Here is a 144,179-nt window from a genome sequence, read left to right on the forward strand (position 1 = left end):
GATGCTTTCTGGCTTAGAACATTATTTGCATTTTACCTGAGAAACTGTTTTGTGGAAAGAGGAATCAAATAAAGTAAGATCAAATAAAATATTTGATTTAGAACTGTCCCTATACAGGTGTTCAGAATTAGATTATACACTTATGTGCCTATTCCATGCCTTTTGTTTCATCTAACTTTAAAATTATGTATTTTTAAGTTAGTTTATATAGCAGAAATATTACTTGTTGATGTAATCCTCTTTCTTGAAACATTATTTGTCTGTCTTTATGAAACATAAAAAGCTGCCTCCTTCACTCCAAGTGAATCTCCTGAGCCATGCTGTTCTGTAGCCATGAAAGTTCTTGTCTAGCCTTCAATCACTGTGCAGCTGTGGTGTGTGACCTCAACACAGTCTTCCCCCAAAGTCCTCTAACTACGTAAAAGGAACCAAAATATTAGTAAGCAGAGCAACGTTTCCTCCCAATGGTCACAATAAATGTCATTGCAAAAGAGGAGGAAAAGGAGAGACAAAAGATAAAATGTGAAAAGACTAAAGGAATTTCACACTGCAGACAAAAGAATAATCCTTGGCTGCCTAATATCCTGGAAAATATTGCCCATTTAATAAAAGTTTAAATCAGGAAATCTGTCCAATCCATATGCATTCAAGTGGTAAAATTGACATCATAACATCATCTGCTTTTGCATCAACTGGCTTTGGGGACAGTTACTGGAACCTGAGGAATTCCACATGTCTGAGATTTCTAGAAGAGCGATTGCTCTGCAAACCACTGCCAGTTCTATTTTATCAAAGCAAGTTAAACACTATATGACCTTCATCGTTGATGCAGGTGTGCACACTTAGGTATATTTTCCTTTATCCATCCAACACATAAGCAGAAGGTTGAATCAGTATAGCTCCTATTGTCAGCCATCCTATTATTGTTGTAATGCCCTTCTCCCAGAATTATACCATAATTGCAAATCTGGGTCTGTTGCTAGCATGCACAGTTTAACAGGGTGCTACATTATCCTCACACTGCTGCAAACACTATCAGGGCTTAGTACAAGCCAGTGTTTGCCTGTGAACTCTGACTGACTCTGAATTCAGCAAAATTTAGCCAGTCTCATATCTGGCATGTTTCTTTTCTGGCAGGGACACACAGAAAAATCTAAACTGGAGAGGAGAAGGAGGAGAAATCTGAATGATCACACTGGGTCTAAACAACGGGAGTGGTAGCAAGCAGATGACAAGTGATAAGGGAATGTCTGAGTCACCCTTTGTGCACTCAACTGATGGGTCAGATAAGGTTTTATACTATCCCCATTTCAACATCACATATGAAGGGAATGAGTAAAAGACAAATACTTTTGAGTTTCTTGGAAAATACCAGTGAGAGCAAAGAACAGAAAAAAACAGGTAGGCTTACCATGTGTGGAGATAGAAAACAGGCAATGAAAAATACAGCATCAACAGTCTCAGTGTAATAAGGAAAACAAGAGATTTGACTCCCCCATTACAGAACATAACTGCCTACCATCTACATGTGCTTACTCTACTTTCATTAAATGTTCACAGCCTGTTTCCTTTTATTGTCTTTGCTCTTTCAAAGCTGTTAGCTATACTGCAGAATTTATTTTGGTCAATTTTGCTCTCGAGGTTCTCTTCAGAGGTCACTTGATCCTGAAGCCAATGATAAAAATCATCTTCAAAAAATGAGTGGAATTAAAAGTAGAATTAAAAAATAAAAAAAGTAACCCCTTCTGGAGAGCATCCTGCTGACAGCCTGTCCCACTGAATCTGACAGAAATCCCTGGAAATTAAGCAAGTCTGGTTTATCCTTCCATTACCCTTAATGCTAACATTACTTCCAAAGCATAACAACAATTCTGTTGCATGTTTTTACATCTTGTGCAGGCACTCGCGCTGCTAAGTTTTTCACAGTTGGAAAATAGATTCAGAGCTTCAAATGGGTAAGAGAAGCAACAGTCATAAGTAAATCCCAAGGGAGAAATAAAAGGACTTAATAGCAGGCTATTATTAAACTCTATTTGATATATTAAAAAATCACAAGGAAGCCTGTCAAAAAAATTACCATGATCAAATAAATTATAAGGCAAAGCTGCCAGTCATGTCTTGTGAACTGGTATGGCAGAGACAAGACAGGAAATAAAATACCCAGAGCCCAGCGCAAGATCAGGCTTGCATTATCAAACACGCACTTGTCCTACTCGCAGCCTCTGTCTCCATCCAGCCAACACCAGCTACCACCTTGTCCTTCCCTCCTGCCTGGCCATACAAACGGTGCTGCAGAGGCCCAGGGCTGGGGCTGGGAGCCCCACTCCCACTTTATTCCACCTCCTCCCCAGCAAAACCGCTCTTCACAGCTCCTTGTTAATCTCCTTCCTACGCACCCACATATTCACATGTACTTTGCCACTCTGCAAAGTGCTCTTGGGATTACTTAGGTACTGCACCAACCCAAAGTTGCTCCGCTTTACAGTGGCTTTAAATCCTGGCTTTACAAAACTCAATCCCACACAGCAGAGAGCTGCCTGAGAGATCAGCTTTAAAATGTTCCCTTTAAAATGCACACTGTCGAAATTCTGCACAGTATACAGCAACCAGCACTCCTTCAATGAAAAAGCCACTCCTTCTTCAAGAGGTTTGCCTAGTGAGGCACCTGAGGGGCAAGCAGGGTGGAAGCCAAAGCTGGACATGCAGCCTCTTCTCTCTCCTTTATGCCCAGTCATGCCGGTAGCATCCAGGTGTGGCTGTATAACCCAAGTTTCTCTTCCAGAGCCCTCCCTACATGCATTTCCCAGGGATAAGTGACTGCGAGTTTAAAGCAGTAAGAGTATTATAGCCTAACAGCACAACAGGATATAGCAGAGCAAAGTTTGGACGAAGAAGCAATACTTTTCCAGATCAGTTGACAAAGCTGCAGAAAAAGGAAAAGCACCTGGGCACCTGAGGCCTTCTTCAGATTTTAGGAAGTTAAAGGCAGCACCAGGGGAATTTGAGAGTTAACATAGCTGTTTTAGCTTCAGTGTGTAATATCAGTGTAATCTCAGGTAATTTTTCACCCTTCATTACATTTACTGGACCTATTGTTTGCTTGATTGTTTCCCAAGTTGCATGTGGCATGCCAGGCATCTGAAACCCTGACAAATCCTAGTCAATGAAAAGCAGCCAGAAGCCTGGGTGGCTCCAGGGCACATGTGTGCTTCCACACGTTTGTGTCCCTGTGGACTTCTTAAGTTGTTCAATTTAAATAAAAGTTTAGAGAGCAAAAACATTGCTCTGCTTACATTTCCAGATGCTTCTTGCTGTCGTCCCCCGCTCCCCCCCCCCCCCCCAAAAAAAAGCACAGCTTCAGTTTAAGGGAGATCATAGAATCACAGAATAGTTCTGTTTGGTTGCTTTTGCTGTGGGTTTTTTTTTCTCCACAAATGGTTTAAAGTGTTGATAACCTCTACTCTAGCTGTCAAATCTAGTATGCTTAAGTGAGAAATCCACTGACGTCAACAGAACTGCTCACATGAATAGTTACAGCTTGATTTGGCCTTAAGGCTTTAGATGTGTTTAAACCATTTAGATCAATTGTAGACCTTGGATTGCATTTGCTGTTTCAACCATTTAAAACAAGCAGCAACCCAAAGGAGGCCACAGAGGGAGCTGGGGGGAGATAGCAGAGATGCCACTTCTTTATTCACTATGGAATGTGTTTTGTGGCAGTCCAAGTGAGGTAACACCAGCTAAAACTTTCTGAACGTGCCCTGAAAACCCGTTCTTCCAAGGCAAAAAGCCAGACAAACCAACCACTACCCCACATTTTCATCTCACGGCTGTTCTGCAAACACCCATAGCCATTTATTTCAAAGTGAACAGAAAGCATTCAGTGACTACACACAACTCAGAACAATCTCGGAAGTGCCAGCTCCACACAGGCTGCTGGGAGAAACCCCATGGCAATAAGAAACTGTGCTAGCAGGACTGCAAGGCAAGAAGGGCCTTGCTGCTGCAGATGCAGTAACTTCCCACTGTGATAACAGCTCCTATAGCAAACAGCGATCTTCCACCAAGGAAACCCAAGAGAGTTAAAGCAACAAATAATAATAAATAATACATAATAGAAGTAATAGTAATATAAAGCACCCCTGCACCTGATGACTGGTGACCTAATCTTCGGGGGAAAGATGGCGTAATACATCCATCATGTGAATCATGATCCTCCACAAATCGTGTGTTCAATTTCAGCAGTCCCACTGGCATCAATACACTTAAGCAATCAATCAAGTCCAGGCCACACTGTTAGATGACTTTCAGCTCCTAACTTGCACTATATAAAGGGAACATTTGCACTTTCAGCTTTAGCAGTAGAAGGTTTGAACACAAATCTGTTTTGAAGAGCAGGTTTGGTTATCCTCACTTCCTTCATTTGTATTGAACTGTCACTGACATTTATTCTTGCAATCCTCAGGATAACTAGTGTAATCCTTTAAACAACTACCTCACTGCCAATGGGTTTTATGCAACACTACACAGAGAATTACTTGTCAAACTACTCATCCTTGCAGGACCCCTCCCCGAAAAGAGAATCCAGGACCCTGAAAGAACAGAGTGTGCTTGTAGGTAGAAAGCCTGTTTTGCCCCAGGGTTCTTCCTCCACCCATTTCTCTTTGCATTCATGATCAGCTATGGCACTTGTAGGAGACAGAGACTCACCAGTCGCTATGCAACCTGGCTGTCACCTGATACTTCAAGACAAAAAGTTAAAGCCGAATGGAAGAGTTACTGACATGTATATGGCATATGCCCATCTGCAAGGAATATATATATATTTTTTTATGTAAACAAAAACCCACACCTTGACTCTAGATCACTCAGCAGTGAGCACAAATATCATATTTGGTAATGTTCATACTACATCCCTACCACTCACCTCAACAAGCCTCACTCCTGCAGTGCTCCTCTAAGCCCTGCAAGCTATGTCCACAGTCACCTCCAACTCTCTTTCTCAGACCTGACCTCATATGCTTGCACCCTATGTCCTTTCTCATCCCCTACACATCCTCTCACAGATGCTTTTTCACATGTCTCTCGTCTCCCTCTGGCCCACTGAACAGACATGTGGCAGTGCATGTCATGACAGGTTCAGAGTCAAATGCACAGCAAACTCCTGGTTCCTAAACACACTTCTGGCCAGCTCTGCCTGGCTGGCTGGGAATTCCCAGAACAGGGAAGGGCTCAGCTCTCCCTGTGTCCCCCACAGCTGGGTATTACTGGGTCACTACCTGCTGCCAAGTCCTGCAGAGCCTCGAGGAAGATGTTGCTGCCAAACTGCTAGAGTGTGGCTCCTGAGCTGAAAAGCAATAGTGGACTTACACAGCGAGCAACAATCTGATTATGGAAACTTTATTTCTTTTAGGCACTCTCCTTGAAGTTATAGGCAAATTGTAAATTATCCCCAAACCAAGCACTGCAAAGCCCAGAAATTCACGGCTAATAAATACACTGTATGTTGAGGTACAATTATGTCGACGTATTTGACAAACACCTAGTAATAGAAGTGCAACTATAGCATCCAGACTGCCCAAAGAAGGCCCTGAAGTGATGCTAGCCAATAACTCTAGAACAATGATAGGGACATCGCTGTGTCAATACAGGGCAGGTGACAGAGGGGACTACTGTGACTACCTCAAAAAGCCCACAACAGCATTGCTTCAGTGTAATCTCTTCCTAGACCTATCTGTGATCAAAGAAGCTGGACCATGAAGCTCTATTTTAATATGGTCTCACTGAAAAGCATTCTTCTATCCACTTCCTCTTGTTTATTATTCTTTTAAATATCTGATAAGATACTTTTCAACTGTGGCTATTCACTTTCTGTTTGCGTAGGTCTTGGGTTCATCACAAGCTACAAGGTCAGCATTAATCTAAACAATGGTTGGTTACAGGCGATTTTGCCAAGTGGAAAACACTCTAAAGGCTAGATTGTTATCATCAATAGGGCAACGAACAGGCGGGAGAAACAAGCCCTACATAGACACGTATGGATGAAGCAGAGCTACTCAGATGCCAGGTCATGGGTGTAGCACATGCACTAATTAGAAGCCACAGCTCCTGCCCAGGGAATATTAAGTAGAAAAAGTAGGGAGAGGGAGAAGGAGAAGCCTCCTTTCTGCCCCAAGACATCAGCATGGCCAGCCAGCTAGGTACCTGTGAAAAGGATGGAGAAGCCACCTAGCAGGTGCAGGAAGCTATCTGCCTGCTACCTGCAGAGCATATTTAAGGCAATGAAAGAGCTTGCAAAGCATGCCTTTTCCAGTTGTGCCTCAAGCTGTCATCCAGAACACAGAAGGATCTTTTATGGGCAATATACTGACAACATGCCCTGAAGAAGACTCAAAAACAAGAAATCCCAAAACTCAGTAAAACAAGCAAAATAGTAAGTCTGCATGAAAACTTTAAAAGTAATTTCTTTGAGGACTGCTGACTGATAGCAAACACAAGAGAGGAAAGATTCATTGGTTTGTCATTTTATAACCTTATACCTGTATTTAGAGTTTGTCATTTGTAGAGCCAAAACCTTCAAAAATATACTGTCTGAACCTGGAAAGCATGCAGCTTATCTCTGATCCTTTACATTCCCTTCTTCAAAACACACTCCTTCCTGCAATCTCACCAGCAGTGACTCACACCAATCTAATGAAAAAATTAAAATCCCAGCAGTAAAAAAGAAAACAAAACCAAAACAAACCCAACTACTAATCAAGCCTTGCTTATGCAAGCAATTTCATAACTCTGTTTCACACAAATCTGTTTTCTGTAGGCCATCTATGTATGAGATACACTGTGATTTTCCTTGCCTACATGAATGCTTCTCAGACTGGGAATAAGTATGCTGAAGACTAGCACGAAAACCCATCCATTACCATTAATGGAACAAGCTGCAAGTGGTATTTGTTTCTCCAGGTTTTGTTTGACCTCCAGATTGGCAGATCAGCCTTTCCGGAGTCCAAGCTCTTTGCAAAGTGAAGGTAGATAGAAACACTGGCAGTACAGGCAGCCCAGGCAAAGAGCATTAACCCTGATTCAGGAAAACAGCAGCTCAAGAGGATAAATCTCTATGGCAATGTAATTGTTGGTCTCTCTAAGAAGAATGGTAGCCAGCACTTTTCTGTGACTGTTATTTTGCAATAGAGACACAAATAAACTGAGTAATTTCTTTCCTCAGCCCAATATTCAAGGTTTGTAGCAGCTGCTACCTTAAGCAATATTTGATCTGGAGGCCTTCAAGGGAACCATTCCTAATTCTCTCATTAAACACCTCTGAGATATCCTGTTCTCTTACAAATACCTGAAATAAAAATATTTACAATATGAGTTAACTGGTATTATGCACTCTGATTGTGCAGTAACCTTGGGCTGACAATCCATATTGTGTTTTTTTAAGTCCTATTTTGTTGAGCAATTGTTTATCACACAATGGTCTGATGGCCCAGCTGCAACCAAGCAGCACACCAGAAAGCTGAGGAAAAGCACAGGCACTCAGAACGGATTCTTTGGCAATTGCCATGCCAGTGCCCACCTATCAAGGCCAGTTATCCAGCCCCTCTCAGTCAGACCAGCAGCTAACAGTTCCAAAAGGTCTTCCGGGGATGGCAGGGCTGAGGGGAAGTCATCATGACTTCAGCCATCATGTAGCATGCAGTATAGCAGCTGCTGATTAAAAGCTTTACAACCATGGAAAATTTTATAGGTTAAGATAAGCCTGTAAAGCAGCCAAAGATGAGAATAGACCTCTCACAACATCAAAGCTGTTGTATTTGGGGTGATTGCTTTGAAATGGTGAACTTTGAAGAGAAAAAGGTGAGGGGCTAATTCAATCTGTATTACAAGTGGTTTGCTACTCTTCACTTCTGCAGCTATACCCATCTCCACATGTTTCTAGCACACTCACTAAAGCAGATTTTATGCAAGGATATTTAATCCTGTTCATCAAGAACAAGGTCAATGAGGGAAGCAAGATTAGGTATTTCAAAAGACATGTGATAGCTCCGTTCTGTTGCCATAACGAAGAAAAGTACTTTAAATCAACACTGCTAAACTGAATTTAGATTTAAGGAGTCCTCCCTGAAGAAGAATCATACACACACGCACACACCCTGACTCTCTTGTTACAAGATGGGCCATGTATACATTGCCTTCCCTTACCAACCAGCTTAACTTTACTGACTTGATACTTCATTATTATGGCAACAAGCTCCATTCTTACTGTTTATAAGTTTTATGAAGGTTATCAAGAAAACAGAAATAAAAGCTAGTTTTCAGAACTGTTTTTGTGGCCTGCAGAACCCATGAAGCTACTGGGAGAAAAACAACAAGAAATGCAACAGTAAGGGAAGACAAAGCCAAAAAATCCCAAACAAAGGGAGGAGAGGCCTGTGGCTGTGCCAGGGATCCAGGAATACATGTGTTCTTTTCAGCTCTGCCATAAACTTCCTTGGAGATCTTGGATATGGACTGGGTCTCCCACTATCATTTTCTCTTTGGGAAGTCTCTCCCTCTCCAGCAATCTGAACCTGACGTTACATTTTTTATGTTAGAGGCTATTTTGTTGTTGGGGTTTTTTTGCCTTTTTTTGTTAGTTTTGGTTTGTTTGTGTATTTGCTTTTTAATCCCACGAAGAGGTCGTGGATAATTTCTTCAAAAAGAGTTAAGACAAAAAAGTGAGCTTAATGTTTTTTAAAAGTACAGGATTTGCAGGCAGATGGTTGCAGGATTTCATCATCACCTGGCAGAGAAACCTCTACCCCAGCTGTGTAGCTGTGAAGATATCAGAGTCAAAAGTGCATGTCCAATCTGCAGTACCCCAAAAAGCATCGATTTGGCTTTCTTCAATTCTACTCCATAGCTCTGACCTGAAACCCGAAACACATTATGTCAGAGAACTACAAGATCACACATAATATTCCTGTTCCAGTCACTCAAAGCTGATACTTCTTTGACAGCACCCTGATTCCACCTGCACACAGAGTCCTTCTTAATCCCACAAGAAACACAACAGCAAGCTTGTAAAGTAAGCAAAGAGCTGGCTACGTTGTGGCCAATTTCTTGTTCAGAGGTTTGTCTGGGAAGAATTCCAACTCACGTGACACTTGAGACCCATCTTATCGTTAAAAGGAAATATCATTTAGCAATATTTTACATTTCAAGACAAGGAATAGCTAACTAAATATCAACAATTTAAAATAAAACAACAGCATTTCCTCTGCTTCACCTGAGTTACTCATAGGCAGCTCGTATCACTTGTTCTTTCACAAAGAGTTCTCAGAAAATTATTTGATACTATTTTAGAAATTAAAATAATGGCTAGTTTTACGCCATCGTTTGAATGAGGTCCGTGCAAGCAAACCACTGCATTTCCTGAACAGCACAAATATTATCCTTATGAATGAATCAAATATTCCCAAATATGGATTGGAAAATATTCAGCTACCAGATATTTGGAAGAGCAAGCACCAAAACAGGCTCAGAAGTCCGATACAGATGTCTAGGACTCAAGAAAGCATTCCAGCCAATCAGATGCTGGATTTAGAGACAGTCATCACTCTGAGTCACCCATTTCATCGCTATTCTTCACTTATTTTGGGTGCGGACTGAAAACAGTTGATGTTAGTTCCTGAAAACTCTATGTTGTGAATTTCCCACACCCCAAAGCAAAAGAAATAGAGAAAATAAATAAATAAACTGCAGTTCCCCTCTGAAATGAGCCCGTTAACTTTTATGCACCAGCTTCTTTTCTACCTCCCCCATTGCTGCTGATGTACACAGCAAATGCTTGCTGCTAACCACTATTGTCCATCTTCTAAGCTTTCCAAGTCCCTATTTCTCTGCTGTACTCAGAAATATTTATTGCCAGGTTTTGTACTGGTGCCTAAGACCATAGACTTTGAGGCCTTGCATCTGTTAACCATGCTCTCTCATTAAGGTTCCCACAACAAACAAAGGCCTCAAAAATCTCCTTTTTTCCTCCTCTTTTCATAACGATACCCTTCATTCTCTGCCCATCATAACTCATACTTTATCCATCTTTTTTCCATTATAAGTTCAAAATCTCAGCATTCCAAAACAGCACCCAAACAAAAGACTCTCCAGATATGAAAGCCATCTCAAATCACTTCCCAGGGTATTCATCCTTCACATTAATATCTCTATTATATTCTCTTCCTATTCAATTCAAAGAATACACTGATGACATACTTCCACGGTTTATTGTAGTGGTGGTGGGAAGGGAAAAAATACCACTCTCATAGTTAGTGAAGAGAATTCTGTTTTTCAAGCTCCTTAAAACTTAAATCCTAAGCAAGAGGCACAAGGAGCATCTTTTTTGTTACATGTGTATTCTGTACATAACAAGGAAGTGCCTGACACACCCGCAAGGTGCTGCCAGAATGCAGTCATCATCAGACAAAATCAAATTCAGTGTTAAAGGATGACATTTCCATTGGAGAAAATAAGAACTGCACCTGCATTTAGCCCTCTCTGAATCACATTACTCTGAAACAAATGGAGACCACAAAGAACATCTGCCTCTTAAGAAAAGCATCAGGTCCAACAAACTATCAGCAACCAAGCATTAGTTATCATAATTATCCATTTTAAGATTCAAGTTTGGTGGTGTTTTGTTTTTTTTTTTTTAATTAAGGGATGGACAGTTTGGGTTTTAGCAAACTAACCAGAAGTTTAATAAAAGAGTCTAATAACTGTTTGCCAGGAATCTCCACATTTAAAGCGATTGAGTGGAAAACATTTTTGTATTATACTTAAAATAACCAATCCCCTACTACAACATGCTGAACATGAGCAAGATTATGCAATAACACATCAATACAGGTGATGCTGTGCTGACAAGTAAACACAACTTGCCCTTTTCTTAGCACCTTCAGAAATGCTTAACACATTCCAGGCTGTACAGTCATGCATGTCAACTACGACTGGTTACACTAAAACCATAAAGAAATACATGCAGCCTCCAAAAAACACAGCATGCTTCATGATTCATTCTGCCATATCAAAACTCATTTTGTTTCTTGTCTCTCCCTACTGTTTACATCTTCAGATAAAGCCCTTCACAGCCAGGATCCTCCTATTAATAATTTTGCACTACTACTTCTAATATAGCCTTTTGGCACTGTATCAACATCAACACCACAAACCAAATAAGAGAAAGTGCTGATTATAGTCATGTTTATCAGATTCCTGAGTCCAACATCCACTAACCACAGTTTTCTATGACACTGTCAATATTTCCTCGTAGTCTGCCAAAATGATGTCACAGAGATGCTGCAAAGACCATGTCATGAATTACTACTGCTCATTCACACAGCTAATGTGTTTGAGAACACAGAAGTCAAGTGAAAACTCCAGAACTGACACATGTGAATGAATGACACATGGCTCATGAAGCTACTCTGTGTTGTAAAGGCCTCATGGTTAGCACCCAGTAGTGAAGCACTGATTTATTCTGGTTTTCAGTCTGTACTCTGGATAAAAAGCAAATCTTGAAGAAAGGATTATAGAGAGTTTTCTGGACCCTCTATAATTTCTCTGACTAGCAAAGGAGTCCACATAGCTCATACTAAGGATGGGTTCACTGCTCCAGAACACGCTAGAAAAAATACACTTACCTGTTTATGGACTGTGTTACTGTCATTATATGGAAAAAATGCTGAAATACCATGAAGTATCCAAAATTTCCTGAAATGACACCTGTCAGGTGATCTCAGAAACAGTCCTATATATTTCTTATATATTTCAAGTATTCAAATTGCTGACCTGTTCTGGGCTAGAATGAAAATTATTAGTTAAGCCAGCCCTTCATCCTATCATAGTTTAACATATAGTTTTAATATATTAACTGCACTTCCATATTTTAATGTGCTCTTCAATTCACGTTTTCAGTACCAGCCAATAAGATTTAGCTTCACTATGCAAATTACACTTTCATTCTTGCCAAACTGTTATTAAAGGATTTCACTCAAAAAAATCCAAAAAAGTGCTCATCTCTCTGTAAGAAAGTCAGAAAGAATACTTTTCATTCAAAAACAAAGTTGTAAAAAGTGACAGCCCATGAGCTATTACATAAATTGTTTTAAAACTTTTCAAATGGTATTGTGAATGCTTTTTACAAGGTATGATGGCTGCTGTGGTCTACTACAACTTTTATATTGTATGTTTACCGTAAACTCTCCACCAATTAATTCAGAACTTGATCCAATTCCTGCTGAAGTAAATACCGATTATTTCTGAAGACAAGATAGCTTTCTAAACACTTGAAAGATTTCACCATATTCCCAATGGGCAGGCTAAGCAATAATAAGCTCCAATTTTAGCAAGAAAGATTTTATCTTGGTATTAGGAAAAACTCCAAAGTTACGGCTAGTGAAACACCAGAGTAGATTGCCTGTGGAGGTCATCAGATATTTGTCACAGCAGGCACTGAAGACAAACCTCCATCAGGAGTCTTTGTCCTCATTGATCTTCTGCCTTAAAAGAGATGGACCTGGTGGCCTCCAGTAGCTTCTGTCCAATCTTTCTATAAAACTACAACCCCAAGAAGCCTGTTTGCAAATAGAAACAACACAGCAAATTTCCTACAGATTTCTGTCCTACAACTCCCAATGCTTCCCTGCTCAGTCAAATCTCTCCTCCATGTTAAGTGGCTTTCCTTCACGTGTTTCCCCCACCAGTCAATGCTGAGCTAACCAAGTGACAGCCCACACTTTGACCAGTCTGGAGCTGCCTGTTAGCACCACCACTGACCAGATGACTACTACCTCTGGGAAGCCAGAAAGTACAGGATTATAACCCTCTTTTCAATGGAGGCATTCTTTTGACTCTCCTTTCTATACCTAGATATTGGGGGGAAGGGGTGATGTTTCTTCAGGAAATACCATCTCTATTCATGGTAGCCATCCAATGACGTATGTGGAAAATGGTTTAAAAAAAAGTTATCTGAAGATAAGTGAAGGAACTGAAAGAAAGATATTAAGTATGATAGCATTAGCCTTGTTAGAGGTGGACTTTGGATTAATCTCTAATGGGTTGAGTTTGTTTAAAGCTTTGAATCTTTTTCAAACTAAAAATTAAAAAAAAAAGCAAGGAAATTTTATGACACTAAATTTCCTTAGCAAAGTTTCTATAAAACACAAAGAGCCTTAAGTCATCACATGAATCACTGACAATTTAATCAGCTTCTGGGAGTTTGTCATCCTCATCAAGAGTTGAATTTAAGACCTTCAAAAAGTTTTTTCACTCCATTTATGAACTGCTACACCTACTGATTCAGCCACCTACACCACACTTTAGACTACCAGAGATTCAGCCAAGAATCCAGAAAGTTAATATTCATCTTAGAGGCTAAATGAGCTCCTACCAATGTAACTCCTAGGTCTCGAGAAGCAGCAGCAGCAGCAGCACACTTTTTTCAGATGGGAGAGCTTTAGGAAATCATTAATACCCTAAAATGGAGCATCACCAGGTGACAGCTCATTTTGCCCAATGCAGAAATCTTCACAGACATTTTTGAGAGCCTTCATGCGAACAGCAGTGGGGGACACCATACACTGCAGGATGTAGAGCACTGATGGATTGATCGCATCTACCCCAGAGCTTTCCTAGAAAGAACTTCTAGATGTTAACACACTTAGACCAGGAGCTGTTTTTTAAAAGATAAAATCACTTAACATGAATGTATGGGTCAGATTAACAAGGGCAGCTTTTTAAAACTAAAGGTCTGTAGGTCACAATCAGCTCTTTCGCCAGATTAAATGGATTCTGCCATCAACAACAACAAAGACCACAGCTCAAAGTTCTTGGGATGAGAGATCTTCAAACCCTAAAATATTAACATCTCAGATCCCCACAAATGTGAGCAGTACACTTCCTGATTCTTCTTTGGGGTGAAATAATAGCACCAATTCTGTAGATGTCCTGGGTTTAACCTTCTTTATTAGTTACGTAATTTATCATATATCTGATGATGTCTTTGCAGAAAATCCAGTGTTGAGATTTCTTAGTATCTCTGGGCAAAGAATCTCACTAGAATACAAACAAGTGCAACAGTAAATAGCAGGTTAGCTATTCCTTTTGTCTTCTTTGGAAGAAGTCTTTTATTTCAGCTTTAAACAAATGGTGAGCCTTAAGATGAAGAACATTACAGCTGCATGACTTTCATGGTTCATTTTCGGCTACAGTCTGAAAAAACCTTGAGCTTTTTTCTAAGAAATGGGTTTGTCTGTCATTGAAAAGACAAGGACAAAGTGTTCAGTACCCTACAGTTTGAGTACCTGGTACAATGTCATTCAGCTTCCTGCATATTTGTGGCGAACGTGCAATTGACATTTCTGTAAATGAAATCAACATTTTTGCAATACTTCACATTTTTTTGTTTTGTGTTCCTTGACTTTTACTGACATCCAGTGGAGACACACTCAAACCTCTTTCAAGTGCTAATACCAACTCCTTTCTTGTAAAGTACATTTAAGTTAGATTACCAATGGGATAGAAAGCCTGCCTTGAATGCAACTGGTTATCAGAAGGTCCTTCCTTGTTTAATCTGTTTGCAATACACACTCCTTGACAAATTCAAACCTTAAAACTGGTTCACTATTTTCAGCCACCACTTATTCCCTGTTCTGACAATACCATTCTCATTGTTTACTTTGTGTTGCACAGGTACTGTTTCATATTCTCCATCTTATCAACCTACAGATAGAGCAAAAGAGATTAGAAACATCTGCTTCAAAGACTGCATTCTCATAACTATCAAATGAGGCCATCTCCATATTCTCATCAAAATTTGAATGAAGGCCAGTGTATTATTTTTGTATGTGTGAACTCTGCTTACTGACTGGAAGAAGACTGTGAATACCATAACTGAATCTTCACATAAGTATACACAAGACAGATCCCATCAAAGCAGCATGTGGAATCCATTAACCAGAATCATCTTAAGAATTAGACAATCTTACCTGAGCTCTTTTCTTATCCTTCTCAACTAATGATAGCTCCTAGAATCATAATTACTACTCACATTTTAAGCCCCAACAATGCAACAAAGTTCAGTGCAGTGGATTTGGTCAGGCTGAGCTGTCCAGCAGCACTATGCAAGCCTAAAGTCCACATCTCCACATCCTATCCATGCTACTCAAACAGTATACTCAGAAAAGCAAAGGTGCTTTGAGATTTACACCATCCAAAATGTCTACAACCATCTGAAGCGAAAGAAAAGGAAAACATTTCCAGATGTGGAACATGTGATTGCTACAAACTGAAATACACATATTTCAAGGTGGAACATGTTCTTCCCTGAATTCTTGCATGCAAGCCCCACTTAAGATGTAAAGGGAGCTATGGACAATGAAGGAAGCAGCTAACATGGCCTTGTATGAAAAGTCTGCTCAACCATCAAATAGGGAAAAGCATGACATAACTCATTACTCGTGGTGAGTCATTTTTTACCAGGTGTAAAAGGATGTCCTTTGTCTAGGCACTTGCTAATTAACAGCAGGAGTGGGAGACTTAATTTGCTTTCGAAACACATTTTGGGTTTTTTTCCCACCAAACATATAAAACGTCTTTGTATATTGGAAAGGAAGTTTCACAGCCCGTCATTTCTCAAGTGGGTTTGATCTAGATATTTAAGTTTCAAAGCATTCATGTAGTTTATGGTACTGTATGAACCATTCAGAATCTGGCTCAAATGGCTCACAAAAATGGACACGACAGCTCCCACAATGATGTTCACACTGTGTGAGAGACAGGTCTGGTAAGTGAATAGCAACAGGAAAACTGCAATTGTCTTTAGAGTGAAGTTTTTGTAAGACAAACTAAACAGTAGGTCCCTCACTCTTTCTGTTTTTATCTTAAAAATAATCATTGGAATAACAACAGCAATATCGAGGATGGGCTGAATCAGTTCAGTACTACTGCTAATATTCTCAAATTCAGGCAAAACTCATTTATGACTGTGTATCCAAACTGTGTGGTTCTGTTGCCTCTGAAGAAAAACATAATTCTAGTACTACTCAACTCAGTTCCAGTACAGCAAAACAAGTGGGCAGTATAATTATTCTTGTGTGCCTCTGTGAACGCAACAGCAGGAACATGTTCTCTGAAATACGTAATCACTCCCAAGACAGTGTCCTGGCATGTCTCAGATAATCCATATGACCTTCTAGACTGTATCTCAAACAGGAACGCCTTCATTTATTTTCTTTGGCATTGATCTTCCTCTTACTTCACCTCTAGTTTAAGTTTCCTGCTTTCAGAAACTGTTTCCCTAACAGCCAGGGAGTGCTATCTAGCAAGGTTGGATAGGCAGAAAACAGTACTTTCTGTAAAGTGTGTTTAGCAATTGCTAAACATGTTATCTCCACCCATCCTGCTCTTCATTAGAGAAGTCCTTTCCAAAACAGCCTCGCTGCTTGCCAAGTATCATAGGTATCCTGATCTGCAGAGGTTCCATTTCATATCTATTAATGTCAAAAAGGCAGAACGATGTGGCTCTCACAAGGGTTGGTTATCTGATTAGTAGTTACTAATCAGTCAGATCACGAGTAGACTGTGCACAGTCCTGTTAGGCTTCCTGGAGTGCTGCAGCTTGCACTCATTTGGGGAAAGACTAATAAGGAAGGAGGACATTAGGATTAAATCCTGATGCAATTCCAATAATATCCAAATATGGCTTTCCACAGAACTGAGGAATGAGAAGCAACCAGGAGACAATTCCTTGTTGCACTGGGAGGGATCCATACCACCTTTCCACAGACATTTCACCCAGGCGTGTGTGTAGTTAGGACACCCAGGATTAGAATCTACATCTAGTTTCTGCAGCTCTGTTCCTCCTACCGCATCGCATCTCATCTAGTCAGCTAGACTGTCTTTCTAGCAAGAAACTAGGTGGCCATTACCTATTTTTGCTCTGGACAGGGACATGCTGTTACTGACACATGCTGCTTTATGGTGAAGCCACCTCTTATGCCACCTCACGGTTAGAGTAGTTTAAATGGTGTTTCAGCTAACCAAGATTCAAAAGTGTGATACTGAATGGAAAACCCAAGGAAACCTATACAAGACTTTTGCCTGACACTTGCAGATTAAAACAGAAGCCCTACTGAAAGACAACAAATTTGATTTCGTGTACCTGCACCACTGATTATATATCCTGTGATGCACTGTGTTAAAATATTGAATGAATTTTAGGAGGAGAAACACCATCTGAAAGCAGTAACATTCCCTAGTTAAAATGCATAGAAACAAACAGAAGCAACCATACTCGGGTTCCAATTTCAGAACTCCATTTTCCCACACTGTATGTAACTGACTCGAAAAGTCAGCTCTACCCTTTGCTACACACTCCCAAGCCCTAACATGGATATAAAGGCAGCATAGTCAAGTTTTCTTCATAACAGAGAAGTAAATGCTTCTAAAATGCAAGCAGGAGACAACTGCAGATGGCGAGAATTACATTGCTCTAATGTGTTTGTTTGGATACTAATCACAATGTACTGAAAACAGAGGATATTTGATCATCACTTGCTTTCAGCTGCCAATGACTAGGGAAGAAGGCGGAGAAATTGAAAAAAAAAAAAAAAGCCAACAACAAAAGCCACACAAGGAAAAACCAAACAGGCAAGCCCATAGGTCTGGTTCAGAAAGGACAAAACCAAATATTTATCAAAATATTCATTTTACATACAAACTGCATTGACGTGTACCTTACTTCTCAGTGTTTCAACTAATCTGAAATGCCAACGTAAGCAGTATGTTAAATACACCGGCAATCTGTCTCGTTTAGAATCATAGAATCACAGAATAGTTAGGATTGCAAAGGACCTCAAGATCATCTAGTTCCACCCCCCCTGCCATGGGCAGGGACACCTCACACTAAACCGTATCACATTTCACATACATGTCTTTGCCTTTTTTAAGTACTTTCTTTAAGACTTTCTGCAGTTTTCTGAGTTACCTCAAACATGCCTACCCTTGATGGAGAAGTTTTAATGTGGCACAAGCTACATCCATGATTTTGTTAAAAATGATTAATAGCTCCTCTCTTCACACATAGGCCACTGTCACTAAGGTGTTAAGAGCAAATTGCTCGTAAGTGCCTCAGCTCACTCTCTTTGAACAAATTGGCATCTGGACTACATTCTGTGCGATTTATAACACAAAAACCTAGGTTTTAGATACCAGAACAGTATATTAATGTGGTATTTTAATAATTGCAAACCTCAGATTTGGGGTCCCTATTTGTAACCCACTCTTGGAGCAAAATCTGCAAACGTACCTGAAACTTCAGTTTACCTGAACATCACATTCTTAAATATTAGATATGCCAAATTAGTGCAAACATCAGCAAACACAAACTCTGATGACTTGGACAATAATGTGCACATTAGACATCGATAGCACTGACAGAAAAAATTCTGAACTCCCTCTTCCTGCGTTATCAGTCCATATGCTGATCAGGGATATGACAATCCTTTATGCTCCCACACTGAAATGGTGTATGTCAGTTAAAGCATTACACCTTCATGTGATTATGAACATAAAGATTTAAGACCAGATCTTTTTGTTTGGTAGAGGAATCCTATTTCCTACACATCCTTTATAATCAGTGTTTAAAACACATAGCAACAAATAATCCTTAAGTCCTAGTACATGCAAACTGTGGTGGGTGGCATGATGGAGTTTAACTGTTGTTTTCTGTCCTTGGCACATTAGCAGCACGAGAAATTAAACCAACAAGGGACTACCAAAACATCTGCTCCTGTATTAGCTTCTATACTTAAAGCAGCCAGAACCTCCACCACACCACACTCCTGTTCTGGTTCCTTCTAATAAGGGGGACAGAAGCTGGAGAGGAAAGAAGTTGTCATAGGAGACAATCATGCTACTTCTGGGGGGGTTATATGCCCAGAGGCTCCTGTGGACAAGTTCTGCTGAAAGGGCATTCTTTTGGAACTGTTAGAACAAGTACAGAGGAGGGCCACGAGGATGATCAGGGGACTGGAGCACCTCCCGTATGAAGACAGGCTGAGAAAGGTGGGGCTGTTCAGCCTGAAGAAGAGAAGGCTGCATGGAGACCTCATAGCAGCCTTCTGGTATCTGAAGGGGTCCTACAGGGATGCTGGGGAGGGACTATTCATTAGGGACTGTAGTGACAGGACAAGGGGTAACAGGTTGAAACTTAAACAGCAGAGGTTTAGACTGGATATAAGGAAGAAATTCTTTACTGTTAGGGTGGTGAGATACTGGAATGGGTTGCCCAGGGAGGTTGTGAATGCTCCATCCCTGGCAGTGTTCAAGACCAGGTTGGATGAAGCCTTGGATGATATGGTTTAGTGTGAGGTGTCCCTGCCCATGGCAGGGGGATGGAACTAGATGATCTTAAGGTCCTTTCCAACCCTAACTATTCTATGATTCTATTCTGACCTCTCCCTTACACTGGGCTCAGGAATACCTTGGCTTGGGAGGCACACCAAGACTATTTTTTTGTATAGGCAGCGTAAGTCCCATGAGGTGCAACTACTGCAAGGCTACTGAGAACTGTGGGTGCAAGCAGCTGCCCCACAAAGTTCTGCTTCATGACTATCTATATCTCTGCTAATCACTTGCAGTGTCATGGCCCAGATATAACTGCGAACCATTAACATCTTCTGATGCATGCATAAATAGCACAAATGATGTTAAGCAACAGATCTCATGATCAGGTGTTCTTAAAAGAAACTAATTATACACAAAAGAATATAAATACAGTAATACCTTAACACAATAGTGATGTATCACAAGATTACCTATTCTGCATTTGGAGTGCCTGTTTTACTTGGGCTGTACCACATGTACCATTTAGCGTTAGCAAGAAAGCACAGTGTACCCGCTCTTAAAAAGAAAGTATAGACAACTTCAGATTTACCAGGAGGTTTAAGCAGGTTTGCACTACCTCTAGCAGAAGTGTGCGTGGATAGCATACCTCACATTGTCTGATATAGGTGCAGTCATGTCTCCCTTCAACATAGCTCAGAGGTGGCCCTGTCTGTGACTGATTAATACCCTCAACTTGAAAATAAATTATTAGGCTACAGGAGAACTTTTTAAAACAAAACAAAATTATTGCAATTCAGGAGTCAAAAGCCCCTCACACATTAATTTTAAACAATATTCTGATTCAGGGTGTGTGGAAGCAAACCAACTGATGCAGGAAATGACATCCTGACACCTAAAATTTTTAGGAAATAGGGGACTGCAATCAATAACAAACAGCATGATGCAAATAGAAAACATAAAGTCTTCATGTGCATCAGGAGAGCAAACAAAAAATGCGTCTTCAGATGAGTCAATACAGACATCAACTGCAAGAAATTACACATGCAGTGCAGGCCAGCTAAGGGCATGCCACACAGGTTTTGTAACATACACAAGCAATATCATTAAGACACATTTGGGTCAGATTCATATTACACCAAGCATACGTAAGAAACACTTCACAATAAAAACAGAAGAACTGTTTTCCCCTTAACCATCCTTCTAGAAATGAGGCAAATGATGATTTTTATTATCACAGATTAAAGTAAAGCCTATTAAAGTATTTTTTTCCATAATAAAACCATTCAAAGCTAGGTCACAGCTGGCCTTTGCATAAATGTATATCAGGTAGAAAACAGAAAAAAAGGCAGACCCACCTCCTAACATACTGTAAGGAACATGAAATTTTAGTTCTTGATTTAAAGGACAGCAACAATTGTTCTATCCCAAAACATGCATAGGCATAAACACACCCCACCAGGAGTTTTGCAGGTATTCAAGAGCAGGAGATATTTTACCAGAATCACTGAGATGTTTCATAATGCTCCGAGTTAAAGTGGGACAGCTGGGGCAGAAGAGAAGTAGCCCTGAGCCTGAAAGCCGAAGCCAAATGCAAGTTGAGAACAAGGTGCAAACTCTAAACAGGGGAGATGATTAACCACTGGAATGAGCTACCAAGAGAAGCAGCAGACTCTCCACCCCTTGAGATCTTTGAATCATGTCTGAGCACTTCTCTGGAAGATCTGCTTAGCCAAATAAATGTTTGTCAGTACAAGATAGTCAAGATGGGTAACATGAAACCGTCTGTGTTACAAAACAAATGCCGCAAGCCGATCTAATGTCCCTTCTGGCCTTACATCCTGGATGATTCTGTGAATCACACACCAGTGTCTCTGCAGGGTCAGGACCTTGAACTGAAAGTTACTAGCAGAAAAAGAAATGCTTTCATACTTATTTTTTGATAAACATATAAACTGTGAAAAGCATAATTTCCACAGCCATTATGAAAGAACATGGCTTACCCGTTAAGGTTTATTCAAAGCTGGCTTTTTAAGAAGCATTCTGGAAATAGCTATGGTTTTAGTTAAACCTGAGGAAATTTAGTTTTCCTGATTTTACAATTTCGCTTGAAACTGATGATCTGTATTACATCTAACACTATTAAAAAGTTAAATTTTTTACAAAACTTTAAATTACTTCACCTATTAAAAGCTACACAGATATTTCCACACCCCTGTTTCTGTGGTGCCTTTATACAAATTTAAGCCTGCTATGCAGGCTGACATATCTAAATTGTAAAGGCTTGGCAAACCTATCTTCCACCATCAGCCTTACAAATAGGTGCATCACACTGCCATCTCCAGCACTTAAGAACTATCTGGCTTGTCCACCAAAAGGCTTTTCTCTTAAAAACATTAGATGCTCCTTTAGAATATGAATCTTTGCTTTCTTCTTGTAATTTAGGACAAAAGTCATCTCCAGTCATTTTACTTGGATGGTTGGACTTGGCCTTTTTTCATAATGTCATAACTAATCAACTTGGGGAGGGAGAGAGGAAAATCCTGTGCTCATTATATTAAACAAATGATGAATGAAGTTGTATAAGATTTGTTTAGTTGGTTTTCTTCCCCAATTCAGTTGTTGAATAATAATAAAAACTCTTGTGCTTGTATTAAACCAACTTAATATTTAGTTTTTGTAAGAGAGGGAGGTAAGGGAAGACAAGGAAGTTTCCAGTAAAATAAACCCTTCTTCATATTTCTAGTCTCTCCTCCTATTGAAAAAAGGTTGTGCCACTTACACTTATATGTAATTTGCTTTAGCATTTACAAGGTTGAAGTAGGAAGAGGAAGGGCTAGACTCACAATGTGTGAGAAATCATTACCTATCTTATCTTTCACCCAGTACTGAACTGGTCAGAGATTAGTCAGACCACTCACACATACACATCACATTTCAACCTCAACACCCAGTTTAAATTCACTTTGCTGCCTAAGGTGGTTTGAATATATTTATTTTCTCTTCAAGAAAAACATCCAAGCCTCCAGTCACGGAATATTCATTCAAATCTCTGCAACATTTCCTGCTAGAGCTGTTCTAAAAAATGACCGTATTTCAGCACTCACACCTGGGAGCTGGAATCTATGCATTTCAGATCTCCTCTGTCAAACTAGGACAGCTTCTACAGGGAAGAGTGCATACTCCCTCCCACTGAACACACTCCAGTAACTTACAGTACTCTAGGCAAATAGTAAATACGAACTTTCAAACTTCACAGCAGAGAATGTAAGTCTCCCATTAGACTTAGAGACAGAAAGGCAATTTTTTCTTAGTTCTGATCATTTTACCCAATCTCCTTTCCCTTCTTCCCTCCACTGAAAACTGAGTTCAGTATTTGACCTCAATTTTCAAATTGTCTCAGGACAAGAACTTGGAAAAAAGTAGGTTCATTTCATGGAAGTGAATCTTTGGAGGAAAGAGAAAGAAGTCAATGTATGAAAAGCAGAAGGAAAACCTCCCTTCCCCAACTTAAGAAATAGGGTTTTTTCCTGCTTTAGAACAGAATTGCTGGCAATTTTGATACTTTAAAATACATACACAGCTGGAACCCTGCAAAGTTCTAATTTTCCTCTTACTATCACCCATCTTCCTCATTTTGTTCTCCAGATGCAGTTTAGACATCCTAATCCAATCTCTGTACACTTAATTTGGGGCATGGGTTGTCAAACCCATTTGTCTAAATGGAGGGATTAAATTCTTTGAACTCAGGTTTAGCTGTACTGAAGCAGAAGTAGAAGCAAAGCTTCCTAACAAGCTTTTTACATAAATAGTCAGCTTTAGAGTTTCAGTTACAAACTGAAGGATGGATGGAGAAAAAGCACTAGAGTTGTGAAGGAAGAAAAACAAAAACCTTTGAGCTGAAGATTATACTCTTATATTAGACTTTTGGCAAAATCAAGATTCAGGAAGAGGATAAAACAGACCTCATGAAAGGTGTATAAACTGTACTAGAACATAACAGGAAAGTCACTTGTCTCCATCAATATTTTTCTTTTGCACATATAAATCCAGCTAGACCTTTTAAGACATTACAAAATCTAAGTAATTCCATACACCAATAATCTACACATGCTTCAAAAGCCAAAGGAAATTTTGCTACCAATATCCGTGGTCAGATGCAACCATGCTTGAAAAGTAGAATATTTTATGTAACTCACATTTTAAGAAGTACTTTCAGCTGAAATTCTCTCTCTTCTTTCCTGGTAGAAAGCATTGTAGAGAACAAAAACAAGAGAATAGAAAGCCTTCTTGAATTTATCACAGCAAATTCTGGAGAAAGGAATATATCCCTACATCATATACTTCACAACATGAACCACTTAGGGTAAACATCTGCTTTTGAAGAGGCTGAGGAATTTAAAACAGGGTAGTAATGATCCACAACAGTTGTGCACCATATTACAAATATTTCTTTTAAACAGTTCAAGATTTTGTAACAGAACATCCACAAAATGGTATGTTCTTTTGTTTAAAGACTTCTTTCTAAATTGTGTCAAAAGTTTAAATGTAACAGTGTAGCACTGCATTACATTGCTAAATTTGCAATAGTAGAAAAATATACCGAAATGCCTGTTTGCTTTCTCCAAAACCTAAAAGGAATAGGAAATATTAAAATCTCATTCACAAGTTTTCAGAAAGGCTTACTGCCATGACAAGTCCTGAATGTTGTTACCTTGTGGATTCAGGGTCATTTCCTATTACTTAACTACAAAATATACTACTTAGAAGCAGTTCTTCATTTTATATAAATATGTCTAGCACCCTTTGGGGTTTTTGTTGGAAGAAATTTACAACAGTTGTGGCTTTCACTGTTGGCCAGTGAAAAGAAAGCTAAAAGCCAAAACAGATTAAAAGATTAAAGATCTAAAAGCACTACAACTGAAATGTCATTTTCCCTTGCTGGGGACAATAATCTCTATGTCTGCCTTTAATTTCTTATTAGAAGTTTTAAAAAGCCTGCTTTAATATCCTTCTCTCAATGTACTGGCACAGAGTACTGCATTTTTATGACAGCTGTTATGACAACTTCATATTTATCTTCAAACCCCAACTCTCAGGTGAGTCAGGTGATTGTATAAGGACCTGATAAGTCATTTAAGAAAATCGTAATTTCTAGTTCTTATAGTTGGAAAGGAAAAAAAAACAAACTAAATGCAAAAGTCTGCTTCAGTTACATCTTAATGACTCAAACCTCAAAATTATGCTGTCGCACACATTGAGTTACCCATAAGATGACTTTGAAAATCCCTCTCCTTAGTTACAAGCTCTTGGACAATGGCAAATAGGCATGTGGTCTTCATCCTACTATCCAAGTGGATCCCCTGAATAACATGATTTTCAACACACAAATGAAATTTCCACACAGGAGAGAAATGCTTATCACTAAACAGAACAGAAGTAAATCCTATGATTTCTCAAGCTGTTTATGCAAAGGTGAGAAAAAAATAAGGGAATAAAGGTCTTTGTACTTGCAGCCAGTCAGCCAGTAGACTCCTCACACAAGTAATCATCCTGAGAAATTCCTGTATCAGAACCCTTTGAAAAGTAAGCATAATCATCTTGTCTATGTCCTTAAACTCCCCGAAGAACTACATTAGGTACTACCTCTTCCCACCCACAGAGCAGATGTTTCTTCCCTTCATTGGGGATTTGTAGTCCAACATGATTGGTAACTGAGGCAAATGTGGTCATTGCATATTTTTGAAGTTACTTCACCAAGCAATAACTGCATCAGGCAAAAAGAAAGTGACAGTAAAAATATTTCAGTCCCTAAGTGTTAAATAAACCTGGTCTGGGCTACAGTCTACAGTGTGCATTGTTGAAAAATTACCACACAAACTGAGTCATAAACCTCATTTACACAGCAGTAATTGGTATCAAAGAGAGACCTTTACAGAAATTCCAGGGGGTCCCATGCAAGTTGAGAAGTCAGCAAGAACAGTTATATCCAAATATAATTTACATGCATTCTTGTCTCTAACGCTGAGGTTGCAAGTGAAAATGGCACTCACTGACGTCCACGTAGTACACATTAACATGAAACTTGCTGGGTCTCAAAGATCTGAACTGTCACAGCAAAAGAAGCACATTAAATTAAAAAAAAATAATAAAAAGGCTAACTTGCAAAAGGCAGCTCACTGAAAGTAGTAATTCCTCCACTGTAATGGAGCTATATATATTTATTATCACAGAGGGTCTTAACAGCTTTGGTGAAAGTTAAAATTATGCAACAAAAGGGAAAGCTTTGCAGAGCAGTTAAATTGATTATTGTAATTCATATCTGGAAGTGAAAACACACATCCTGAAAAATCCTCTGTCTGGCACAAGAGGTGACAGCCTGTTCAGAGATACAGATAACACGGAACATATTATCTTTATGCTCTCACTGAATACTTAATCCCATCAGAGTGGTGACATTCAAAGACCTTCACGGAACCTGGCCAAACAAATCACCATTTGATCCAGACCCACGTCCATCAGCTACATATTACTTGAAATACATAATCCTTGACCAATAAGACAAAAAATTCACCAGATAAAGGCCTGAACACAAATTTATTCTCAGAATCAAATGAATGAGCAACAATACTTGCTACTTATGAAATACATGGGAATCAGATTTCTTTCTGCAAGGTTTTTATTTTCTCATCTATAAATATTAATGTTTATATTAACAACAGAGAATTAGTGGCAACAACTGAATATGCACATACACAAAAATTAAGTAAGGCTATGAAGAGCCCATCAGGTTCTCAACAGTATCAACACAACAAAAAGAGAGTTTTGCAACTACCACAACACTCCATGGGAAATATTGCATGAGGTCTAATACAGATAGTCTTGCTGTCATCATCAGTCAGGCTGATAACCATACCTATAGTCTTAATTTTTGCCATTAGGAGATAATAGCTGCACCTGTTTAAAACAGATAAGGCAGATAGCCTACCTTTCACAGACTAGAAGCCTAAATGCAATGCAGGTCTGAACTGAAGGACACTATTGTGTATAGAAATTAAAAGAACAGTTAACACCACAAATGAGATGGAAAGAAACCTCAGTGTGCTTGCTGCAATTTCCTAAGTAGGGACTGAGGAATCCCCGTCCCAGAACACCAAAACACGTGACATAAGAAACTGCAAATCCAGGAGAACAAATTTTTAATACAACAGATTATTTCTATAGAGATTCTTTCTAGAATTCCCTCTTCAGAAAGAGATGATATTACATCACTGGGGAACAACAAGCATAGCATCTACATTTAAGAAAGAAAAATATGTGAATGATGTTGCTGCAAATGAAACTTCAGGCCCAAGATATTTAAGCTTATTCCCAGTAGTGTAAAAATATTTAAAACCAACATAAAGTACAATTAAAGACACAGAAAGGGAGTTTGATAGCATTACCATTTATCAAAGGCAGGTAGTGCAAGAATAGTCTATTCTTTCAGAGGATAGCTAATTTTCTGGAGAAATAAACCAGTGTAGATCTTATCTATTCAGATTTAATAAAGCATTTGGTGATGTGCCACGAGGGGAAGTTGTTAAAATGGAGACTAATACAGAAATATTACGTGGGGGAAGATAGCTAAAGCAGATAGTATGAAAGCCTTACTCCAAGCTGCAGAAAGCATAATACAGCTCCACCAGACTTAATCTGCACAGCAACATTTTTGTAACAACTTTGGCACAAAAAAAATAGGCACAAGATGATGAAAACTGCTTAAAAAAACCCAAGCCCTGATTCTCATCAATACTGATGTGATTGAAGTATCATTAAGGAAAAACTAGTGCTCAGAAACAGGCTGAAACACAGTAACATGAACATGAATTAACAGACTTCAGAACCCGGAAGTACAAGTTCATTGCTTGGAACCAACATAGAAGAAGAGGGGCTCCTAATCCCAGGATCAGTTCAGGGACGACAGTGAGCCACCATAGATCAAGCAGCCTGGAAGAGGCAACTGTGATTTAACAGTGTCAAATGAGACATCTGACACACGTATTTCCTACCTGCAGTGATGTGTGTACTTCTGGTTACTTGCATACGAGACAAAAAGAGACAAACAGGAGAATGATGCTATAAAAAGCAGAGGAACTGGAAAGCTTACCTTGCAAGAGGAGGCTAAAGAGAGTTTGATTTATTCAGCTCTGCAAAAAAGAAGCTGAGAAGCAGCATGATTAGTCCCTGGATATTTTTTTAAGCAGCAAGCTCAGGGGGGGAGAAATAGTCTTCAAGCTAAACAAGAGGTGATGTGAAGCACAGTCCAAGCTGATTCTGCTTAGTTCCTAGCTGGCAAAGAAAACCCCCTGATCTATCATGCTTAATGTAAACTAAACTTATTTTGGAAATCACCACATGGGAGTGGAAGAGCACTGACTCCATTTCAGGACAGGGAGTTCTAGACAAACTGCTTGGCACATCTTCAAGCTGGTTTTGACTATTATAACCACCTTCAGAGCAGACGTTTACACTGCTGTGGTTCAGGCCCATGTTTCTGCAGAAACTGCCAGATGAAGGAAGTGGCCTCAGCAGTGACTGCTGGACAAGTGACTGTGGCAAGGGTTAGAAATAATGCACCTGGATGATTTAAATTTACCTCAGAAGAACAGAGTATTCAAACATCGCATGAGGAGCACTTCTTCAAGTCCTGCAGAAGTTCTGCTTTCACAGCAGTCTGAGCTGCAGACAACAGAAAGCAAAAGAGAGTTTTAAAAATGTTTTACACAGCAGAGATAAACTGAGAGGAAGGGACAGTCTGAGGATCAGAATTTGCCAGCTAATGCAGTTCTTGGAGGGCATTCAGCTAGAAGTACGAATGAACTGTGCAATCTGAGAATTATAAGTGAAATAAACTGGCAAAGCTTATTAGTGATATGCCGGTAAGTTGTTAAAATTTGGCTAAACTTTAGAGACGTGATGAAGGTGTTTCAGGGGGAGTATGTTCCATTATGCAAAATTAAGCACAGAATTTCAAAACCAATAAGCCTGAGTGACAAGTTGGTTAAGTTAATTGCAAGTAAAAATGGAGCTCTAAAAATTACAGGGAGTACAGAACTACAGCATTGTTACTTCTTAAAAGAAAAATCAAGGGAATGTAATGAAGGTACCTGAAGCACGTAAAGGAATAATGAAGCACAAATAGCTGGGGGTATTAAAACTAACAATAAGGGGTTTTCTAAAATATACTGGAGGTTTGAAAAATGCTGGAGAACAAGGAGTTCCATAAATAAAGTGATAGAGGAAGGAAATATTTGCTATTGGGAAAACAGAATGAACAGAATAATTGATCCCTTTTTTTTATTTGCATTTCATGAGCAGAATATTATTAAATATAAGACCTTTGAGAGCATGCGGTGGTCATGAGAAATTCTGAAGGCTTAGATTAACCTAACACTCTTGCTTAATGTTAATGTGCATCTGACATCTCACTTGAACTAAAATGTTCAATCTTGAGCTTGCCTTGCATTTTTGATTGTTTTAAAAAGGTGAAGCTTCTTTTAGGGGAAAAAGCTCCATTGTGGCTTTCAACAGAAGAGTGAATCTAGCCAGGAACTCTTGTTAGGTCCACAGTTGCTTGCTGTCATTATGAATATTCATTCAGAAAGGAACGTATTAGGAGCAGTAGTAAATCACCATCTGTTGACCACATTAAGCTCAGGGAAGCTTGTGAGAGTCTTTAGTAAGATCTCTAGACATTCCCTCTGACTAAGCATGTTTGTCTGCGTCATTCCCAATCAGTAACAGGGGAAAAAAAATAAGGACTGTATTCTCCTCCAGATTATGATTATTTCAGTTTTCCTTAACAGAGTTAAGGGCAAAAAAAAAAAAAAAAAACAAAAAACAAAACAAACCAAAAAAATAACCAACCAAAAATGAAAAAACAAAGCCCCTCTGAGACAAAGCTTTCCCACTGTCTAAAATGCAGCTTCTTCCTGTTGTTCAGCTTCTCTCAGTGCCTCCTGGGTGCAGCTGGTCACTGCCTGCTCTCCATCATCAGCTCCAGTGCACAGCTGCACTTCAGCAGCACTGTGACCGCGCTGGCTGGTGGTGGGCTCCTGTGCAGGCAGGACAGTGTGCACCATAGATGCGATGGGACAGAGGATCCCCACGAGGGGTGGGGGGAGGGAGGGCAGGAAAAGAGCATGTGTGCTCATCCACATGAAGGTTACTGTCAAGCATATGGTCACAGTGACAGAACGGAAGGTGTGTTCTTCCCTTGGTGGTTTTGGTTTTTGTGCCCTTCTCTTGTTCATGTTTCACAATAAGAAATGCATAGGTGGAAAGGATACAGTGCAGCACCAGGGAGCTACCTGGAAGACAGCGGGACAAAAACTTTCCTCATCACAGGGCTCTGCTGGACGAGAGACTACTGATACCAAAACTCTTTCCAAAAATTGACAAATGCAGAAGTATGGAACAAGGACACAGCTATTCTCAAATAAACCTTTCTTATTTCTTGATAATCAGCAAGCACTCAAGGAGGTAGAGTATGGTGAGTAACTCCGAGTTGAGGAAAATCAAAGAGAAATAATGCTCTTAAAGAAATAGTGAAGGGCTATATGAGTTGAAACAAGCTTTCATCCATTCTTTTGGACTTGCTAATTTAACCTTTGGAGAGGCAAATGAATTAAGTTTCTCCTGACCATGTTCCTTTCTCTCTTTTTCCTAAGGCTGGATACAACCATTAGTTTTTGCTTTGGTTTGGGTTTTTTTTTCTAGTATAAAGAGCTAACAAAATAAGCCAACATTCTATAATGAACGTACAGTGGGAAAAAAGAAACAAACCAAACCAAACCAAAATGCAAACCCTAAAAAAGAAAGGGCTTTGGGTTAATACTGTTTGTAGTTGTTCCACAGATGGATGGCCCTTGACTTGTTTCTTTTCCTATGCAACACTGGGCCTCATGGTAGCAAAAAAAGGCTGCTGTCTGAGCCATTAGCAGCCAAAATAAATATAAATGCAGCAAAAAAAAAAATTGAGGAAATGGAAACACCAAGCCATAAACATTCATGTTTTAAGACAGTGATTCAAGCAGTTCAGTGTTCATAATCAGGGTGTGAGTGATTCTCCACATGCCAACGTATAGAAGCAGCACAGGATAGTTCAGAAATCTCCACAGATACAATCTTTACTGCCTTTTGACTGATTGCAATAACCTTGTAGCATATCTGGGAGTATGTTGTCAAACCCCATGACAAAATGAGTCTGGTTACTAAATCACTTGGTCATCTTCTCCATGTTAGCTCAGCCAGTATGTTAATGCGCTGCTGAACAAACACAACATACAACGCTGGCTGCCTCCCCCTTCAGCTTTTACTTCAGCTATCTGCCCTAACGCAGAATGGATAAACAGTTTTCTTGCCAAATAGTAGTGGATTAGCCACAGGAGTGGTGACGACAGCACAGTGTACGGAAGGATAAGGGTTACAATAGATATTCCCAAAGCAGTAACATGAGCCGGGATACAGCAGGAATGAAATGTCATCATCTAGATGAACATTTACACACTATGGAAATGATGACTACCATTTGGATTGAGTAGAAGGGCGAATTCAACGTCACAGTGACTTCCAACAAAGTTCATCATACGTATATGCTGCATTTTAACCCCATAATTCTGTTCTCCAGCTCAAATGCAGAGTATGTCATTAAAATGTATTCCATAGGGTAAACCAAAATATTAGTATTTTAATAGTCATACTATATTACATAATATTGGAAATATGTTGCCTTTCATATTCTTTCAATCTAGGCCCAATCCTGGGAACCACTGAAAGTCTACATTTCATATCTGCCTGAAAGCCCTGCCAATCCTCAGAGCTTCTCACGATAGGAAAATGAATTGAGTGTATACCTGAGAATAAATAAAATTTCCATGATCTCAAGGTGCCTGGAATAGTTGAACCCACAATTTGTTATGCATAAAAAAGAAAAGCACCGTGACATTATATCCATGCTCTTTATGATTTTAAATTGAATGCAGTAGTTAGCAAATTGAACAGAACATTTTATAACTTGATCAGTTCTGCTACTTCTGTATGTATGCATTAATGTAGTAAAATTCTCTACCACTTTCTGACCTTGAGCATGTTCATTCAATTTTATATGTAGTAAGAACGACTAAAGCACAAACACTCCTAAAAGCAGCACCTAAACAAGATCTTCAGCCTTCCCAAGCTAATTTCCAGTCCTATCACAGATTTTCTATGCATCCAGATATTTCCTATCTGAAGCCATGGAAAACATACACACTATACTCTGGATTACACAGAGCACTGGTGTTGCTAGCATGGCAGTGGAAAAAGTCCCTGAGAACCTTGGCGACGTTTACAGAGAGACCTTCTGGGAGACATGAAAGCAGAAGTAAGTCTACAAGCATCAGTCTTGTACCTTACCAGAGGACACTACCATTTGTAGTGGGTGAAATATCCATTGCTTCATCTAACCCCAATTATTTCAGAATACTTTGGCGAGTCTTGTATCATAACATATTACATTATTGCTGAACTGACACAGGGAACACTCTGGTTCTCAAAACTTCCCATCAGTCTGTGAAGATTTGTTAGGAACAATTCCTGAAAATGTTTCTGTGCCCATTATTTACTTCCATTTTGCTCTGAATTTCTACCTGTCTTGTAACTGGATTCCTTCCGCTTTTTTCAGCAAGCCACTTATCCTCTTAGTCACTTCTGCTGCTTGGCCCTTCTCTTTTAGTCTCCAGCAAGTCTGAAGATCTCCCTGGTTCACTGCCTGGGTTGTATTTCATTACAACTGCCACATTATCTGCAGCAACCATCATCAAAAAGGCTGCTGCATTATCACTAGAAAGGGAGCAACATTTCAACAGCTTTGTGTGGCAAATGCACTGGGGGAGGGTTTCTGCTGCCTCTTGCCAAGTTCTCATTGCTCCACTTTCCCCATTGGTTCTACTGCTGTGTAGTTCAGGTTCTGAACTTATCTCAGGTTCCCTCTGATTTGCTCTCATCAGGAAGGCATTTGGCCAGCCTTATTTTCCCTTCAAGCTTGAGAATTTGTTCCAGGTCACTGCTGAGCTGTAGACAGTGACCTTGAATATGCAACCTGTAATGATATGAATGACTGCCCTACTGACTGCCAAACTTTTTGTGCAGGATCCCTCATTCCCACCCCAATGGCTCCCCACTCACCTGGATGGAAACCGAATAAGATGTATACAGGAAACAGAAAGGTGTACATGAGAAATTGGAATTGTTCCTCATCTCACAGCATACGTTTAGTAATATATCTTGGGCAAGCCTCCACTCAACAAAAGTGTTTGGGCTTTGAAAACTACAGAATAGCTGTGCTATACACCCAGCTGTTGATAGTTTGATGTTTTCATGTAGATACCAGCCATGTGAATATGCCTTAAATTCTTAGATGTTAATCCAGTGGGTTTTAAAGAAAAAAAATCCTTGAAGCACCAGATCTACCAAAAGTTAAGACTATATCTCAGATGTGTCACAGCCTAATTCAGAGGAGAGACATCTGGTTTAAAGCAAACATCTGTTTCTAGCTATCCGCACTCAAAGCCATGTTGTCATCTTCTTCTAAGCCCAAATCAAAGTGCTGTTATCTTAAAAGTGGGGAATTTGCACTCACACATTATGGATTAAGAAGGGTGTAGTTTGAAAGTAAAATCTTTCGCCTCTACCATGCACCCTTCCTGAGCATTCTTGGTTATACCCCTCACAGCCCTTCTTGATCCAGCAACCTACAGAAAATAACCACAAGACAGCAAGAGAAACTGCGAACACCATCCACTGCACTGTTGCAAGTAATGTGGGAGGCATCATTGGCTGGAGACCGCTTTGGAAGAGGAAAGAGCAAGAAGCATTACAAAACTCTTCAGCCATGACTTATCCCACATAATACTGGACAACTGAACCTCTCCGTCTAAAGAGAAGCACTGCTGCTACACAAACACAAGCAACTGATTTAGAAAGAGAGTTCTTATAGACACTCTGTATGCCATACACATGAAAGGAAAATCTATCCCAGAGGGCAATTCAGAACAAGAGACTAACCCTGGAGAAATGAGGCCCCAGGATGGTGCCTAAACTGAGATGCAAGCAGTCTGGAATTTTCTACCTTTGTAGTTCAACTTAGATCAACACAATCTCTCCTCATTCCTCTCCTCAGCCTCTGAGGTTCCTCTGCACCCCTCCCAGAGATGTTAGGAACTTGTGTGAGGGAGCTGAATCATGAATATGTAGCCTATTGACCAATGTAGCTGAATGTTTTTACTTTAGCACTTCCGTTATCATAGCTGAAACTATTATTCTAACCTGCCTTTTCTTGGAACACATACATACTATGAAAACTCCAAGATTCCTTGCCAGCAGTAAAGCAACCTCCCATGCTTACCTCAATCAACTGACCACTGAAAACAACCCAACCAAGAAAGTGTTATTTCACAATTAGCTGTGCCCAATTTCACTTTTAATAATCACTACCTTTCAGAGAGTTAAGCTTCCACAGTTCCAAGGGTTCCCCAAAAGAAAGCAGTATGAAGCATGCTGCAGCTATTTCTCTGCAGCATTTTTCTCCCTCTAAAAGTGTTCTCAAGTTAATTCTGATGAGGTTTGAAAGGAGTAGGCTTGTGCTCCATGTTGAAAACGTTTTCAATTTGACAGCTCTGTCGGTGTGGGGGAGGGAGAAAGATCAGTGATATCTTTAAGTTATGCAATAAAAAGTTAGTTGTCTTCTTTGAATGCAGATTTCTATTGAATTTTTAAATAGTCCTATTCACTAAGGAAAGGACTGGAAAGATGGTTAACATAAGTAAGCTGAAGAAGCCTGCTGCTGTTCCTGTAAATAAAGCTGACCTTCTGGAGTAGTGGCAGAGGTTGCTGACCTTGTTTTTCCCCCTTGCACCAGCAACTGCATATCCTTACATGAGTATTGCGTTACCAGCCAAACAGCCAGCTTTCACATACGCCAGCACATAGTACACAGCACCAGCCTTCACTAAAAGGGAACTCGCCTGCTTTTGGAAAGACTCGGGAGACTCAAGCTTATGCCAAGTTGACTAAAACTTTCCCAAGGGATAGACAACAGATTCCTGGGATTTAAAAAGTAAAAAGCATCATTGACTTTGTAACACGTTCCAGAAATCACAGGCTGTAAAAAATCTGATACTGTAACTGCAGAAGGCTTGCTGTGGATGACATGCTTCTACCTTTTTTCAAGTAGTCCTATGCCACTGTTTCAGAGCTGTAATGAGAAGGGAAGGTGTGCTTGTAAGACTTTAAAGAAAACCAGCCATTGCGAAACCTCAAAAGCTCAAAAGTTTAAATTATTTCTCTTTAACCTTCTCCCATCATCCACTAAATCACTTTCCATTTACCAAAAGGCAACTACTTCAAGCAGTTTCTTTTCTCTTTCCCAAAGGTTTAGAATATAGAGGTAGTACTCCAGAAAGCAATGGGACTCTCTCTACATGGATTTGTGTCAACTCCATCAGTGCTGTATCAACACTTGAATCCATCACATGAATGAGCTTTACCCCACACTGTGCTTCAGTGAGGCAGTGAAACATTTTACAGACTTCAAGATAGTCAAGATTATGTGATTTGCCAAAATCACAGATTAATTTTGTGGCTGAGGTACTGCATTTGACCTTCAAGTCCAAGTCTTCTGTCTTCTGCTAGCAATATATATATATTACGTATATATTACATATATTATATAAAAATATAATATTTCTTTCTATTCTTCTACTCCTCTACAGTCCAGTGAAATTAACTGTCTCTTTTTCCTCACTGCTAGGAAAAGGCACAAACAAATAATAATGACAACATCTTCTATTCCAGCAGGAATACTGCAGATCCGGTGAGGAGTCTGACCATTTTTCCCATCACTTCTGCTTAGCTCTTTGCCCTAAGATCACAAGAAGAAAAGCCCAGAAACAGCTGTAGAAGCCCTAGGTTACAAAAGCAGCTTTCCTTTTCCAGGATCCTGTAGAAGCAGTAAAGAGACCATTGCAGGGCCACTGCAGGTAAGTAAGTGAGCTTGACTGAGTGCCTGGGACCAGTGCTTCCCATAGGCAGGACTCCAAAGGAACCGGCCAGAGCCTGCACCAGATAGTAAGCCCAGCCCAGAGGTAGAGGAGTACCACTCTCCAAACAGATGCACAGAATAGGCTGAAACCTCCTGCCCTGATAAACCACAACACACCCTGACTAGGTCCAAGCACCTCCTGCTGTGGTGACCACCTTGGACTTCCACAGTGGTCATAACTATGAAAGTAATAGGGATATTAGCTGATGGACTTGTGGAAGGAAAACATTTTACCCCCTCCAGGTTTACTGCAGGTCTGGTAGAAAAAGAACAGAGACATTTGGAGGAGAATGGTATATTCTCTTTCGTAACTAAGAGTGATATATTTTTAGACTTTAAAAACTATATTCTACATGTCAATCCTTCAGATTTTTTTTTTCTATTTCAAATGAAGTCATTTCATTTCTAAAGCTGATATTATGCAGTTACTTCTGTTAACTTCTTTTCCCCTTACTTTCCTTTTCTTTTATCGTGTAGGTAAATAATATGCTGCATTAAACACATTGCAGTAACTGGTGAAACGGACACATTTCTTTGTGTTTATTTGTTAAAATATTACTCCTGAGCCCTACAGGTATAACCTTTCTTTTTGCTTACCAATCAACACCTTTGATACTTTCCATTTTCAGCATTATTAGTCCCCAAATTTCCAGTCTGTGAAATAACAGAAAAGCACTTAAGAACATCCAGATGCATCAGAGCTACAATACTAGAAAGATCTGTAATTATTTAGAATTCAACAATTTGTAGCACATTATTTTGTGAATAAATCTAGGAGTACTTTCAGTGTGGAAATAATGCACAGAACTCCAAGCCATGCAACATAACTTCCAAGTTGGGCCTTGCTGAGTGGGGGTTGGAGGAGCTGACCTTCAGTTCCTTTTATATTCAATTTCAACAATTACAATTTCATCTGAATAACCAAATAATTACTGCAGATTTTTCAGGATTTCTCAGTATTCCTTTTTCCTGCTTGGAGGAACACTTGGGGAGGGAGAATTTTTCCTCTGAAGTGTCCATGTAATGGCCCTGTAATCATCACCTGTGCTCTGAGTCAGAAAACATCCAAACAATTCACCATTATCTAGACAGAACAATGAGAAAGTAAGAATTATAATTCTAGACAGCATCCAAGATATTTTTCATCCATTTGCACCCCTCCAAGAAGCTTTTGAAATACAAGGCAATAAAGGTCAAGCTGCTTTCAGTACACCTTGCTTGCCTTTCCTTTGTGAGAATGCTCTGCCAGTGGGTAACTCTTAAGCTGCCCTGATACAATCTACGGGGACTGAAAGGGACCTTAGGAAGACTGCTGCTGTGTGACAGAAAGAAATAAAGACCCATCCCTTTACACACATTTGACAGCCTCTAATTCTCCTTCCAATCGCAGCCCTTCTATTAACCTGCTTGAAGTCAGTTAATTGGGAAAAGTGCCATCAGTCAGGCTCCTTGGAGTGCAGGAGTGTACCTGAGGATGTGCTGAAGCCTTGACACCAAACCCATGGTCACCAGGACACCCAGCACCTGGTCTGTTCCCACAAGGTGGTGGATTGACTCAGAACCTATGGCACAGCGTGGGCAAGCACTAAGCCAAAACTCTAGCTGTGGCGCACACAACCCTCTCATGCTGCACGTCCACAACCTGACATCATGCTGCCCACACCACTGGGCACACAGTCTAAGAGGATTAAATTTGCACATGGCAGGGAAAGATGTGGGACTTTCCTTATGTGAGAAGCACAACAAAGGCATTTAGATGAATGTTCTGTTTTACAGTCAGTAAAGAAGAACTGTGTATGAGAAAGCATGGCGTAAAAAAAAAAAAATCATTTTTTTTCCCAATAAAACCAGAAGAAGTAATCATCCCCCTACAGTGTCAGGAATCCAGACAATTCCAGAACGTCTTTGTCAAAGAGAAGTTTAATTTTCTGAATTCTCAGAATTAAAACTGAAAAATGCACTGAAAATCAAAAATGGTAGTGACAGAAAAAGAGTTGATTTTACAGTATTTACTTCATTCAGGTCTATATATTAATAGGCTGAAGAATTATTAGAAAAATAGAAGCTTTGTTCTTATTTTTTCTTCTTCCTTTTCTAAGATTCAATTAATAAGCTAATAATAAGGTAATAAGCAAAACAGCTCAGTGACAACCTGTGCTACTTTAATTCTTGGTGTACTCCTTAGTGGGGTTGGGGCCCATGCCAGCTAGCATAATGCTTGGCTATAGCATGCCCCTGGACAATTCCCTGTGAGAAGTATGGCCAAACTGCAGCATATTTGGCTTCATCTGCCCCACAGAGTCCTCCAGCATTATCTAGCAGATGCTTTCCCCTTCAGCATCTCCTCATGCCACAGCTCAGGGCATGCAATACCCCACTTCAGCTTTCTGCTATAAAACCATCAGGCTCCAACATGGACCAAAGTGCCTGAAGTCACATGAGCAGAGATCTTCCCCAAAACCACTACTCAGACACTAATCCTAATGCCTTGGGGCCAGACTCTTATCAGTTTTGGGGCCTAGTGCTATGTAACATAGTCCATATAACCACATGGTGGTCTGTGGCACTTGTATCAGGGCCAGAGAACTAGCCATGGAGATGCTAGTTCTGGTTTTTAAATGTAATTATGAGTACAGAGGGAGCCTTCAGTAAAATCTTACTCTTGATATGGCTCCAGACTTATTTTCACCAACTCATGTGTTTAGGATTTCCTCATTCATAAGGGATATCACCTAATACATTGATTAATAAGAGTACTCCTTCCTCAATTTATTAACTCATTTCCAACAACAATAAATTTAATACAGAATAAAAGTCTCCACAGAAGATTCTATAGAGGTATCATGAACCCTATTACAGAATAGTATGAAAGAGGTTAAACAAAAGCACATTTCAGAAGAAATTTCCCAGTTTCTACAATATCCATAAACCTGTAGTCATCTAAACTTACTGCCATAGTCTGAGGTCTTCTGCGTAGTTTTCCTTACTCTGCCATCCACAGGGACAAAATTTCATAGGCTGAGCCCAATTATCCCACCTCCTACAAAGTTTTGTGAAAGATTTCAGAGTATCTAAGTAAGAAAGGTCAGAGAGAACTAATACAGGCTGTATAAAAAAAAAAAAAAAAGGAAAATTAAGACATATGCAGTGATTGTTAACTGTAAGCAGTGCAATCTAATGCTTTCACCAAATGGCAGCAATGAGGATAAAATCTGCCCACAAAAAGAGTAAGCCCCTTTTTAAGGTCTAGATATAGTTAAAATGGACAGCACCTAAGCTGTCAGTATTAGTGGAGGAAGAGGATACCAAACCCATCTGGAAAGAGAAAAAACTGGAATAACTTGGACTGACAATGATTAGAAGCAGAAGGAGAGAAGACTTTTATTCCCTAGATCTGCAAGTCTACATATTTAAAGACCAAATTGTTTTAGACATTGTTGCAGAAAGTATTCGCAAACGGAAGGAAGCATCAAATTTTAAAGTACCTGGTTTTACGTACATTTTATTATACCAACTTAAAAACAAGTTTCTTTTATATACTTAAAACATTTACTTTAAAATCTGTTCCCAATGTAGTACATGTAACTGAATTTGGTTTATGAACCAAAAGCTACGTTTTTGAGACTCCATGCATTCAACTGTAATGTGAGAGATAAATGATCTTTGCTAACATCTGTCAACCCTATCCACTCGATCTCATTTAGTCAATAGTTTTGGTAGCTTTTATTGTTCAATGGTTCAGAAGGTGACCGTGTAAAAATATTGTGTAAAATTATATCTTCTCCTTGCATATGTTCATACTCAAAACTAATCTGCTTTAATGGCAGAAAGCAAGTTTCTACTCCTAGCAGTCCTGAAAAAGCATTTTTTATCCTGTTATTTGCACTGAGAATATCACCACTAATTACACAATTATCTAGCATTGCAAAAGGACACAATTACTTTCCAGAGTTCTGCTGAAGGTAGGCAGGAAATTAAGATTATTTTTGTGTGTGCACATAAACCTATTAAGCTCCATGAAAGGAGAAAGATAACAGCAACCCATACCCGTATTTTTAATGTTGAGTATCTCAAATAACTAATAGTTCTAGTTTGGAGCTGTTATCAAAGACAAAAAAGACAAAGTACGTCTGCAACAATCAGATGCAGTTCACAAGTAATTTTTGGAGACAGAAATCCAGATAGGCAAAACCCTGTATTCTATGAATACAATTCAAACAGCATCATCTGGAAAAAATCTATACATATTATATATATATATATGTATATTTATATATATACACATATATATATATAAAATAATACTCTGAAAACATCAACAAACTTTACTTCATGGCTTGCAATATTAAATAAATGAAAATGCATTTTAAACTCCTGAATTTGCATTTCCTTATACCAAAAGCATGCTATTAAATTAATTCTAGTATATGATTAAATTAATTGTGTGTTGCTTCAAGAATAAATTTTTGGATATTCAGCTATACCTCCTACCTCAGATGACTGTGTTACACAGGCAGTTTTATGCCGGGAAAAAACATTTAACATTTGTTTTACAAATATAACAAATGAAGGAAAAATAAATATTTACCTAACGAAGACTGATATTTTCTTCATGTGGAAAAACCAGCCTGCTATCAAAAACCCCTGTACTAATGACAATAATTACACAATAAAATCTAAGTAAAACATAGTGGCACATAAACTCTCGTGAGATGATACCACCTCTCCAAATGACATTCTTTTAAAACAGTTTGCAAAATTAGGTGGAATTCTGAGTTCTACATTTTAGCACCTTTGTTACAAGTGAAAAATACTGCACAACGTTTATTAAGCCAGTTTAACTAACTGAGCTATTTGACATCTTGTTTGAAATAAAATGGAATAAACACTATCACACATTAGCTCCCCCATTTTCTGTTGAGAACTCTTATGATGAGATTACATAAAATCTGTACTTTAGAAACTCAGAGAAGTACTTTCATCAGTCACTCTATACCTTTGACAAACCTGAATATATCTTTCTTCAACAATGCAGCCCCTTCAAATCAGCCCTTCCCAGCAGATTTCTACTGCCCACACCCTCCAAAGTAGGCCCCTACTTAAAATAGAAATACAAAACTTGGTGTTGCTGAGGTAGAATTTAAAAAAGGGAATCAGAAATAAAAGACAAGAAGAAAAATGTGGTTTAGGCTTTCATACATCATAGAGCAGCTTTCTGATATTCTCAGGCCCTCAAAGCAAAAGCCCCACTTGCAGTTCATATGCTGCATCTGAAACTTCATCTGCTCCAGACTCAAAGTCAAGATGGTTTGTACTTTTCTTTTTTAAATGGCCCCACCAGCTTTATTTTTAACATTTCCTGCCTGCCTCCTGCTCTCCTGCAATGCACTGCCGTATACATTTGTATTTTCTCATTTCTCAACTGAAACATTCAAATTTCAGGGCAATCTACTATTCATGGAAATTTACTGACAGTGTGCCCAAATAATTTCAAACTTTCTATGTCTGATTAAAACATTAAGGTACTTGAATCCAAAGTATAACTATATTACATAGTAAAATTTCTATGGAAGCTATCTTCTAACCCTTCTCAAACAGAGAAGAATTTGGTCAAATAGTGACTAAGTCAGACTGAGAAAATTTTTGTACTTGGTTATTTTTCAGACAGGCCACTCTACATAAACCATTTGAAAATCCAACTTTCCTTTAGAGAAATCCAATGATTCCCTATTAGCAGTATGTAACCAGTCTGCTGTTACAAAACACTTACTAAGCATTCATAAGCTCTTAGCTCCAGAACCATCAGATGCTCAGTACTTGGGAAACTGCTAATCTCTGCAGGTTCATATCTGTTTAGGATACTGAAGATCACACCAAAAAAAGGAATTTCCAAAGACTTTGATATTTGTTTAAAAATGTGATGCTTGCAAAAGACAGCTCTGAAGACTAAAATCTTTTGGTGGAGACTGGGTAACATCTGAACAAATAAACTTGCAAAACTTACCTTTACTTGTTCACAGTGCAGATGGATGAGCGAGTTTACAAATACATTGTATAATAAATCTGTAAAAAGAGCTAAGCCTTGATCCATGTTACAGAATTCCATCCCCTATATTAAAAATTATATAATGATATAATTTCTATTATTATGTGTCAAATTCTCAGATTTTAATAGCTTCCAATGTTTGAATTCTTGTCCCAGACCGGAATTTCAATGCACAGTTGGTTACAACTTAGTGTCAATTTGACTCAGAGCTTCCATTTGAGTTTCAGAGGTATCATATCTTTAAAGATTAAAAAAAAAAATCCTTTTGCTATCAATGTTCATGGTATGAAATCCAGAAGAAAGCATAAACGTTGTTATTAATCTTACTGTGATCAAATTTCTTCTACTGAGCAATAACAGTGGAGAAGACAGTACAAGTACTGATAAAGAACTACTAGCATTTCCTACAGTTAGGCACATATGCAATCTTGGAACTGACTGTCATCTTACTAAAGAAAGATATACCTAAAGAATTCCACATCGTCTAATTTTTCTTTGTCTAGCATCCACTATTAATTAGAAATTTTCAGGCACTTATTTCCTGTTCTTGCTTCCATTAAAAAAAAAAAAAGACTGCAAGCATCTGAGAGTTAAAAACAGAAACCATAAAGGGAAAAAGACTGGGCAGCTCAAGAAAGGAGTTTTAGCTTAGAAGTAAAAAAAACAACAAAACCCTACAAACATTAACTCCTTTCAGTGCATTCCCTGTTGCTTCTACTAAGCTTCTGGTACTTCTGAGCGTGTCCCAGTAAAATCTACAACAGATCTGGCAGCATTTTGTTCTCTTGCGGCAGCTGCTTTTTCTACCAGGAAATGAAAGATTGAAACATTTTACAATTATTTTGTTTGCATTTTGTAAAAATTGAATGCTTAATTTTAATAAACACAGCATTTGGAATTTATTACTGATTCCTTTTAGGTTTTAATATTATGAAATGTTAAAAATCTTTCATGGTACATTTTGTCAAAACAAGCTCCTGAAGAGACAAACAAGACAACAGGAAACAGGGCACATTTTCATCAGAATTTTCAAACCCACCTTACCTTATTTTCCATAGAAAATAGGTATTTCAAATTAGCAAAACATAGTGGGAAGACTGTTTACTGAACTGAAAACTCGATCTTAATCAAGTTTTCACAGCAAAGATGGTTTTGCAATACAAAATATTACCAAGATGTGGAGGATTCTCCACCATTTGATGCCTATAAACCAGTTCTGAATGTCTTTCTGAAGAGCCACAGCAGCATAAATTAAAGTTACTCACTTGAGACAGGAATCAGAAAAACCTGTCTTTGCTTCATGCGAAAAATTGGATTAAGGTATCGCTCTGATTATTTAGCATTAACAATGAGGGATGACAGTACAAATATTTCCCTTTATTTTCAGATGAGTCACACATTAGAAAAAGAAATGCATAAAAACTGCTGAAGACTCCTGTCCTGGGTTCAGCAGTAGCAGTCATTTTTTCTCCTTCTTAGTAGCTGGTGCAGTGTTGTGGTTTTAACTTTTAGCTTGGGAACAGCGCTGATAACACCAATGTTTTTAGTTACTGCTCAAATGTTTACTCTGACCAAGGACTTTTTGAGACTCATGCTCTGACATGGAGCAGGAGAAGCTGGGAGGAAGCAGAGACACGACACCTGACCCAAACTAGCCAAATAAGTATTCCATACCATAGCACGTCATGCCCAGGATGTAATTGGTAGTTACCCTGAAGGGCTAGTGCACTGCGGGGTTGGACTAGGTATCGGTTGGTGCTTGGTCGGGCTGGGTATTATTGGTCAGCAGGTGGTATTGTATTCTCTTCTCTTGTTATTTCCTTTATCATTATCATTATTGGTGGTAGCAGTAGTGATTTGTGTTATACCTTAGTTACTGAACTGTTCTTATCTCAACCTGTGGGAGTTATATTATTTTAATTCTCCTCCCCATCCCTCCAGGAGCAGGGGGAGGGCAAGGGGGGGGGGGGTTGTCACAGAGAGACTGCATGGTTGACAGGGTTTAAACCACGACAACTCCTAGCAGTAGTTTTTAAACTGTGGGGGATGGACCTATGGGCCAAGTTGAACGGGCCCACAAAAGCAAACCCTGGAAGGGTTGGTTCAAAAATCATGACAAAGGAGTCTGCAGCTCTATTTGAATATCCTTAAAGTCTCAAACTAAATGTATTTGAAAGTCACTGATACCAACTGTAGTAACAGACACCTATTTCTTCATGAGACTAGGTAACATCAGGTTTTTATACCTCAGAGATCTGGCATCCAGCACAAGGTTCAACAAGACTGTTCCCTTGTTCTGCTGGTGGTATGGCCACTCATTTATCTATCTCAGAAAGCTATGTGCCTGTATCATCATGTTTGCTGAAATTTTTCCCAGGGCTGGCTGCCACATTTTCATTAGCATACATAAATATACTTTGTTCATATTCTTTCCCCCCCCATCCCCCACCCCCCCAGAAATAAAGCTGCCACTGAACAGGATAGCTATACAATATCTTAGCATGGGAACAGGCTGTCCAGAGGGGTCATGCAGTCACTGGATAGAGCCCTGAGCAACCTGGTTTCATCTAAGAGCTGACCCTGCATTGAGCAGGAAGTTGGACTAGGGACCTACTTAAGTCCTTCACACCTAAAGTATCCCTGTGATGCTACAAAAAGGCATCAAAGACATGCAGCCAGCTTTCATTTCACTGCTTTCATTCCATTCAAGTATCCCTAGAATGTTTTGCTATTTATTTTTTAAACTTACAATTTTTTTTGAGGCCTTAGCGCACACTCACATCATATTTGAATGTGTTTCTATATAAATAGAAGGGTTTCCAGAAAAACTTTTTTTTTTAATTTCTTTAAAGAATGGGATGGAAAATGTCATGGAAATTTTTGATTTCAGGAGTCTTCAGAAAGGTCATCAAGTCTTGCAGAAGATATCTCCACAGCTGGTGAAATATCGGTGCAGAGAAATCTAGAGGCAGGTTGTATCTCATCCACGCGATTACGTCCATGTTGCTTTTCAAAACAGGCTAAAACTTCCACTGAAAAATTGCTGGGAAATTTGTTTGCAAATTGATTTGAAAAGTTCAGTTGAAATAAAAATGGAATAGCAGGCTTCTGCACATTTATTCTCCCTGCATTTTCCTACCCTTTCAATTTTCAGACCAAAAGAGCAAATTCTTAGTTATTACAGAATTCGATACTTCTAAAGAAGGAACACATACAATTGAAATACAGCATCAGAACCAGGCAACTACATAAACACTTATCAGAAATCCTTGTACTTTAACCACCTCACCCTGCATTTAGAGCACAAAAGATTCAAGAAGCTATTTTGTTTGTTTGCCATCTATTAGAGAATGAATACAGGCTTCTCATAATGCCGGTGATTTGCTAAATGTCCCTGTGAAGCACAAAAGCCTGCTGTCCAGTTTGCATGCCTCTGAGTGCTGCAGCCCCGTGGAATAAGGCACAAGCTGCCATTTTGCAGCACTCTGGTACTGATTTAAAAGCCTTCTTGTATAAATTTCTTTTGTTTGTTATCTATATAAACTTTACTTGCTGTCTCCTTTTAGAGACTACCTAAAGGTATTTCTTTTTGAGGCAGCTTGTGGCTCTTCATTTCTCCATATGATAATATACCCACATATTTCCCACTCTGCTTATTTTGACTTAATGGTCAAGCAGCTTGCTGAACTCACACCTGTCAACTGGTTTGGATGTGCAGTATTCATCCTCAAATGCTCATTTCTTTCATTTCTGTCCAAGTTTCTCTCTGATGTATTGTAAAGAGTCTGGTTATTTTACTAGTTGGAATATCAACTGCACTACTGACCTGCTCTCTCGCTTTCTCTCATTTTGTGTTTTAAAACCATTGCTGAAGCACAGTCTGTGTCACTACTGCAGTATGCTTGCCTTGCTTCTTTTGGATTGCTATGCAGTAATACTTCACTGGTTGTTAAAACAGGTCGCGCTTCACAGCATGGACTACGTCTCACCTACTTCCTGCAGTATCCTGTTTCTTGTTTTACTTGGTACAGCCATATATTTTTCTATTTCTACATTATTTTTCTTTTTTTTTTTTAAACATAAATGTCAGCAGTAATGGAAGCATTGGATTTGCAGTTCAGAGACAACAAGAGCAATGACCAAGTACCATTTTGCTTCTGCTGCTCCTTTCCAGCACCTCATGGCTGTCCTGAACAGCTGACATGGGAGGCAGCTGAAGTGCCCATGGCTCCAGTTGCACTTCCCAGCCCTGCCAAGGACAAAAGGGCTCAAGGGGCCATGGTACTTCTCCTGCCGAGAAGGGCTCATAGCGCTGGATTAAGACAAAAACCATTCTGGCTACAAACTGCCAAAGCACCTTAGTGTGACAGCAGCATTTAGTGGCAGTTTACTAGGCCAGATTTAGATAATTAAACCACCTATGATGGGAAAGAGTCAGCGATCACACAATACATGTTCCCTTATTGGCTCCAAAACCTATACAACCATCTCTTCTTCTTACCACTCTGCACAAATAAAAAGAGAATCTTCCCTTGTAACACTTAAAAACTGTTTTCTCTGGGAACCAGCTTCAGCAGACTGGAGGGACTTGGGCAGTGACAATAACCTTGCAAAATATCTCTCCCCAGCCCAGGAGAAATATATTTGGTCCCTGTTGGTCTCCTCCTAGGACATTAGAAGTTGCTGACTGGCACTTCTTCATTGCAAGGTGCTGTGATTTGAATCATTTTCTGTAGCTGATCTTAATATCTTCGCTGCCCTACCCCCCACTCTTTGGAACACAGGAGGAGGCCTCAAAACCCCCCTTTCCCTGACAACAGTATTTTCTTTCCCCCTTAGGAGGCCGAATACTATGGCGGATCTGCAGCAGGATCCCTGACGTTCACAGCAGCGCCTCTTATGATGGAGAGGGTTTCAGTTTACGTCTAGCTGGCACTCCAGATTTAATCAAAGGTAGCTGGTGGCACTTGAACTGCATCCCTGGAATCCTGCCCACTCTGGTGGCAACCAGAGAAGGGGCAAGGACACAGATGTGGGTCTGTCAATCGATGCTCACTCTGAACAGCTACAAGGCGGGGAGCTTGGGGAGTCAGTGAAGGGAGAACCACCTCATCCAAACAAAAGGTGTGTGCTGACGTTAATCTCCAGTGATGAAGCCTGCACAGAGCCTGTGCTCTGAGTCACCCAGCTCCGCGGTGAGCACAGAGAAAGCTCATGAATCAAACCACCCCCCGTAACGAAGGGAAGCAGTGTGGACAGGGGGAGGGGAGGAGAGCAAAGGAGGGCTTGCGTCAGTCCTGCAGCCTCTGCGCTGCCCCTGCCGTCCCCCGGGCACTGTATCCAGGAGCCAAAGCCCTGGCCGGAGACCTGGTAGAAAAGAGCACACCAGGGTGGAAGAGCAAATGCTGGAGGGCCTCAATGCCCTGCAGCCCTCCTGTCATGGCAGTGCACACTGCACTTGAGGAGCACGGTACACCTGGGTGGCCTGCAGTCCTGGGGGTGTAGAATGGAGAGGCTAAGTGCCTGGCAGCAGAAGTGGGCTCTGTTGATGGGTCAAGTCTCATTTAGGTGCACGTGTGTAAGTAAGATCAGAGCAGAAGCAGCCAGCTATGGAGAAACGGCACTAAACACTATTTCTGCAGCTTCACCAATGCACATATCACCAAATGGCGTGAACACATACATCTTAACCAATTTACCATGGCAACTCTGCATGGGCACAAACTGCCTTCCCCTCCGGTCAGCTCAAGACTGATAGAGAGGACAGGCGAGTTACTGCTTCAGGTTTTTTTTTACAATCAAACGTGAAGTCTAGATTTAGAAGCATGTCAGAGAAGAAAAGAAGACCACGCTCCTCCGTAACATGTACACCAACCAGCAAGCCACATGCATCTTGCCTTAACCAAACAAGAGGGTTTTTCCTACACCTACAACTATGATTTGCTTTTCCATTAGCTAGGTTCTCCAGTTGTGTGCTCCAGTGGCTGGGTGGTGAGTGGTGTAATGTGGCAATTCCAGTGCCGCAGCAATTACACACCTTTTACACACACGTAATCCTTGGTCACTGCAGGGTAAGCCAGGAATGAAAGCCAAGAGACTGCAACAAAGGCTGCAGGGTTTCCAGGCTGGCAGGAGCAAAGGCCTCCATCTCAGAGCCCAGATACTCAGGTGCTCTTTGAAGGAGAAAAGAGATTAAGCTGATGCGAGATGCATTCAAAGCCTACATGCCCTGCAGAACTGGTGTGTAGTGCAGAGCAAACCAGTTCTCAACAAGGACTGCAGTCAGGTTTTTGTTTTGTTTTTCTATTATTTCTTTTAGGGGGGAGGGGAAAGCAGGCCACCTTGCTGACAGGTACACAGGGACTGGCTATGAAAACTCCATAGCAAAGCACAGCATGGTCATCAAAACGGTGCTCCTTGGGAGTGGGAGAAAGAAGAACCATAAACTCTGAGCTGCTGTTTCTAGGGAAGGACCTCGAAGCTCAATAAATGATACACTTTCTTAAGGGAACTATCAGGAAGGAAGAGGAGCTCTCCTGTGTAAATACAGTGCTTTGTCTAATGCTCGTCTGGAAGATGAGTAGGTTTTGCAACGACAAGCAAGCATAAAAACCTTGTCCTGGGGATGTTCACTTGATAGATGTAAGTTTACTAGCACTTTCAGGAGAGACAAGCAAGAACAAAACAGGCACCAAAAAAACACTCTTCTGTGCAAGCACTTGAGAGTTGTCAAGACAGTGCCAGAAGACAACTGTGTGCATCTGAAATCAAAGGGCTCCAGTGATTTTAACAGGGTCTTTCTCAGGCAGGACAAAGTTACAGCTGCTCAAGAAAAAGAAACAAAATGATAGGGCATGTAAGCCAGCTTCAGTTATCTTCACAGCAAGGCAGAGCATTAGGAGGAGTTATTCACACATACTTTTTGTCTTAAAAAGTCTGGTCTCAGTACATCATTTCAACTATTAAAATAAATTATACCATGCAGCCATCACTTGAAGTTCAATTTATTCTGCAGACCGACATTGCTTCACTCTGCCCAGTCCTGAGCTTACTAGAAGATGCTTGGTTCTCTTATTCTAGCATCATGTAAAAACCCATACACCTTTCCTCCCAGGCGTGTCTATTAACTGGGGCTCAGTGGCTCATTAACTGCTACTATGCAGCTTTCAAGCATAGCAAGCTCATGTCTGCCCCGGAAATACTGCAGGATAGATGGCTCCTCTTCACTTCAGGTCCCACTATACATAAGAGGAATAACAGCAGGTACCAGAAATTAGCTGGACCTGATGGATCAATAGAACTGATCTGAAGGGTGGATCTATATCTATAGGCCAAGGTAAATGAACATTAAGGAAGTTTAGGCTAAAGGGAAGTGAAAGGCACATAGCCTCATGCCTGACAAACATTCAGACAGTGAAACCAACTGCAGCTGAAATTGATAAGAATTTCCCATATCTAAAAACTTCTGCAAGAGATCAAAGCTGTTTCCTACAAGTTTAACTGATAGTTTGCCCAAATTTTGACACTCAGAGACAGAGGGAAAAGGAATTGAGCTGCACTGACTTAATAAGGAGATCAAGTATTCACAAAGCAAAGGTAGTCAGTGCCATCTTCCTAGGCTCAAAATCCTCATCAGCCTAAAGCTAATTGTGCTATTCCTCCTACAGAGTCACATTTTTTGACTTGGAAAATTCACACTCTCTACCTGCTTCTGCACTGAAGCTTTGAAACAGAAACCTCTAATCTTGCGGGCTAGAGAGGGCCTGCAGCTGTCACTCAAGCCTGTTTGCAGCCACCAGGTTTTGACACAGCTTTGGAGTTGAAAAAGAAGAGAAGGGAAACCAAAGCAAACATCCAAATCCAATTTCAGGAGCTTACTGGGAACTTGTTTGCTTATCACAATCTGAAAGTGAAACTGCAAACCAGGGGCAACAGGATGATCAGCTGACTGCTGCCACTAGTTTCTTTTGAGCTTTTAGTTATCACGTATTTGGTAATTTCACATCAGTAGTCCATTAATAAAATGACTGCTACAACAGCTCTGCTACAACAGCAAGGCACCCTGCAGACCACAGCTTTGTCAGTACAGGGAGAAAACCCACAGCTATAGCAAAATAACTTTCCTCTCTAGCTTGTTTTCTGGTACCACTCTTAAGATGCTTGACATGGAGCTCTTCCTCCTCCCTGTGCACAGGAGAGTTAAAAGGTAAGGAAACAGTCCCCTGGCTGCAGCCTGGCTAGGAGGGGCCAGGTTTCCTCCACCAGCAGTATGAAAGGATAAGCACCGGACCAGCGAAGTGCTAGCTGAAAAGGAGATGCTACACGCTGTAGTTTTAGCTGTGAACACCAGAGCCCTGTCAATACATTGGCTTCACATTGCTGGCATTCAAGCAGTTAAACACAACTGTGAACTCTGGAAGCTTTCCCACTCCTTGCTGAAGCTTCTCCCTAGTACACTGGTAACTGGTAAACAGATGGTACAACAGATACAGTGTCAGCTCCCTCCTTGCTGGAAATGCAGCTATCCAACATTTAGTCAACCTGCCCACAGTGTGAAGAGAATGAATTCTAAGTAAAAACATGCCTGTATTTCCCTTTTGGTTTTAACTACTGTACATATACAGTCTATGCCTTTCACATCTCTAACCGAGTCAAAAATTCATTTTTGTCAAGATAAGTCTTCTTTCTGTAACATTTCCATCCTGGCTGATGTGGCAAAAGGTAGTAAAGACTCCCTCATTTTCAATCTCCTACAACTAGCCTAGGATAAACAGTCAGTCATTCAGACTGGCAGCTTTTTCCTCCTCAAAGCTGCATCCAAGGAATATAGACACTGCAACTAGTGTCATGAACTCACAAACCAGCAAGACTGCCAGAAACATCTGGCACTGTCTTGAAGAAGAGTTTTCAGTTTGTTTCTAGCTGGCCTTCCTCCATACCTCACTGCCATCTCTGACTTCCCTCCAGCCCTTCCCAGCAGCTTCACCAAACCGAGCACCAAATTCTGCTCCTTGATAAACACCTCTTGCACCCTCCACCAACTCCTTTTTTCTCTCCCGTGACTCCCCACCTTGTATTTCCCAAGCTGTACCCACGTTTATCAGCCTGCCCTGTCCTCTCGTAACAAAGCTCATTCCTTTTCCCTTCACATAAGGCTTTACGTTCATTAGTTCTGCCCTTCCCTCATCACCTGCTTCCCCCAAAGCTCTGTCCTGAAGCCAAACAAAATTTGTATCTTGTTCCAAATCCCGCACTTCTAGCAGAGCATACATTTTCTCTTGCAAGAAATATCAAGAAGTAACTATTATTTGGGACAACTTGCCAAGCAAATGTCCATTTTCTTTATGTACCTGGCCCTTTAAACATCACTTGACATGGATATAATGCAGAAGGCTTTAAACAGGCTCTGTTATTTTTGCCAGCAATAGATACAGCAGCATTTAGGGATTTTTTAGTTCCAGGTTGAGTCAATGTACTATGGAAAACAGACCTGCCTACAGTTACCTGGAGTCTGCTTAACCATGGGGTTCAAGTGACACCATAAAACCATTCTGCAGGATCACCTCAAATTCAGCAAGGCCTGTTGGTGGCTTTTCCCCCCTTATAAATTACACTTGCCTAACCATTATTTCCCATATCACATGAGAAAAAGAAGAAAAAGGGAACAGCTTTATTTATTGAACAAGATTAAGACCCTTATTAAGGCCAAGATTTAAACATACAGTTAAGTCAGGAAAGTAATAGTTATGGTTTATCTGCTTTCTTCCCTCTCTATTTCCCCATCATAAATATATGCTCTCTGTCCTGTGAGCTCTGTCAACAAGTACATATGCACCAAAAGCTTTGTTATTTCCAAATTGCTGGTCCGGTGCTAAGTTCAGCAGCTCAGCCTCACTCTTTGACTGATAAATACAGTATTTATAGCTAGTTTCACACAAGTGAACTGTGCCCCCCAAAAGGTAAAGTTGTTATTCTCTGCTTGGGTGCCTAAAGCTTGGTTCCTTCTCCAGAAAGGCCAAATGCATGTAAACCCCCTCCCTACTCAGAGGGCTGCACCTCTGCAAAGTAAACAACATTCGTGTGAAAGCCCAAATACAAGTCTGAGTACCTGTCTTTAGGCACCAGAGTCTGGAAATGTTGGTCTGAGTGAACAGACCCTGCTTGCAGCATGAATCACACTACAGAGCATGGCTAGGACAGAGGAGCTCCTGATTCTTTATTTAACTCTCTCAACAATACTACTACTTATCTTAGTTACAGCAATACACTCAAACATATTGTAGTCATTTATTTGAATTATTTTAGGAATGGCATCACCTACCAGGAGACCAAAAAAGAAAAATAACCAAACAATCCTACACAAAAATAGATAAAGGCTTCACAGCCCAGCACAAAAGGAGCCCTTGGAGCCCACCACATTTGGATTCAAGGACCCCCATGGGTTTCCTTAGCCACAAAGGTGACACAGAGCCCCAGCAGCAGGCTGCTAGCAACACCATGATACCAATCCTATTTCTCTTCAGATTTTTCTTCTACCTGCATTCAGATGAATAAGTATTTAAGCATGAATTAGCATCACTGCGGATACAGTCTCCACTCCCCTGCTGCCCATGTTTCCCTTGTTCACCCACTCCAGTAAAACAGGAGTGTGCCAGAGCTGACACTCCATTCAGGCTATCCTTCATAATCCCTTTGTCAGTATGACAGGGGGAACATCTTGTCACCTTCTTCTGTTCCTTTTCTTCTCCCAGCTGATACAAAGCAGGAGGAAATTATGTCAGCTAGCAGAAACTCTTTGAAAAGATCCTGATAACAGCAGAGGCAGGGCTGCTCTCTTAAGCTTAAGCCCATGTGCATGAAACCTGGTCCATGGCCAGAAATGGTTCACTGAAATGGCAGCCATCAGACAGTTCTCCAGCTATGGATGTACCAATTATAAAACACATTTGCTAGGGAAAATTTAGCAAATCTAAAGTTAAGCCTAGTTTTAGGGGTTTTTTCAGCTTGACCTGGCAGCTCCCATTTTGTCCTTGGCCTTCCTTTCTGGGACACCAGCTTCCTCTTTGCTTTGCATCTGTGAAGGACAACCTCAGCAGAGAGCAGAGAAGCATTTAGAAAGTATTTACATAATACACTTCCCAGCCAGAAACTCTCTGAAGAGTGCAGGAGGACGGACTGTTTGAACGATACCATCGGTTTGCCAGGTCTGACAAGGCAACACAACCGCTTGGACGTGACTGTGTTTGTTTGTCTCGCTGGTAGCACAGCCCTGGATCTTGCTGTCACATGCCTCTGAGCATTTCAGGCCAGGGAATGTCTCTCAACATTGTTGGTAAATTCTTATCTGTATTACAGTTGCAGAGGTGACGCTTGCAGACGTAATGCTGAGCAAATCCAAGCCAGGCGGTAACCCTGGTAATATGGAGGGGGATGGGGAGAACAGCAGCAGCCAGCTGGGAGCTGATCAAGATGCCTCATGCACAGCCCTTTGCTTTCTACAGCTGCTAGGGCTCAAGCTAGGACCTGTAGCGAGCAAGACAGGTTACGAACACACAGAAGAAACACAATCACTGCCTGAAAACACTGCTTCTATCCTTGATGCTGCAAAATCGCATTTCTTTCAACTCCCTTTTCTTGATCTGCATTACCCACTGCTGCTATAGTGGTGCTTGATTTGTACTTAGGGTGAGCTGGTATATGGGACGAAAAATGCACATCTGAAAACCACACCCTTTGTGTTCGTTTCAAAACTTGCCAACCAGTTGTCATGGTGGCCTTTATTTACATTGTCCCTAAGGGCCACAGCATGTTTCACCGACAGGAAGATCCTTCTCTCAGATTACTAGGACACAGTGATGTCAGCTGAGCACACTTTCCACAAACAGGAGGTAAAACCATTAGCATAAACCTCAGCAAAAGGTGCTTAGAGAAATTTGTCTCAGCTCTGGCTTGCCCCAAGCTACCAGATCAGCTGAATACTTTCCGCAGGCCAGCTAATGTGCAGTAACTCTTCCACCTGTAGTAACTCAGTGATACCCCTGAACCCAGTCAGGACTGGGGTGAAATACTTCTTCAGCCCTTTCACAATAAGCATAAAACCCACATGAGTAGTCTACAGTTACCTTCTCTCCTCTTAACTAGCTTTGGTTTCCCCCATCTACATACTGCATCTTGACCTCTAAAGATCTGAGGAGTGGAAGTCACTATTGAGAAACCTGTAAAACCTATCTTCATTTAGGAGTGAAGACAGAGTTTATAAAAGTAAGTGGAGAGTACAGCCAGACTTTATTTTTCTTTTCATACAGCTAAAATTAGCCAAAACTGACAATTTCAGAGGAAAGGAGGGAGTGGGGCAAATACAGAACTATTCCCATTTCAGGTCATACCTAGTGAAAATGTTTGACCAGAAGTAATAGGAAAAATGTTTTAAACAATGTAGTGTATTTCAACATTTTCTAACTGCAATCATTCATTTCAGAAATGCTGAAATGTTTCATTTCCACATTATTACACATGTCAATGTTTTGCTATAACAGAATTTTTTAACTGACTCAAATATAAGACGAGGAAAAGAAGCTAAAAATACTAAATAGATTGAAAACTGAATTTTTTGCACTTATACAAAACATTTAGAATCCCCAATGTGCCATTTTTTTTAATCTGACAACTAATCAAGGAAATCCCAGATTTCACTCCAGCAGCACTGGTTGTGGGAACATCCTATTGCATGCACCTAGTCTGTTTACTGAAGTTTTGAATTGAAGATGGACTCAAAGGGTCTGTTGACTTCTGTCCCTTGGGTAATGTCACCTCACCTTGAACAAACAAAGCCAGCAGAACAACAAATAGCAGGGTCTTTACCCATTCACCTTAGGTGAAAGCTTAGGAACCCATTTCGCTCCTATTGGTGTTGATGTTTGCACTTGACAATAAAGTGCTCTCAAATCCAAATGCAAATTGTTTTAGAGCAGTGCTCACTTCATGCATCCTTAGAGAACTAGTCTGAGAAAGCTCCTCTGGGGTTTTCAACCAAAGGAGACAAAGTACAGCATTTAGTAACACTTAGCTGCTATGTCTGGGCAAAGGACTTTTTGCCAGCTGGGATCCACCAGGAATTATTACCTTCAATTTTCTCCTCAAGAAATAGGCAGTTTAGGGGCTAGAAAAATCTGCACTCCCTATCTAATCACCTATGCAGCTCCATGCAAACCAGGCAGTGGATAATACAAAATGAAACTGGGAACAGTTTTCATTTTCCTGAGCAGCTAAAGTGCAGTTTTAAACATGTAATAGATATTTTGCCTTTATGTTTTCTGCTCGTTAATGGTAAAGTATGACTGCCTTGATACCCTCTGGGCACTAAAGTTTAGACTTCCATTACCAACTTGGTTAGCAATAAGAGATACACAGTATGTTGCATTACAAAAGAGATCATAAATCCGTGCTTTTGGGAGCTACTGTATGTGAGCTGTATGTCTGTTTCTGAATTACAGATTCTTACTGCAGATAATCTAATCAAAATGCTAACAAAACCCTGTCCATGTGATCACAGGGAAACCATTGCACATTAAGAAACACAAATGATAAGCAACAGATACTCCAAATGTCCTATTGTGCACATTAAAATGACATTGAAGAAGATATTTGTATTCTGAGGTGAGCAACAGCAAAATCCCCAGGCATGACTGCAGTGAAGAAATCACAGTCTAACACTCACTGAAGCTGGTGTTAGTATCTCAAGTAGCTTGAATTTTGGTTGTCAATCAATCCCTTCTTCATCTACACTTATTCTGAGCAGGCTACACAAAGACATATGTTAACAGCTGCTGAGCACTCAGAAAAAATCTCTCAAAGTCAATGCTGAGAGCTCCATTCCAGGAAACATTAAAAATTATGGAAGAGTAGAAAACATACTGACGGGGTCAGAACACAAACCAAAGAGTCCAGAGGAGAGCATGGCTGTTTTTTTTAACTCCTTGTGCCTTATCACAACAAGCCTCTCAAGCCTATGGACCTCTTCAGTTAAGTCTCATTATGGTAATTAGGGTAAATCAGAGTAAAGCTGCTGATACTGGACACTCAGAGAGTACAAAGCTCATCAGCAGCCTGCTGATCACAGCAATTTGCAATTTTCACATCCTTGGTTGATTGCTTGTGTGGGTTTTATTTGGGGGTTTTGTGTTTGTTTTTTTTTCTGGTTTTTGGTTGGTTGGGTTTTTTTTTTTGGGGGGGGGGGTCGGTTTTCTGGGGGGGAGTTTAATACCTGCTAATCTGTTTCCCCCATTTTCCTGTACCACATATATTTGTCCTCTGGGTTCTTATTTTTCCTTCCTTTGGTTCTTCCCATTTGCCATTACCAAAAATTTTATCCTGAAATTTAAGTAAGAGTTTCTGCATGTCTTGAAGCTTGAGGAGGTAAAGGAGCATTTTATTATTATTATTAGTATTATTAGTTTTATAGTTGAAAAACAGCCAAAGATCCTAGTGCATATCCCACAAGCTTGTATTTTAAAGCACTGTGCTTATAGGCCTAAAAATCAGAGGAGTTAAAACACTGAGGCATCGTTTTTCCACCATGACAACATGAAGGACAAACTATTTCTCTAAACACATTGGGGAGGAGGGGGAGAATGGCTCTTAGGCAAGAATTTCATGTGCCAAGTTTAAATTCTCTTCAAATCAGAATCACAAAATTGCACACATTTGAAGCAACAGCTCGTAACAAAAGTAATGTATCCTTAAGCAGGATACTGAAAATGGTGCTGCTGGAAGAGAGAATGAATGCATGTGAATTAAAGATATATTGCAAGATTTAATCAGTCATCTCCAGTATTTATAAGTGTTCTTAAAATATGAGATCTGCACAGACATCATATGTCTGAATACACTTGTTTAAAGTTAAAGGTTGTTTATTAAATGTTATTTATATGCTGTTAAATCTCAGAGGGAGAAACATTAAACATGTCTGGGATTCACAGAGTACACAAAACAGGCACTAAATTGTACAGTTTGATATATAACTTCCTATAGTGGATAAATCCACCAACATCTGCTAAATATGTAGAAGATTTATTACATTTTCATACGGCTTACTTGCTACGCAGACTTCATGATTTGGCAAACAAAGCCTGAGTACAGGGACTGTTATTTCGTTATTTTAAACCCTTTTAATACACACTTTGGAAGATGCATGAGTATTCCCTCACCGCCCTCCCTGTCACCTGATGGACGGAACAGTCTCTGAGCTGTTGAGCTGGCTGAGAAGAGAGAACTTGAGTCTCACATTTTGTTTATAGGATGGAGGCTTTGTGCTTCTCTTGGCAGTTCTCAAAGCAAGGTACAGTCCTGCATATCATCTCGCTCCAAAACTTTGCGGATGGACTCGGAGAGTCAACAAAGATCCTAGCACAGAGCAAAGATCCTCCCTTCCCCTGCGGGAGAGCTCAGCAGGCTCTCCTCCCAGGGCATAGTGAAGTCAGACATTTATTTTGGCATCCAGAAAACTCTTTCTGAAATGTGCTTGAAACCCGGGAAGTTCCCATAGTCTGGGAATATTTTATGAAATACTATAATTTTTTTCTTATCACCAAGCAATAATGCTCTATGCAGAAACAGAAATGGCAAATTTGGCACAATGAAATCCTGTTTTCAGGAAGTCAGGGAAATCCCACTGCCTCCCCCAAACCTTATTTCTGTAGTTCTTGTTCATATAAATAAGCAGTCAAGCTTCACCAGCAACAGTGAAATCAATTTCCCTAGTTTTAGATGAAAACCTGAAAGTAAAAGCTCAATTCAGAAACCAGAGAAAGCTGGTGGCATTTTACCTGTTCAGTGTCAGAGATTTGCATCCCTAGTACCTACCAAGAACATGACTGAAAAGTACATAAAGGACAGAGAGCTACTCACCAGAAGATGAGCTCAGGGCTGCTGTCATAGAATCATAGAATAGTTAGGGTTGGAAAGGACCTCAAGATCATCTGGTTCCAACCACCCTGCCATGGGCAGGGACACCTCACACTAAACTATGTCACCCAAGGCTTAGCACACCTTGCCTTGAACACTGCCAGGGATGGAGCATTTACATCCTCCCTGGGCAACCCATTTTAGTGCCTCACCACCCTAACAGTAAAGAACTTCTTCCTTAGATTCAATCTAAACTTCCCCTGTTTAAGTTTTAACCCATTACCCCTTGTCCTGTCACTACAGTCCCTAATGAAGAATCCCTCCCCAGCATCCCTATAGGCCCTCTAAGTCATTTCTTTCCCCTGCAAGTCATTTCCTTCACCACATGAGCAAAATGAGGAGCAGCTCGTAACCCCAGGAATTATTATAAATACAGGCAAAATATTTCTAAACCAAAATGATAATTTCCCTTCATGCAAGCTCTCCATATATATCCCTTGCAATCTTGGGCTAATAAAATCTTTCCTTTAAATGGGCACACTCACATAAGCAATCCTTCATTCTTTCTTTCTGACCCTCACTACATTCCTTTAAACCTCCTTAAAAAAAGGGGGTTTAATTTTGAGGGAAATACCTGTCATCAGGAATTTACAAATAGTTCCTGGAAGAAGCAGAATGTAGGTACAGGTATATCTTGGAAGGAATCTAGCCATACAGGATAACACTCAACGGTTTAGCTGAAATGCTGATTTATTGTTACAGACCACTTCCACAGCTGCTGCTTTTTGGAAAAGAGTTATTATAGGATAATACCTTTATCTATAAATGGCTGCTTTCAACACTTAATGTAACATACATTCACTTATTCCCTTATACCTTTCAATCTAGCTGCATCCAAAACTCTCAGCCATGATTTGGTGTTATAAATCACTGTCTAAGCTCTCCAGGACAGGGACCTATTTTTGTCATTTTGTAAACTTTTACTATGTGCTCTGTGGACTGACTAGCGATGGCAATCGATGAGCAAGTATGTATACTGATACTATGGTCTGCCTCCTGCTAACAGTCTTAATTTCCTAGAATCCTGGTGAAAAAAACACGCCTTTGAATGTATGAAGCACTGGTTCTGTTACTGTATTTATTATTTAACATTTGTGTGTTGCAAACACAAACAGGCAAGTGACAAGAAATAGCTATTGGGGAAAAACATTATTACCCCTTGCACAAATACATCCATAAGATAAGTTACAATATTCTCCTGCCAAAATGCGACAGCTAATGATTTTATCGCAGTCTGAGAAGTCCCAGATTACAGATAGCCAGCTGAATAGTGGCTCAAGTAATGCTAAGCAATGAACAGCTACTAACAATGAGAAAATTGTGCTTGTAAGGCCTGATTCAGTGCCTGTTGAAGTCAATGAAAATCATATAAACAGCAGTGAGTGCCCTAGTGGCACTACTCTTTGGCAAGAATCCAAAAACCAGATAGCAAAATACTATTAAACTCCCCCTACCAGAATCCTCACTGCTTTTACAGAGTAACTGAAACTTTGATCTCCAGGCAAGCCTAGAAGCATCCTAGTGAATGCATCTGCACTTAAAATGCTGAAGTACACTAAAATGAGAGTATTATGTATCTTACAGTGGATTAGGTCTTTATTTAAAATGGCTGCAGAAGTTTAGTTGATCTTCTCCTAGATAACAGGCACATTATAGAAAACCAGCACCTAATTTTGATAGACACTACCTGCAAGTCCTTTCTTTCAGTAAATGCTTAATAAGAAATGGCAATGCTATTGCTTAGAGCACCACCATTGCTATTACTAATAGCATACATCAATGAAGCATGTGTAAGAGGAATCTAGTGTCTGCCCCAAGTATTTTCTAGACGCTGCTTTAGCTGGACTAATAGTGGCTACCAGCCAACAGGCAAGAAGGTCAGAGAGCTGGGGACAGCTCAGTTTTGGAACACCATATGAAACAGGAATCTCTTGTGGGTTTTCTTAAACCAACAGGTATGAAATGGCAGGCATCTGACTTTTAGAGCACTTAGAAGGAGTGGCACTGAAAGCATAAACAGGACATTTACAAACTTGGCATCACTATCCTAATCTGAAGCAGTCTGGATGCAGTTCCATAAGCCCACAGAGACAACCGAATACCTTCCCCGGAGCTTGGGACAGCAAGAAGCGGTCCTTGATGGGTGCGGCAAAGCTGGAATACAAAGGGCAGGGTACTTGATGGGAACAAAACAGGAGGCACTTTAAAGCTTAGGAAGATCTCATTAAAATTCAGAGATGTATTGCTGATGAATAACATCAGTGTTAAATGCATCCCTCTGTCCATTACCTTCTTGATAAATATACTCATAAAAGGACCACTGAATTCAGGGGAAGACACCTCTCACAGTCACTTTCCAGATCTCACACAAGATTTTTTAACCAGCTGATGCATGATGAATCTTAGCTGCTTTGAAAGCAAAGAGGCACTACTTAGAAAGCTGCAGAGATCAAAGACAACTGTTTCTAAGGGAGGGCTTTTTTTTTTTTTACTTTTTAAAATACGCCTGCAAAACATCTAGTAACACACTCCAGATTTACTTCTTCAGCTTGCTCAAATGCTATGCTCTCCTGGGTGCCTTTGCAGTCTCAGAAAGAGAACAGGTACTTTTGTACTTGTTTGCAGATTTTCCATTCTGCTACAGAGTCTGTTTATGTGCCATAAATGCACAGGTGTACACCTGGAGATAGGTCATATGGAAGTGAAGAATTACTTCTCCTGCTGTTTGCATAGGCATAGAGCAAACAACTCTTTGCAGCTGTACCAACATGCTTCAGTCCCTACTTGCACTGTCCAAAGCATCCTGCTCTAAGGCACATCTTCAAAAAGAGCTCAAAGACTTGGCTAATCACCAGATTTGCAGACAGCATTGCTACAAAATTGGGAAGACTGGACTGGGAGCACAACAGGACTAGAGGAAGCCTCAGCAATGATAGGTGTGATGGAGCTCAGACTCCCCAAGGGAAGTATATTAAATAGCAAAAGGAAGGTGCTAACACCAGGGGAGCCCTGATGGCATTTCTGACTGTCCTGTCACTTGCAGCATGCACCTACCACTCCTGCCACCTGGGTTCCTCAGCTGGGACTGACAATTTTGGTTCAGAGCCAGCTTGCAAGGACACATCTGTCCTCCTCAGGGACAACACCGTGTCCCTGAGTGAAAGGTTTTCTCCTGCTGATCTAACACTGCCAGGGCAGGAGCCCCAGCTGCCTCCCTGCCTAGCACAGCACCGGCCTGAAGCTTTGCAGCCACCACTACTGCATCATTACACCCTGCAGGGAGAGCAGGAGCTTCCCCAAATTTGAATATTGTTCCCCAGCTGCTAATTTAGGCTGCCCTGGGCAAAAAAAGTAAGACCAAGAGCACAAGCCCAAAGCACTTCTGCTATGGCCAGCACCTGCCCTAGAAGAAAATACACTTTTTGTCACACCGGTTGAAAACTGGGCAGCCACAGGCAGCTCCATTTTTAGTTTCCAGCCTGCCATGATATGCTGAGCTAATCACATCCTCTCCAGAGGCTGGCAGGCAACCTCTGGCCTATAGCATCCTAAATACAAGTGTTGGCCAGGAAGAAAAAGGAAATAACCAACTCCAGCAAAACCAGTTATGGACCATGTAAGCAAAGGTGCTCTCTCATACAGGAGGACACAGTCATACACAGCAGCCTCGCTAAAAGCCCAGTCAAAGGTTCGCATGTGGCCAGAACAGAACAGGTTTTCCACATTAGCACAAATTCTTAACACACAGACAATGCCACACAAAAAGCTAGCAAAGGATTTCCCTCCTGTCCAAACAAGCTTGCTTCGATGGCTTTCACCTCTTCTTGAGAGGGCCAGACTTCGGATAAGAACCCTTAAACACTTTTAGGACATGTGTGGGTATCCTGAACTCAGCCCAAGAGAGTCAATCCTCTCTGATGGCTTTTGGACCTGAAGCACCAAGAGTTGGCCAGTGGCACACCTAGGGACTAAATCTGGGCCTCCCAGATCATAGATGCACTTTGGGACCACTGGACCAGCCTCACTTGCTAGCAATTAGAAAGTTAACGGCATTACTGAAATTACAGCCAAATTTTATTCAAGTTAGACTGATCACTGTCTAATTTTGAAAGTAGTTACATGTGCTGACAGGATGATTACAGCTTTATTCACCTGTTTTAGACTCAAATTTAAAATAAAATACACTGAGATTGTATCACATGATAAATTGCAGTCAGCTCTTAAACATATTTCTTCCAGATTTAATTCTAACATTGTAAAGCTGACAGCCTCATACAGCTCAAAAGAGAAGTATTACACTTTCCTACAGCAGAAGCTTGACAAAGGGAGAGATAGCACTCACTTTGAGGCCCAAAGGGTTCCAAGCTACTGGCTCTAAGACCACAATCTGGCTGATTTGCTTTAAAAATATGTTGAAAAACATATGCTCCCAATTCCAAATTTGCACTTGTATTCTTAGCTAGGAGAGGCTAACATAGGAGTAATTTTGCATGTAGTTTAGAAAAGTCTTTAGATTTAGTACCAATCATGTTCCCTGTGACTCTGTGCAACTGAGCCCATGACAACAGAAGTACCCAATCTGACACAAAGAGAACCAGGCACCCAGGCAGGTAAATGGTTCCAATTTGTCCTGTCTAGTTTCTGAAATTATCTTTCCACAAAGTACAACCTACAGAAATGCATTTATATAAAGTCATTTTGATTGTTGCTAGTTCAGATTGACCTGCTTAATTCATGCATGTTCTCATGCATACACAAAGCAACTCTCACAAGTATGTGTTGGTGAACAAGACTCAGTGCATTTAAAAATAAACAAAAATGTATATACATCATATAACAACCCTTGACACAAGTTCACTCAATTTGTCGAGAGAAGCTGTGGCTGCCCCATCCCTGGCAGTGCTCAAGGCCAGGTTGGACCGGGCTTTTGAGCAACCTGGTCTAGTGGAAGGTGTCTCTGCCCATGACAGGGGGATTGGAACTAAATGATCTTTAAGGTCCTTTCCAATCCAAACCATTCCATGATTCAACAATAATACGGCTGAACACGTCCTGTACGTGCGAGACTTTAATCTGGGCTCTGAAGCTGATAGTGCATTAACTTTGCTTGTCCAGTGAAGTTCCGTTTTTCCATTTCTAAGCCTGCTTTCAGTTGGACTTGTTTAAATGTTGGCATTTACAGTGCCTGGAGAGGAGGCGACTGTTGGAGAGTTTGTGCCCTCTGGTGTTCAGCGGTGGATACTGGATCCCTGAAAATGCCGCTGCTTTGGGCTGCTGCAGCATCCTCTCCTTACCAAGCTTTGTCTGCCTGTAACACAGCTCACCTCAATACGATAAAGTATTCAGCCCTGGTCTGCTTCATTGTAGAAGCAGTCCCAGCAAAATACTGGGCAGAAACCACTGTCTCCTTTTAAGACCACCCCCACACTTTACATGAAAGATTTTAATCTTTGGGGATGATTTCAGCAATAATTCACATCAACTCAGTTTCCAGAACTGAGAACTCCAGATGTAGAATGCCTTTGTGTGTTCATTAGTTCAAATCAGCAAAAAGTACAATGGATAACTTTATAAAATCAAATCACTTAATAACTGACAGAGGGTAGATTTAGAATAGACATAAGGAAGAAATACTTTACTGTGAAGGTGGTGAGGCACTGGAACAGGCTGCCCCAGAAGCTGTAGCTGCCCATCCCTGGCAGTGTTCAAGGCCAGGTTGGACAGGGCTTTCAGCAACCTACTCTAGTGGAAGGTGTCCCTGCCCACAGCAGGGGGTTGGAACTGGATGATCTTTAAGGTCCCTTCCAACCCAAAGCATTCTATGATATGATTCTATGATTAACCAAATCCCCTGAGTCCCAAAGCTGAGGGTATATTCTTTAGCCTATACTAAAATACAGAGGCTCCCATCAGTATACCTTTCAGGCGGCTGGTTTACATTTCCTGTCACAATTCCTGTAGTAAATTCTTCAAAATCCCAACTAAGAGCAAATTTGTGGGCATAACATTAACACTCTGTTATGCCCATGAGCGTTAAATCTTTGCCAGAGATGATTCAATTACAAATTTCAGCAGGAAAATTCTGAACAGAAAGCTGAGCTTATATTCCTTCTGAAATCCATCCAAACATTCCACAGTTCACTCTAAAGACGCTCTGATGCAGAGTTGCTTATTGTGGTGAGATTTGAGGTAGTTTGCCAAGAGTATTAGTCCTCAAACTGTTCAATCCACAGCTATCACTACTCCACTACCTAAGCTATATACCTGCTGTGTTGCCATTGCTCAGGGGCTCTTGCTTTGAAAGAGCTGTTCACCTCAGTAATTACTCCTGATAAGGATACCAGAGGAAGTCTAACCCCTATCATTTGGGGCACCCAAAAATAGACATGTAGACAAAAATAGTCATCTGCAATGACCTCTCAGTCTCTTTTGCCCTGCCTAAACCTATGAACCTTCTACAACAGCTCCTCTACACTGCACAGCTGTAGGTAAGTGGCAAAGCTAGTTTAAACTTGTATTCTGACCTAAATAAGCAATAACCCTTGGGGGCACCATTTTTCCCCCAATTTCCAAACTCTTCCCTACTGTTCTGATGGAGCCATTTCTACTTCAAGAAAAGGACAGTGCTGAAGATCTCATTTACAAACATGATGCTCTCAGCAAATGAAGACTGCATTGTGACATTCAGAACAGTAAGTTAGCAGTTGGCATCACTGGAAGGAGCTAATCTAAAATGTTAAAGGAAAAAAAGCTCACAGAAATTATGAAAAAAAAAATAGGAGGGGAAAAAAAAGGGGGGGGGGGAGAGCAAAAGCTAAGAAAGGATCTGGATTCAATAAACTGTTTCACTGGGAAGCTGGGAGCCTGAATGCCAAATCTGAGCCTAATAGCCTTTTGCTACAGTTATATTCACTTGACTGTTGAGCATGGTGTCATTAGATGAGTGCATTCAGGCAGCCCACTGCAGTAATAAGTCACCAAGTGTTTACATTTTAACAAAGCCCTCTCTTGTGTGTTCTTCTAACCGTAACAGCACATTTAGACATGTTATAAACACTGCAGATTTGTTTTTAATTAAGGAATTTCACAGCAGTGAGCTCTGATCAATTAATATCTCAAATCTGAGTTACCATTACGGTATGTGAACAGATTATTCTCTATATGATTCCTATTCTGTATGAGTTAACATTCGCTACAAAAATGCCACACTGCCAGCTGACAGAGATGCACGAACAGAGTGGCAACGTCAGCTCTCCCTGAGGGTCTGCAGGAAAGCTGTACCTGTGACTCAGGAGAACACGCTCAGAAACACTGCTTTCAGGACCAATCACAACTAGCCTCAGCATCTCAGAAATTCTGTCTTTTAAGCAAAGCGCAGCTGAAATCAATCCTCTGCCAAGAAAAGTGGAGAGACTTTGCTTTAGTGCTGTGGGATTCATTTTCGTGACTGTCAGTCATACAACAATTTTCACAATCCCAGCACTGCAGTCTAACAAGCGCAGTAGTCTGTGGCCCAGACTTCTTGCCAAGGAAGTGTTTTAAGCTGAAAGACTGGGACACAGGGAAGGAGGAAAGGAGTGCATGTTTCACCCAATCTGACCAGTATGCAATTTACACTTGAAAGAAAAACTGGGGAAAGCTCATCTGGTAGGATCTGTTGGCAGCAGGGCCTGTTTGCAGCTAAGAAGCCAACAGAAGGATTGTATGGCAACAAGGCTTCTGGTTCCTGCATGAATTTCAAATCACAGCATTATTTTTAACCTCAAAACATCTGAAAGGAAATTATGAACAAGCACCAATCACCAATTAGTCATTATTTCTTGGACAGTCCATGGAAAACAAAGATGCTGGGTCAGATCACCTAGGGCACGTGTCTTCTGCAAGAACCACAAAGAGTAACAGAAACACCCTCACATCGCTAGGAGCACTTTCAGAAGGAATACCCTCTAACCACTTCATAGGCAGAGCTGTTTATAGCTGCCTTTCATCAGACTGGCTTGCAAGTGTCCTCATTTTCCTATTAAGTTTATGAGCAGTCAGCAGCAATGAAACAAAGGGGGAGCCAAGCAAAAAAATCTTGAACTAGCCTCACTAATGGCAATAAAAATGGCCTTTTGTGGCTCTACACCATGCTGGAAAAGAACAGAAACACAGCTGCAGTGAGCATGGGTGGGACACGGCTCCCAGGCAGCACCCAGGACCAAATACCAAGCTTAAAACACGTTTTTAATGTATCACATGTGTATTACACGCAGTTCCCAAACACTGAGGACAGGCCTGAGGTACAGGACAAGCTGTGTGAAATCATTAAAATTTTAGCTGTTTATAAAAACATTTGTAGTACTGAAGTGCTGTGAAAGCATACCTTTGGCTGGTGCCTTCCCCCATAAACTTGTAGAGATTTCTGCATGGGACAATCTGTAACCCCTCTAGCAAAAGGGTTTCTTAAAGTGCCTACCTGGCTACTGAAACAGGAGGTTATTATTCACCTTGGCCTCCCCTTTGCCATGCACAAACATCTTCTGCCTGAACCTTGCATTGTTACAAACCGGTCTGTTCATACAAGATCATGAAGTCTTTTTGGATATTTTAAAACCAAATCAGGAAGAGGACATGAAGGGAATTTCCCTGGACCCGTCCTCCACTTGAAACAGCAAACGTGAAACAAGCCAACCCTGTGCAGCATATGAGCAACCCACAGGCTGAAATTCATTTAGAGAGACAGTCCACTATCTCTGTAACAGCTTCTATCATTCTCCCTCAATTTCTGCTTGCTTAAAGGCTTTAAAGATAAATTTGGCAAAACCACTGCATTTAAGCTTAAGCTCATCCTTTAATAACACAGATGGTTTATTTGACCTTTAACATCAAATCTGGATATCTATGTCTTAGTGTGTGTCCTCTATGAAGTCCTAGTGCTGTGTGGACCCGCACAATGCTGACCAGAGGTCAGGAACATTTTGCTTTGCCTTCTGCAACTCAAGGGTAATTTAATCTTTGCTCCTATGACCCTTCCCAGGTCTGGAAGCTGCCTCTGACACTGATGGTGAAGGCTGCAGGAAACATGGAGAACAAGGATACCGCAGGAGCACAGTGACAGAAAACATTTGTGTCCCTGTTCAAAATAAGCATGTCATGCTTATTGTATTATGTAATTTAATAAGATATAATAAGCTGTAATAAGATATTTCAGGTACAACATAAAGTAAATGTATTATAACTGGATAATGCTGTTAAGTGACATTTACTGCTAAAAGCAAACATTTTTGTTAATCTGGCATGCAGAACTGACAATGCCTCTTCAGAATAGTTTTGTTTACAGACATAAATCATACATTCCTTCTCTTTTAATTGGTTAAAATGATCAAAATGGCACAACAGATTTTTCCCATAATGGTAAAAAATGCTAGCTACTGAAAACATACAATCATTTAACATACAAATCACATATATGACTTGCTGCAGCATCACCTGACTGCCAAAGCTCATGTAATTCTCCATATCCACTGTCATTCTGGCTATGTTTGGACAGAAGTTGTTTCTGTAACACTTCAAACTGAATCTGTTCCAGGAAAATTCTGGAAGAGGCAGTGTCTCATACAGTTTCTTAATCACACTTCTATTACAAAAAATATGACAATTAAGAAATGTAAGAAAACAAGACAGCCTGTTATTAGTCGCACTGGAAAGCTGTAGTACCGGCTCTGAACAGAGGTATAAAATTGTCCAGTCTCCTCTCTACTCTTATACAAGAAATACAGAAAATGCTTCCCACAGAACTCCATCTGCAAACTGCCACAGCCAAAGAGCGTACAAGCTACCTGCTCCTGCTCTGACAGAGCAACGTGAAATGGGTAACATTCACAGAGGGTCCAAGCCACAGAGGCAAAGCAGGTAAGTTGCATCACTCCAGGGGATTAATTATATTTAGTAATATACAGTAGTTGCTCCTGGAAGGTAAGACCTTTTTCTCACATCTACCTGCAATAATTATCCCACAAAATACAGAAGATTAATTTTCTGCCAATTTGTGTCCTTTATCCCTTAAACCTTCCTCACTCACCCACAAAATCACCAACCCCCCTAATGTCTTGTGTGTGAGAAATGATACGTGTTGTAGCTGGAGTTATGTGTTGACTGATCAGCCTGAGCATGGGAGGACTGGCCACCTGGACGCTCTCAAATACAATACCACATGGTTGAAGTTTGCCCAGCTTTTCCTCTCCCAGGGAACTAGCTTGAGTCTTTCTCTTCCACCAGCATCGCAATGGAAACTAATAAAGCTAACTCTATTTTAAACTTCAGCTAAGTTTAGCCTGAGAGTTCAAAAGTCAGGGGGAGAAAAGGGAAGAGGAAAGGGCAAAGGGAGGAGACCCAGGCACACTACAGCCCAACTTCCTTAAGAAACTAAACTGTCACTGGATCCTTCTATGCCTGCCATGTATCACTGCTACTCAGGGTTAATGCACAGGTCTCTCACTCAGAGAAGTATCACCAGGTGACTCCTTTATGGGACTACCTACACTGAATAGTTTCTCAGCAGCCAGAGTGCATGCATCTACAAACTGGGCTTGCAGAGTGGGACAGAGCTGTTAATGATGACAGACAGCAGTGAAGCCAACCTCAGTTCTAATTCTTCTGTGGAACAGAATCCAGAATTCATGCTTAAGCACCTCAGCAAGTTTCGCTTTCTGGTGCCATGCCCACAGGAAGGCAGGGAGGACAGAACAGTCAGCACACAGAAACACAACAGTGGAAATGGAGAACTGGCGCCATGCTCTCACCAAATGACTGCAGAGTGTATGATGCACAAACTAGGCTGCAGACTAATGAGGCTCAGCAGAAGTGTTACTGAATGAGATGCAATTTAGCCTATCAACATACAACAAGCGAGCAAAGGTATGGTGAAAAGTTAGCTAGCAAACAAGACCAAAAAGTCATCAGTAAAGAGAAGTGTAAGGAAAAAAAAACATTTATTAGCTTTCCTCACAGGTTTCATTTTGTTTATTAGTCTGTCCCTACAGATACAATAGTTAAATTGGAGGTTGTGAATGCTCCATCCCTGTTGGTGTTCAAGGCCAGATTGGAAAAGCCTTGGGTGGTACGGTTTAGTGCGGGGTGTCCCTACTGATGGCGGGAGGGAAGGGGGTTGGAACTAGATGATCTTATGGTCCTTTCCAACCCTAACTGTTCTATTATTCTATTAAAATAAAAATAAAGTAGAATTAATCAGGTCAGCTCTACAGTGTGGTTTATACCTCAGAGCACAGACTGATTATGACTGCATGGGCAGTATTCTTTCAATTACAGCAATAAAATTTGTGTTACATTTTGTAGAGCTTCCCTATTCCTTCCCACTTGACTCATCTCCATCTGCAGCTCCCTCCTTTCAAGGGATACAGAGATCCAAGGCTCATCCTTCCCGGTATTTAAAATATTAAAGTGGGCATTAACTTGGGACTGTGAACCTCTCAACCACACATGGAGCAGGATTACCATGCACTAAAAGCTTTAAAGATCTGACATTCTTTCCAAGCTCTCCAGTAGACTTATGCATAGAATCAGAATAGTTAGGGTTGGAAAGGACCTTAAGATCATCTAGTTCCAACCCCCCTGCCATGGGCAGGGAACCTCACACTAAACCATATCACCCAAGGCTCTGTCCAGCCTGGCCTTGAACACTGCCAGGGATGGAGCATTCACAACTACAACCCTACATTCCTATTCTAGTCTGTCAAACGACAATCTGAAGTTTTAAACTAAAACTTCACCACAGCAGCTTTGTCCAGCACTGGGGAAAAAAAAAAAAAAGGCTCAGGTCCATATACTCTATTCAGGGCTGTCTCTTACTGAGGGATATCACCTTCCATGCTGACAGGCAGAAAGAGAAAGCTCTGCTCTACCTGCTCCTGATACAAATAAGGGTTTCAAAGCCTGAGTCAGGAGGGTCCCCACTCTGCAGTATTATCAGCCAGCAGACAGAAGGGCAATAGGGCTATGCTCTATGGGAATTACCTTGAAGCCTAAAGATACAGTAACTACTAAATAACAGAGGTATTTAATAAGTGTAACTATTTTCTCAACTAACAACAGGATATGCCATACCCCACCTTAACAGATTTCTAGACAGGTTGTCCTCAAATATGCTTAAATAGCCATAGAAATTCTATTCTGCTAGCAAATTAGTGCATGCAAATAAGAAGCCTTTGTCTTTCAAGACTAACATAGTAGGACATGCCATAAAGCCTATAGACTCCTACGAAGCTTTACTTCACTGCTTTGTGTATCTTCACCATTTTTCCAGGCCACAGATCACTGACGTAAGCAGGAGTACTACAAATTTTATTGAGTTTCGCCTCAGAAACAGTATTCTTCTCAGTATTCATTTAAGCAAGTTACATAGCCTCTAACTGTGAAACCTCTCAATTCCAAAGGGACCTATAGAAAGAATTGTGATAGCTGTCCGTTCAAATATGAAATAACAGACAAATCTTGTGGAAATTCCTCATAGAAACCAAACCAAACAATCAACCAACCCCCCCTTAAACTAACAACCTCCCTCCCACAAACCACATACTCTGTCTTCCTCATCCCTTCAGCTCCTGAATTGCTCAGAGAAGTACATAAATATTTACTATACATTTCCCCACACACAGTTTCCGTATCATACAGATGCCTAAATTATTTTTTTAAGTTTTCCAATAAAATTCTTCCTGTAGGCATTGAGGTAAATGAGAATGAAGTGTGAAGAATATTATTATGCAGCCATCACTGCAGTGGTTGCTATACAATACAAAGCAGCCCACAGGGAGAAAAGAATTCCAGCACTCAGGTCCACGCATAATTCACTCTCCCAGAGCCAAGGGATCTTGCAGGGAATGTGCCTTGCATTTTAAAGATAGTATTACAGAATGTGAGCCTTATACTGATTCCCCATTAAACCAGAATCTCAGTTCATGTAGTTCAGCATAGCTCCACATTAGGTTTCTATCCTTACAATCTGAAATGCTTGCTGATAAGACATGATTGGCAACTGAAACAGCATTATCTGTACATGGCTGAAACGACAGTCAGAAAGGCACAATTTGCCCAGTTCTTAGATATGCTGATCTGTCTCTCCCATCTTTCCTCAAACTCAAATCTTTTTCCCATACCTTATATGAAAGTTAAACTCCTTTTATCATCTGGATAGACATTATCCCTTCTGCATGGTCAGCCTCATGAGCTCTGGTGTTACACAATAGCTCTTCCTTGAATATGCTTGTACTCTCAAAATAATGGTAAGGGAAGGTGATTTCACCATTCAGTGAAATATCTGTGTCTGGCCCCTTTCTAGCCAGATGAGACAGGAAGTAATAAGGAATTAGACAGCTGAGGAAGAAACAGTTTGCGCTTCATTTTGGAGCAAAACCTGAAGGCTTGGAGCACCTTGCCAGCAGGCTTCCAGCTCTTTTGAGGACCATCTGCTCTGCTAGAAGGGAGCTGGTTGCCTTATGTTCAGCGGTACTTGGTGCTTCTTTCTTCTCAGACAATAGGTGAGCATAGAAGTACTACTTCTTAAATAGGACAACCACAACAGAAGTAAAGGTTCTTCAGACAGAGTACTTCTTAACCTGAAAAATCTTTGCTTTTGGCATAAGCCATTTGGAGAGACTTGTTTAAATGCTGAGAAAAGTCAGAAAATGAAGGGAGCTTCCAAGAACAACTGTAGCAGCAAAATAACCTCAAAATAAACAGAGTATACCGGTACATCTAGCTATACTTTGGCAGAAACAAATCCTTTACTACTCCAAATGACTTTTTCTTAGAAAAGTAATTTCTTAATCTAATCGGAGGAGAGAATATACTCTTGTCCAATTCCCAAGCAATGCAGAAGAGAAGAGTCCAGGAAGCAAAAACAACCAAACCACTAAATAAGTGACCACAATATAATTGCTGTATTCCCTCTGGAGAAATTCACAGCACTGTTAAGAAGTCTGGAAGGGATTCTGTGCAAATAGAATGGTTAAAAGCAGCAGGAAATAGCAAAACGAACATTGTTAGGCTCCAATTTCAGTGCTGACGCAAATGGTACTCTCAATTAAAGAAGCTGCTGCACCTTTCAGCCCAAGAGTTCATAAAAGGTATTTGTACATACTCATAATACTTTTAGAAAGAACTAAAGAGGGGCAGGGAAGTTCCTGTGCTGAATTCACCATTACGTGAGTTAGTGTACCTCATTTAGGAAAGCGTGACTAGATACAGCTAATACATTTATTTGCACATGACACACGGGATACACTACATGTAAATTATTATCTCACCTGCTGAGTTAGAATGAAAGACACAGGTGAAGTGCTCTGCCCAATTCCCTTCTCCCAGTTTAGAAAATAAAAACCTACTTCCGAAGAGAGAAGAGGAAGGAGAGAAAGTGAGGAAACCCCTAGTGAACTCTAGGGAAACAAGACTTTTCCCAATTAGCTGGCTTCACCTCCTTCATTGATTACAGGATAATGTGTTTACTGATGAAGCTCATCAACTGCTCAGATTTTCTGCCATTTCTACCTGTGCATTTTGAATGGCAGTTACTTACGAAAAGCTGATTTAATGTAGCTCTAACAGATTGATTCCACTCTAAGAACAGTAGTAAAACACAGCAAAATGAAAAGATGGGAAAGAAAGATGTGAACATCCTTTATTTGAAAGGGATGGTTTGAATATACTTGGAATGCTTGCAATTTTTTAGCTCAGTATTTTTCAAACTATATAAAAATCCATGGGGCACTTACAGAATGGTACAGACATTCACGGTTCCAAACTCACCAGCACAACAGCATCGTGATCCCATATGGGGCCCTTAAAGGCTATCAGCATAAAAACAAATAACGTCCCCTCTGACATTCACATACGCTCAATTATTCCACATGTCTGAAGTTCTTTCCTCTAATTCTGTCATTTAAAGCTACTGATATGAATACACACAAACACAACTATATTTAGGTATAATTGTTGATGTGAGTTCACAAGTTTAAAAGATGTTTCAAGGAATTTTGAGGACCCTGCTGTTAATAGGAATGAAAGTAAACTCATATTCTGCAATAAATTCAAATCAGATCTGTATGTAAATTTCTAAAATTAAATATAAAAAACCATATCCCTTGTGGCAGAACACAGCTCACTGAACTCCTTAACACTATTAAAAACATATTCAAAAAAGAACATGTAAAACTCTTTTCAGTACTGCTCAGGATCAACCTGTTAGACAAAACAGAAATTTACCAGTATTCTTTTTACTTTTTACAGCTGTTTCTATTCTTTAGGTGAAATGCCCATAGGTTTCCCACTAGTAATGTACACACTTAGGTTCCTCAAATCATCAGAATCAACTGGGAAACATGACTATATCCCAGGAGTCTGTACTTTCAAAAAAGATGTAAGGAGACCCTAGCTGCCCATCTCCCCAGGACAGGATGCAGAATTTACCTGTCTGTTTAGTCACAGATTGCACAGTCACAGAACACAGATGGAGAGCACCTCTTCACTAACCAGTTGTTGTCACAGAAGTCACCTCTTCTGACAGTGCTACTTACATTTTATTCCCCCCATATAACTGTCATTGCTGCTGATTCACTGTACCACAGTGAATCATTACATGTACCACAGGAGACACAATGAGGATCTGAATACACTGCAGCCCAGTTCAGCCAAAGTTTCACATCATCCTAACAACCTGTTCAGTAAAGTGCGTAAATTTGTGGTTTTAATATTCCCACATACCTTTAGTACGAGATCTTTAGTACTCTACAGACTATGTTGCAATGAGTTGACCTTTCACGTAGCTCCTGTAAATTTACAGGCCAGATTTAAATAGCTAAATTAATCCAGGTACGAACAGCATTTCCTGAAGACTGGAACTGTGAAATACGCCTTTGCCCCCTTTTTTATTTATGGTTTTAAGGAAAAAGGCTACATGGCAATGTCACCTCAGCTCTATTTTTTTCTATCAGTGAGATAAGAACAGTAAGGAAGATGCAAAAAAACAATACATCTTTATAAAATACCTCAGAAGGGGGGGCTGTCCCTCTCATGTACCTTTCTATCTGCTGCAATTTCTAACATAAAGAATGTTTGGCTGAATACAAACTCACAGTTCAAAAAGCAGGCCCATTAATCTTATGACAGCATCATTTAGAAGCCAGGAAAGGAAGAATAAATATATGCTTTCAGTGATTTTGGTTTTTTAAGAAAACAGTTACTCTTGCATACAAAGTTGTCCTGAACTGGAGACTGGCAAGCTGAGTTGCCAAGTATGTGAATACTAGGGGGGCTCAGGCTGTCTGAAGTATAGCATGGCTGGTGATTGAGCTGGAATGGAAATGATGAATGTTATCCTGGATTAATTTAAGAAAACACCAACTCCATATTTTCACAGATATTTTAGAAATGAGAGAAAAAAAAAATCTCTGCATCCCAAAACAAAGAGTTCTCAGTTCTCAAGGTAGCGTTCCCTGAAAAACAGACACGACTTTTTAACTTCCTACATGGAGCCCCTTCCTGGCGCAGAGTGCCATCAAAACCACTGATAACGATGCAGAGAAGGGCACTCTCTTTCAGAACCTAGAGTTTCCACCAATGTAAAATCTTGATCATAACAGGAACATACAGGTCATAATTAATAGCTTTTTTATGGCCTTTTTGCAAGCCTTTAAGGTGTACAAGCCTCCTCTGCTGAGCTGCACATACCTGCAATCCATGATCCCAAAGTCTCATACAAGTCTTCACCAACACTTTTGGACAGATTTGAGAAAATCTGGAAGGATTTAATGTCTTTCTTTGGCTGCAGTCACCATCGCTGTGGTGCAGAATAAAGCAACTTGTGTGAACATTATCTTCCAAACTGAAGAGAGCACCAATTTCTCTTCACTTTCAAGCCAAAACTAGGCAAAACCAGGGAAAAAAAGCTATCAGACAAAAATTGTTGGAGAAAATAACTGTCCTGTAATGCATGAAAAGGGGGATCCCTGTTTTTTGACCTTAAGCTGCAACACTCACTAGATGTCACACAAATAACATTTTTACTTTCGATACAGTAAATTAAAACACTCTGAACTGCCATGGAAATTGTTTGGGATTTCAAGTGGACCATTTCCATGCACAGCATGAATCACTACCTAGAAAGAAGCATCCTGGAGGCCTTTAACAGGGTTCCTTCCAACTGAGGACACCTGCAGCGAGAGCTGAAAGCCAGGGCTGCCTTCTCAAACTTAATGCTTTGAACAGATGGGAAAACTGGTCTCAATACAGAACACAGTGTCAAGCCTCCCTTTCCAGGAGAGAGTGAGGTAAGGAGGAAGAAAGGGAAAGAAAGAAATGAAGAGAGATCAGAAAGCAAGTAAAAGAAACTCCTGTTTTCCCCTGCGTTTTAAGAAATGTATTCTTCTGCTGAAGGATTTCAGTGGGTCACACAAGATGTTAAAATAGACAGAATATCAGGGTGTTGAATGAATATGTTGGCCAGACTGTGCATGCACACCAGGCATCTTGTTATCTGGATCTAAAGTAAGCAACTATCCAGTCTTCAAAGATTGTGAGGGAACAGCACAACTTTGCCTAAATATTCCCCCTCAGGGTGAAGCTGTCTTTTCAATTAGTGTTGGGGAGGACAAAGATGAATGGTGAGGTTCTTTTGTGTGGTTCACAGGATCAGGCCCTGCTGGAATGTGAATATCAGCCTTTACAATTACAACCTCCAGCTGGTGCAGTCATGGGGATAATCAGAAGCTGTGTCCCTCTCCCATCTTCTGTGGCACAGTTAGCAGAATTCAGTTCATTAGGCCATGGCAGACATCTTCCCAGTGCCTTTGCATGAATGCACATAGACTATAGGTTCACACTCATATTCAAAACCATAGGAAGTGGACTTCCAAAAGTGAAAGGAAAAAGGAGGAGGAAGGAGAAACAAAGAAATATGTAAGAGATGTGATTTTTCCCAGTGGGAAAAGATGAGCTAGAACAAGGATAGCCTTTGTGATAATCCTGAAATGATACATAAACAAGTGGGAAATGGGCAGTTCTAAGAATGCAGACAGACCACATAATTTTGATTCAGATAGCTTGCTTTTTAGCTCTCCAATTTACTTTTAAATCGTCTTACTTTTTAGTACATTAAGATCAATTGTTTGAGCAAAGAAGTCTTACTGAGCTTTAAAAGTAAGATAGAAGAAGAGATACAGTGTAATGCTTCCAATTTACATTAAAGTCTATGCACCATTATCTTCTTATTATCTCCTAAAGATTTTTCCAGGCATTTAATTAACATATGACAAGATGCCCAAGTTAGCAAGGGAAAAAAAAAAGTCAGCATTTAATGCACTATCTATAGCCTTTCAGAAGTTATGTACCCATTGTTTTTCCTCCTAATGCACTGCCTATTGCACATCTATTATGCTATTTTAATAGCGAGGCTCTGTCACAGAAATAAAAAGAATAAAGTTCTCAAGGTGCGCACATTACGTTTTCTAATTTGACTCCAGCACAAGTGTCTTTCAAAGTCAAAGAAACAAAGTTCAGAAGTTCTGATCCAAGGACTCTGCTGTGACAAAGGGCACTGGAATTCGCCTGCCTGCTGGAGCTCTGGCTGGGAGCTGGCTCCCAGAGAAACCCAGGGGAGGCATTAACTTTAAATGAACATACCACTCACAACAGCCTTGAACATCTCTAGGAAGGTGGCTGAGCAAGTACCAGGCCCCAGGGGCTCACTAGCGTGGTGAGGGCTGCCCATGGGGTTCTGTCAAGGCAGGGGCTGGGCAACAAGGGCCCATCCCAATCACAGCCAGGAATGGGGCAGCCTCAGGCCTGGGCATCTCCCTGGAGATGAGGACAGGCTGAAACTCTGAAGGGCAATTGGCCCATGGTGGGTCTGGCTTTGTGGGGCCATGACCAGACAGGACAGGGCTATGGGGAGGTGCTCCCCATACCCCAGGCTCCCATTCTCAGGCATCCTCCATCTTTCCCACATATTCCCTGGGCACAGACCACTGGCATTCTCAATTTTGCAGGCTGTTCCAACTCTGCCAAAAATCAATCAATCTATCTATCAATCAATCAATCAATCAATCCAGCAATCAAATAAATAAATAATCACCCCCCAACAAGCATCAGGGTATACTAATGTGCTTCATGTTTACATTTTATACATCCCCTTGCTACCAAACTCATGAAGCAGTCTGAAATGCTGAGCCAAGAGGGATCTGCGGGTTCTGCTTTACTAACATGGCAGGAAAAGCCTGTAGCAAGTAGAAAAAGCAAGACACATGCTTAAGGACGAAGAGATACAGTTTAAAGCCAATTCTCCCATCAAAAGAGAGTTTCTGTTTCTTAACAGCCCCACATCTACTACTCTACACAACAGAAAATCCCTCTTTGTTTTGTTTGTTTTTTCATTTCTCCTAGAGAAAGTGCTTCTAGAAGCATTTGCCAGTCATGCAGCTCAACACTTCCAGAATCTCAGGATGGTGGGAAGTGATCTCTGGAGATCATCTGGTCCGACCCCCTCTGCTCAAGCAGGATCAGCTACAGCCAGTTGCTCAGAGCTACTCAGGGTACTGGGATTTTAACATCTCTAAGCATGGCAACCCCACAACTTCTCTGGACAAGTTGTGTCATTGTTCAATCAGCCTTAAATAAAAAATAATACAAAAAAATGTATTTTTCTTGTGTTTAAACAGGAGTTCCTGTGTTTTGGTTTGTGTCCATTACCTCTTATCCTGTTGGTGGACACTGCTGAGAAGAATCTGTTTCCCTTCTTTACTTGCCTCCATCAGGTATGCATAAACATTGATCAGATACCCCTGAGCCTTCTCTTCAGCGGGCTGAGCAGTCCCAGCTCTCTCAGATTCCCTTGAGACATCACATGCCCCAAGTCTTTAACCTTCATGGTCCTTCGCTGGACTCACTCCAGCATATCAACATCTCCTGCCTCAGAGGCAAGCCCAGAACTGGACCTGGTATTCCAGATGTGCCTCAGTAGTGCTCAGCAGAGGGGAACGATCACCTCCCTCAGCCTGCTGGTACTGCTCCCCCTGATGCAACCAGGATGCTGTTGGCCAACTTCACCACAAGTGTGCCTTGCTGGCTCATGTCCACCTTCTTGCTGTTCACCAGAAAACCCAGGTGCATTTCTGCAAAGCTATTTTCTGACCAGTCAGCCCCCTGAATACGCTGGTGCACAAAGCTCTTTCTCCCCAGGCTCAGCACCTTCGTCATAAAAACTGACCCTTGGTTTGCCTCGTCACTGCAGATCAAACCAGCACAAGAACGCAGCAGCCTTTGCACAAAGCTTCCTTCTTTATGGCATTGTGAATGTATTTTAAAAATGTCTGGCACTTGACAGCTCTTAAAGCATTTATCACCGTAATAGCTGAGCAGAAAGGAGGGAAAGTGTTTGGAATTAATTGTCCTTCTTAAAGAAGAAGTCCCAATTTCAAAAAAGCCAGACTTCAGATTTCCTTAGCACCTTCAGTGGAGCTACATAAAACTTTTATCCATTCCTTCAGTGACACATAAGCCTTCCAGTGGTATCTGCGAGACAGAGATGCACACTACACTGCTCAAACTAGCAATAAGTGAAGGCTGTCTGCTTGTGTTTTCTGAACACCGCTACAGCTTCCTTCATCCTATTCATTTAAACAGTCCCCATGTTTGTGTATGTGTGCCTCTCTCTGTGTACCACAGGATGGCAGCAAATGTTAGACTATAAAGAAAACAGTTGAGCCAGAGACAAAAGAGTATTACAATTGATTTATATGTATTATTGTTTCTTGAGACAAAAAGGCTAGTTCCTGAACTGTAATCCAAGTTCCCAAATGCATGAGCAAGGACACATGTCCTCAGGAACATGAACGCAGTAATGTGTGAATCCACATCACAGAAGGTCAAATACATTAAAAAAATATATTATTTAAGGGAAACAATGGGATGCCATTACACAAAGTAATTCTGGAATTAACAGGATGTTTTTCTTGATCCATAGTAAATAATAATCAGTAAAATTTAGGTGAAGAACAAATTTCTGTGGAATGACAGTAAATCATAATTGAGGAGAATGAGACTGCTTAGAGGTGTAAGTATTGAACAAGCATCCGTAAATATAACAAAGAAAAAAACCTGAACACTCAAAATTCATCTGAAGAGAGAAACTCTCTTCCTGTTTCAGGTACATTAAAAATGTATGTGAAATGCTTTACACAGATGGGGATCGAGGGCACTTGCTACAGGCAAACTAAAAGATGTTGCTTATTTAAAAATTAAGTAAACTGTGCACATATTTTGCATGGATGTATTTTCACAGTTGCTGCCTCACCATTTTTTTTAAAGCCTTCTCAGTAATGAGGAGCTCAAACAGAAGGGAAAGGAGAACAAAGCATATGGAAAAGGCACTAAATAAGCCAACAGCGGCTTTTTCAACTTCTCATGTGAGCTTTAGACTTCAAAAACTGGGGTTTGAAAGTCTGTATTTATCATTATTATTAAAGAATAAGAAACAATAAAGAAAGCCTCATAAGCCAATACAAACCCTCTTAGAATAGGACAGGATAAGGTTTTAATGTGATTTTTGCAGAGCCACCTTTTAAATGAAAGTTACGAAGCAGTTCCACAGGAAGTTGTTCATACAGTTTCTAGTGATGAAAGGCTTTGTAAAGGGGTGCTGCCACTGTGCAAAGTGTTCTCTCTAAGCCATCAAGCTGTTGAAAAATTTTATAGTAAATTTAGATGAAAATTTTATTTGTAATTCATTGAGCATCTATTTCTGCTCATAAACTTCCCCTCTTTCTTCCTCCTTTACCACTTTGATTCCCTATCCAATGCCAAACTAATCAAGAAACATGCTACCATAGCTGGTAAATCATCAATATTTTCAAGCCGTAGGACATGTCAACTGTTCACAATGCATCTCTTGACAGGAAAATCACCCAAACTCCTTTGAAAAAGCCATAACTGGCATGTCTGCACTTGCTTTCAGGACTCCAGCTAATCCAACTTGTGATCTTTGTACTGCAATGGCTAGACTTGGCTCTCCCCCTCCTGACTGCTGTTGAATGTTCCCACAGAAAAGGGTGACAAATTGCATGATTACAGCTAGCCTATTCTGGACATAAAACTGGGGGAGCACACACTGTTCCTAAGTGACCATGAAGTCAGGGGACAAAAAAAGCTGGAAAAAATGCTCATGCCCTTGTGTCAAGCAAGGAACAACTTGTGCGGCTGGCATCTTGGCTGGGCAAAGAAAAGTTCTGCAATTTGGACTTTCTTGAAAAATAAGAACATTTCATGTATCTGATGCATGTAGTAAAAGCAACTTGAGGATGTTAGTGGCCCTCGTGCTTCCTTGTCTCTTTGTGTTGTAGCCATGCCTGTTTTCCTCACAAATTGCAGGACAACCACTGTACAAGACTATTCTTTCCTCATCTGCTGACAACTCCCAACCACACAGTGAGGCAAGTATAAGGGCACAGCTACCAGCCAAGTCAGTACAGTATTTCTTCTCTTCAGGCCACTACCATCCCACAGGTATGAATAAAGGTCTGGAAAATAAAGGTTTTTCTATAGTTTTCTGCAACCTTCTTACTGTAAAAATAGATTGTAACCATGCTTATGTCATGTTGTTGCTCAGCAACCTCCCTCCCCCCCCAGTCTCCCTGTTCTCTAATATTGTATTGGTCTTCACCATAATCAGTCTGCAAACTACAACTCACCAGTCAGAAACAGCATTGTCTGCTAAGCTTGCAGGACATTCATCCCTCCAATGATTACATAGGCTTAGGGAGATACCCCTTATAGAGCAACCAGAGCCAAGATGTTGACCAAGGAAGAAAGGGCTAATGAAAAACATGAAGAATGGAGGGAGAAGTTTAAGGGAATTAAAAATGTAGTCCTCTATTTTCAGGAAGTTTATTAAAAATTAGATTTCTAATCACTTCCTCTTCTGTCAAGGTTAGTAAGGAGGAATCAATGACCTTACCACTGTTCTCATTTTCCCTGATGAGCTCTGAAGAAGGATCTTCCTTTGAAAGAAGAATAAGGACTGTGAGGTAGAACAAGAAGGACTCACAGGTCTCATAGCACCTGAAAAGCTTATTGTTTGAGAGGAACTTACATGAAAAAGCAACTTGTAAGCACATCATCCTTGTGCTTTGGTTCCTGAATCACCCCTCAAATATCTGACTTCTATTAAAGTATTTTAATATTTACTGGTTTTAATGAATGGCGGGGCAAAAAAAATTTCACTCCTAGAATCCATATGTTACCTCAGATATCTGCATTGAAGTGCTTAACAGTGAAATAAAACACCTTGTTTCTGTGCTGTTCTCATATTTGTTACATTACGACTCCATCTTCCCACACAGTTCTGATCAGCAGCCAACAGAGAAAGCTTGTCCTGATGTACCAGTGCTTGCTGCCTCTTAGTTAGAAGCCTTACTACCTAATAGCTATTCCAAATCATCTCTGAGCATTAGGCCACATAAATACAACCAAATTCTGGGACAAGATTTTTCTACCTATTTTGTGGCTGTTTAATCCCTTCCAGTGGGCTTTGTGACTCATCTTTCATTTCAGCTCTCCACAAGTTCACATGTCAACTGATCGAGGTCACAGCCAAGAGATAACCTGACAGTAGTTAGGTTAGTCAGCACCTTCCGATTCAGCAGCTGGTGGGAGTATTGCCAATATCAACCTCACGAGCAGAGCTAACAGGTACAGAAATACCTTTATGTTTCCAGATGAAAGATTCCTAAGAAACTGTAAAACATCAAGGGAAAAATCCTGATGCCCATTCAAGGTAGCTGTAATTTTAGCACAGACAGTGAAGTATTGCAACAGTCCACACCAGCTATAGCAATCACCATCTACTTTTGTTAATGTATTACTGATTCTTGATCCAGAATGTTGATCCAGAATGAAGTGACAGTACACATAAACTTCAATAGTTACAATGAGCACACAAAATTTCACCAAATGGAAAAATCCTGAGCCATTTCAGATGCTTTCTTCCAGAAAACATCAGAAATCTAATTTCAGCATTTTACAGTGAAATGAATACAACATCTCACAGTAAAATTATAGGTTTTATTCAACAGCATTAGGAAGGAGTAGTAATATTAACAATTATAAACCTTTTTCTCATACAATTAAGGAGCTAAAGATGATGGATACAATCAGCTACTCTGACCTCTCCTGCTATTCAATGAAATAACAAAAGCAGATTTAGATTTGCTTTTGGTGAGCAGGAAGGACTAATTAACTAATAACACAAAGAAAACAAGTTCATAACAGATTTCTACAAGGAAAATTGATAGCTTTGATAAACTCCATTGGTACAATCAGAAGCACTGAGGATGTCAGGGACTTCACTGGGAAGCAGGTCTGGAATTTCTCCAAGTGAGAGGTATCCAGGGTATAAATATTAAAAATATATTTTCAGTAATTAGGAGGATTTGTGTTAAGGGGCATCAGATGTAGTGGATTAGTAACATCCTGAAGGAGGATATCAAGAATAGCTGGAAAGCCTACCAAGTAATGGAAAAGAGGGTGAAATGGGAAGGAAAGCAATCTTCCCAATACCAGAAAACAAGAAGGAAAAGAGCAAGTGAAAATTATACACTTTGCTTTGTGTCAGGGGAGAGGGGAAGGTTGTTTTGTTATATAACCAGGAGAATAAAGACAAAAAAAGGGCATGCTGCAGTTGGCACAGTGCAAAAACTAACACAAGTATGGTCTCATGTCTAAGTGAATGCTTTATCTTAATTACCAGTGTGTATGATAATGAAGATATCTGCTATAGCAAGATGAAAAAAGAGAATGAAGATATGGAAACAAATTCTGTAAATAAGCCAAAAGCTCAATGTAATCCAGATGCACCAGCACACACAGAGGAAGGGCATAGGTGACCGCACTTCGGACTCCAAAAGATCCAGAGGCTCAAATTGCTGGTTCTGCTCTACAGCTTTCTAATGAAGTCAGGCATGAGGAGATACCACCTGGAGGACAGCAGACAGAGGACCTTTATTTCATAAGCAGGGTGGGGAGGAAGGATCCAAGAAGCCACGGAATCATACTTGCAGCCAAGGATTTACAACATATCTCAAAAGAAAGGATAAAAAAAGACATGCAAATGAAAATAAAATAGGGTAAGGACACATTAAGGATAGACTGTACTAGTCCAACTTGACAGACTTTTTAAAAGTAATTTTCTAAGGAAAATAACCCTAACAAACACAGAACTCCACAAACAAAAACTGTAATTGGTACTTTTCATCTATGTGAGAGCTTCTTGATACAATGCCATGTAGAAAATAATACATTAATGGAATAAAATGACTGCTGGAGATATTGAAAAAGGTGGAGAAATAGCGAGCAACAACTAGTGCTGAAAAGCACTGCTATGTATAGGAGAGAAATTGTGTTCCTTGTAGGTTGGTCCTAATATTTTCAACTAAAGGCTTTAGTACAAAGAAGCAGGGAATCATGGCAAAATCATGAAAAAAAAACATTAATTTTGGAGGCACTGTCAACACCAACAAGGCTTGAGATAGCAGGAAAAGACACTTGAGCAAGCTGAGAGCCACTGTAATAAAATTCCACCCATCTATGCAACCTCACTAAGGTCACACAGGTATGGACATAACCCCACAGAAACAGCAGCAGGTGCTGAGGCCATAAGCCCAGACTGCTGTTAGTGAGCATCTCCCCAAGAAGCATGGCCCTTTTTGCTATATACAACTAACTTCAGCATTTAGTCTCTACAAGTCCATACCCATTGCTTTGAGAAGCATGTCTATACACGCACAGAGACTGTCACTAGGACTGACAAGAAATCTGGGCAGGTAAATGAAGTGAATAGACCATGAACACAAAAAAAGAAACGGTGAAGACAGCATACAGCAAGAGTGTCTCCATTCATAGTACTGTAAAATGAAGGTTTAATTTCACAGTTATTTATATGGTTACAAAACAGAGCTACAGTTTACAGCTCGAGACTTTCAGAGTGATTCAAACTATGTAAAAGGATCCAACAAAATAATTTCAGGAGCTGTCTGATGATTTAAGCCAACTGAAGTGCCATACACTTCATTAAAATTACCTTCACAGGACCTGGAACTATTTTAGGAGGCAGTGGAGCCTTTTAGTGAGTAAAACATCCTGCTTTTTTTTTCTCTTTTCCAAAGGTTTACTTCCACGAAGCATCTTGACTTAAGTATATGCCTCTTCCCTGGCTGTTTCAGATTAAATAACAAAGCGCATTTACCAAGGCAGAAAAAAGAAAAACCCTCGGGGCGGGGGGTGGTATCTGAAGAGGCCTTTTTCCAACTGTCAACATTTTGAAGCTGAGTAATAACGCAGCCTTGGGGTTGCCATGGGAACGTGTTTCATTTCCTAGGTGACAGCGACTGTATGGCGTCACCAGTGAACCACACCGGCTCTGGAAATATGTCAAGTTTCCTTCAGATGTCAGCATCCTGAGACTTCCTGCTCCCGCCCCAGGCAGTGCCCCGCAGAGCTCGGGCCAGTGTCTTCAGCCTGATGTCTGCCACGGCCCCTACGGAACCCGGCTGATCTTCCTCTGCTGGGAACAGTCTGGTTTGGCTAGGGCTGGGTAGGCTTCTAGACAGCTTGATTTGAAGACACTAATAAAGAGCAAACTCACTTTTCCCCTCAGGGGCCTCTTCCATTGCTTAACCAACCTCTCAAAGGCATAGTTCCATTCTCACTTGAGAACAGCATCAATTTCTAACCCTTTGACTCTAGACAAACCACATCAGAAGGGGCTTCTTGGTATTAAAAACAAGCAGCCTTGTGTCATGCTAGTAATGGACACATTATTTAAATCAGCTGTTTCTGAATCACCTGTACTAATAATCAACCTCTAAAAATACCCACAGAGCTCAAAGACTTGATTAGTCTCAAAGACTATGCTAAGATGATTTTTTAACCTGATGCCTTTGATTATATGATTGAATAGCCCTCCTTGTAGCATATAACGACTTCAAGGCTGCCAGCTGCGCACTATGACCAGCAGGATTCACTTGCCTGTGAACACTAGGGAGGGCAAACAAAATAGAATAACTTCTCTATAACAGCTCCTCAGTGCTCATGTACTAGTCCAAAATAAGCAACCCTGATTCTGTAATAATTACCCTGCTCTGGAATTAGAGTGATTATTTTATTCTGGGATAATTATTCCATTTCCAAAGTGAAATAATTGTTACAGAATAAAATCATTTTTATTTTGGAATATTCCATCCACATGTGGGAGTTATTCTGGAACAGCTAAATTATACCCTAAGAGCGAGAAGAGAACAGTCCTGCCAATCAATTTTCCTCATACAGGCAAATCCTTAAACTGTAGTGCTCATGGAAGGAACAGTGCAGAAGATCTTGTTGCACAAGTGGGGACCCCTACAGTTTAACTTCAGGAAGAATCCGCATTCACTTATAAGAACTGTGCATAATAGTTCCCCTAAATCATCTGCACAGAAGTCCATAAAAGAAATCACAAATACATCAAGGGATTTCCAGAGCATGAAAATACGGATATGAAAATACTATCCATGCCTTTGAATGTTTTCTCCCCTAGACTCACATGGTCAGAAACTGCTGCCAAGGATGGTCCTGGTCTACACCACAAAAAGCCATGCCTGCAGAGATAAACACTGGTTGATGGATATATCCGCACTTAACTTCTGAAGCAACTGGGAGCACATTGGACGGTGCAGCTATTGTGCTATCTGTTGTGGGGTAACAAGCTTAGACAGGAAAAAAACCAAAACCCTTTCCTCAAAAATACATTCAAACTCTCTTTTGACTTACCCACTGTTTTCTAACATACCCAACTCTCAGGAGACTGAGAAAGGAGTTAAATGCCAACACCATTTTTACACTGCAAGTTTTTATAATTGGGCATTAAACTAGGCAAAGAAGTCAGGAGGCTCAAAAGTTTAGGTTCCCACAGCAACAGTAAGTCAGCAACATTTAAGATATGTAGCAGAGCATAAATTAACAGTTATTGAAAATGCTGCATATGTGCAGTTTGGCCATGTTAACATTGCTATGGGAACCTTCACTTTTGAACAGATAAGCATTCTATCAAAATAAAAACCATACAAAAGAAATAAACATTACAGATTTTGCTGGAGAAGACTACAGCCAAGTCCTCATCTGCAATCTGTTGGTGCACAGCATAAGGACTCTAAAGCCTCAGAAACCCTAACAGGTGAAAAAATCATCACAAAGAGCGCTGGGTGCCAGAGCCATAACCATGGCTGACACTGATGCTGGAACTTTACTTTAAATTTGAATTTACAGTCAATCAGTACGCAAAATCATTCCAGGAATTACAACAGAGGAAAGAGAAAAGAAGCCTGTGCACAGCTATCACCTTTCCTTCTTCTCCTCTCAGATTTCTCATACATTAAATATTTTGGAAGAACAGACTGTAAATTCGCTACTGGCTTTGGTCTTTTCCAGCACATTTCAATTTAGGGGAAAAAATATATAAAAGCAAGCTGTGCTCTAGGTTATGTTTGTTTAGTAGCAGCAAGGCTGTATTGTCTCTCATATTACTCTAACTAAACCCAAAGTGTTCATTTCAAAATAAGTTTGACTTGAATAGGTCTTTGGGGATGGAAGTTTTCCTGTTTTTAAGTGAACCTAGGAACAGTAGGGCTGCTACCAAGGCCTTACTCTCTAGCGGACTGGATGTTGGGCAAGCCACACTCACTTCTCTATGCTTCAGTGCCTTGAGCTGTGAAGCAGGAATAATGACACCTTCCTTTTTATGCACAGGTCCAGTGCTTTAACTAAATGGGTTTTCTCCCCTGTTTAAAAAAACAACAAGGTCTTCAAGGCAGCTTTTTTACAGTATTTGAACAGAATTCCAGTGGCACCTAAAATAATAGCTCTGCAAAGAATTCTGCCAACTTGCCATCTATGGAAAGAAAAACAAAATAAAAGCTCCTTTCTGACGCTCCAGCCTTTTTTTGCTGTGTGGTGTGTACGGTTAGTCCCATCCAAAATCCTGTTGAACAAGTTTCCTCCCCAGAGCAACTGCAAGATCATCAAATATTCTGAACCAACAAACAGGGCAAGATCCAGAGTCCTGGGACTGCTGAGGCAAGATAAATGGCATTCTCCAATCCAAGTCAGTGTGACAAGTTCTCTCTCCAATATCCTGGCATGTATCCCTGGAATTGTACTGACATCAGCAGGATTTCCTTGCCTGTAAGAAAAGCAGGATATTGGCTCTGAAACAAGCCACAGAGTTCAAAGAGACCCTAATCTAAATTATTTGAGGTGACTCTGATTTCTTGGCATTTATAGTATAGACTTTATGAAGATTACATGGGCATATCACTCTAACATGTTTTCTGTGTGTCATTAAGGTTTTACTCAGGCCATAAACTTGGGTTCCCCTAGGGTGATTTAGAATAAAGAAAACAAGCTAATACTGATCAGAATAGTGTTGCCTTAAAAAAACACATAAACACACTTAAAATAGGTAGTGACATCTCTCACTAATAAAGAGGAGATAAAATTTTGCCCAGCACATGCATGATTGAGTTTCTCACAGCAACAGCCACTCTATTATTTGGTCAAAATGGAAAGGTTTATACCCCAAACACTGATTCCTTATGTTCTTCCTCCAAACCCTTCAGGCAGAGTACTGTATTTTCTAGACTGGAAGAAATAAGGCTGCTATGAATGAAGCCTGTGAAACACAAAGTTTAGGTGGGAGAATCGTATTTTGAGACCATACTTATGAGGCTGCTCGAGAGGGAGAGAAAGCTTGGGTTTATATGAAGCCCTTGCCATTTCAAGATGTTTGCATATACCCCTCGGCAAATTGCAAAGTGCTTTGATAACCAGCTGCCTTCTGCATTTGATCATCTCTCATAAATGGTAACCTGCACACTTCCATACCACTGTCTCCAGTACCTAAAAACCACTCTTTCACTCTAGCCAGTGCCCTCACTGATTCCAGCTCAGCCTCAGTGCGAACGGTATGTTTATCTGGACAGTCTCTGCTGCTAATTTCCTTCTGAGACAGCTCCATTCCTAGCGGCTTTTCCTATGTGGCTGACCACAACATCCTCAGAAGCTGTGCTGTCACATCCCAATTCCTTTCCTTCAGAGGTTGGATCAACTGTGATGAGGTTCAGTGTTTGTTCATTCAGTCCATGGGGTGAGGAAAAATGCATCACATTTCCCCACAATGCTGGCAGATAACCTTGAAGTTATATAAGTTAAGTTTTGTTCATCAAAAGATCTTAAATTAACTTTTGCAGACAGCCAGGTGGCAAATTTTTTGAGCAAATGCTTCCCCACCTCACAAAATTAACTCCAATATATTGGTAACAGCAGTATCCTCACATTTATGACAGGCAGGAAATATTTAACCTTGTTTTCTGGGATAGCAATAGGTATCACTAACAGAGAAGATCCTTCCATGTACTTTGTGTCTGTATGACAACAACCATCAGCTTGTCACATTTTATCAGGCTGCCTATAGAAACCACTCCCACTGATCTAGTGTGTTTTCAGCCATTACCTGTGCTCCTGGTCTCCACTACCACTCCATTCTCAGAGGTATCTTCCAGTTCCACGATGGTTGGATATACTCTGGAAAGTGGACAGTACCAAAGCCATCCCACCAGTCTACAAGTTCCCTATTCACCTGAGCACCCAGTGCTGGTATGACACGCACTTGGTTTAAAAAACAAGCAATCAAATCAAGATTTTGTACCGAATCTCTTCCAGATTTAAGCACTAATCCAGCACCAGCCTGTGCCCTATAGAAAAAATTGTGACGTTTGGTAAAATTTACTTCCTGTTAGCTCTGGCTACCTCAAATAACCACCATATAGCATCCAAACACTTTAAATAGACACCATAACTTTTTTCTTTTGTCCTTATTTTTTTTCCACCTTCAACCGTATCCCTTGCTGAATGGAAGCTAAGAGTTCACTACTGTTTCAAACCATTCTCCCTCTCAACGGCATAACATAGTAAAGGCCAGAGCACTGCTAGTGAGTGAGTCAGATTACATACGCAATCATAGTGCTTCCAGGCTGGATGCAGGTGAGTTTCATTTATAACCAGATGCCTCATCTAGAGGCTATGTATCCCATGTGCAAACCATTATGCTAGTTGATTTTACTGAATATCCAAATTCATCACACTCTAAGATATTAGTAAAAAATTATTTCTGAAAAGTTACTGAGATTAAGCTCTGCCTAGATGTTTCTGTTTAGATAGTGCACAATGACACATACCTGAATACACACAAGTTCTAATGAACACTGTCAAACTGGAAACATCTGCGTGTCACTTTATAGGTGACTCAGTGCAGGTTTGCTTCCCTTCAGGTCTCACTCCATAATGTTTCTTGGTACTCCTGCCATAATAGCAATACTGTTGTTCCAAAACTCTTTAGAAAAAAATGCAAGGATTGCCCAAAGTCCAGGCAGTTTGCATTCTGCATATCATTTAATTGCATGCCTCCTCTATCACTGAAATGTTGAACCTTTTTCCTCTGTTGTCAATGCCAAAGATGGTAAACACATAAGACATGTTTCTTTGCCTCCTGATCTACTTTTGCGTCAGCCAGCAACAAATTCCAAAATGCAATTTAAAACTGGAAACAATCCCTGAAGGCTCTTAACTTACTCAGACTTTCAGACAACAGAGAAAATCGCCAAGACATTTGGTGTAGCCTCATTAACATCTGGTATCCAAGTCTCTTCCCAAGCTCAAGAGGTAAAAGAAAAGGAACACTAGAAATTCTCTGAAGACATGACTAGTTATCACAGTCTGGCTGCGACGCAACCCAAATCTGAGAAAAAGCTTACAAAATCAGCAGGAACAAGCTAATGACAGATTCTGGTTGAAGAGTTAGATTATTTTTTATGTCATTTAAGATACCTTCTGCCACCTAAAAGTCACACCACACGTCTTGCACACACTGTCGTAAGAACAAAACTTGCTTTTCCATCTTCCTTTACTATTGTGCTTGGTGCTTGTAACTGTAAAAGAGTTATTAAATAAAGAGGACATCACAAAACCACACAAATCAAAAGATGATACACCACTGCAGGCCCATGTCAGTCCCCAAACCTGCTACAAACCAGATCATGACAGTTTAGCTTAGCTGCAGCATACCATTAAATTTATAAAAAATCAATTTCTGCTTTAAAATGTAATGTGCTGACTACCCTATCTCAGGCAGCTGGGCCTGCAGACCTGTATCTGCTATGCATCTACTTGATGAAAAAAGGACCAGAAAGAAGATTCAAATATGACCTTGCTCTCTGCATTATTAAATCTTATCCTGTTTCTACAGTTACTGAAGCCCAAGATAGTCCATTTTTCTCTGCGTGATAGCCTAACTCTCCTCTGTATTTACAGCACTTCTCAAATTTCTGCCATCATCCAATTTCATCATTACTCCCAATTTTTGTGCCTGAGGCCAACATCAAAACATTACATGCAGGAGGCCCAAGATCAATCCTCAAGGAATTCCACTAGTAGATCTTCACTCAGCAAGTCTAGTGTTTCCTTGTCTCTGCCTGCCACGCTCCTGACTTTATTTAGATCCTTATGTATGATATCATACCCATTTCTTCCCCTTTCCTTCTGTTTAGTGAAACACTCTTTATGTGGTACTGTAATAAAGGTTCAACTTTACTGCCTTTGGAGACAGCAGCAGTATTTTCCTCTCTCTTCAGTGTGTTTAGATAACCACCTAGCCTCAGAAGGGGACAGCTATCAAGCGGGTGAGCAGATGGGGAAAAGCATCCCCAAACAAGGTACCCAGCCAAACACCACATGCTAGTGACAGCTGCCACCTTCCTCCCACTCTTACCAAACCCACGCTTCCTGTCCTCTACGGAAAGCTACATGGTACAGCAGCCCTCATGAAATGAAAGGTGCAACGTGTGATTATTCCCCACCTCTTTTCCCAAAAACCCTGGAACCCAAACATGCAAAGCAGCAGAGAGTCAAGTCTTGTCCCTGCTCGGTATGAAATGACACCAGGTCCAGGTAAAGTTCAGTTAACAGCAAAAAGCCAGCACCAATAAAACAAAAGCATTTAACCTAAAAAGACCTGATCATGCCCAGGCTCTCAGTAAACAGGGACTTTTTTTCAGCTCTTTGGACACAAGACAAGATCAAGCCCCCACTGAAATGTGAAAACAGCAAGACAGTTGTTTTTAATTATTTACCCATTCTAATCCTGTTCATTAGAAGCATTTTAAGGATTAGCATACATGACATTGACCTAGCCATGAACTACAACACAAGTACATTGCCTATTACAGTTTCATTTTCACGGCCAAAGAATTTTTCAGAATCCTTTTATTTTATGAAATGTTTGGGAAATTTTACCAAGCCAAAAGAGAATTCTCCAGCTCCATCCCATATAAGTGATAATAAGGATAAGCAGTCTTACCTTGCATAACTTTCCAGAAAATAAACAAAGGTCTCAAAACACCAGTTTTCTAAGAAGCTTTTGCTACAAATGAAAACCATCAAACTACTTGCTGAACAAACAGAATACAAAGACAAACCTACAAACCTCATAGAGACACATCCATATGTTTGTTTAATACTTGGAGTGTGAAGGCATCCCTTTTAGGATTACCTTGAAGTAACAACCACAGACACCAAGCAAGGAGGCAGCATTACTCAGAATTTATTCAAAATCTGTCCGCTAGAGGGCAATGACATACACATACACGGAGTGAAAAATCGAATTTGAACGCACGCTTGTAAAAAAGGAGATTAAATTAAGTTAAAATAAAGTAAAATAAATGCTTTAAAGCTAAGGATAGTTTTAATTGATTTATCAAGAACATTTATTTTCAGGGGTATATAGATCACTGTTCCTTACTTTAATGCCTCAAACGACTTCAAAATTCGAAACTATTCCTTGAAAATATTTCTGATGTTTCTGCAAATCCAACCATTACCTATACAGCAATAGGACAGCCTTCCATAAAAGACGAATATATCTTTATTTTACATTTGACTGTAGGATGAATGCCAGAAGTGGTTCTGTCCCTTTGGCAACGCATCCTGTAGTCGCTAAAAAACTTCGCTTTTTGTTTAAAACTGGTGCAAGAGGACACTGTTAAAGCACTTTCTCCCTGCCACACACCCATCTACTGCAAAGAATGGTCACAGCTATTAAATAAGATATCATGTTTACATGGAAAGCTGCTGCTGCAGTCCAACTGTTTCTTTTACAGTTCTCAAAGATCTGTACTTACTTTTTTCAATTGCACTTAGAAGCAATCCAACAATTTTCCAGGGGTCTGCAGCACATTCCTGTGACTTGCAGGTACAAGGTGGTCAGGGACTAAAGCAATGAACCACCCCTGCCAGCTTCTCATGTACCCTAGTAGCGAGGCAGGACTATGAGCAGTGCCCAGCACCCCTATTTCTACAAGGACAGGAGATGCCCTGTTAGAGAAAACTGACGTGGTAGAAAACGTGATGGACACAAGATGAGCACCCTTCACATGAGCCACCACGACAAGTGGCTGTGTACATCTGATTGTGGCTTTTTGCAAATGCTGCCACCCTGGGATATTGAGGCTCCCAAAACTTCCCACTGCAGAGCTTGGTATGAGCTCACATCACATTTCCAGCTTTCTACTTCCCAACTGCAGAAATTGGGGAGAAAACAGCTGTGAAATATACCCCACTAGCAAGCATTAAAATGAGAAGCTGCTCACAAGAAATGGCACATTTTCAGGTGGGTTTTTTTTGTTGTTTGTTTTGTTTTTTAATATGGCAATGAATGGTTCATGTCAAAACATGTCAACATCTGAACAGTTTTTTCCAGGGTATCCAGCTCACTTGGATGAACACGGTAGTTGCCAGGACAGATGGTCAGACCTCAGCATTTGCTACTGAAACTCTCTTGGAGGAGGAACAAGCCTCCCAAAGCCTGAGTGCACTGGCTGCCACCAGAGTTTGCAGGTGGCTGGCAAGAAGCCTCCAACTCCTGATATCAAGATGTTGATCTCATGATTCACTGGTTTCCAGGCAGCTGCCACAGCTGGAAGTGCGAGGGAGTCCCTCAGCCTGGAGAAGCATACGTGGAGCAGCTGCCCAGCCTGCAGAGTGTAGAGGCCCTGGAGCCTGCAGTGCAGACAGCAAGCCAGCAAGAAACATGGGTTGCAGTGAACGCTCATCAAAGCTCAGACTTCTAGGACAGCCTCACAATGTATATGGTTTGGATTAGCCTGTGCACAAGAGGCATTTCAGAAGACCCACAACCCTCTTTAATTCACTCCTCATGGAGTGACTGTTGCAGGTTCTATGGTGTCACCTCACTGCTCTGATTACATTCGCCTCACATTTTTAGCATTTTCTTCATCATGAAGACACCTCAAAGGTGTTATGTCTTTTAATCAAAACAGATGCCTGAAGAACTTGATCATAGTTTCAGAGAAGCACAGATACAACTACCTACATATGTCGAGTGGTTTAAATCCTTTGGTACAGTCTGCAGACTACACTCAATAGATTGATATATAACAAAATTGACAGACAGAAGAATTACACTAGTTAAAAAAAATCAGGTTAAATTTTTTATAGTACTTTTATAATCCTAAAAATAATAAATACCATATATATTAATGATGTATAGTTGTAACATAATTCTAAATTTCTATTGATTTCTTATATTCTATTACTTTCAAATAAATCCAAACTCACTGAAGGATTTATTTTATATGTTCTCAGAAAAAAATGAGACAACACACTGATACTGTTCTTTTGCAAATTAAATGTTGGCCAAAATTATTTATTTTAAAGGAAAAATAGTTTTCTTTTGGTCTTTTTTTTTCCCCTATTGTACTTTCTCTATGCATTTTTAAGGCACTATTGCAATAAGAGCTATTGAAATCTTCCCACGAAACAGATCTTAACATGATTTAGCTATCAGAATGTTAGTTAAGTATAATCAGTAATATATCTCTTGAAGGAGGGAAAGCCCTAATTTTAATTAAATTAGGCAACCTTTACTATTGTAGGCTTACCTCACCAGAAAAGTAAAGTAATTAGATATATCTAGAAAGGACATACCTAGGAATAGCATATGATCACCATCCAACTTCAATCAATTCATACCTGTCAACATGCAGAAGGTTTCTGTATTCTTGGGCTTCTGTAAAACTGGCTCTAGGAAACCCCTTCAAATTAGGCAAAGCGAGCATTTTAGCATATCACACCTGTAGCACAAAAGAGCTTGTGCCTTTTGCTCATGGGCTTGAATCATTTTGTTAAACACTACACAAACACCAAACAACAGATGAAGCTCCCACCTCAGAGAGCTTCTGGCAAACTATTAGGACAAAAAGAAACAAAAAAGGCAAATAAAATTCATCCTCTGTCATATACAGGACCTTGTCAGATGGCACAATTAGCATCAGCCACAACAGCTAGGCTACGTGCTGTGGATACGGAATTGAGGTACAGCGTGCTGTGAATGGTCCGCATACAGAAACTGTGTCAAAACATGTAGGTTACTCATGTAAGATGGCATGGGGCAAAGCTCAAATATGGCTATATGGAAGCCTGACAAACAGAAACAGTCTGCAGCCAACACATTTGTATGGGACAGAAGTTTCTGTATCATGAAGGCAGAATCACATAGGCCTTCAAGGGCAGTTTCAGTACTCCCAGTTTATAGAGGTGGAAAAAAAGTCAAAGCACCAGCTAGGAAAGCTATTTTTGTGTTATGTGAATAGAAATTTTTGAATGTGTTAGAATTATTTTCCTACAACACCAGGAGAGCGCAGACCCATGAGATACCTGTATACTCTCCCCAGGTCTGGCAGCAATCATTTCTTCCTGCCCAAAACCCCAGTGAGTCATTTGCTCTTCAAGCATAGGTATTTCCTGCTATAATTAACTTTTCCATACATTCTAGCGAAGCTATTCATTTTCCCAATGGGCAGCAACATGCTAAGATAATTCCTCTCAGTTAACTTCAGCTAAACCTCATCTATGACACAATTCCCCACCTCTTGAAGGCAAACATACTGCCTGTGTGAGTCTGAATCCCCATCTTATGGTGATATCTGAGTGTGTTTCCCACCACCTTGGTTCCCCAAGGAAATTAACTTGAGAACGCAGGCATGTAAGGAGCCATAGCAGGACACATCCTCAGTCTGGGCAACCACAAGGCACCTAAGACACCTGACCCATAGCCTAAATGTGACCATGCTGACACTGTTTTGAAGAAGAAGAAAATACAGCTTTGCCAGGCCTTAAACAGTACAGATACCACTAAGACAAGTAGTCTTTAGACCTGTTAGCAAGTGAGCAGGCACACAGGAACAATTTTGCAGAGTAAGGATTTTCAGCCAGCTTGCCTCACAACCGCAGGAAGCTGAGCCACATATGAGCTGCACAGCTTTGAGGAACGCAAGAGATCCCCCAATTTCGAGCCAGTTTGAAAGGAGTCAATCACATCCAGTACTAACCAGCTGAGACTGAAGGTAAGTAAAGTAATTGCTTCCCCACTTCTGAATTATGAGCCATAAGCACTCTTTTAACAGTTACGGCTTAGGAAGGTCTACTAAGAGCCCCAGGTTTTTAGCCCTTCAAAACAGGTTCACAGATTCAGCATGTCAAAAGATCCAGGTCACTTAAAAATGTAGAAACAGACGTTTTACTCTTCCCTGCCACTCATTCTATCCCAACTTTGAGTATGAGAAGCTGGATGGTGTTATGATGAAGATCTACAGACATCGAGGTCCCCTCTGTGGAACTAGACCGAACATGAAAATATGTTCATCCGGATCTTCATGTTTTAAGCATGATACTTGTCTAATTCCACATTCAACTACTTAATGCTTAGTTCTGGAATAACCTGCAAGCCCTAGCCATTATCTCAAGAAACTATTCAGCTGCTTTTCTTTTTCTACCCCACTAAAGCTGAATCAACAAGATTGCAGAGATATGTCTGAGATCAGAGTAACTGCAGAGCTGAATTTAGCCCAGTGGTATTTTTGTTTAAAGGAAAACCACAGAATGCAGAAACACTGTACTCATAAGTGGTTTTGGACTGCATGAAGGACAAAATCATTAGGCCTGTACTGTTCCAAGGCAGGGTTACTTGGTATACATCCTTGCAGAATTTCATAAAGCTCCTGCTGGTCCATCCATCCACTGTAGCTCTGCCCTCAAGCATCTGGACTGGTCCTCTCAGTTCTGCATCATCTGCAAGCCCTCCACTGCCTCCTCCATGCTCCCACATAGGCCCCTGTGGTACTCAGTTTAAGCAGATAAATTATTGAGAACACATCCATCTAGTACATCCAAACTCCAAGCATGGGATAAGCACGCAGGATTCCAAGGGTTAAGATTACAAGCATAGCAGCATACCTAAATTTAATATTTAACCTAGTAATAGAAATCAGCTTTATGGGTGGTATTTACATGACTTAACTTTAGCATTAAGTCTAGACACCATAGGCTTCCCTCATAGCCAGCAGCATTAAGTGCACTTAAGCAGCTGGAGATACTACTACATATACAAGGAGAGGCTAAAGGAATTGGGCTAGGTTAGCTTGAAGGCTAACCTAAGAGAGGCTAAGAGCCCACTGCTGAATTCAACTAGCTAAAGGTGAGTTGTAGAGAACTTACCATGAGTCTTTTCAAAACCACACAGCAAAAGGGCAAGAGAAAACGGTCAAGAATTGTGATGCAGAAATTTCTGATTAGACAGAGGGGAAAAATTAAACTACCAAGAGGCTTAAAAAGGTGCCCAGAGAGGCTGTGAACTCCTTGGACATTTTCAAAACTCCTCTGGATATGCCCTGAACAATCTAATCTAACATGGAAATTAACCCAGATTAGAGCAACGGATCAGTGACTTTGAAAAGGCCCTCCTATTCTGAATTTTTTTGCAGTTCTGTGAGAGAGACCCCTTCACTGGGTGATTCATCTTGTCTTAAAATAGGTGTCTAAAATAGATTAGATGAATCACCATCTAGTGGTGCCTGCGTCTCACTGAATGTATTCTCCATGGAATACAAAGGCAACCTCAGCTGACCAGCTACAATTAGATTTCTTAAAGTAACGACATCTGTAAATCGGAAGACATGAGAATCACCATTAGTGACTTGTGACCCAAAACAATAAAGCTCTTGCCTTGTTTATATATTACCCTTTCAGGGTATGAACTACTTAATAGCCAGCCTCTTAACTGTGGGAGAAGATAAACAAGAACTTCATACAACACCTAAAATTAAAATTGAGAATAACTTAGAATTTGGTCTACAAAAAAGCAAGTCTACATCCTATAGAAGCCAACAAATAAACACACAGGAACACACCTACATGCAAGGTCAACTACTTGTTAAAAGTGACATTATCAATCATGTTTTTCACATTATCACCCCAAAGGTTTCACTTCATATATGGCTTTCTTACCAAAGGATGAGCCTACACACTCCACCTTACGACTGATTTTTACATTCACCCTAAACAGAAAAAAAGAAAAACATTCCACATAGCATAATAAAATGCGAATTATTCCTTTGCAGGATAAATTACCTCAGTTAAGCTTTCTTTTCAGATCAACCACAGCAAAACAAGTTGCTTATTTGACAAAATACACTCCTGTAAATGGCTATAGGGAAACAGCAAAATCTTGGCCAATAGCATGTGTATGGGCACATGTGCATTTTCACAACATAGGATGAAAATATAGATTGGAATTAATGATCAAAGTGACAGAGTGAAGTAATTTTTATATTCAGAGAGATAACTGCAGTCAGGTTCTACAAGACTCACGTTCAGCTTTGTCCAGCACTCCTCTTTTCCAAAGACCTTACTGCAGGACATTAAAAGAACATAGGTCATAGGATCGTTTAGATTGGAAAATACCTCTAAGATCATCAAGCCCAACAACTACCCTAGCATTGTCAATTCCACCATTAAACCATGTCACCAAGTGCAACACCTACATGTCTTTTAAATACCTGCAGGGATGGTGACTCCACCACCTCCCTGCACAGCCTGTTCCAATGTTTGACTGCCATTTCAGTGAAGAAATTTTTCCTAATATCCAGTCTAAACCTCCCCTGGTGCAACCTGACGCCATTTCCTGTTGTCCTATTGCTTGTTACTTGGGAGAAGAGACCAACCCCCAACTCACTACAACCTTCCTTCAGGTCTCTCTTGTGCTTCTTCCAATCTCTGACAATCTTCCCCAAGCCTGTACCATTGCACAGGCTTGACTCAAGTGCATGAACTGGCACCAAGCCTTGACATAGCTCGTACAATTGGCGACAGCCCATTGATCCAACCTGTCCAGATCCACCTGCAGAGCCTTTCTACCCTCAAGCAGATGAACACTCCTGCCCAGCTTGGTGTCACCTGCAAACTTACAGAGGGTGCACTCAATCCCCTTGTCCAGATCATTAATACGGATATTAAACAGAACTGGTCCCAGTACTGAGCCATGGGGAACACCACTTGTGACTAGGCACCAACTAGATTTTAACTCCATTCAGCACCACTCTTTGGGCCAGCCAGTTTTTACCCAGTGAACAGTACACTGATCCAAGCCATAAGCAGCCAGCATGATGCTCTTCATCCAATAGCCTGCCAACACTCCTGAATTAGCTATTAACCTTATTAAAAAAGTAAAAATTTATACAGACTTCAGTTTTGCCAGAACAAACCCAGAGGGAGAAAGAAGATATTTATCATGGAAAGGTTGAAGAATATTTTGAAAGAAGCATGACAATGCTTACAGGGAAAGGCCCAAGTGCTAAACATTTCTGCAGAATATTATCCTCACTGTAAAACCTGTTAGATTCATTTAAAAGAAAAGCCATAAAAAGAATAATATTTTCTACTAAACAATTAATGTTCTCACATAACGTGTATAGAACTGTATTGGTTACATGTCTAATAATGTCAGCCTAACTTTTTCCTAAGGGAAATGGCACTTTTCCTACACTTACTAAAAAGTTCCCTTTTCCATGTTCCAGTGACTCTCCCAAAGCCAGCTCCCCTTTTGTTAACTAAATATCCAGCATCCAGCTGTTGGGCACATCGAATGGAGGAGAGGAAGCTCCCTGGCCACAAAGAATGACCCAAAATTAGAGCACGACCATGGAAAACTGTGATTGGAGGGGATACAAAGAACAGAAGCAGCAAGTAACTTCTGTGTATGCTTTGTCTGGCAGCATAAACAAGGATGGGCTTTGTTGGGGACGCCTGGATGGGAGCAAGAACCTTCTGAAAAGATGACATTGGTTTCACAGAGCAGTTGACAGTCTCTCCTGGGTCCTCCTATCAGCCCTGCCTGCTGGGAAGTCACTCTGTATGTCTCTGGGCAAGAGGAGAGGGGAGTGGAAGGACAGAGACAACTGACAAACATATATCCACATGATAAATTATCTCAAGCCAAGCACTACCTTTCAAGGCAACCTATGTGGTAGCTCAGAAACCAGCCCCTCTCTGAAACTACTTCCCTGCCACGGCAGAGGAATGTACTCAAAGACAAGCATTCATGCCCTGCTGGGACTTGGCCATCACTTAGAAACTGCATGTTGCAAGTATCTTCACTGTAAGCTTCTGGGACAATGACAATCTGAATCAAAACTTAACTAAGAGTTAAGGTTTTGCTAGATTCAGAAACAGTCTGCATTGATCAAGGACAAAAGCTGATCCAATAGAAGTGCATGACAAAACCACCAAATCCAAGATTTTACATTTGCTGTTTCAGAGCCACTGTTGGAACTTTGAAGTTTTCAGTTATGCAAATACGAAAACTTTATTCTTCTACAATTTACAGAGACCAATGCACACATGTTTATTCTCAGTAAGTATTAGTGTTTATTTCAGGGGCATTCTGTTGGTTAACTGTAAAATAGGAAATTACACAGTATGAACAAAAAGATTTCAGCGTCTGGGTTTTATTTGAGCATTAAGATTTCTATATTGACAATTCACACTATCAGATTTTTTTATTTAATTAAAACTGGGAACTATGAAATATTGTTTCCTATGTGAGAATCTGCATAGGACAATAGGATATCTGGTTTTAAAAGACATTTGCCCATGCTTTTCCTATAACAAGGCCAGATCAAAAACTGCAGGGGCAGGCTCTTAGAATTTTGCATGAGTTTAGTCTTACAAATATCCTCAAGTCTGTTCAGGCAGTCAACTTTAATCTCACATTCTGAGAAAAAATACTTATCTTTTCCTGTATTGTTTCTAGTACTTTGTGCTGACAGCTCTCATGCTTTATTATATTTTGTGTCTTACCCTGAAATGCAATCCTATTTTGCATGAGTGAAGTTTTGACGGCTCTAATTGATTCATTGTAACTGCCGTAAAATCATCATGTATTATGTTATTCTACAAGAAGTCCCCTTTCCCCTCCCAACAGAAAAAAGTAATAAAAAAAAATCAGTTAGCCATAATTATGAAAAAAGAGAAAAGGTGCGGATAAAACTGCCTTTTGCCTGGCTTGGATAGTCAACATTTTTTTCCACCATAATCTCATAGATCAACAAATACTCAGTTTAGGACTTCCTTATAACTTCTAACGGTTAAACATCGACAAGATCCCAGTACCTACTCTCCAGTAGGGAACTCAAAATCCAAGTCATCCTTGTTTTACTTCAGCGAATTTTAATAGTCCTGATTGTGACAAAAAGAACTGGCTCAATTTGAAAGTGAAAACATTTGTTTTATCAAGCTTTGGAACATAAAAGTGATGGAGAACCTCATTTATCAGACATATGAAAAATAGGCAACACTATTGAGCAATAGCTAAGTAAATAGCCCATTTATCAAAAACATACAGACAGAAAGATCAGCTTCAATCTAGGGAGGCATTTCAGAATGTAAAACAGTTCTTTGCACTGTGAGGATTTAACTCACATCTAAGGTTTTAAGTTTGAGGGGTTTTATGTTGTTGGGTTTTGTTGCTGTCAGAGAGGGGTAGTTTGCTTGTTTCTGGTTGGTGGGTTGGTTTTCTTTTTGTTTCATTTTAGTCAAGAGGAGTTAACTCAAAGCAACCTGGTCTAGTGGAAGGTGTCCCAGCACATGGCAGGGGTGTTGGAACAAGATGTTCTATAAAGCCCCTTTCAATCTATTGAAACCTATTCCAACCTAAGGTCCCTTCTAACCAATCTATGATTCTACTACTTCAGTTTTCCTCTTAAATGTTTTAAAATAAGTATTTATGGGGAAAAGGAGAAAGAAGAGCCACAAGATTTTCAAAGTCAGGGCCAAAACGAATCTGCATGAAGTACAACTGTGTATTATTATCAATAAAAGCTCTGGTGATTTCAGACTAAGTCCCCACTCTCCCACCTAAACTTTGCAGAATTCAGACTTACACTAGACTTCAGCATATCTTCAGATACATGAAGGGGACTAATGCCACAGCAGAGAATCCCAGAGTAACTGGGATAAAATATTTTGATGTCTGATTTTAAAAATGCTTACTCCTAAAAGCCTGGAGAACAGAAACCTGCATATTGCCTGATGAGTGAAAGGAGACAAGTCAGACGCTACAAAGAATCAATCCTCTAACACAAAACACTACATACTCAAATGAGGTATCACTTAAGTCTCCCAGGCCACGCACCACTAATCACAGCACAGCAACTAAACATGGGCAGAGAGATTGTAAGCCAGAGAAAATTACAGAAAGGTACAAAATAACCTAAAATTAGCCATACCAGTGATAACTGAAGGAAAAAGAAGATAGAAAATAAGTTTTTCCTCCACCAGTTATATTTGACTTTCCAATAACATGGATGCACAGAATAGCTTAGAAATTAAGGATCAAAACAACTTTACACCAAGAGAAGAAAATGAGACTAGCTCTTTGATACCTCTCACGTCCTAAGAAGGTTTGCAGTACATTACAAGTACATGCTACAGATCCACACAGATACATGGAAACACTATCACACCAGCTTCATATGGGTTCTCAGTTGCTTTAATGCTTGGGGGCTGAATCATGTCAAAAACCATGGATAAAAATTTGATTTAGCAACAACACAAGATTTTCACACAAGCAAGCCGGAGGTTGCTCAGCTCCACCGGTGGGCTCCAGCTGAGCTTTCGTGGAAGCTGAAGTCCAGGTTAGAACATGTAACAAAACAAGCAAGTGACTCAGGCAATGAGTAGCCCCAGGTTTCCCAGGCACCATCTGACAAAACAGCTCTTCAGAGTAACATACCCTAGTGCAATCCAACACCCTAAAGAAAGGTTGTAGCAACAGTGCATGTATAATCATATAAATTCTATGAACTATGAAATAGTGCTGAAGTGTTTATAAGCAAGCTATAAAAGGAACAGGATGTGTACAGTGGAACAACTTAATACTGCATTAGATATTCCAAGGTTTTTTCAAGGCAATTGGCAAAAATTGCAGTGCATGTCGCTCCCACCCTCCAACATTTAAATAACTGTTTCTACAATACATATTCCTTCCCAAACATTTTAAAACAGGCAAGAAGATCTGATTCAAAGTGCACTGAAGAAATCACTAATTTAAACAAACCCCATCACATGCACAGATGAATTTCAGCACCCAGTAAAATACAAGAAAAAAATTACTCACTTCCACTGTGCTTTGGAGATTGCACCTTTTGAGTCTGGGGAGGCAGGAAGAATCCAGTTACTATCAGAGAGACTGCCTATAACAAGTGAGTTTTGAAAGCTTCCTAGGTATAAATCGAAGATCAGAATAATTTTGAAACCTTTTATAATCTCAGTGGTCCCTTCAATCTTCATCAATTAGAACAGATATCGTGCCACAACTATCATTGAATTCACATGCTCCCACCTAATACAGGAATGCTTTTTGTGCATGTGGGGTTGGTTACTTTCTTTGGTGACTTACTACACCAGATAGCACTTCTATAATCAGGTTGGGTTTGGGACCACACCCAAAACACCCCATCCCCTCTGTAATGGCTAACTCTGATCACCTGCACGTTCTGTCAAGAAGTTAGATGCTATGCCTCTGTTAACATGAAGATAAAATGGGTACCAGAGGGGCAGGGAGAAAGTAGTGGTTAATGCTTAGAGGAAGAAACGAGAAGGAAGGCAGCAGCACATCTCCCACCTCTTTTAAAAACAGGATTCTGGAGATAGAACCTTCACTGGGACCTTGTGGTAAACTTGTCACAAAATGGTACAACAAATGCTGAATGCCTCAACAAACTGGCAATACCAAGCACTCATACCTAGGGCTGTTTTGCTCCCAATCCAAGTATGTGATGGGACAGAACAAAAGGCAGAAGTGTTTTAGTAAATACGTAATTTTTAGGACAGATGCATCATGTGGCACCACTGCCATGCAATAGCACCAAACACAGTGATTGTTTCTTTGATGGATCTTTTCTTTCTACCAATTCCCTCTTACCTCCCCCACCAATGTAAAGCAACTCAACAAGTTTCTCCCCCTTATACTTGCACCAATGCCATCAAGAGTTTAGTATCAATCAAAAGTACTAAATGTGCACAATGAGAATATTTACTCAAATCAGACAGGAGCAATCATTTTGCTCCAGAGAACAAATCAGTCCCCTGCTGACAGATGTCAGGAGCTGCCCCTCTAATTCTATTTCTCCACATAAGAACTGCTTGCTTGTTCTTTGGGAGAAGAAGCAGTCCAAGATCACTTGAGACAGCAGGGTTACACCATCTGTCCAGCATCAACACTTTCGGACCTGAATACTTGAGGCCTTTCCTCCTACCTTTCAACTACAATAGTTTTTCCAGTAGCTGACTGCTGCTGGCAGCATGCAAGGATGCTCCTGCAGCACAGAGTGGAAGTTATAGACCCCCTCAGGTGACTTCTCCATAGCACCCAACTCCAACTTGGCAGTTTCCCACTGAATGGTTTTCTCTGCTTTGGAGGATAAAGCTGATGGGGGAGGACTGGGACTGCAGTAGAACACATTATCCTTACGTGTCAGACTATCTAATATGTTAAAAAGAATAGCCTAACTTCATGCTCAACACCTCTCTCTCTGGCTGTTCTTGGCACACTATTTTTATATATATTAGAATAAAAAAGTTTACAATGTGTTCAGTACGCTGAGAGCCAAAGTGAGGCCATCCTTAAAAAATGTTCAGTTTCCTACTCCCAACCAACTGCTCCTAGACTAATGTCTGCAGCTAGATTCTTACTGCTAGGATGGAGTTTTAAGTTTTCATAGATTTTTTGTTTGTTGCAGTGAGCTCTGATTGTAGAGGAGAAAATTCAAAGGTTGCCCTGTTATAAGAAAAAAATAGAAGAAAAAAGAAAAGATCAACAGAAAAATGTCTGAAGAACAGGTTATGTTATACCTAGAGGAATTTAGGGACTGTGTAGAAGGTTTCCTAGAATGAGCTCAGTGCGCTGACCATGAATGAGGAGAAAGAACACAACGGGTCTGAAAAGGGGGATAAAACACACAAGACAGAATATAGCAAAATAGAATAACATCAAACTGATTTTGTCCAAATTTTGGTTTTGTTTTCTAAAGTATTCTGGCTGAACAGCACAGCTGTGAGGCAGTCCTAAGCTTTGGTGCAATCCTGATCTTTCCCCAGAATAATTTTCAAGCCATAGTAGTACTGGCCAAATCCTGATTTTTATTTATTGGTTCAGTAATTTAGATAAATTAAATACTACTAGGTACATCTATACTTTATAACATGGCTGGAATATTCCGGATAGAACCAACATTTCTTGACATTGTCAGCAATATCAGATTCTTGTCCATCATGCCAAATAAACACACAGATTTGACCGCTTTCTTAACGTAAAAAAAAAAAAAACAAAATAAACTAAATGTCAAAAAAATAACAACCAACCAACCAAGAAAACTCCACAGCACATAAAACCCAATAAGAGTTCAGGAAGTACATTTCAATGTGATTACAATACTTTTTGGGTAAATTAAGTCACAGCCCTTGGCTATAACATGCCCTAAAGTATGCTGTAATTAAGTGCCTTCTATGTGCTATGACTTAGGTATGTACTGCAAAACTTGGCTTCATTGTACTTCAAAATATCAGAAGAAAAAATGTTATGTCCTATGACAGAATGCTTTATTAAAAATAATGAGGTTTCAAGAACTTACAATATTTACAGAAAAAAACATTTTAATGGGGAAATACATGGTTTGCACCATTTATAGTTTTACAGTGAGGCAAGTTACATCAGCTTTAACAAAAAAAATATGAAAAATCACAGCAAAACTTCGCAGCCTACACAAATATATTCAGGTTCTCTCTTACTACAACATCAACTTGAGAACCTCCCTTGTACACGCACATACACCAGCTAGACAAGCTCTCTCACACACCCGTCTTTTCACACAAACACTCTTGCCTTTGCATGCTTGTACACAAACACTGCGCTCATATATTAAGCTTCTTGCACATAATCAATCCTCCAAGCTCTGTTGCTCTCCCACATGAACATAGACATGCTTCATACCTTCTCCTGGATTAGAAAAGCATGGGAAGCAGCTGTCACTGTTTGATCTCCCAACTCAAGCCAGTAAACATGCTCCATCACAGCCCCAGATGCCCCAGTCAGCCTTGCTGGCAGCACCCTCCTCACAAACAGACCATTGTTTTTGCTTCTCCCTACTGATTTGTTTTCCACCCCATATCTTCTCCTTTCACACTGCCATATGCCCCACAGAAGGAGGATCTATATTGCTGCTCTTCCCAGCAGTCAGGTCTCAAGCAGTCCAGTGCTGTACCCAGCACAGCCAAGGCCAAGAGGTGTTTTGCAACATGCAGCATACCACAAAAGAACCACTGAGATCAGTGGGCACCACAGGTTTCTCTCTTGGGTAATAACTTCACACTTCACTATTCTTTGACTGATCGGTGTTTGGCCAAATGGGTACAAAGAAAGAATATTTTTTTTAATCCATTAAAAGATCTATGTTTCAAAACCTCGCCTGACTCTACTTTCAGTTCATAGGTAAAAATGGAAGAAGGGACAATTCTAATGTTTGGGTCAAACCCCTCAAAATGCAGTCTCAGGGCAGAGGGGTCTAAAAGAGATGCAAGGCCTGTGGTTTCAGTGTGTAAAAGGCAGCCCAGCCAAAACACATAAGAAAAAAAGACAAACTGCTTTGTTGTTAGGATCTCAAAAGTGTTGTTGAAAGCAGCATGCTGCACTTGCAAGGAGCAGGACCAAAAGCAAGGCTTAACTATTTCTGGCATTTCAGGGAATGTTAACAATATCCCCCCAACCAGGGCAGAAGGTTGCTATTGCTCACAGAGGTGTTTAAACTTTATGAAAGACCTCTGCCAGTTAAACGTTGCTTTAAACCACTTCTCTTTCTCTCCCCAGAAGCAGAACAGGAGTTCATGTCTACCCTTTGCTCCAGACATTCCTCAGTACCACTCATGGTGACACTGCTACAAGGGAGCTTATGCCAGTCCTGAGGAACTGGTGCAAACTCCTTCCTGAAGATGGAACCAGAACATAAACCTCAGCATCCCACATACTGAAAAGTCTCCAAATTCAGCATTAAACCACTGAGTTGCTGCTTCAAACAGAGTGGACCAAACCCACATCCACTTCTAAAAAGGAACCAACTCATAGTGGCTATTTTGTTGTTTTCTTCTCAAGACTGTTACGTTGGAATGCACTTTAAAAAAAATATATCCAGAATATAGCTTTACCTAAACATTCACTTTATTATCAGATTTTCTGCTTTGAGCTGCAGACTCTTAGAAGACACTTACATGAGTTCTGTTTGTAGAGCACTTGGGATAATGGCACCTACCATAGCTGTGACTTACACCAAAGACTACAGGGTCCCAGGAACATCTGGGAATGGCGTCCCCTCCATTTTTTGGAAAATGAACAGTAACAGGCCCACAGCTGGGGATCTCTGCAGGCAACTAAGTCATTTTATTAATGAATGAAAGAAAAATAGCCCACTGGAGAAACTGTCATTCAGAAGTCTGGGAACCATATATTTCCAGCAGGACTAGCAAGCAGCCTTTAGACATTGCTGTAAAACAGGAAGGCTTTTGGCACACAATAATCTCAAGAAGTGTAAGAGAGCTCTGCATGTCAGGCTTTGCTTTCAGCAAAGACCCTAGAACTGACTGCCTTTTGTACATGTAGCAAGAGCGGTGGTGCATATGCCGTGGCACGAGCAGATTCTCAGATGGAAAAACCTGTCTGCTCTGTGACCACTTTACCTCAAAGAAACTGGAGATCCCATTTCTTCCCTATCAAGCTTCTTTCATATTTCACACCACAAGCACCTCTCACCTAACTGTAGCTTGTGTCTGTGCCCTAGTAGGAACTAAACTGAAAGAGAAAATTTGTGCAAGTAACAAGGACTACTAAAGCTATTAGTGAAAAAAATCCTATGAGGACTGTTAGCAGCAAACTGAAAAAGTAGCAATCCATGATAGTCTCATTGAAGCCCCTCTAGCTGGGACATTTTTTATTACTCTATTGTAATAAACATCCACTTTGGATTGCGCACAAGCCTGAAAGGAAAGAGATCTTCAGGAGGAGCTTCACCATAGAAAGCTATCAGCAACTGAAAGATGGTTGGACACTGGCTGATGCCCGACTTGTGTCCTGCCGCTTCATAAATAGCAATGTCCCAGAAGCTTTTACTGACAAATTGTGTACGTCTCAACACAAAAGGCCAGAATGGAACTCCAGTGAAGCAGACTGCTACAGGTGGAGAGGTTACTTGTGAACGCTGCTGAGAGAATGTGCTCTTTGGCTTCAACCTAAAAATTGCAGGCAAGTTGGCCATAATGTCAGCAAAAAGCAGGGAAAATATAGGCCTTTCACAAATTTGCAAAAAACTTTGCTCCCAGCTTTCTTTTTGTTGGAACACAATGGGAGCCAACCCTCCTACATAGCCCATGGCTGTTCAGTAAGCCTGCCAGGGAACACCATGTAACATTTCTCAGGCTGTCTTTGGTCTCTTCTTAGGATGTAAGAAAGACCTAAATAACCTAAGATGAGACACATCTAGTCTTCTCTTTTCCAATGGTGTCTTGCCATGAAGAGCTGACAGAAGCTACCTTTGATCCCTGCATACACATGAAAACAAGAAGGGAACAAAATTAATACAGGCCGTCTCTTCTCTTAAAGCAATCACTGCTCAGTGCTTTAATCAGTGACAGTATTCCTCCAGCAGATCCTAGTGCTGGAAGATACATCTCCTGTTGACTGGAACTGTCCCAAATGTCCATTTTATTTAAAAACAAACAGTCCTGTTCCCCTCTTAAATCCCTCCCCTTCCACCCAAGGAGGTCCAAAGGATTTTCCAAGGGTAAGGGGTTGATTGTTTATACTAACTGCCTGCTGCTTAGACAAGAAGCAGAAGGCAGGGACCTTGACATAAGACATGTGTTCAAGCTACCATAAGATAAATGACCCACTATTGGAGGCAGTAAAATTAAAAAAAAAAAAAAACAAACCTTCAGATGAGAAAAAGTAAGTTTGGGAAAATTTGAAAGCCAGGCTTTCACACAGTAATTGACCCCCAGACTAACGTGAAGGTAGAACTGTCAAAATATAGAAAAAGCCTGCCTGCAGCTCCTAAAGAAGCCCACTCACAATAATCAGGGTAATTTGCCTCCCGTGGTGAAAGGACTCTGACAACACATGTAAGTGTCTGAAATGTGCAACTTCCACGAAAAGACAACGGAAGACACTTGAATGCTGTAAATGTTTATTACAGAAAAATGCATTCAGCAAACATTAAAAAAAAAATCTGTATTCAAGAAGGATTTCTTCCAATAACTGTTCAAGTCTCATGCCAGATTCAATTCAATCACCTTAAACATTACATCAGGAATATTCATAGTAGGCTCCTCATCAGCTCAAGCAAGGGTGAGAACAGCAGATGAATATTCATCCCAATTTCCCTTTCCCAAGCAGCATCAATCTGTTGCTCTAGAGTAGTTAAGCAGAGCCCAATTGTACAATTTTACTGCAATATCTCTAACAATTTTCCCTATGCAAGAATGTGTTTTAAAGTCAGGTACCATATCAATGTTGTCCTTGCTGACATGACACAGAATTCTAGAAATAAAAATCTATTCCTAACTATACCCAGATTCGACGTACTGCATTTAATAACTTAGATTTGAGGAAAAAATAAAAGCTCATTATCAATATATTATCTAAAATAACCAATTTAAAACAATTTAAGGTGGTGAATCCTACCAGCCTAGTAAAAGAGAAAAAACAAACAACAAACCAATATTCTACATATTCCTGCAGCTAAAGGTATCTCTTCTGGCAGGCTGAGAAGTTCTGGCCTGCAGCTAACCAATACCAATAGTCACGCTGAGGATTCTGGGGTAAGAGGAAAAAAAAAGGCAAAAGGAGCTTTTCCAGAGAAGTTTCAGACTTACAAAGTATAGCAAATTATTTTTAATATTACTACACACATACACACACATATATATATATATATATCAATCCACTTTTGTAACCATTTCCTCCATTCTTTCAGTACACCTTTGAACACTTACTATCATCTGTTCCACCTGGATAATTCAGCTAGCTTTTTTTGGAGCAGGTGCTTCTCATCTTTTGCTGCCTAAAAAACTCCTTAAGTTATTTTAAAATACAAATGCCCAAATAAAACAAACCAATATAAGAAATAACAGAATTCTGTCTGTAGAATGAAATGGAGATGATGCTAAAACTCATCACTGTTTCTTCTTCAGTCCCAAACCCCAGTCCTCAACAAGTTCCAGATTTGAGAAGATGGTGAGTTATTCATGCTCTAAGAAAGCAAGTTCTGAGCACAGGAGGGTAGATGTAAGAGGACAAGGAAAGAGAAGAGTGTTTATCAGGATAAAGAAGCAGAAGAGAGCAAAATGAACAAAGATGGGTACAAATACAACGTGTTGGCAGCATAAAGAGTCTTGTGGGTTTGTTCTACATTGCCTTGCTTTTTTTATGCTCTTCAGTGACCAGGAAATTGCGAGAGAATACTTGCATTTACTAATCACACCAACAAACAAGCAAAAAACACCCCAACACCCAACAACAACAAGAAAAACAATCCCAAAATGTCCATCCTCCCGTCCCCCCCCCCCCAAGCCTAACCTGATAGTAATATTGTGTAGGCATAACATTACAAACATTAAAAACTTATGCAGGACTTTAGTAATAACTTCTGGAGCTTTACAAACATCATGCTCCAGACATTCCATCTCTAGTAACCCTCGGTACCACAGCAGTAGAGTTCAGCAGCCCTTCTAACAGCACCAGCATGGTATTCCCTTTTATGCAAGGACATAAGGTAGATAAGGAGTTACTCAATGTCTTTTACTATTTTCTAATAAAATGAGAAAGGTTAAGAGAGCTAAAAGTTACTGAGAAGCAGAGCTGTGCCAGCAGTTTCCAGCAACGACCTGACATGTTTTTTCCTCCAACTGACATCCAAGTAGTTATGGACTTTATACAGTCCAGCCCAGCACTCATTTCAAAATGAACTTTCTGTACCCTTTGGTACTCCAGAGACATCTGGAGGATGGAAGAAAATGGTCAAGGAAAGTCATTAGCTTACACATTATCATAGCACTTATTTAGGTTTTCTAAATTAAACATAAGCAATTGGAGAGGAAGAAAGCACAGTGTCCTGCAAGAGAACTTGGAGGATCATTTTAGAACAAAAAACTAAAAGGGAAGAATCCAACATAAAACACCAAAATACAATGAAGGGAGCTGTAAAACGAAGTCACAGCATTCCCTGTTTGGAAGCTTTTCCTAGATTTCCATTCTCAAAAAATCTATATAAAAATATTTATTAAGCAAATTCAATTTGTGTTCCAAGCAACCAATACAAAAAGCTCCACCTGTCAAAGAAAACTCTGTAATAAACTTGTACTACTATAGCCATCGCAGTATCCTCTCAGTAACACCTACCTAACCACATTATCTTTTATAAATTTTCCTTCATGGCAACCAAAAAAATTGAACAACAAACACTACCAAAACCAAATCAGAAAAACACCAGTAAATCACTCTCCATGATCAGGAGGTGGATCTTGTTTCCTTTCCATTAGATTTAGGGGGCAATAAAAGATAAACAAAAAATCCCAACCTTCCTAACACAATACTCCCTCACAGCAAGCAAAAGGCATCTCAATTCCCTCAGCAAGTGTTTTAATGAGTGAATGACCTTTTCTTTCATCTTCTTTTGGGGGGTAAGAGAGAGACGTTTCACAGCAGAATAAAAAACTGAGCACATTTAGTTTCTTTTAAATAAAAGTATTTTCAACCAGAGAAAAGAAAGTATGACCAAACAAGAATCTCTATGTTTAACACCATTACTGTCAAAAATACTTTGGCTTCAGTAACAGACGATGGCATATCAAACTCAGTGGAGCAACTCTCAAATGGCAACCTAGTGCAAAGGACCACCTTACCATACCAGAATGAACCATGACCTATTTCACAGTTTAATTTGTATAAACTAACTGGTGTCATTCAAGCTGAGTCATGACAAGCCCGCAAACACTTGCAGTCTGTACGCATTTAGAAACAGAGGTCATTGTTTTGAAGGTCACAAAATGCCACGTAAGACGATGATCACGGCACAACAAGGCAAGACATTTTTTTCTAAGCTTTGTGACTTAGAAGTCTTGAAGCAAAACATTCTGGCCAAATCCTGCTTGAATTTGTTTGACACTGGGTGTTTTTCTCTCACCTACATGTTCTATTCCATCCTGCCATTTGAACAGCAATGTTATTGCAGAGCACAGATGTAGCTGACTATCACAGAGATGGGCATTTCTGAGGAAAAGAAAAATAATGCCAGAAAACTGTATATAAAAGAGAAGGTAGGAGTAAGCAGACAGAACTTCCTTGCCCCTCCTTCATGCTCTCTTTGCAAACCTACCAGAAAACACTCTTTGCCCTATCTGCTGCTTCCCTTCTGTTGATTTCCTTCTCATGGTTGTCTACACAGGACTTGATAGTAATACTGTGAGTTAAAGAAAAACACCTCGCACAAAACTGGCTTGCTGGAGTAGTGAGAGAAGAAATGAGTAAATAGAGGGAGATAAAGAAGGAAGAGTTCAATTAATTTAAGAAAACAAAAACTAAACCCCAAAACCATAAAATGAGCAATTTTTAAAATACAGCCCTGTGTGTGCCAGATTTATTACATTGTGGGCTCTTTGGAGCAGGGACTACACAAGACAAGGTGCTTATTCAGTGCTCAAGTACAAGCTTACCATCAGCTGATGGTGCCTTTGGACATGACCTCATTGTAAAAACATTACTCTTGATCACAGTGGTCCTTGAAAACTGCCTCCTGGCTAGTTGATCCTTATTACAGATCTGATATGGCTATTAGGTATATTTGCATCTGTGTCTTTAAAAAAAAAATAATGAGAGAAAGATACCTGGGGAGTTGTAGGGGGGAGAAATAAAAAAGCACGTCTGAGCAAATGATCTTTACAGCCCCCCCCTCCTGCTGCTAGAAGCTTCCCACTCAGCTTCTGCTCTTATTTGTTCCTCTTTCTCTGGCAAGAACTACTCTTAACTGTGTTAATTCTCCTTTTTGTGGGTTAATGTTGGGTAACGCGCTTGCAATTGCCCACAACTAATAGATTTCCAGTGATTGACTTTACTGCACTCCTGGCAGTAAGTAGGGCATATTTCTTGAACCAGGGTCATTTTAAGGGATTCCAGAAAGTACCTTCAGACTTTTCATAGCTTCATTTAAACAGCTACTTTCTTGGTTCCAGGCATGATTTTTAGCAGGAGGACAGTATCTTCAAAGGGAGGTCACTATCCCCTAGAATATTAAATAAGAACCATTTCAAGACTTTGAACAAAGCATGAAACATGACCTTTTTTCATTTATTTATTTAAGGCTAAACTTGGCAGATATGAAAATATCCAACTGTAGTTAGACAGCCATGATCTCAGCCTCTGGCTGTGCAAAGACATCTTAAATCTGTAGGTTCTGTGCAGATCCAGGGGATTTTTGCCAAAATGTTTCCTGAATAAAATTAAATATTCCTTCATATTAAGCTTTACATTTTTTTTCTTCCTCTTTCCCTCACAACCTATTATAATCCCAAATTAAAAATACATAACGCTTTAAGATTAGTGGTGCTTATTCTGCAGTTTCCCAGCTAAAAATGACTGTTATAATTCTTCAATGATTTAAAAAGAAAAAAAAAAAAAGATGAATTGTCACACATCTTCTACCATTAAAAACCTGGAAGTGATACAGGGAGAAGACAAGAAAACATAGTCCTAACAAAAAACAAAACAAAACAAACCAGAAGCACCGAAGGCTCAGCTTGCAGTTGCAAGAATGAATGGCATCTGCCAAAAAGCACCCTGTAAGAAGCTGCACACCAGAAGCTGCTTGCATTATTAGCTGCAAAGGAATAGAGGAAGAACTATTTAAACTATCTAGATGCTTTGGCCCTTCAAAACCCAATCAAAATGTTGCATACAGTTGTATATATATCATTTCAAATCTGCTGCCACTGTTGATGGGCCAACCATAGCCCTTTCACCTAGCCAAATGTTCCTGTCTCGTACACCATCAACTCCCTGACTAAATCTCAGTGTGTGATTCTCACATAGGGTATTGAAATCCCAAGTATTTTCAAATTTCCTCATGCAAAGGTAAGCATATGGATTTTGAAGCTAACAGGCTACTCAAGTCAAAGGACAAGTGATATAATAACTACCAATGTTCAGACAGGATCATATGCAGAAAAGTATACAGATCTTAAGAATTAGCCTGTTTCACACACCATGACCAGAACCCAATGCAATCCACATGATTTGCCTCAAAACCCTACATGGGCCACAGAACTGTTGCCTGAAATCAGAAGTTCCACTGCATGAAAACGCTGCAGTTCTTCACGCAGTGTAAAGAGAACAAAACATCTACCAAAAACATCCCCAGAACACTGAAGGCAAAGCCCTTGAGTTAACCAGTGCAAAAAATTGGTCTGTGCAACATTTCTGGCGTTTCCAAGAAGGTACTGACCTTCAGAAGCAGCCAAGCCTTTCTTAGGCTAAGGAAGAGTGGCAGAGGAGAAAGCCTTGCCCTCAGGTCCTCACACACAACTGAGGACAATCTCCATGCCCTGCAGGCACGTTCACCTGTTAGTGACCCAGACAAGCCACGATGCCACTCTGTGAGCCTGGTTTTGGTTTGGCATTGAAAGACACTAGAAGCACTCCTGCAGTCTTGTATAGGTGGCAAAAATCAGCTGAAAAGCAGGAGGAAGGCTACTTAATTGTTTCTTGACAGCCTCTATGTGTGAGTGCTCCTAGGCCCAGTTCTGGCAAGGTCACACAAAGTTGAAGCTATCTGTAACTTAATTTTTTTTCCAAAGACAGCTGGAGAACTTGCATGGGCAGTTAAAACAGAGCCCTACCATCTGATCTTACTCATTTGCAATCCTTAGTTACAAAACATAAAATTAGAAAGTGATTAACAATACACAGAACAGATCAGTAAAGCCTGAGTAATAATTATAAGACAGCATAAGCCCATCTTGGCTGTATCCATGCTAAAGGAAATATAATGACAGAAAAATAATTCAGGTGAATAAAGACTAAAAGTGAAAAATAAATCAGATTTTTCATGTGCAAGGTCTAGAAAGCTGAACCTATCACAAATAGAAGTCAATTTGCTTATCTTGCATGGATATTTGTTATGCTAACTTAACAGCTACATAAAGATTAAGACAATTGCATTAAAACGATTGTGAAAAAGGGTTATTCTTGAAGATGTCTCCTGACATTTAGCCTATGCTTATGCAGAGGTTGCCTTCTCCAGGTGCCTTGACATCTTCACTCTGTCATTTTTCTACCTTCATCTCTAAATTGAAGTAAGCCTTCCCTTGAAGGCTAGATACCTATTAGTGGTTTCCAACTGCAACCTGAGGATTATCTTTGTTTCTTCTCTCATTTCTTGCAATTATTTCATACTGCTGTGAAATTTGACTCCTTTGCTTCTGATCCATATGTACTGGTTTACATTTTTAATTTTCTCATGTTATGTCTGGGCCCAACACTACCTGAAAAACAATGTAAGAATCAATTTCCAGCTGCCCATCAGCTGAGATGCAGTACTCAACTAAAACACAATGTGGATGACTTTAATACATCTTGACACATGAAATACAACTGCTCATTCCACATGTTAGCAGACATACTAGGAACAAGCTTAGGAACACAAGCTCAACTCCCCAGTGTGTGGGCACACCTTAAATATCAACATTATTAGCCATCACACTGTGACTGAGGTGATAAATACACAAACCAACTGTATTCTAGCCCATCAAACCCAGACAGTGTTCCTTTTCTCCTCCTCCAGCATAAAGCCACAACTGTTGCTCTGCTAGTTGCCAACATTTCTGCATTATCATTAGTAACTTAAACAGGATTACGCCAAAATAGTACAAAAACTTAAAAGGCCACAGGGTGAAAACACATAGTGACTTCATTAATAAACAAGTGCTTCATTAGAGATGGTTAGAGTCTCTGGTTTTGCATATTAGCAACACAATGCCTTTAAAAAATAAATGCATCTAGATCTTCACATCACTTAGCTTGTATACTTCTCTTCCCTTCCTAGCTAGAGCACTGAACTCAGGATGTTCAGAAGCCATGGGGAGGTGGTATCGAATAAAACACAGCCTCCTGCCAACACAGTGTGATCAGGTAAATGTGGACACCGTAACAGGGAGACCAGAACTCTCCCTCAGACATTCCATAGGAAGGCCAGATACACATTCCTTGGCTGACCAGGAATAGGGAAGGAGCTTCATTATTTATTCACAGAAAGAAGAGAGTGGCAAAGGAAAATGAAGAAACAATAGTACATATTGTTAGTAAATCCAGGAAAACCGCACAGATTTTCATTCTACCAGAAATTAAGGGAAGCCTGCAGTTTTCACATTTTCAATTTCACTTCCTTTATAATCTTCTCACCTTTATGACTGCCCTCCCTATTTAGCTTTTTGTTTGAGTTTTAGAAGGCATACTAAATCAAGAGCATTTTTCCTGTCAGGAGGAGGTAGAGCTCCATTACCCAGGCAGGGCCTCTACAAGTCAGGGGAATACCTGAAGCCACATGAGGGCCAGGCTCTTCAAAGACTAGCCCTAGTCTGCTCTGGGAGGCCACTCAGGCTCACTGAGCAATCAGAAGGATGTCTCCACTGAAGACCTTTTTTAGAGCTGCTCTCTCACCCTTGACTAAGTAGGAAGACAGCGACCAGAAGGTGCAAACTCAGGCAACTGCATGACTTGACTACATTTAACAGCAGTTGTAACCTTAACACTTACTAGCACACCGGAGTATCATCATTTGCAGGCTTGCACCTGCCAGGAGGATGGACTAACATCCTGCACTCACAGCCAGATGGAAATAGGGCTACAGCACCATCATCATGGTAAGTATCCTACAACTTCATGAAGCCCAAAGAAGAGTTTCAAATAATTATCACAAAGCTGCAAGAGATGTTCTTCCTGGAAAGGCTGGTTATTTTATCAGAGTCCCATTTTTAAATCTTACTCAGAAACTTCTCTCCGGCTTTCTGCTTAAATTTCAGTTCCTGACTCACTATGTGTTTATAGCATTACCATACATGCTACATGACCAGCACAGATGGAACATCTAAGTGCCCACAAATAATTAAAAAGTCATCTGTGTTTTTAAAATGTTTGCATAAATTTATTTGTAAGGCAAGTCAGTAATTTCCCAAAGTCACACTTCCTAACCAAAGCCGCTATGTAAAGAACTTAAAATATCACCCATTTCCCTATGGCTCTGCCTTGTGACACCATTTGGGATAGCTTTTTTCCCTTATAATGCAGATAGTGACCTCACATCTTGCTAGCATCTCTACTGAATTGTCTGACAGGAAAGTCCTCTTCTACATGGGAACACCAACTCAGCAAAACCCACAAGCATTAACCTTTGTATTTTATTTCAGACAAGGCTCATACTTATAACTAGACACATGCAAAAATACATTTCCAAAACAAATGGGAACAGGAAAGCTCCTCAACACAGCTTATGAGAAGTGAATGGGAAAGCAAGACAGCAAAAACACCCAAGGAAGATATATTTTCCAGGTAGTGCTTACAATGCTATTTCATAGCATAATATACCTTGTCCTCACACTCTCTTCCCAAACATTTTGAATTCTCCCTTGTTTTACATCTTTCTAGCACCTCAATTTGCAGCTTCACATGTGTTGCAGCATCTTGGTAAAACTGCCTTCTTTTTCAGCATGCTGAATTTGAGTCATTGAAACCAAAAGTTAGACCCCATCCACAGCATTTGGAAAGCAGATCCTTGACAGACTCAGGAGAAAGACATCAAAATCCAACACAGGAAACTACCAGCAACCATTGAGCTAATCAGCTTTGGAAAGAATGGTTTATTTTCCATTAACAAAGCCCTTAAAAAGCTGATGTTGCATTTCTTTTTCTTTTTTGGTGACACAAACTTTTTACTCTGGACAGAGTCGATAAGATCTCCTTTTTTCTGTGCTGTTACAGTATTGTCACAAAAACCAGGTTGTACAGTAATTCCCTTCTCTTTCCCATGCCCTCACTGATGCATAAGTCTCTGTCACTTAACACCATAATTCTGAAGGGCCAGATCTTCCAGAGCAGGACCCAGAGACGGAGAGAGCTTCTTTGATTCAGCGATCAGAAGCTAAGTGGAAAGAAAAGAATGGCCAGGACATAGAGGGTAGAGGAAAGTAAGTATGAGAGAAACTGAAGCCTCCAACCACACACACAAGGGAAGAACTGTTTTGCTTTTCCACCTGTATCAGAGAAACATGAAGATCAACAACAGTGTGCAGAGTTTGAAGGAATCCCAGCACTGACTTGCATGATAAAATAGTAAATGGAGTAAAACCCGTAATTTTTATTGTACTGATGAAGAAAGAGTATGGGGGGAAACTGTAATTCTGAAGTAGGGTTCAATTCTGATTTCCATTACATCAATATAAGCCTTGAATAGCAGGCCAGAACTTGGTTTCCTGTCTCTGATTATCCCAAATAAAGATTTAATAACAATCAGTAACTTAATACCAAAGTTCAAGACAAATGTGAATGCTAAGCACGCATGCAAATCGTCTAGTATTAGTCCGAGAGGATAGTTCAGTATAAAATGCTCCCGCTCATAATTCCTAGGGAAGTATCCTTTACGTAGAAGTGACCCTCAAGAGGTCTTTGGTTAGTAATAACTAAGACCCTCAAAATCTGGCAGACTCTTCCATTTGCACATGATTATGCACATGTGGCCAGTCCTACTGAATTCAGATGAAGTAATCACATCTTAGAAGTTACTCTTGAGTAGGCAGGAGTTCAACTGAGAGACCAGTTTTGTAAAGCACAGAAAAATCTCAACTACCACTCATATTTGTGACAATGGAGACCATGCAGCACTCTGAGCCACTGGACCACAGATGGAAGAAGAAATCCATTTATTTATCTTCATATACAAGCAAAATCAAGACAGAGCCTCCCAATCAGAATTTAGAGATTCTTCCCTCCCTGAAGCCATCATGCTCAAAAGTCTCTACAAGAAAATTTCCAAAATCCTGCATTACATTATACCCAGGAACTGCTGGATAATTGTGCGCAGCATTACTGAATAATTTAGGCACAAATTCATGTTGCATTTGGTCTTGGGAAGTGTCCACATTTTATTTGATTGTTTTTAAACCAACACTCTCCATTTTCACATCACTTTCAACACATTCATAGAAAACACCGATTCACAGAAAACAGGATCCTTCTTGGTTATTTTTTTCGGGGGGGGGGGGGCTACAATTTTGAGGAAAGGGATTATCGACAGAAGGGAAGACCTCTGCTTCAAATGCAGCTGAAAAATGTCTTTGTCATTTGACTTGTATTGAAGCCTGGAAGATCTGGTCAAAAGGCAGGAGTCATCTGCTGGAATACAGTTGTCTATACTCATGCTAGATGTTTGGACTACCTTTATACTTATAATTGGCAGAAACAGCCCTTCTCAGATCTGATTCTGCTGACTAAATGTAGACTTCCACTTCAGGAAGAGATGAATTGCTCCCTAGAAATGTTCTGCTTCCTGCTTATAAAGGGAGTGCACAGAGCTGCATTTCAACAGACAAATCCCACCTTCTCCATGCTGGCTATCACACTGAACTACTATATCTGGTTATCAGCTTTGCTGGAGTTTCTGCTACTGAGACTGGTACAAATAAATCAGTGTAGTTACCCCAGGCCCCAAGTACAGTCAATGGAAAGACCCTGAGAGGCTCATGAAAAAAACTGAATTCTCCCTGGAAATGCCACTATGTCTCCACAGATCATGGGAATGAGCCTTAGGAGCCCCTCTTTCAGTAAGCTGAAGTAGTGAAGTGCCATGAGTTTGACAGGTTCAGGTTCTCCCTATCGGGAATGTGGGAGATGCTGAGTAATCTCATCCCCCCTTTCCACACCAGTGAGGCTTCAAACACACAGCATCAGACCCCATAATAAAACGCAAGGTTACATCATGGATTAGAGAGCCCTTCATAAAATACTCTGAAGGAGAATAAAAACAAAACCACATCAGAGAAGTCTGAAAAATCTGTATCATGGCCTACATACTGTCTGTCCACCCACAGCTTTGCCAAGTGAGGATAAACAAGAGCTGAATGAAACTCCGCAAGCGCACACTTCAGTTGGCGAAATATCCAGCACAGTCTGGAGCAGCTAAGAATTAGTCTGCACTCTCTTAAGACTTAAAAAGAGAAGTGCAGACCCTCAGAAGGTCTGAGATTCATCTATAACCAGTGCATGCCCTCCACTGTCCAGGTAACACAGAGATTTAAGATGGCAGTCCTGGATCCAGGCTTTCATGCACTCACGCTTCTGTCACCAAGAGAAGTCACCTCGTTAGCTGAGGACAGAAGGGCTTCTGCATTCAGCTTCTGCAGGAATACAGGATTTGGCAGCCTCCAGAAATCTGAGCTCTCTATTTTTCTTCCCTTGGTTTACTAATGCCCATTTCCCCTTCCCCGCCTCCCTGCTCCCATTGCACACACATTTTAACACTAAAACCCAAGGGTTAACATGGCTTTTCCATACTTCTGGGCAAATACTGCACAGTCTCCCTCCAAACTAGTATTCCTTCTCCACAGAGGTAGTAAACTTGCTGTAAGAGCAGTGCTTCAAAGGGAAATACTTCACATTAATCCAAAAAAATTACCTGTACATCTCATGCTTTAAGAAAGCTTCACATCCACCATTTCACACAAAATACATTCCCTACAACATTGTGATACATTGCACACTCTTAATGGTTTCTACAGTTACGTAGGCACAGTCAATGTAATTAACAAGCAACATTCCTTCCTGTAAAATAGGAGGGAGAAAATAAACAGAAGTTCACAGAAATAAATTTGAGTTCAGAAATAAAACTACAGTCATAATTTAATTTCATAATTTACTGTGGCAAAGATGACACGAGCCTGGATTACCAAGGTGTAAGCACAGGTTTTCAATCAGTTTGATTTACAAAATACCTTGTGTCCCCTTACCAGGAAAATGATACCTTATTTACTCTCTTTAAATACACATCAATGCCTTATTAAGTATTTTTTCTCTTCCAATTTCCCTTTTTTTTGTATACACTGAAATCAAGGAAAACCAATCCTATTTTAAAGTTGTATTTTTGTCTTCTGTTTCTTGTTACATAACCAGAAGTGTTAAAGGGAACACTATTGTGGAGTAAATAAAAATAAAATAAAATAAAATAAATAAAATAAAATAAAATAAAAGGCATTCTAAAATATTAAAAATCAGGCACACATCATTGCATCACAATAATGTGTAAGGTGCTCCTACACCCACTATTGGCATACATTTAAATTAAAATTACATGTAATCTATAGCCAACTTCCAGGTTTCTGTTGAATGCCCTTTCTGTGTTTAACCTTCTCTATGGCTGACAAATAGGTAAGATTTTCCAGGTTAGTAACAGCAAAATTCCACACTGCAAAAACACTGAATGCTGTGATGCAAATAAAGTCATCCACAGGGTCTGAAAATGTCCCTCTCATGTCAAGATTGGTCTTAAGCAGATAAATGAAAATATGAAAGTGGATCTTATTTTCTTGTGGGAGAGCCAAGCAATTTAAAACCAACAACCACATAAACCCTAAACCATATCTTTTGAGAAAGATGGTGAATCATTACCAGTGCTCCTTTCTAATGAAAGCAGAAGAGCACACCAGCCACTGTGCTGGAGACATATCCTTGCAAAAAGCAAAAACATCCATGGTGGTGAGTGAATTTCATGATCTGGGTGACTTGTGACGTTACGATCCTTCACATAAAGAGCCACAGACACCATGCTGGAGAACACACTCATTCCATCCCTCTCTGCTCTGTGAACACCTACCCAGGCACAAGCACCACACTTGTGAGTTCAAACACACACAGAGATATATTCACATTGTCATCCAAACCCACCGCACCCCCACCATCTCCCACCATAGCCTCCAGAGCCATTTGAAACAGCCTGAAACACTGCTCTAAATCAAAACGATATTTTCCTCTCCTCTCTGCATTACAGCCACAAGCCTAGAGCCCTGTAGCTCAGCCTGGTTCATCTGGGCCCACTTAAGTCAAAACACAAAGGAAGGGAACCCACTGGGATGGCTTAACAACAAGAAATCTGGCTGCAGAACTCCTTCACACTTGTGTGCATTGCTGATTTTACACCACTCGGCTGCTACATTGATATTATCTTGTCAAAAAGTACAGAGTAGCTTTCACCACAGATACTTGGAGCTTGAAAATTACAGCAAAGCACCAAGACTGAGGAAAAACCAACTTCAGCTGGATGCAAAGCGCACTGCAAGTGCAGCATTTGAAGCCTCAACATGACGCAACCAAAACTGTACAAGGGACGGGGGCTTGCTGAAGGAAACTGGACCCACGCAAAATCACAACGTATATTTAGGTGCCTATAGCTCATTCGCTGCCCAAGCTAGGAGCACCCTGCAAACAGATTTGCACACAAGCTACAAATCAATGAGGCACCGTGGCTATGTCCATGCCAGGGACAAACTGTAGAGGGGAGCCTGGACCGCCTCGGCCACCATCCCACACCCCTTACGCCCCTTAACCCTTTCCCTCTCAGAAGTTCAGTGTCAGTGCGGTGGGCACAGCCCTGCGGTTTGAGCCCGGTGGTGGGTGCAGCCTGGCCTAACTGCCAAAGTCACCCCAGTGCTGGTGGGCTACAGGAGGCTGCCAGGCTGACGCGCCCCTGCAGCGGGCTCCCAGCTGCCAACCAACCGCCCGGCCACCTGCAGGCCTCCGCCGCCCTACCTTGCTCCTCGCCGGCCCCAAAGCAGGCTCTGGGGTCCTCGGGGGGGAGCCGGGCTCCACCACCCTCCAGGGTTTTGCGTTTCTTCGACATCTGGTCGGTGTTTGGGAGTTCAGTTTCTCTTCTCTCTCTCTCCGGGGAGATGAGTGTATGTGGAGGGAGAGGGAGAGTGTGAGGGAGAGAGACACAGGAAGGGAGAGAGAGAGATTGAAAGAAATCGCTGCTTAAAGAGAGGGGAAGAGACTTTGGAGTGGCTAGAGAGCAAGTAGGAGGCAGGGACTAAGTGGAGAAATCCTACAAATCACAATCCCATCAATTCAGCCCCACGTCTAAAGGGGGCTGTTGAGGTCTCTCCCTTACTTGCTCATTCATCTGAGTGTGTGAGTGAAAATTAAAGAGAGGCAATAGTTCTCTGCTGTTTTTCTGAATGTTAGCGGGTGATGCGGGATTTTTTTTTATTGCGGGGGGGGCGGAGAGGGAGAAAGGAGGAATCTGACTGATATTTTTCTCTGTTGGGATTCCTTCTCGTTAAAAAAAAAAAAAAAAGAAAAAAATGAAAAAAAAGGTAAAAGCTGAATGGATGGGGAGGCTGGGGGGGGGGGGGGGGGGGGGGGGGAGGGGAGTGTGGAGAGCGGGGGGGATGAGAGGATTAAAAAGCAAACCCCGAGCAGAGGAGGAGGAGGGATGACAAGAGCCTGCAGGTGCAGGGAGGCTAAATTCCCTGCAAGGGTCATGTGCTCTGGGAGCCAGGGATCCTAAGCTCCCCGGAGGCAGCCGGGGCCGGGCGAGGGTCTGGCGGCGGGCAGGAGCGCGCTCGGTTCGGGGGGCTGCGGCCACCCCAGCCGGCACCTGCGGGCACGGAGCGGAACGGTGCTGCCGAGCTGCGCAGCCGGCTGGGAACATTCACGAATAACTCGCACCTGGCAAACTCCGCCGTGAAGTCAGTACCCCCGCAGTCGGTCGGTCCGTCCGTCTTTCTCGCTCCGTCTGTAACCCTTTCGGTCCTGGGTGCAGATGTGTCGCTCCCTCAGGGCGTCCCGTCCCCCCCTCCCTCCACCTGCCCCGTTCCTGGAAGATTTCAAAGCTGGCTACCGGGTATTCACTCGCGGTGGGGGCGGGAGGGGGATGTGGGGGGCGAGGACACAACTTACCCTCCAAACTATGCACAAGCTCGTCTCTGCTTTCCCCTTCAGATCAACTTTAAAGAGCGGATTTCTCAGTCCGGGAGGCAAAGAGGCAGGGGAGGAGAGGGGTAATAGTTTAGGAACAGCGGCTGCCAAGTGGGTGAAGTTCAGGGCACAATCCTGGCTCTTCCATGCTCCAGCAGCCCAGCATCTTCCCGGGGTCTGGAGAACAAGGTGTTCAACAAGTCTTCCTTGTTACCCGAAATTGATTGATGATGGCTTTCCCGCTGGGCTGTATTTAACAAAACGATGCAGAGAGCTACTCTGACGAGCAGGATATTTGAGAGGAGCTTGCAATATAGCTGCGGCTTTAATTCATCTATTTCTGTCTCTCTATATACATAATGTACAGACACACATACACATGCACACCTGTGTATGTGTATGGGCATATATAAATAAATAGAACTCTATCGGTACAGTGTTGGGTCCACAGGATCTTAGACAAGCCTGCCTCTCGGCTGCGTGGAAGTTAAAGAGTTTTTCTTAAGCGAAAGGGGCTGATGCTTGGACACATCTCACGTCCAACAGGAGGCAATGACGTCTGTAGCTTCATTGCTATAACAGCACCAAGGCTGCAATTGCCATTCACTGAAATGATAAGGGGCGCTCAGACGTAAGCAGTCTGGACCTCTAGCAAGAGACTGAAGCAAAGATGGTTTTTCCCCTCCCAAAACAAATAATAATGCTAAAAAACACCTAAGGAAAGAAACGGGGGAGCGGGGAAAGGAATCTAGGTCTTGCAGTCACACACTTCTGCAACATGATCCTCTAGCTCCAGAAACATTTATTTTTTGCAGCTGACTAGACTTTGGGAAATTTCAATGTATTATGATTGCTCGGGCGGGGGGATGGGAGGCTTCCCCCCCCTCCCCCCTCCTTCTCAATTATTTCTGTCTCTGTTCAAGCAGGCAGTGATGAAAGCCGGGTAAAAGTGCCCTCCCCCCATCTTTCCAAATATATTTAGGCTCGGGTACATGCTGAAGTGTTTCTGGTGCGTGGCTAGATGTTCTTAAGTAGCAATTTCTTGATGTATAGTAGGTTGCAACGCCTTTTTTTTAGCGTTGGAAGGTGCTTACAAAGAAGAAAGGACATTTTATGTGTATATATATATATATATATAAATATACAATGAAGCTGAAGAGGGAGGCAGCGGGCTTCTTTCCACGTGGGGTCACACTCCCACGGCTTTGGCCGCAGATGGGGACGGCTGCGGCGCTCCTGAACCGTGCCAAGCAGCGGCGGAGGGGGTGGGGGTAGGGGAGCAGAGTGGCCGCATCTCGCGTCTGCCTCCCCTGCGGCGGGAGCCCCTCCCGAGCGATGACAGCGCGGGGGTTAAGTAACGCCACCGCCTGCCAGCAGCCCGTGGCTCCCGGTCGGCAGCGGGCACGCCGGCACGGCACCGCGCCGCGCTCCCAGTGTGGGCAGCGCGCACGGCCCCGCCGTTGGGGAGGGCAGCGCCGCTCTCGGCTGCGCCGGCACACGCGTGCCCGCGCTGCCGCTGCGGTACCACCAGGCTGGGCTGCAGCCGGGCGGGGAGAACACCGAGCAGACCCTTGTCGGCGCCGGCGGAGGGGGCCGTGGGCGACGCTTCTGCGGAGGGGCAGGACACTGGGGATCCTGATGTCCCCGGGCGCACACGATCCGGCCCGAGCCTCACGGTGTCCGTGGCCAGGTCCGGTCACCGGGGTGCCCGGGGCATGCTGCGTTGTGCTCTCTCATTTAATCCCCAACCTCATACTTCGTGTCCGGATTTTTCGTTTTGCCAGGCCTGGGGCACGGCTTGTCTGGCCTCCAGATGGTTATGTGCAGTAAGTAAGTGGCTACCTGCCCAAACCGTTAAGCCAGTTGTTTTGCTGGAACAATTTTAGATGCTGGTGATGCAATACATGGTATCACTGCAAGGCCGAATCAAGTTTACCGCTTGCTGGAAGCACTCACAAGGTGCCGGGCTCCTTCTCTTGTCAAAGTTTATCTTGGTAAGAAGGGGAGGCCAGCGAACAGGAGAGCCAAAGAGGGAGAGGAGGCGTAAGAGCGCTCTTGCTAGCATGGGCATTAAATCTGGCATCCATGACCACCTGGTGAGATTTGGCTGCATAATAAAGGAGGAAATTTTCAAATCATTAAGCAGTAGATGCTTGCTTCTTCATACACTCTGATTCAGCAAGGTATCTGTGAATGATTTGTGGAGGTTATCAGGACCTAGTAGCACATCCCTTTCCTTCAGAGAGATACCCTAAAAATTTACAAAGACCAGAATTAGGTGTATTTGTCAAACTCTAGAGGCAATCCTATGCTATGCTGTGTTTCATTTTGTCTTACATAGTACGTTTCTAAATGTATTTTGTTCACCAATTCAGCACACAGAAGTCACAATGTATCTGTATCAATGTAAGACATTGCATAATCCCACATCTGTGTTTTTAGGAAGTTCCCATCAAGATCTCTCTTTACACAAAAATTTCCGCTAAATTATTACCATGCTGAGAGACCATGGGCTTATTATGGTAACATGGAAATCAGGGATGGAAATACAGAACAGATCCCTTCCCTGGGGCGTAGATATGAGGTGAACAGGGTAATTCGAGAAACAATAATCTAAGGCTATACCAAGTCAAATTGAGTCCAACTCCCTTCAGGATTTTGTTCTATCCTCCCCATGAGATGTTGCCAAAGGAAAGCTTTCCACCCAGTTACTCCTAACCACTCTTTTCCAAATTTCATCCCATTGCATGCAAGATTGGGACCATCTCAAGGAGCTCCTTTCCCCACGGTTGAACTCTTTGACATGTACAACTGTAGAGAAGGAAGAATTAAAAAAGGGGCAGGCAGTGCCAGTTTCCATGTCGTGCACCAACAATGGTTTCCTTTACTCACAGTCTGTAAGTGATTCTGTGCTTCATGTCATTTTGGGACAGTCTTGGAGGGAGACAGAAGGGGAGAAGATGGCATGTTTCTGATTGGCTGGAGACAAGCCAAAGGAGAAAAGCAAAGAGGAAGCTTTTAGGGTGGGGACAGTACCAGTCTAAAATAATTACCAATGTTTGGGGTTTCTTGGTATATTGATCACCATTGTTTACTGATCTTTTTTCTAAATGTAAGAATTCTAGTCCTTCTCACTCCCACCTCCAGATGAATGCTGCCTTCTATCTCTGCCTAGCATTGTGATTAGCTATCACTCAGGTTGGCCTCAAGAAAAAAAGTCTCACAGGGTACACAAGAGTTCTGCTGTTAGTTCATTTTTAATGCTCTGAAAGTAACTCATTTCTATGCTATTACTCATTTAAATGCTACCCAACTACCTACTGTCAGTGACTTCCATAACATCTTTTGATGGGATTACAAGAAGCATTGGATTTTGGTGGGCTTCTGTTACCAAACCTAAATAAGTGGCATTCAGTATATCAAGTCAGAGTTTTTTCATTAGGTCTTGATCTAAAACTTGTGAAGGCAAAGAAGAATCTTTACATCGCACTTGGTGATCCCTAGCTCTGGGATTCTAGAAGTAGGACCTGGAGTTAAGGCCCTACTAAACACAACTGTACTTGGAGATAGACAAAGTGTTTTCAAGCTTAAGGATTTGGACTGGGTATTTGTCTCACATGAGTCAATAACTGAAATCATCAGGTAAAAGACCTTCAATAAATATAGCTCAGTTTGCAAACACTTTACTTTTTGCTTTATTTTTTTAAAGCATTACCAACCTAACTTGTCAATCATGTTCATAAAGGACCATTCATGGCAGTTTTCAATGCCTCGTCAGTCTGAATGCAGCATATTTTAAAGGGATAGAAAATTAAAAGTTCACAGGAGACAGGAACAGCATAGGTTAAGGCAAACCTGCCTCTGTACAATGCACACTGCACAGACACAGCAAATAACCAAACACAGCAGCCGTAAAAATGAGAGGTCTTAAGTTGCAACTTAGTTTCTCTTATTTTCTTCTCACACAGATAATCTGAACTATTTGAACCAGCAATATGTAACCAATACTTGATGAACAGCACAATGAATCAATTATCTTTCATGCAGTGCCATACTATCACTTTTCCCATGCAGTTCATAGTTTTTTCATTGTATGGCTTTATGAGGTGACTTATAACACAGCATTCTAGCTATATGGTAGACATCTGCATCATTAAAGCCTCATTCTGGCAAAAGCCCACTCACCACTCAAAGCGTTATTTTGGTATGTGTCCCTGAACTGTAAAAACACTCCTGCCCATCTTGACAGAATCCTTAGCATTTGTACATTTGGGCTTGTCTTCAAAGGGATTTCCTAGCATGAGCTAATGTATTCTTACAACACCCATAACAGTTGGTAAATTTTATTATCCTCATTTTATAAATTGGTAAACAGCAGCAGAGAGGTGAAGAATCTGTTCTATCCCCTTTGCTCACACTTGATTACTGCCTTAGTCCCTGGCTAGTTCCACTGCTTTCAGAGGGAATCCTTGCACGCTAAGATACCATTTGATAGGGCTGAAAACTGCAGTGTCTTACAAGTAATTTGAGCAAGGACATGGAGAGAATTTAGTGCAGGTTTAGAACTGAAATCTCTCTCACACACTTTCTCAATTTAAAAACAACCCCCAGAACTTACCACCGAATCTGTCATTTTTCCACACCCCCAGCTAATATGCAGAAGTAATAATGATTAAGTAGCCCCACTGCAGTGACATTACACACAATACAAGCTGACATGTAACACAAAGAAAACTTACAGGACTGATGCAGTTCCTAAGCTCTTACACTACAAAAATGGCAACCTTTCTGATCTTGTAATTTAACAATTCAAAGGACAGGGGTGAAAGGTGCATTGGAAAGTTTCATCTGAAATTCAGCACTACAAGAAAGGTGATACTAAGTCAGTGTCAAGACTTAAAGCCATCGCTCTGTTTATTTTTTAATATTGTTCTTTCAGCATGAAGTATGCACTCTAATGTCACAACATTCATCTTTGCATTTCACAGAACAGATGAAGATCAGTGCATTAATCTACAGAGGCCTAGCTGAATTTCCTCTATTGAGTTAGAGAGAAATGGGTCTTCTACTTTCCAGAATAAAGTTATTTTGTCCACTTTGCCTTCCTACTTCTGCAAACCCTTCATACTTGTTCAGCGCATATGGCCATCAAGTTCTGATCCATGTCTCCTCATAAACCCTACCTATCATTGTATAGCAGTGTTTTTAATTGTAAAAAATATGGTGGCTTATTTGAGCCTTTACCAATTTTCAGAACTGTGAATTTGTTGACTGGGTTTTCACACACCCCACTGTTGAGCAGGATGGATGTGTTCAGGGCAGCAACTACTGCTTGAGATAGAGAGGGGAGTGTTCAGAAACTTTCCCCATCTCCTAGTGGCAGCAGCTCCAGAACTTTTCCTCGCCTTCGCTGCCTCTGCTCCAGCTATTTCCTCCTCTGTTTCTCTGGCAGGAATTTCACAACTCCCTTGCTCCTGGGAGAAAAAAAATCCTCTGTCCCCTATCCAGCTAGGAAAGCATGGACCTGTCTTGTCAGTGTCTATGACATCGATGTAATGAAACTGTAACTGTGTCGTATTTTGTAGAAAAGACAGTGGGTCATTCTGCTCGCAAGTTTCTAGGTTTCTTACACTCGAGGCCAGTTCTATGTCAGTACTGAGAATTTCTGTGATGGAGATATGTGAAACACCTTAGGTACCAGAGCTGGAATAGGAAGCAAAGGAATAGGAGCAAAGGAGCAATAGGAAGCTGGAATAGGAGCAAAGAGCCTGTAGAAGTCTCTTGTCCTCAAACACTGCCACTCTGGGATTTGTTTCTGCCATTTTCCATGACACTTTCTTCCAAAGATCCAAGATCTGTCTTCTTCTTTGTTTATTTTATTTATTTACATCTATAGCCCTTTCCCTTATAGCCCCCTTTACAGACGAAAGTCTCTGCAGCAAGACAAGGAGGCCCACGCTAAGCCCCTGGAGATGCTGGCAGTCTGTGGTAGAAGGGAGCTGCCAAGTGCAGGGCTCTGTGCCTGCTTCTGGCAGCCCAGCATTAGTCTGGGAGGTGGGCCAGGGGAGCATCCTGAGCCTGAAGGGCTATAGTGGGGCCATTCTACCAGAGAAACTGTTGTGTCTAAGGAGTATCAAAGTGTTCTACCAGCTCTGCCTCCCTACGTCCTCTGGCCTGCAAGTTTTGTAGCACAGAGCCTGTCTGGGTGTCTATTGTACTCGAATGTTTTGAGCAGTGAGGGGTAAAACCCTTTCAAACTGGGGTAAAACCCATGCTTGATTACATACAATTTTAATAGGAATTAGCTTAAGTAACTGAAAATCAAGTTCTCCTTGGGTTTCAGTAAGAAACCTTAATGGGGTGGGGGGGGCAAAATTTTAGACTAAGTAATTCCAGTATTGGAAATTCACATCATTTCCATTTATTGCGCATTCTGCTTTGATTCTGCTTTCAAGCTGTATCTCAGCCATTCCAGTGGCTCACAGGAGTTATGCTTTTAAACCCCTGCCATGGTGTCCAACCTACAGTTTTTTTGTTTCTTCACAATTTTCTGTTGATGGGGAAAATATCAATTCTAGCTGCATGTTTCTGAAGATATGCTCCACTCTGTATTTCCAATGATTTTTAACCCTTCATTTAAGGAACTCAGAACAAAATCAAGTTCTATCAGAAACATGTGCAGCTCCTATTTTGAATTGTATTCTACAGCAAATCATCTATCCTTATGATTTTGGCTTTCACACAATCATAGAATGGTTTGGGTTGGATGGGGCCTTAAAGATCATCTCATTCCAATTCCCTGCCGTAGGCAGGAACACTTTCCACTAGACCAGATTGCTCAAAGCTGTGTCCAACCTGGCCTTGAACAATGGGATGTGGCAATCGAGGGATGGGGCAGCCACAACTTCTCCAGGCAGCCTATTCCAGTGCCTCATCACCATCATTGTGAAGGGTTTTTTCCTAATGTATAATCTAAATCTGCCTTCTTTAAGTATAAAGCCATTGCCCCTTGTTCTCTCACTAAATTCTTTTGTAAAAAAATCCCTTTTCAGCTTTCTTGTAGGCCCCCTACAAAAATAATTGTTGGTATCTCCATCTGAATATATTTTGTAACAGAAAGAAAAAATGAAAATCAAAATACACACTAAAATGTATGATAGTGTCAATATACACTGTAACTTTAGAAGACAGAACAAAATATTTATAATATTTAAAATGCAATTCAGTGAGCATACACAAAGAGCTTTCTCATTTTAATTTGACAGCACTTGGTTTCTTCTCTCCCATATACTAGTATAGAGCTGGAGTAACTGCACCCACTCCCAGAAAGTACAAAACTAGCATAAGCGAGAGAAGAACCTGGCTCCTACCATTCAAACCTATCACCAGTGGCAGCTCTGCAAGTCATACTCTAAAATGACTGTACATGAGAAGAGAGGGCATGTTTAGCTGAGCAACTTGGGCCAATCTCGCAGCTGACTACTTTGAGTAGGAGTTTGGACTGGATACCTGCTGAGGTTTCTGTCTAGTACCTGAACCTGTGATGCTGCTCTGTAACTTCTCACTTGCATCCTCACCAGTGAATTTAGTGAAAACAGATTCAGGCTTTTCTAAATCTAGTTTTTTGAGTGTGTTTTTGTGTCTTTGGTTTTGTCTGGGTTTTTTGGGGAAGGAGGTGTATGGTTTTGTTTGGTTAGGTTTTTTTTTCTCCCAAATCAAACATTACACCTTCACTTTTTTATGACCATCCGTGCAAACTGTATCTGGCCGAAAGAACTGTTACACTAGTGCATTTGCACTTCTTCACTACTAGCATCTGTGTAAAAGTGAAAACGTAATGTAGGAATAGCAACACACACCAGCACTCATAGTCACAAACCCTAACTGATGTTCCAAATACTACCTATGATTTGAAAAATCCATTAAAACCTTCAGCAAACCTCATTTCTTCAGATACAGAATTTGTTTTGTGAAAGCTTCTGTAAGTTTGGAAGTACAAGGACCTAGAATAGAGAACCAAGACCTCCCTAGGGAGAGCACAGAGGAGGAAAGAAAGGATTCTCCTCTTGCAGTGTTAATCTACACATTTGACCAGAAAGCCCCCAAATTGCTCCACCAGGTATGAGAGCACAGTCAGATGGCATGGGTTCATGTGTGCTCCTATGCATGTCCTGTCTGCTTGAAGGAAAAGTAACATACTGCATGATTTAGTACTGGCTAGGACACAGCCACCAGCAGCCACCTTTTTAGTTTTCTTCCACAGGTTCTGGCACTGTATAGGTGTCTGATTTTTCAGTCAGGGCCTGTGCATCACATTTGTGCTTCCCTCAGAAATCATCCTGCTTGACAGAGGGGAAAAACTGTTTCCTATACTGTCCTTTTGATAAAAAGGTTGTAGTGAATACAAAGCTGGAAGTTACCAAACTGATGACCCCAAAATATGAGGTCCTTTCTAAGCACTGATCGGGAACAGCACAACATCAGTCACGCAGACAAGGAGGTATTTTCAGGGTTACTCAACAGCAGTTGGAACACCAAAGGCACGGAAGCACAGCAAAAAATGTAGTGTTGCCACTTTTACCATTTTGTGAAAAGTCTTTCAGCCCTGAAGACAAATGATTACATGGTAGTTGCAGAGAACAGCCTGGGAATGGTATTCAAGTTCTCCTTTCTTAACACAGAAAAAATGTCAGCTGTGAAGGCAAGCAGACCCTATGTGTTTGTGTTATAGAACCATAGAGTGGCTTTGGTTGGAAAGGACCTTAACATAATCTAGTTCCAACCTCCCTGCTTTGAGCAGGGACACCTTCCACTAGACCAGGTTGCTCAAAGCTCCATCCAGCCTGGCCTTGAACACTACCAGGGATGGAGCAGCCACAGCTTCTCTGGGCAACCTGTGCCAGTGTCTCACCACCCTCACAGGGAAGATTTTTTCCTTATATCTAACCTGAATCTTCTGTATTTATCAGCAATACAGTCATCATTCTCTTTTGCACCCTGAAGAGACTATATGGATAAATGCCTTAAGAAGCTCTCAGTAAAGATGATTTTATCTTCCCTAAAGGCCATAGTCCGCAAGCTTCTTACTAGCTGCAAGAAACAAACCGAAGGGACAAGCAGCCAGTTTTCAGCTGTGCCAACTTCTGCTTCCCAACTTGTAAAGCACCAACTCGCAGAAAATCAGCACTTCCTACCCACAGCAGGCAGTCTTCACTATTCAGGTCCATGAAGGAGGATACATGCTGAGATAACCCCACAGTGCCACACACCAACATACACCGTGGAGCTGGACGGGAAGGGCACACGTAGCTCTGAGGTAAACCTCCATACACACACACACTGAGGCAGGGCCAGGAGGCAGCGGGTCTCTCTTTCCCTACACACACACCTCAACCCCCCCCACACACATCCCCTCTCCCGACGCTCCGTGCCCGGCACACCGATGAGCACCGCAGCGAGGGCTGACAGAGCCGCCCCCGCGCGCGCAGAGCGGTTCATTAAGCGGGGGAAGCGGGGGGGGTGTGCTGTCGGGCGCGCCTTCCTGCGCGCTCCCTCCCATTCAGCCTCTCGCCGTCCCCGCCGCGGCGGCTGCTGCCGTCAGAGCTGCCTGCGTCAATGCTGCCTCAGTGACACGCACCGGGGCTCTGCGCTCCCCCCACCCCCCAGCTCCCCCTCCTTTCTCCCATTTGTCTTTTTTTTCTTCCTCAATGAGACGCCTTAATGGTGGTTTATTTATTTATTTTCACAATCCCGTTTAATAAATCAGCCTGGTGGGTGCCGCCGGTGGCACGTTTACAGTTAACGGTTTCTTGCGGGGGAGGGGTGTGCTTCCACCACCACCCCCGTTCTTGATATTTCAAAATTATAATTTCGATGAATAATTACCGTTTAATTTATTTCACGCGGGGCCTGTGAAATAAATAGCTCTTAAGCTGGGTCTTCTCAGGTATCGACCACCCCTCCAACTCCACGCCTCCGTGCTAACGGTCTGTCACTGAGGCGCTGAGGGAGGCCATACCCAGCACACCCGCAGCTTGCTGTATTATAACGGATTTCCCCCTCAGAAAAACAACCCTTTGGTTTGTTTTTTTCCCTCCTTTTCCTCTTTGTAATAGCCTACTCATTCAGCATTTTACCATTATCTGCATACCCACTGTTATTTCTCCTCTTCCCCCAATCATGTGTCTTCCCACTCCCCTTTCCCCCCATTAATTACCAGGCCCTGGGCTCTGAAGAATAACAGTTATAAAATGGTGGCTCTGCCTCTGTCCTTAGTTGTATACGTAACCCCAGCCTCCTGCCTGCATCCGTCCTCTGCTCATCAAGGTCAGAGGGAAGTCTTAAGGGCACAATTAAACCCAAAACGTATCTATTTACATTTTATCCCCATCTCCTTCTACCCCTTCTCTTTTCCTCAGGAGAATTTGACAGAAGAGCTGCCCAAAGAGCTCACAGAAGAGATTTCTTTGGGGTCGGGCCTTGCCCTACTTCACATTGTACTGGTGCTTAGCTGAGGCGAGAGGGACAACAGCACAGGCCCTATTAAAGTCAATGGGAATCAGCGAACTCAGGCGTCACTGGATTTGGCTGGCAGAGCGTGTAGCCATCCTCTTGCCAAGCCCTGCCCCATTTCAATTCAGCTTAACCGCAGTCGTGCCAAGCTGCTGCGAAGCTGGCGTGTGCTGCTGGCATGGCACAGCACTGCCCTCCCATACAGGAATCCTTGGTGACGTTGAGCAGCTGGAACCGATCCTGCACCTCCCTGCTGCTGCTGCCGCCCGCAAGGAACCCGAAACTAGCTTCCACCTCCTGGCACCTTAGCAGCACATAAAGGTCGTTTGAGGTCAGGGATTGGCCGGATAAATTAAAGCAGCCTAAAGACTGTATTAATTTAGACTGCAAAAGAGCCCAGTGCTGTCCAAAGCTCAGTGCTATGAAGCACAGCCATTTGTACATCCTCCCAGCTGCACCTATGCCTGCTCCCCTCCACACTCAACTGCATGTATAGAGTAGCAAATCTTTTTTCCTTGTCAATGCAAAAAGCAAGTCTCGGAAACAGTTCAGTTCTGCAGCGCCACCTACTTTGAATAACCATTTGGCTTCAAAATACAAGGAAAAAAAAATATTTAAAGGGCAAGCAATTAGATTACAAGCTAGATTTCTGAAGAAAAAAGGGAATCTAACAACTGAATAACTTGTGCACAGCAAGGGCTTCACTGTGCATTGGAAGCTTATTGTTATTTGCATTTTTTTCACACAAACAAAGGAAAACAACACCGGTATCATAAAAGCAATGCTAGTTGGCAACAGGGATCCTTATGACAACAGGAATGTACTTACACATTTTAATACCCAGCTTATGCTTAAAACTGCATTTACATTAGATCTTTGTTCAGCTGCATTGTACTTAATTGTATGTGTGGGGGTTCTCCCCAGTAAATACCCATTTAACAGATAGTTCACAAAGCTGCACAGGACAGAGGTTTTGAAGGAATACAGCAAGGCATTCAAAGGCTCACTGTCCCAGATGCCATTTGAGCATGTGAGCAGCTCAGCAATCTGCCCCAGTAACTGGACATATGAGGAATGAAGGGCAGGCATTAGGCATGGCTCCTGCAGAGTCTCTGGATGGCAAACCACGCGCCTTCACCCACAGTTATTTACATTCTACCCCATGACTGTGCTTTTTATAATTTTTCTCACTATTTTATTTCAGCGCAGCAAAACCAACCTTGGGATTCATTTGTGTGTGTTTTTAGTGGTGTGAATGATGCAACTCTCAGTATCCAGGCATGTTAAATGAGAGATAGGATAAATAGGATGCACTTGAACATATTAATGAGGATGCCTTTGCTCTTTGTTTCCCCACATTAAAAGATGACCTTGTGTAAGCACGCATAGCTGGTGTCAGTGCATGCTATGCTATACTGAAGGTAGAACAATATCCGCAGCGCAGGCAGGGGCCTGTTGCTTGTGCAGAAACAGTCGCTGCTGTGAGCATTGCACAGGGTAGCAGTGCCTGCTGAGTGGATGGGGGTGGCTCTCTGTCTTTGCACAGGACACTGCACTGTACACACTGGATCTGCCTTTGGAGGAGCAGGCTTGAAAAAAGCCAATCTTTGCTCTGCCTTGGGAGTTGCTCCAAGTCTTTGGCTGCAGATTGTAGTGCTAAATTGAGACCATTATTTTGCATTGAGCTATTTTCATCCCAAAGTGCTCTAAAGGTTTAACAGATACACAGGCTATGGTGCTATATGTACAGGAATCACTCCAGCCACTAATGAAATGCAGCCACCTATTAACCAAAGCCATGTGATGCCTGGGCCCTGGGTGTGATGATTGCCAGAAGATTTTATCCAGCTGAGACAAGACTGGATTTTGGTTAGTGGTGTACTCCATACCATTTGAAAGGGAAAACTGGCAGGATCTTTAAATACAGAATAGAAATAGGTATAGACAGTTACACTCCACCCTGGAATTTGAAATGTCACCACTGAGACAAAGTCTTCTCTGCAGTCTTACTTTCTTCCACCACCTGTATTTGATATTAGTTACCAAAACAGTATTCCTTCCACTCAGTGGTGCAGGGAGCTAAGTATGAACAGCTGGAGCCTTTCATCCATAGGGTAATTATTCAAAGGCCTCCAGGGTCAGATGTGGACAACACACCATGACATTTTGGTGATCTATAGACAATTACTTAACAGTTTCACAGGGGCAGGTGCCTTTATGGGTAAAACACCAAAGCCACCTCCACAATTATCTTTAACTCACACTTGACTGTTCTGTCTTGAAGAGGCAAGAAAACTGAATTACTGCATATTTGCCATTATGGAAAATTCATTTAAAGATGCAGAAAGCATGGTGAAATACATACTGTATGCCTAAAACAAGCAATATAATACCCAGTCAGTACTGTACATACACCTTTGTATAGATTGCATTAAATAAGCATGCTTCCCTGTCTCTAGTTAGGGTAGAAAGGGAATTGTGTGGTAAAAGACGTAATTTGTGCATTAGGAAGTCTCTGTTGCCAGATCAGCAGCAGCAGCACTGACGTCTGTACTCTCTCGCTTTGTTCCTGCTGCTATAAATCAAAATGACTACAGCCCAAATGCCTCACTTGTTTAACTATAAATGAACTGCTAGTCAGAAAGAATCACACAGGGAGGGATGTAGGTAATCCGCATATACTTTAAACTGATTAAATATGAAAGGTCAAAATAAGGACAAGAACAACATTTACAAATTTATGATTGACAACAACAAAAACTTCTGAAGAGTGGAATCCAGCAGACCTGTAAACATTCTGTGTCTCCAGGCACTGATGTCTTTACTAAATGAACTATCAAATTTGCCTTTCTTAATGTGCACTGGGATTTATATTTTTTTCCCAGATTAGTGCAACCTCTTTTAGAAGACTATTTTCCTCTGTGTCCTCATGTTTTTTCCAAATTAAAAGAGGATAGATGGAGCAGGTCAGTTTTACTTTCCATCATTTTATACACCTATGTATTTATTATAAATGCAAACATACACAGCTGACTCCTATTTATTTGGAATTTTAGAAAGCTAAATATCTCCTCTGCAGATGAAATGAGCCCTCAGAGCTTAAAATACTGCTGAGATCCTTCTTAAGTTCTAAGAGAGGACTCAACAGTTACATTAAAGTGATGGTGCCAGTGCATGTTGCTAACCTTTGGCTGGGAAAGAGCAGGGTTCTTCTAACACCTACCGAGAGCTTGGAATCATAGAAAATGCAACACGATTTCTTTACTACATGGAAAGGGAGAAATTAAGGTAACTGTTTCATGCTAGGCTCAGCTAGGCTGTAAATCCTGTGTGCTGGCCAGCATAGCCAGAATTATGTGGAGCTGTACTTCTAAAGAGGAAATAACAGGATCAGAGAACAGCAGGTGAGCACATTGTCAACTCCACACTGACGCTGCTGTTGGAGCCACTGCATTACAGCTTAAGACCACCAAATTTTTTACAGTAAGGCATTCAAAGAGCATGAAATCAAAAAGTCCAAAGGTATTTGTTTCATGGATGATGCCGTGTTAGGCCTTGGTTAATGAATTTGCAACCAGATGTTCATTTAAAGATCTGATCCAAAATGCACTGAAGTCAATGGAAAGCCAATTGGAAGTTCCAGATCACTGGAAAAAAGCTATTGTAAAGCCAATATTTTAAAAAAAAGAAAAAAATTTAAAAAACTAAACAAACAAAAGAGCCAAACAGGATGTAGCTGCTGGTCATTCAGTTTGACACTGATCCTAGGCAAAACTGGAAAAGCAAAGGAGCAGACATGGGGTCATCAGTTATGTGCCACCAAAACTGTTATCGTTGTTACTTGAATGGGTAGAAAGTAAAAGTGGAAAATTACTGAATTTATCTTTCTTCTTTCTCATTGTTGGCCAACCTACACAGCATACCTTCTCATTTGCCATGGATTAAGAACTCGTACATATGGTTAACTCTAGCTCAACTGGCACAACTCTAGCCATTTGGGATGTGGTAACTATGTAAAATAAAGGAGAATAACAAGATCAATGCCAGATACCATATTTTTTTTTTTAGAAACAGACTAACAGGCCTCCAAATACACTTAATTTTTGGTTTGTTTTCTTTCAGTTTATAAATGCATATCTAGAAAGAGAACCATCTTGAGGTAACAGGCTTCTATAAATCTTCTGGATTCATACACATGTGACACTGATGAAAAAATTAACTATAAACAATAAGTATGATAACACATATTAAAGAGTCAGAATGGGATCCAGTGTCTGAAAAATGAAACTAGAGGAAATCTTCTGTGTTTTAGAGTAATTAACTTGCAACCACTTCCACAGGACACATTTCACTGTCTGCAGGCTTTAACTCAGAACTGGCTGGATTAAAATCTAGAGATTATAAACAGGCTTTCTCCAGCTGGAGAAGGCTCAGGGGAGAGCCTTCTATATAAGAGTCTTCCAATACCTTAAGGGGTCCTACAAGAAACCTGGAGAGCAGTTTTTTACAAAGGAATGTAGTAATAGAACAAGGGGAAAATGGCTTTAAAATGATAGAGGGCAGATTTAGGTTAGACATTAGGAAGGAATTATGTAGTATGGTGGTAGTGAGGCACTGGTACAGGTTACTCAAGAAGTTGTGGCTGCCCCATTCCTGGAATTGTTGAAGGCCAGGTTGGACAGGGCTTTGAGCAACATGATCTAGTGGAAGGTGTCCCTGCCCATGGCAGGGGGTTTGGAACTAGGTGATCTTTAAGGTCCCTTCCAACTCTACATTTTTAGAAGCATGGAATGGTTAATCTTACTGCAGAGTTTCTAGTTTACATTATCTAGGCCCCCCATACTAATGTTCCCTCTAATCCTGAATGCACAGCACCTCAACAACAGGTGAACAGAGAGTACAGATTAACCTATTCTTACACCTCTTTGGTAAGGTTTCCCTTAAGCAAAGTTCAGTTCCTTCATTTGCATATATTTGCACCTATATGATTTGCACGAAGATCTTAAAAATAACTCACAAATCATGCAGTGTCTTCATCACAAGGAGACTTGTAGGTTGTTGGACAAAATATCAAATTTACATAAGAAAGTATATAACAGATCTGGAGTGGGGAGTATAGGGACTTGACTTTGATCTTGACTTTGTTCAGTCCTCCTTACAACTACTGGCTTAGGAAAAAGATGGAATTAAACCAGACAAATACTCATATGAATTCTGGTGAGAACTGCAGTGGAGTGGAGACATCTAGCTGCCTTCTGTCTACCAACAGCATCTATAAATTGGGAAATCCTGGCTCTGGAGGGACTCTATAGGTACCAGCTTTTTTTAGGAGAAAGCAAACAAGCTATTCCTTGCATAGAGGGCACATAGAACTGGGATGGAGATTATATGTACTGTTTACATTCCCTCTGATTCTCTCCGGAGCCTTCCCAAACAAAAGCTTATTTCCTTTAATTCGTTAAGTTTGGTTCCTTAGGAGAGATTTTTATTTTGGCAGTTTCGGTTACATGGTCTTAAAAAGCAGCTTTGAATGTGCAAATAACCATGAGAAACAATGCTGAAAACACCTCCTCAATCCAGAAGTGAAGAGGACTGAAGTGTGCTGATGGTTATAGCATGAATAAGTCTGATTGCTGTTGTTCAGGCTGCACCTCACCCCTGAGTAGAAAGTTTAAAAAAGGGGCAGTGTGTCATTACTGCAGCATAGCCCCCTTGCATTGTAAGCAGAGTCACTTCCAACCTGCCTTTACATTTCCAGAGGCCCAGTAAACACATAAGCTCCACAGCAGGCTTGAACTGCACGCAGCATGTCATGCCTGCAGCCCCACAAAGACAGACAGAGCAAGCTGCATGGTGCCCTGCTCTGCGGAGGTACTTTTGCGGCTTTTCTCACAAACCAGAGCCTGCTGAGTGACTGTGTCCAACTCTGCAAGCATAGATTTAAACACATGGAGGACTACGACAACTTAGTAGTTACTGACGACTGGAAAAAGGGTAATATAACCCCATTTTCAGTAAGGGGAAAATGGATGACCCAGGGAACTACAGACCAGTCAGTCTCACCTCTGTGCCTGGCAAAATCTGGGAGCAGATTCTCCTGGAAGGCATGCTAGGGCACATGAAAAATAGCATGGTTTCACTAAGGGGAAATGCTGCCTGACCAATTTGGTGGCCTTCTATGACAGGACTAAAGAAATGATGGACGGGGTAGAGCAGTTGATGTCATCTACCTGAACTTGTACAAAACGTTCCACACTCTCCCACACGACATCCTTGTCTCTAAATTGGAGAGACATCAGTTTGATAGGTGGACCACTCAGTGGATAAAGAACTGGCTGGATCACCGCATGCAAAGAGTTGTCGTCAATGGCTCAATGTCGGGTTGGAGACCAGTAACGAGTGGTGTCCCTCGGGTATCAGTGTTGGGACCGGTCTTGTTCAACATCTTTGTCAGTTACATGGACAGTGGGACTGAGTGTGCCCTCAGCAAGTTTGCTGATGACACCAAGCTGTGTGGTTCTGTTGATACACTGGAGGGAAGGAATGCCATCCAGAGGGACCTTGACACACTTGTGAGGTGGGCAGATGCCAACCTTATGAAATTTAACCATGCCAAGTGCAAGGTCCTACACCTGGGTCAGAGCAATCCCAGGCACAGCTACAGGTTGGGCAGGAAGAGATTCAGAACAGCCATGTGGAGAAGGACTTGGGGGTGTTGGTCAATGAAAAACTTAACATGAGCCAGCTTCAGTGTGTGCTCACAGCCCAGAAAGCCAATCGTGTCCTAGGCTGTATCAAAAGGAGCGTGACCAGCAGGTCAAAGGGGCTGGTCCTGCACCTCTACTCTACTCTTGTGAGACCCCACTTGGAGTATTGTGTGCAGTTCTGGTGTCCTCAACATAAAAAGGACATGGAACTGTTGGAACAAGTCCAGAGGAGGGCCACGAGGATGATCAGGGGACTAGAACACCTCCCGTATGAAGACAGGCTGAGAAAGTTGGGGCTGTTCAGCCTGGAGAAGAGAAGGCTGCATGGAGACCTCATAGCAGCCTTCCAGTGTCTGAAGGGGGCCTATAAGGACTCTTCATTAGGGACTATAGTGATAGGACAAGAGGTAACAGATTCAAACTTAAACAGGGGAAGTTTAGGTTAGATATAAGGAAGAAGTTCTTTACTGTGATGGTGGTGAGGCACTGGAATGGGTTGCCCAGAGAAGTGAGCGCTTCATCCCTGGCAGTGTTCAAATTCAGGCTGGACAGAGCCTTGGGTGACATGGTTAAGTGTGAAGTGTCCCTGCCCATGGCAGGGGGGTTGGACCTAGATGATCTTAAGGTCCTTTCCAACCCTAAGTGGCCTAAGATTCTATGCTATAAACTTGCTGCAGATGTACTTGAGGGCTTTGAAACATGACATGTGCCCTCCATTTTGTATGCCACTCAGCTCCTGCAGCCATATGTTGCAGGCTTTGGGACTGCAGCAGTCAGCAGCAAGTTATCGCAATAGAGCTACAGCATTGTTCCTTCAGTTTCACAGCACATCTCCTTCCAACTTCAGCCTGTGCCTGCCCTCAGTGCGCATAAACGCACACGTGCTAACTCCATCATAACCAGACTCTCTTTGCTCACAAGTTCTGATTCTACAGATGGGGAGTTATCTAAAATTGCAGTGGGAGCCCAGCTGTTCACTAGCATCAACTGATAAACAAAGGCAAAGAACTCCTCATATATGCTTCTCCAATAGAGACAAGAACTGGGAAGCTTTGAACAGGTTTTGCATAAGAAGGTACAGGGATTATGGTAGATATATCTATCTGATCACAACAAAATCCCTGTGGCAGCGGAGGCAAGGCCAGTATTCATGTGGTGGTGTGCATCTAGAATGAAGTAGGAGATTTAGGACATGTCATGGTTTAAACCAATTCGCACAGCTTGTGCACTCACACCCACCCCCCCCCCCCCCTTTGCTACCCCAAATCCCAGAGAGTTAGGAAGGAGAATCCAAAGAATGTAGCCACCACGGGTTGAGATAAGAACAGTTTAATAGCTAAGGTATAATATAAATCACTACTACTACTACAAATAATAATGATAAAGCCAATAACAAGTGAAGAGAATACAACATCTCACCAGCCACCGACCCATAACTCACCCCACCCTGCCCGACCAAGCACTGACCGATACTTCCTCCATCCCCCCAGAGCTCCAGCCCTTCTGGGTAACTCGGTTACATCCTGGGTATGACGTGCTATGGTATGGAATACCTCTTTGGCTAGCCTGGGTCAGGTGTCCTGTCTCTCCTTCCTCCCGGCTTCCCCTCCTCCCTGGCAGAGCATGAGGCTCCGAGAAGGCCTTGGACAAACCAAACACCTGAGCAGTAACTCAAAACATACTTGCTATCAGCAACCTTTCTCAGCCCAAAAGTCAAAACACAGCACTGCACCAGCTACCAAGAAGGAGAAAAAATGACTGCTACTGCTGAACCCAGGACAGGACATCAGGACAAAGGAAGGACATATGAATACTGGCCCAAGCTCAAATGCTAATGCATAGCAACCATTAATGTGCCCCAAACAACAGCTGCTTCAGAGGAGTGTTTTCAGTTTTCCCAGGGTAGAGATCATCAGCATAAGGAAACCTGCAATATTATTTTTTTTTGTAGACAAGGAGGTAGCTTGGGTTCTAAAACCTGTACTTGTGTCATTAGCAGCATCAGGTCCACAGTTCAGGCTAAGGAAGGCAGCTGTATCTCAAAACTGGTTGAATTTGCAGTCATCTCAAACAATGCAAGCAACAAGGGTCACAGGTGCAGGAACAACTGAGAATAAGTTTGAGGGTGCCCTTGTGACATTCATGTCAGGCAAAGAAGCTTGAACTGCTGCATCCACTGCTTTTCCATCAAAGGAAGACTTCAGCCTCCAGGTATATTAATTTAGCTGCTGTTCTCCCATTCTCCTTTCACCCTTGTGACAGCTCAAGAGTAACAAGAAAGCCAGATGAGATCTACCAGCTCATTAGGTCTTCCTAGACCAGTGCTTGGCCAGGACTTTGTCTTGTGCCTTCAGTCCCTGGGATTTTCAGATGTCTCCCAAACAGGGGACTGGTCTGAAACCATTTGGCTTCTAAGACTGAATGCATTCATTGTAATGTGACATCTAGCACTTTTAGCCAGAGCTAGATTTATCAAAAGAAAACACAAAATGAGCTAACTCTGAAGGTCATTATTCTGGAAGTGAAATGTGAACATAAGGACTAAACTTGGAAAATTTAAGCAGAATATTTCTCCCAGTGATTAGGGCAAGAAATTAAGAGATATATCTTCAAGAAATCTATGGAAGATTCTCACCATTCTGTTTACAGATGCCAATATAAGCAACTATGTGGCTTGCCAGTGAAAGAAAGAAAGGAACAAATGAATACGAGTTCAAGCCTTGTAAGAAGCCCTTGTATTGCCATTACTCATTTTAACAGCCCACCAAACCTGAGAGAAACTCAACAGACCAGCATAATCCCTGGTCACTGAATTTAACTGAGGTTGCCTCATACCTGGAACAATCTTGCCCATGCATTTATTAACAAGAGGGGAGACTAAAAATGTTATCTAGATTATTTCTGCTATCTAGGGCAGGGTGTTCTAAGGAAAAGACACTTCTGACTTTGCAACATAAACCTTCCTTCCATTATCCCTAGAGGGGAAAAGAGCAATTTTGTAAGAAATTCAGATCTAGGAAATCAAGTTATCCTAGAGTCCCAAAGTCGATATACCACTTTATCACATACAAATCCATCAAAGTCTGTTGTACTATGAGTGAATCTTCACTACCTAACTGAATTCACAGTACCTTTTTCTTGTACCTACTGTACTGCACTGTGACAGTTACGGGTGCTTAAGCTTAGTCTAGTGTAACACAGTACTGTAAAAGGGACAATGCCCATGGTAGCAACAGAAGGATATTAGAATAATATTCTACCACTGCCTTGACTTTGACTTAGTGCTTGTGCCTGCAGGATGCTTTGATTATTTCCTTGAAATGTCATTACTAATGACAGATTCCACATAAAAGACTCTTGAAAAATTAAATTAAGGAACTTTTACATGCTGTGTATGAAAACAGCATTCAGCCTCATGCATGAAATTTCTTCAAGTATCTTAAGGTTCTAAAGAACAGCTGTATTCTTCTCGTGGCACTAAGCCCCAAAGGTGGAGTTACAAGTCTACCTCATAGATTTTCCCAGCTATGTATTTAGGCTTATGTTCTTCCTGCCGGAATAACTTCGACAATATCCCAGTTCATCTCAATTGAGAAATTGCTTTATAAACCAGTTCTGGCCTAGTTCCAGTTTTGCGAAGTCTAATCAACAGCATCTTGTAAAAAGATATTTACTTTGAGTTCTCAACTGTCATGGGAAAAAACTGACAGGCTAGGACATCACACCAGCAATGTAACTCCTCTATATTCTTGTCAGTGGTGGAGTGTGCTAGTCTGAAATAACTCATTTGCTTAGGAGAACATTTTAGCTAGGGACATAACAATATTAATATTTGTCCCTTTTTTTTTTTTTTTGAACACC

This window comes from Melopsittacus undulatus, chromosome 3 (genome assembly GCF_012275295.1).
Source record: "Melopsittacus undulatus isolate bMelUnd1 chromosome 3, bMelUnd1.mat.Z, whole genome shotgun sequence".
Classification (NCBI taxonomy): domain Eukaryota; kingdom Metazoa; phylum Chordata; class Aves; order Psittaciformes; family Psittaculidae; genus Melopsittacus; species Melopsittacus undulatus.